This window comes from Anolis sagrei, chromosome 3, assembly GCF_037176765.1.
Source record: "Anolis sagrei isolate rAnoSag1 chromosome 3, rAnoSag1.mat, whole genome shotgun sequence".
Classification (NCBI taxonomy): domain Eukaryota; kingdom Metazoa; phylum Chordata; class Lepidosauria; order Squamata; family Dactyloidae; genus Anolis; species Anolis sagrei.
In genome coordinates, this window is record NC_090023.1 from 243936761 (window position 1) to 244076298 (window position 139538).

Genomic DNA, 139538 nt, shown 5'->3' on the forward strand with positions numbered 1-139538 from the left:
AAAGGCAGTCCCTCAGCAGCAGCATCACCATCCAAAGGGCCTCCATGGGTTCCGGCTTTTCTAATGTAACCCTTTCCCTTCCATTATTGGGTTTGAAACTGCGCTAAGTGTTCGGTGTAGACGGGGAAGGGGGGGGAGGAGACGAAAGCGTCCTTCGTCTACTTAATCAAACGAGAGAATGAATCCACTTCAAATCCGGTTTCTGCCTCCAGCAGAATTCTGGGGTTTGTAGTTTAGTGGGGCTGTTTTGGACCACAACTCCCACCAGAATGGTGGGAGTTGTGGTCCAAAACAGCCCCACTAAACTACAAACCCCAGAATTCTGCAGGAGGCAGAAACCGGATTTGAAGTGGATTCATTCTCTCCTGTGATGGAAATAGCAAAATGGGGGAGGTTGGTGCTAATCTCCATTTCTAAACCGGAGAGCCGGCATTGTCCATAGACACCTCCAAAGACATGTGGCCGGCATGACTGCATGGAGCGCCAGTTACTTTCCTGCCAGAGTGGTACCTATTAATCTACTCACATTTTGCAAGTTTTCGAACTGCTAGGTGGGCAGGAGCTGGGGTTGTCCATAGACACCTCCAAGGTCATGTGGCTGGCATGACTGCATGGATCGCCCTTACCTTCCCTGTCGGAGCGGTACCCATTGATCTACTCACATTTTGCACGTTTTCGAACTGCTAGGTTGACAGGAGCTGGGATTGTCCGTAGACACTTCCAAGGTCATGTGGTCGGCATGACTGCATGGAGTGCCAGTTACCTTCCCTGTCGGATCACTTGATCTACTTACACTTTGCGATACCTATTAATCTACTCACATTTTGCACGTTTTCGAACTGCTAGGTGGGCAGGAACTGGAGTTATCCATAGACACATCCAAAGTCATGTTGCCGGCATGACTGCATGGAGGGCCAGTTACCTTCCCGGCCGGATCGGTACCTATTGATCTACTTATACTTTGCGATACCTATTAATCTACTCACATTTTGCATGTTTTCGAACTGCTAGGTTGGCAGGAGCTGGGGTTGTCCGTAGACAAATCCAAAGTCATGTGGCCAGCATGACTGCATGGAGCGTGTTACCTTCCCGGTCGGCGCGGTACCTATTGATCTACTCACATTTTGTCTTATGTCTGTTATAATTTTAGTTTGTTAAGTTGTAATTCGTATTTTATATGTTGGGTTGTATAAATGTTGTTAATAGGGGTGTATTGTTGTTGTATTCGGGCATTGATAGAGCGGAATATAAACAAAGTTATTGTTGTTGTTATTATTATTATTATTACTAGCTGTTCCCTGCTACGCGTTGCTGTGGTCCACATGGGGGTTCTGTGTGGGAGTTTTGGCCCAATTCTACCGTTGGTGGGCTTCCGAATGCTCTTTGACTGTAGGTGAACTATAAATCCCAGCAACTACAACTCCCAAATGTCAAGATTCTATTTTCCCCAACATTTGGCCATATTGAGTGTGTAGAGTTTGGTCCAGATCCATCATTGTTTGAATTTACAGTGATCTCTGGATGTAGGTGAACTATAACTCCAAAACCAAAGGACACTGCCCACCAAACCCTTCCAGTATTTTCTGTTGGTCATGGGAGAACTGTGTGCCAAGTTTGGTTCGATTCCATCATTGGTGGGGTTCAGAATGTTCTTTGATTGGAGGTGAACTATAAATCCCAGTAAGTACAACTCCTAAACGTCAAGGTCTGTTTTCCCCAAACTCCACCAATGTTCGTATTTGGGCATATTGAGTATTAGTGCCATGTTTGGTCCCTATCTATCATTGTTTGAGTCCACAGTGCTCTCTGGATGGAGGTGAACTACAACTCCCAAACTCAAGGCCAATGTCCACCAAACCCTTCCAGTATTTTCTGTTGGTCGTGGGAGAACTGTGTGCCAAGTTCGGTTCGATTCCATCATTGGTGGGGTTCAGAATGTTCTTTGATTGGAGGTGAACTATAAATCCCAGCAACTACAACTCCCAAATGACAAAATCATAATTTTTGAGTGATGGTCACTCCTTGTGTTGTGAGACGTTTTGTTGCCAAATTTGGTGTGATTTCGTTCATTGGTTCTTTTGTTTTTAAGGTACTCATTATGCGCAGACCATTTATATATAGAGAGATAGATTATTATTATTTTGCATGTTTTCGAACTGCTAGGTGGGCAGGAACTGGGGTTGTCCGTAGACACCTCCAAAGTCATGTGGTCGGCATGACTACATGGATCGCCCTTTATTATTATTATGCATGTTTTCGAACTGCTAGGTGGGCAGGAACTGGGGTTGTCCATAGACACCTCCAAAGTCATGTGCTCGGCATGACTGCATGGATCGCCCTTTCTTATTATTATTATGCATGTTTTTGAACTGCTAGGTGGGCAGGAACTGGGGATGTCGGTAGACACCTCCAAAGTCATGTGCTCAGCATGACTGCATGGATCGCCCTTTATTATTATTTTTATTATTATGCATGTTTGCGAACTGCTAGGTGGGCAGGAGCTGTTGTTGTCCGTAGACACCTCCAAAGTCATGTGGTCGGTACGACTGCATGGATCGCCCTTTATTATTATTATGCACGTTTTCGAACTGCTAGGTGGGCAGGAACTGGGGTTGTCCATAGACACCTCCAAAGTCTTGTGGTCGGCATGACTGCATGGATCGCCCTTTATTATTATTATTACGATGCTAGGTGGGCAGGAACTGGGGTTGCCCGTAGACACCTCCAAAGTGTTGTGCTCGGCATGACTACATGGATCGCCCTTTATTATTATTATTATTATTATTATGATGCATGTTTCCGAACTGCTAGGTGGGCAGGAGCTGGGGTTGTCCGTAGACCCCTCCAAAGTGTTGTGGTCGGCATGACTGCATGGATCGTCGTTACCTTCCCGAAAGGGGGCGGTAACTATTGATCTAACTCATATTTTGCTAATTTTTTGAACTGCTAGGTTGGCAGGAGCTGGGGCTAACAGCGGGAGCTCGCCCCGCTCCCCGGATTCGAACCAGAGACCTTTTCGGTCAGCAAGTTTAGCAGCTTAGCGGTACCACCAAGTGGGTATTTCGCTACCAAGGTGGAATGGGGGCACAGATTGGCAGCTTTGCAAAGCTCTTTTGCAAGAATAGTCCTGGGAGAGTGGCAGCTTTTGCAAAGCCTGGAATGGTTTAGGAGAGAAGAGGGGCAGCTTTGCAAAGACTCCCGTTGCAAAGAGGGACTCCAGGCTGCTTGTCCGTCGGAAGGAGCGTGAGGTTGAGAGCGAGAGAAGGCCTCCTTCCTCTCCCTGGGAAGGGAGGCTTGCTGAAGGCGGGCCCCGGGGAGGCCTCGGCTCCTCCTTGCGGGAGGCGCCTATCTGCGGGGCGGGCGGCCGGATTAGCTCATCTCGGCGGGCCGGAGCATTGGAGTGAGCGGCGGCGTTGGCTCAGCGTCCTTCCTCCCTTCTTCCTTCGGTCTCTCTGTGTCTCTCTCTCTTCCCTGCAGCCCGTCCTCCTCTTCCTCTTCCTCCCAGCCGGCTCCATGGCTCTGTGCAATGGAGAAGCCAAGGTCAGTGCCGCGGGAGGGACGGGGAAAGACAGGCGCCGAGGAGGGAAAGGGATCAAGGAGAGAGACGAGTGCTCGCTGCTGCTTCTTGCCTCCCTTCCTCCTCCTCTGGAGCAGGGCTTTGTGTACAGGAAGGAAGAGCTTTTGCATTGCTTTCTCTTTCTCTCCTTTCCTTCCATGGCGGAGGAATGGAGAAGAAGGGAGGGAATGGAGGAAGGAAAGAAAAGGGGGCTGGCACTCGCCCCTTCCTCACCTCGGGCACCCAGAAGGGAGGAAGGAGGAGAGGCGAATGCCCGAGAAGGGAGGAAGGAGGAGAGGCGAATGCCCGGGAGTCCCTCCTCTTCCTTTCGGGCACATGTCCCACATGGCTCCCCTTCCACAGCCAGGGCCCTGTTTTGGTTGTGTTGTGTGTGTTTTCCTGGGGGAAAGGGGTGGTGTGTCACTTCTGGGATGAGGCCTTGAGAAAGGAAGGGAAGAAGGGAGAGTTTAGGAGGAGTTTTCCCTTATTTTTTGGTGGTAGGCACCTTACTTTCTGCACAAGGAGAGAAGAACCCATGTTAGTAGTTGGGGAAGACTTTCTGGTTTAGGAGAGAATAGTCTGCTGAGTTTGTTGACCCAACGTGGGTAAAGACTGGACTGGGTTTAAGGTTCATTTACTTGGGACCCTCTGGGTGTTTTGGACTCTAACTCCCACAATTCCTAACAACCTGCTACAATTCCCAGAAGTCCCCAGCCAGCAAACTTGGGACCTTCTGGGTGTTTTAGATTGCAACTCCCACAATTCCTAACAGCCTACTACAGCTCCCAGAAGCCCCCAGCCTGCAAACTTGGGACCCTCTGGGTGTTTTGTACTGCAACTCCCACAATTCCTAACAGCCTGCTACAATTCCCAGAAGCCCCCAGCCTGTAAACTTGGGACCCTCTGGGTGTTTTGGACTGCAACTCCCACAATTCCTAATAGCCTACTACAGCTCAGAAGTCCCCAGCCTGCGGACTTGGGACCCTCTGGGTCTTCTGGACTACAACTCCCACAATTCCTAACAGCTATACTACAGCTCCCAATAGCCCCCAGCTTGCAGACTTGGGACCCTCTCTGTGTTTTGGACTGCAACACCCACAATTCCTAACAGTCTACTCTACTACAGTTCCCAGAAGTCCCCAGTCTGCAGACTTGGGACCCTCTGGATGTTTTGGGCTGCAACTCCCACAATTCCTAACAGCCTACTACAGCTCCCAATAGCCCCCAGCTTGCAGACTTGGGACCCTCTCTGTGTTTTAGACTGCAACTCCCACAATTCCTAACAGCCTACTACAGCTCCCAGAAGCCCCCAGCTTGCAGACTTGGGACCCTCTCTGTGTTTTAGACTGCAACTCCCACAATTCCTAACAGCCTACTACAGCTCCCAGAAGCCCCGAGCCTACAAACTTGGGGCCTTTTGGGTGTTTTGGGCTGCAACTCCCACAATTCCTAACAGCCTACTACAGCTCCCAGAAGCCCCCAGCCTGCGAATGCAGGCTGGGGGCTTCTGGGAGCTGTAGTAGGCTGTTAGGAATTGTGGGAGTTGCAGCCCAAAACACCCAAAAGGCCCCAAGTTTGCCCATGCTTGATCTACACCTTGGCTCAAGACTATTTATTTAATGACGACATTTATATGCCACCCCGAAGGGGACTCAGAGCGGCTTACAAGACATATATACGTACATACAATATATGGTATTATTAGCATAGTACAATATCAGTATTAAATATTACTAAATTGTACTATACCATTATATTGTAATGTTATTATTAATATACTAATATTACATTACTATTATATTGTATTGTAATATTAATATATTAATATTAAGAATATATTATTATATTGTATTAAATTATAATATTATAAATATTATATGTATACACAATATATTACATTATATTATGTTATAATACTAGTATAGCACAGGAGACAAGGTGGAACTGTCCTCTGGCCCCCTCTCACTTCATAATGGCTCAGAGCACGATGGAGTCATTGTACAAGCTCTTCTGCTTTCTCTGATGCTGACTTACCAAACTGCACATCCCAGGGTTCCATAGCATGGGAGTTGTGGTTTTGCGAGGACTTTAGCCTTCTCTGGTAAGGAGACTCACCAAACTGCACATCCCAGGGTTCCATAGCATGGGAGTTGTGGCTTTACAAGGCCTTTAGCCTTCTCTGATAGGGAGACTTACCAAACTACACATCCCAGGGTTCCGTAGCATGGTAGTTGTGGCTTTACAAGGCCTTTAGCCTTCTCTGGTAAGGAGATTCACCAAACTGCACATCCCAGGTTCCATAGCATGGAAGTTGTGGTTTTGCAAGGCCTTTAGCCTTCTCTGGTAGGGAGACTTACCAAACTACACATTCCAGAGTTCCATAGCGTGAAAGTTGTGGTTTTACAAGGCCTTTAGCCTTCTCTGGTAAGGACTAATAGTGCCCCACCAAATTATAAATCCCAGGATTCCATAGCATTGAGTCAAGGCTGTCAAACTATATTGATTCTAAATTGTAGAGGCTCCCTTTCAGAGGATGAGTGAGTACTGCTTCACTTCTCCTTCTTCTTTAGTGGCAGCATATTGTTATATTTATTTATACCCCGCTTTATTTCCCCAAAAGAGCCTCAAAGCGGCTTGACATAAAAGCATTAGTATACAATTTAAAATATGTGTTATCGAAGGCTTTCACGGCCAGGATCACTGGATTGCTGTGAGCTTTCCCGGCTGTATGGTCATGTCCCAGAAGCATTCTTTCCTGACGTTTCGCCAACATCTATGGCAGCCATCCTCAGAGGTTGTGAGTAAATGAAGAACAACACTCAGAAAGCAGGGGAATTCCAGACAGGAAACAATCAGGACCAGCTAATGCCTCCCAACAAAGGATTCCCCCAGCAGGAAGCAGCCAGGCTTCGAAGCTGCAAGGCTATTCAATGCTAATCAAGGTGGCCAATTGCAACATTCACACTTGCCTCAAATAGATAAAAGTTCCTTCTCTCCCCTCCTGGACATCCCCATTTGCCTAGTTGCCAACAGACCTCACAACCTCTGAGGATGTCTGTCATATATGTGGGTCAGGAGAGAATGCTTCTTGAACATGGCCATACAGCATGGAAAACTCATGGCAACCCAATTTAAAATATATTATTTTATTTATTTAAGATATTTGTACCCTGCCTTTCTCTGCAATCAGTCCCAAGGCGGCTTACAACATGTAAACGCACAATCCAGACATTAAAATATAGATAAGACGTAAAAAATGATAAAAGCATATCTATGGTAAAGGTAAAGTAAAGGTTCCCCCTGACATTAAGTCTAGTTGTGTCTGACTCTGGGGGGTGGTGCTCACCTCCCATTTCTAAGCTGAAGAGCCAGCATTGTCTGTAGACGCCTCCAAGGTCATGTGTCCAGCATGACTGTATGGAACATAAGCAGTACCTATTTATCTATTCACATTTGCATGTTTTCAAACTGCTAAGTTGGCAGAAGCTGGGGCTAACATTGGGAGCTCATCCCGCTCGGATTCGAACCACCAACCTTTCAGTCAGCAAGTTCAGCAGCTCAGCGGTTTAACCCGCTGCACCACCACAAACATTAAAACAGAATTAAACACAAACAGCACTAAAAGAATTCAGTTAAAATCCATCATCGTATCCCCAATAATGTTCTAGATTATCTTAGTACATCTCCCCCTCTTAAACTCTTCTTATTGGGATAATGATTTGATATTTTTGCCACTTTTCAATGTATGTTTGCCTCTGAGAAGTGTTTTGTTTTAATTCTGTTTGTGTAGTTCTGACAAGTGCCTTGTTTTGAAAGGAAAGGTGGATAGTGAAAACCCTAAGAAATTGAAAGGCTGCTTCTGTGTACACGCCAGTTCCGTCTAGTTATTTTATCCCACAAAACAGCAACAAAAAGACACTTTCCCATGTTGCCTGAAAGAAAACTACTTTTAAAAGTCCCTCATTTGGATACTATAGGTAGGTTAATGCCTTGCACATCTCATTCCCAGATGTGGTGTTTTCTCAGAACTTAAATAGTTTGTGCATCTGGGCAAAGTGAGCTCTCATTCAGAAGCAAGAAAGTTAGTTTTCCACCGGCAAAGTCGAAACAGAGAAAATAACCTGATTCATAATTTTGCACAACTTGAAATATGCATATAAGAGAAGATATTCAACGTATTAATGAGATTGTTTTGGCTTTTATCTGTTAATTCAAACCCAAGTAAGTGGCAGAAAGGAATATAATAAGATAACAACTCTTTCTGAACCAAGCGCAGTAGACACATAAATGACATAAATGTGTCCACAGTGTACGGTTTAATAGTTTTGGTTGTAGTTGAGAGATAAGAGCAATGAAGAGTGATACTGATGATGCTGAATAGTCTTTTTTTGGTGTGAGGCCTCTGTCTATGGAATTGAAGAGGTAATTACAAGTTCTAATTGTTCTCTCTTGGCCTTTATATGTTACGTCCAAATGATGGAAGAAGCACGAACATTACAAGAAGGGTCCTTCTGCTGCACAATATGTGTGTAGTGGGTGGAAGTGACATCCCTTCTGTCATTGTGGCTTCTTTTAAGTGTTGCCAATGTGAAAGACTTAGAAGCCCTTACGGTCGTTCAGTTTTCTCAAAGGAGCCCTTTCTTAAAGGTTAAACCCCTGTGCCGGCAGGACTGAAGACCGACAGGTCGCAGGTTCGAATCCAGGGAGAGCATGGATGAGCTCCCTCTGTCAGCTCCAGCTCCTCATGCGGGGACATGAGAGAAGCCTCCCACAAGGATGATAAAACTTCAAAAAAAATCTGGCCGTCCCCTGGGCAACGTCCTTGCAGACGGCCAATTCTCTCACACCAGAAGCGACTTGCAGTTTCTCAAGTCACTCCTGACACGACAAAAAAAAAAGTTTTCTTAAGTCTAACTTTGCAACTTGGAGGCGAATGCGTAAAGTGCCTGTGTATGTAAGGATTGTAATTGCTATTAGAAACTTAATTGCACAATTCCCTTTTTTGGTTTCTTATTCTTCCCAGTCATGTTTGTGTCTAAAAACACTCAGCCGAATAATTCATTTCTATTGTATTTATTAAATATGTTGTGACACAATTCTCTGGCTTGTAGACAAGAAATAATGACTTCTTAGACACTTGCCCAAATCATTCATTACTATTATATTTGTTAAACATCCTATAATTTAGTTCTCTGGCTGATGAATACAAACATTTAGCTGCTCAGTGAGTTTGGGAGTGAGAAGGTAGTTCTGAGAAGTCGTTGCATTCTTAAGAGTGTGCCTCAAAAGTATCAACCAGATACTAGTAGCTTTCTTAACTACACCCGCTTCTGTTTTACTTATAAAAGGCTATATTGAACTGCTTAATTACTGTGCACATCTTCAGAATAAATATAGTTCTTGACATTTAGCGTTGCTAGTTGGAGAGATCTTCTGTTTGCTTCTTTTGCATCAGGATCTTTAACAGACCAAACATTGCTAAATTCCATTTAGGGTTTAGAGCTCTTCTTTTCTGAGGTTGTCCTTGTTGTGTACCTTCAAGTTGGTCCAACATCTGGTGACCATATCATAGGGTTTTCTGGGGCTGAGAGTGTGTGACTTGCCAAAATGTGTATCCATGTCCAAGCTGGAGGTTGAACCCTGGTTTCCATGGTTGTAGTCCAATGTTCAAATCCCTGCATTACTCTGGCTCTGCAGGGCTTAGACCAACTTAGATCATGGACCAGCCCTCTCTGTGTTCAACTTCTTTATTTTATCTCCTATCCCATGTTTACTCCACTGTATTATTTTATTATTATTTGAATTTTATTTGATGTTATTATCTGTGTTTGTATTTTATTTTGCCTTATTGTAATTTTGGGGCTTGGGCTCATGTTAGCTGCCCGAGTCCTCTTGGGGAAATGGTGGCGGGGAATAAATAAAGTTTATTATTATTTATTATAATTATTAACCCAGCCCCGAGGGCCGGATGCAGCCCCTTGGACTCTTTTCTCACTGTCCTATCCTTCCTTTTTCCCTTCCCTCCTTCTCCCCTTCCACCCTTTTGTCCTTCCTTCCCTCTTTCCTCCTCCTTTCCCTTCCTTCCTTCCTTCCTTCCTTCCTTCCTTCCTTCCTTCCTTCCTTCCTTCCTTCCTTCCTCCCTCCCTCCCTCCCTCCCTCCCTCCCTCCCTCCCTCCCTCCCTTCTTTCCCTCTTTTTTCCTTCCTTCCCTCTCTCCCTCTTTCACCTTCCTTCCTTCCTTCCTTCCTTCCTTCCTTCCTTCCTTCCTTCCTTTTGTCTTCTTCACTCTTTCCTTCCTCCCTTCCTTCTCTCTTCATTCCCTCCTTCCCCCCTTCCCTTCCACCCTTTTCTCCTTCCTTCCCTCTTTCATCCTTCTTTTCCTTCCTTCCTTCCTTCCTTCTTTCCCTCTTCTCTCCCTCCTTCACCTTCCTTCCTTCCTTCCTTCCTTCCTTCCTTCCTTCCTTCGCTTTTTTCCTTCCTCCCTCCTTTTCCTTCCTTTCCACCCTTCTTTTCCTTTCCGTTCCCTTCCTTCCTTCCTTCCTTTCTGGGGAATTTTTAAGCTGGGAGAAGAGATGATAGAGAGGGAACATGAGAACCATGTTTCAAGATTTAAAAGGGTGTCCCATTGAGGAGGAGTGGGAAAATTGACTTTCCACTGCTCTAGAGACCATTCACAAGGGAGCAATGGGTTCAAATTGCAGGGAAAAAGAGTTGACTGAAAAGATTAAGAACTTCCTGGAGGGTGGCATAGGCTGCCTTGGAGTGTGCTGGAGTTTCCTTCTCCGGAGGCTTTTCCGCAGAGGCTATCTACTGGGAGTGCTTTGATTGTGTCTTCCTGCATGGCAGGAAGTTGGACTGGATGGCCCTTAGGGTCTCTTCAAACTCTAGGATTCTATATCTGGAGTAGACAATATGGAGTCTAATGGATACACCTTTTCTCTCTCATCCTGACCAAGACCAACCCTTCTAGTATCCGAACGTGTCCTGTCTTTCCTTCGCTCTCTGTCTCCAAAAGAGAAGAGGAAGGGGAGGAAAGTGCAAGGAGGGGACTTGGGGAGAAACCCCTCTTGTCCCCTATGAATGGCTTAGATGTACTCTAAGTCCATTCTAATCAATATGTTTCAATCTGTAATTTGCAGCTTCTGTTAGTCTCTTTCTAAAATATGTGCATTTTTAAAATTAGCCAATCTGCTGCTTTTTCATGTGACTGTCGATATTTGACTTTCCAAACCAGTGATAAGGATATCATACCCAACAATACAAGATGGATTGCAGCTTCCATCCCCGTTACCCAGTGATTAGGAGTGATAGGATTTACAGTCCAACATTCATGTAGAGCCCTCCTTTCCAGTGTTTTATCCCTGTTCTAAATTCTTCATGGCAGGAAGAGAGATGAACAAGGTGTACCTTTTCTTATACAGTAATCTTTTCTACAGCAGTTGTGCACGCTGACACTAATAAGGCATCTCCCGTCAGAATGATGGCATGCTTTCTGTCCTTCATAACTCTCTTCGAGACAAATTTTCCCAAGCTTCATTCAACATAACTTGTATGTGTCAGGAGGATGAATTTAGGGCAGTCAGACAAGTCTGGGAGGCAGCAGTTGGGGATAGTTGCGTTCTGCTTCTTGGGGACTTTTCCTCAGTTTCTCCATGGTCCCTCTGTTATCTCTTGAAAAAATGACAGATATTGTGCATGTCCACTCAGGATAGTCCATATTATTTATTGTATCAGAAGTGAACCGAGAGTACAGTTGTAATGTATTCAAAAAGCATAAAGTTTTAATTATACTAAATGTCCTTTGACAAGTAGCTGGCCACTTGGAGAGCCTCTGGTGTTGCTATAAGAAGCTCCTCCATTTTGCATGTGGCAGGACTCAGACTGCATTGTAATAGGTGGTCTGTGGTTTGCTCTTCTCCACACTCACATGTCGTGGACTCCACTTTGTGTCCCCCATTTCTTAAAGTTGGCTCTGCATCTCGTTGTGCCATAGCGAAGTCTTCTGTGTGCCCAGGGGGGAGCCTCGCTTTCAGTGCAAACTAAGATATTCTGGGGAGACCGTCCTTTCGCTCCCACCACCGTCACAAGTACAATTGGTGGAGACAAGGGAGAGGGTCTTCTCGGTGGTGGCCCCCCGCCTCTGGAACGCCCTTCCAAGGGCAATAAAACAGGCCCCATCCTTCCCCTCCTTTCGTAAGAGCTTGAAGAGCTGGTGGTTTCAACAAGCCTTTGAGAATTACCAGTTCTAGCCCAACCCCAAACATTGTTGAATATGGCCTTGCACTTCTTACCTATTACCCAGGTCATCCCTCTAATAGGCCCTGGAAATGGGTGTATCTGCTATTGCCGCTAGCCTTTTATAACACTGTACTTAATTCCCGGCCCGCTCATATTTTGAGTTTGCACTAGCCCTGGCCTGGTTTTTAATTGCTATGAACAGGCAGGATTGCTTTTAATATACATGTGTTATTGTGATATTTTTATGCTTATGTTTTTTTGTTAGTTTTATGTTATGCTGTTTACTTTGTGTGTTTCAGTGATGTTACTTGGAAACCGCCCTGAGTCCCCCTCGGGGAGATAAAGCGGTATATAAATAAAGTTTTATTTATTATTCGGTATCAGCCATGACTCAAGGTTCTGGGTTTTAGCCTGCCACTTTTGGACTCTCGCTTGCTGAAGTGTTCCTGCAAGTATCTCTGTAAATCTTAGAAAACTATTTCTTGATTTAAGGCGTTGGCGTGCTGGCCGATATCCAAACGGGATGGGCCGAAGATGCCACTGCTTTGGTCCTTTCATTATTGTCTGCTACTTCCCAGTGGATGTCAGGTGGTGCAATACCCGCTAAACAGTATAATTTCTCCAGTGGTGTGGGGTGTAGACATCCTGTCATAATGCGGCATGTCTCATTAAGAGCCACATTCACTGTTTTAGCGTGGTAAGATGTGTTCCGCACCAGAAGCAACCAAAAGGATAAACCATGGCTTCACCTAATTTAATCCATGCCCTCTTGAAGTAAGGAAGCTCAGTTTTCCTTTATAATTTGTACTCTCTGAGAGTCTTTACTCATTGAGTGGCATCAGGGAGGGGAAATTATTTACTTGAGGAGATCTGGAGGTTTTTATTTTACCTGAGGCCTTGATCCCATGTACACCCTTGATGATAAAATACTCTCCTTGTGACTTTCTCTTGTCAATTCTATGTTGGGGATATTTGTTATGAACGAGCCTTACCAAGCAAAAGGTTTGACAGCTGACAGTCTTTGTGATGAGATAAATACGGAGCTGTCACTATGTAGCGACCATATAAGAAGTACTCTCCACGTGATTCTGATGAGGCAAAACAACTGGATTTGCTGTGACAAAAAAGGAACATAAAAATCTCAGACTAAGATTTTCCTAGGGCCCTTCCAGACAGGCCCTATATCCCAGGACCTGATCCCAGGTTTTCTGTTTATCCCAGGTTATCTGGCAGTGGGGACTCGTAATCCAGTTTAAAGCAGAAAACCTGGGATGAGATTCTGGGATACATGATCTGTCTGGAAAGGCCCCTAGAGCAGTGTTTCTCAACCTGGAGGCAAGGGCCCCTGGGGGGGGGGGGAGGTGTCTCGAGGGGGTTTCAGAGGGGTCGCCAAAGGCCATCAATAAATTACAGTTATGAAGAAGTAACATAAATTTAAGGATGGGGGTCACCACAAAATGAGGAACTATTAAGGGGTTGCGACATTGGTAAGGTTGAGAATCACTCCCCTAGAGCAGTGTTTCTCAACCTTCCTAATGCCATGACCCCATAAAGCCATAAAGTGGTTTTTGTAGCTACTTCAGGACTAATTTTGCTACTGTTATGAATCGTAATGTAAATATGTGATGTGCAGGATGTATTTTCCTTCACTTGACCAAATTTGGCACAAATAGCCAATACACCCTAATTTGAATGCTGGTAGTGTTGGGGGGATTGATTTTGTCATTTGGGAGTTGTAGTTGCTGGGATTTATAGTTCACCTACAAATCAAAGATCATTCTGAACTCCTCTAATGATGGAATTAAACCAAACTTGTCACACGGAACTCCCATGACCAACACTTACCGGAAGGGTTTGATGGGCACTCATCTTGAGTTTTGGAGTTGTAGTTCACCTACATCCAGAGAGCACTGTGGACTCAAACAGTGATGGATCTGGACAAAACTTGACACGAATACACATTATGCCCAAAAAAGAAACACTGGTGGAGTTGGGGGAAAATAGACCTTGCTATTTGGGAATTGTAGTTGCTGGGATTTATAGTTCCCCTACAATCAAAGAGCATTCTGAACCCTACCAACGATGGAATTGGGCCAAACTTCCACACAGAACCCCCATGACCAACAAAAAAATACTATGTTTTCTGATGGTCTTTGGCGACCCCTCTCACACTCCCTCGCGACCCCTAGGTTGAGAAACGCTGCCGTAGAGGCATGTCAGTGCATTCCCTTGGTATATATGCTCTCTAAAACTAGAAGGGGGCTTGTTTGGGAGTGGGACATGTCTCTGAATCAAGAGCAGATTATTGGTTTTAGGTAAGTGAACATTCATATTCTAAAGCTGGTGGAAATAACTTCTCTCAATGCTGGGAATGTGACTTTAATCTGGAATCAGTTTTGAATTCTGTAGAGTTTTCTGAGCATATTGTGGTGGGTGGATCTGAACCAGTCTATATCTCATCTTCACAGTTCTGTGGTTGACATTCAAAAAGAAAACCCTCCTTTTGCTTGGCCAGCCTCATTGTCTGACTCTACCTCTTCTGGAAAATAAGCAGAAGCTTTCACTTCCGCAACTCAAGTGACATTTACATTTACGTGAAATGCTTTTTAAAAGGATAAATTAATGATAACGGAGGAAGTGGCTTCGACATAGATATGAAGGTAAAGCTGTGCAGCCCTAGGATGTGGTAATGAGTTCATTTGACATCTCCTTACCCCTCTCCTCAATGCTTAGGTGTGCCTCTGTCATACATGTTTTGCTTTAGTGCAAGAATGACAGCAGGAGCTCTAGAATTACTTTCAGAGTGGAAGGTGGTTTCAACATTTGCAAGTATGTCATTATGATTTTTGTGTACTTCTATGTATGTTTCTGGAGCCCCCGGTGGTGCAGTGGGTTAAAGCGCTGAGCTTGTTGCCCGAAAGGTTGCAGGTTCGAATCTGGGGAGCGGCGTGAGCTTCTGCTGTCAGCCCCAGCTTCTGCCAACCTAACAGTTCGAAAACATGCAAATGTGAGTAGATCAATAGGTACCGCTCCGGCAGGAAGGTAATGGCGCTCCATGCAGTCATGCTGGCCACATGACTTTGGAAGTGTCTACGGACAACGCCGGCTCTTCAGCTTAGAAATGTAGATCAGCACCAATCCCCAGAGTCGGATACGACTAGACATACTGTCAGGGAAAACCTTTACCTTTACCATATAGAGTAGAGTCTTGCTTATCCAACATATATGGGCCAGCAGAATGTTGGATAAGTGAAATGGTGGATAATAAGGAGGGATTAAGGAAAAGCCTATTAAATGTCAAATTATATTATGATTTATCAAATTAAGCTCCAAAATACAATGTTTTACAACAAATTGACAGAAAAAGCAGTTCAATACACGGTAATGTTATGTAGTAATTACTGTATTTACAAATTAAGCATCAAAACATCACAATGTATTAAAATATCTGTGGATCCGGGCGGGAGGCAGACTGCATTGGATAATATGTACAGAATATTGGATGAGCGAATATTGGATAAGTGAGACTCTACTGTGTGTGAGACATACTGTGCCTACAACTTGACATAGTCGTAAAACATCACTGCCAAAGGAAGTAATGAACTGACTTTAAGATATTTCCGCATGCAATTGGTTTATTTGGTTGATCAGCCACAGATGACAGCATGAATTTCATGAATTAGCCTACTTCTTTCCGCGTGGATCCTTGTGATTTGAATTACAGTAATCTATACAATCTGATAGCATGAAAGAGAGAAAAGGGTTTTATGTTATTTTACTCAAACCTCCTTCTGTATGATCGCACTGTTCATCTTGGATATTGTTTTCCGAATGAAAGCATTCTTACCTGGTTAATGATTCCACTTTTTGTCTAATTCAAGTTGTCCTTGAGACGATTTGCATAGAATCTGATGACAGTAACTATGGGCTTCAGTGCTGTGTGGATTTATATGACTACTAGCTGTCCCCTGCCACGCGTTGCTGTGGCCCAGTTTGTTGATCTGGAAAATAAAGTAATGAGAAAGTGTTGTTTTCTAATATATGTGATTTCTTTATGCTTGTGGGTAAACAGTATTTCTTGCTGTTTCTTTGCAAGTGTTGATGTGGAGAGTGTCTGGTTTGCCCACCCTAAAACATGCAACATATTGCCATTCTTTAAGGGTCCCTTTCAAATCTATGATATTATATCTCTCTGTGTGTGAATCATATCTATCTATCTGTCAACTATCTATCTATCTATCTATCTATCTATCTATCTATGGCTGGATGGCTCTTTGTCAGGAAGACTTTGATTATGTTCTCTTGCCCTGATGAAGGGAGTTGGATTGGATGGCCTTAAGTATTTTCTGTTGGTCATGGGGGTTCTGTGTGAGAAGTTTGCCCCGATTCTGACGTTCGTAGGGTTCAGAATGCTCTTTGATTGTAAGTGAACTGTGAATCCCAGTGACTACAACTCCCAAATGTCAAGGTCTATTTCACTCAAACTCCTTCTGTGTTCATATTGGGGTGTATTGAGGGCTTGTGCCAAGTTTGGTCTGGATCCATCATTTTTTGAGTCCACAGTGCTCTCTGGATGTAGGTGATCTACAACTCCCAAACTCAAGGCCAATGCCCACCAAACCCTTCCAGTATTTTCTGTTGGTCATAGGAGTTCTGTGTGCCAGGTTTGGTTCAATTCCATCGTTGATGGAGTTCAGAATGCTCTTTGATTGTAGGTGAACTATAAATCCCATCAACTACAACTCCCAAATGACAAAATCATAATTTTTGAGTGATGGTCACTCCTTGGGTTGTGAGACGTTTTGTTGCCAAATTTGGTGCAATTTCATTCATTGGTTCTTTTGTTTTTAAGGTACTCATTATGCACAGAGCATTTATATATATATAGATATCTTCAAATGGCAAGTTTTCTGTGTGGTAAATCTGTTCAGTTGCCAGTTGCTTCTCTCCAACCTATAAGAACAATCGATAGCCGTGGTTTCCTGTAAGCCGTTCTGCCTTTATAAGCAGCAGCTATTGTCTCTGTATACAGTAATGAGACATTGAAAGACTGATCTGCATCTGCAAGGTATTTGAAACTCCAGTGTACTGCAAGAGTAGCAATTGCATTTGTGTAGAATTGCAGCTCCAACTGGAATATGTGTTTGTACATTTTTGAAGTTCCAGTGTATATAAAAAAGACCCTTCAATTGATGGTTTGGCTTCTTCTTAACTGGCTGCTATTCAGTCTAACAGACATATCTGTAACATGAAGGCAGAAAGGCCAGCACTAATGTGACTTCATAACAGCTAAACTCAAGATGCAGTGATTGCTCTGTTCTTTATTGTGGCACTGAAGTAGCACACGTCGTGTTGCATCATGAGAAGTAGGGTAGACAGGTGGCTACAGGGGACTAGTTAATGCATGGTAGAAGTGAAAAGAGAGGAGTCTAATGAGTCAGAATGGGAGGCTTGTGAATATATGGATGTCCTTATTTGGTGGGCCATTTTTTTGCTAGTAATTATTGGAAGCCACTTAAATGGGAAATCATTTTATCATGTTTCTTTGTTGTGTATCCATCATAAATTGTCTGTTGGGCTGATGTAGTTGAGACACTGATATCAAAAGAAGATATTTAAGGGTCTATGGCTCTTTTCTGACTACTAGCCAGACTGCGTTATTGCTTGCCAATCATTTTGCCTTCCCATAAGGGGAGAGTGACAGCAACTTGTTGCTGAAGTCATATTGAATTTGGGAACATTTCTTAAGTCTTAAGAGTTCTACTAAAACACCAACTGAATACCAACTATTGGTAAAACTAGAGAGGATACCTTCTGCCCTTGTGTCCTGCCTTATAAGCTTCCTTCAGCCACATTGTTGACCACAGTGGCCAATAAAGTGGTTGTAGAAAGCTTATAAGTCAGGACACAAGTGCAGAAAGCATCCTCTTGTTTTACCAATAATTGGTATTCAGAGGCGTGTTAGTCAGACCACACCTGGAATAAGGTAAAGGTAAAGGTTTACCCTGGCATTAAGTCTAGTCGATTCTGACTCTGGGGAGTGGTGTTCATCTCCATTTCTAAGTGAAGAGCCTGCGTTGTCTGTAGACACCTCCAAGATGAGCCCCCGGTGGCGCAGTGGGTTAAATCCCCGTGCCGGCAGGACTGAAGACCGACAGATCACAGGTTCGAATCCGGGGAGAGGCGGATGAGCTCCCTCTATCAGCTCCAGCTCCTCATGTGGGGACATGAGAGAAGCCTCCCACAAGGATGATAAAAACATCAAATCATCTAGGCATCCTCTGGGCAACGTTCTTGCAGACGGCCAATTCTCTTACACCAGAAGCAACTTGCAGTTTCTCAAGTTGCTCCTGACACGACAAAAAAAAAAACCCCTCCAAGGTCATGTGGCCAGCATGAAAGCATGGAGTGTCGTTACCTTCCCGCCAAGGCGGTATCTGTTGATCTCACATTTTGCATGTTTTCAAACTGCTAGGTTGGCAGAAGCTGGGCCTAACTGCAGGAGCTCACTCTGCTCCCAGGATTTTAACCGCCAACCTTTTAGTTAGCAAGCTCCACAGCTCAGCAGTTTAACCCACTGCACCACCAGTGGGCCCTTATTGTGTACAATTTTGGGCACCGCAATTCAACGCAGATGTTGACAAGCTGGAATGTGTCCAGAGGAGGGTGACTAAAATGATCAAGGGTTTGAAGAACAAGCCCTATGAGGGGCGGCTTAAAGAGCTGAGCATGGTATGGTATGAAGGAGAGAGATTAAATAAGGCTTTCAATAAACATGTAATTAGGGGAAGCTTAATAGATGTTTGGAAAAGATACAAATTAGGGATGGAACCCAAAACACCCCTGTGGCTGAGGCCAATAGAAGCCATTGGGAGACCTATCTGCAAGGACGATGTCAGAACATATGGGGAACTACTTATCAGGTCCAATGGCCAATGGGCATTGAGGGGGAAAGACGAATTGGGTATTAAAGATTGGTTCCGATATCATCAATTATACGAAAGATTTAAAAAAGACGAGAAGAGGGGATTTGTTTCAAAAAAATCAGATCTGGAAACTATATTAGATAAAGGGGGAAAAGGCTTAATAGCCAGATTATACAAATATATTCTACACTATAATTTGGAAGATAATCGTGTTAAAACCCCCATGATCTCATTGGCAAAAGATTTAGGGAGAAGCATAGATTTGGACATCTGGGAAAACCTGTGGAACAAGGGATTTAAATTTACAGTGGCAGCTTCAATGTATATAAAATGTTCTACAGATGCTACATAACTCCAGCCCTCCTAGCCAAAATGGACAATTCACAAACAGGATCCTGTTGGAGGTGCAAAAGAAAGAAAGGGACTTTCTTTCACGTATGGTGGTCGTGCGAACTGGTGCAGATCTATTGGAAAAGAATAATAAAGGAAACAAATAAAATGATTTACAACAAAGTAAAAAAGAACCCAGGGATGTGCCTATTAGGGATATTCAGACACAATTTAGAACAACCAGAGAGAGAAATCTGTTTGTACAGCTTTGCGGCTGCACGCATTACAATTGCCAGAAATTGGAAAGGGGAGAAAACATTAAGCATCATAGATTGGAAGGATAAGTTGTGGGATTATGCACAGATGGCTGAGATTTCAAGCAATTTGAAATATGAAAATAATGAAATATTTGAAAGAAACTGGAAGCTGGCCTTAGCATACTTGACGGGAGAGCTAAAGAAATAAAAACAAGAGGAATTTATTGAATTAGAAGTATAGAGGGTTAAATAAGTTGTGCATAAATCCTGCGTGGATTAGAGATGGAAGTCAAGGTGGTGGGTAGCACTGGGGTGGGTGGAGGGGTAACTGTATGGGGGGTTGTTTGTGTATGTGTGTTTGTTTGTGTATGTGTATATTTTTGCAACATATATGGTTGGTGTATTATCTTTTCAAAATAAAATTTAATTAAATTAAAAATAATAATATTAATAATAAAAAAGAGCTGAGCATGTTTAGCCTGAAGAAGAGAAGACTGAGAGGAGGCATGATGGCCATGTACAAACATGTGAGGGGAGGTCATAGGGAGAGGGAGCAAGCTTGTTTTCTGCTGCCCTGGAGACTAGGACGCGGAACAGTGGCTTCAAACTACAGGAAAGGGGATTCCACCTGAACATTAGGAAGAGGTTCCCAGCAGTGGAACTCTTTGCCCTGGAATGTGGTGGAGGCTCCTCCTTCAAAGGCTGGATGGCCATCTGTCGGGGGTGCTTTGAATGTGATTTTCCTGCTTCTTGTCAGGGGGTTGGACTGGATGGCCCACGAGGTCTCTTCCAACTCTATGATTCTATCCTGGGGGTAGTCTAATAGTCATCACGACTAATAACTACTGGTAGCTTTGCCTGCAAAATTTTCTTACTGCATTTTAAAGAGCAGATTGGTAGCTGCCTCTGATAGCAACTACAGTAATTCACGAAGAGCTCATGATTAGTGGCTGTGACAGAGAAATAGATGGGCTAAGTTAAGGTCCTACTACATTCCGTATCATTACTTGATCTCTTTCTCTCTTTTTGAAAAGCACCACAGGGATTTGCAGAAATGTGCTCTTGTTCTCTGAAGCAGGGAAACCGAGAAGTCAAGTTGTCAAAGTTACATATTCAGCTTTTCCAGTAGTTGGAAGGGAGATCTGAAACGCTGAACTAATTTTGGGGCATTTAGTAATGGTATCTGCCAGAATCTCTGCAGTCTCATTGTTACCTTTGAAACTCCCTCCCATTAGTTAAGAGTTCATGTGCAGAATTCTAACATATTTGAAAACTGGTAATGCATATTGATCTTTAATGTATAGAGGATTTGCATTCTTTAAGCATTCTCTCAACCTTCCTAATGCCATGGCCCTTTAATACAGTTCCTTATGTTGTGGTGACCCCTCAACCATACAATTATTTTTGTTGCTACTTCATAAGTGTAATTTTGCTGCTGTTATGAATTGTAATGTGAATATCTGATATGCAGGATGTATTTTTATTCACTGGACCAAATTTGGCACAAATACCTGTTATATCAAAAATTGAATACTGATGGGGCTTGGGGCGTGTGTGTTGATTTTGCCATTTGGGAACTGTAGTTGCTGGGATTTATAGGTAACCTACAATCAGAGAGCAGTCTGAATTTCACCAACGATGGAATTGATCCAGACTTGGTACACAGAACTCCCATGACCAACAGAAAATACTGGAAGGGTCTAGTTCTGGAATTGTAGTTCACCTACATCCAGAGAGCACTGTGGACTCAAACAATGATGGATCTGGACAAAACTTGACACGGATACTCAATATACCCAAATGTGAACACTGGTGGGGTTTGGGGAAAATAAACCTTCTGGTGGGGTTTGGGGAAATAAACCTTCTGGTGGGGTTTGGGGAAAATAAAACAATCAAAGAGCATTCTGAACTTCACCAATGATGGAATTGATCCAAACTTGGCACAAAATTTGACACAAAACTCCCATGACCAAAAGGTTTGGTGGGCATTGACCTTGAGTTTTGGAGTTATAGTTTACCTACATCCAGAGAGCACTGTGGACACAAACAATGATGGATCAGGACCAAACTTGGCACAAATACTTAATATGCCCAAATGTGAACACTGGTGGAGTTTGGGGGAAAAGACCTTGACATTTGGAGGTTGTCGTTGCTGGGATTGATAGTTTAAATACAATGAAAGAGCACTCTGAACCCCACCAATGATAGAATTGGGCCAAATTTCCCACACAGAATCCCCATGACCAATGGATTATATTGTATTTTCTGATGGTCTTTGTGACCCCTCAGACATCTCCTCACGACCCCCGGACCCCGACCTGCAGGTTGAGAAATGCTGCTTTAGGAGATTCATATCTTTTTAATTGTCAAAGTAGTATTGATGGTAGCTTACAGCTAGTAAAAGTCTTAGCTTAAAAATAACGAGTTTGGGTTGCTGTAAGTTTTTTGGGCTGTATGGCCATATTCCAGAAGCATTCTCTCCTGACATTTTGCCTGTATCTATAGCAGGCATCCTCAGAGGTTGTAAAACTAGGAAAATTGGGTTTATATATCTCTGGAATGTCCAGAGTGGGAGAAAGAACTCTTGTCTGTTGGAGGTAGGTGTGACTGTTTCATTTGGCCACCTTGATTAGCATTAAATGGCCTAGCAGTTTTCAAGGTATGGCTTCTTACTGCCTGGGGGAATCCTTTGTTGAGAAGTGATTAGCTGTCCCTGATTGTTTCTTTCCTGGAGTTCCTCTGTTCTAAAATGTTCTTTATTTACTGTTATGATTTTAGAGTTTTTTTCAATACTGGTAGCTAGATTTAGTTCATTTTCATGGTTTCTTCCTTTCTGTTGAAATTGTCCACATACTTGTTGGCCACTTTTATTGCTCCAGTTTATTAATAGGTGAAAATACTGCATTATTAAAAGTCAATAATAAATTTACCAGGCAGGTATGAAGGAAAATGCAAGGCACTTGGGGACAATGTGTTGTTGAAGGCTTTCATGGCCATAATCACTGGGTTGTTGTGAGTTTTCCGGGCTGAATGGCCATTTTCCAGAAGCATTCTCTCCTAAAGTTTCACCCACATCTATATTGGAAACTAAACAAGGGAGGTTTATATATCTGTGGAAGGTCCAGGGTGGGAGAAAGAACTCTTGTCTGTTGGAGGCAAGTGTGAATGTTGCAATTAATCACCTTGATTAGCATTGCAAAGCTTTACAGCTTCAAAACCTGGCTGATTGCTGCCTGGGGAATCCTTTGTTGGGAGGTGTTAGCTGGCCCTGTTTCAGTATTAAAAACTCTAAAATTAGGACAATAAATAAAGAGCAACACTCTAAAAACAATAATTATTCTTTTTGAAAGTTTTGAAAATAGCATTCACAAAGAAATGAACACCGACTGGTCTAAAGAATGTATGTGCCTAGTGGGGAGTAACAAAGCACAATTTATTTATAGACACCGGTTTCTTTTCTTAAGTAAATGTGAATATTGGGTCTTCAGAATAGCATCTACTAGTAAGATTCTTTTTTGGGAGGAGGGGGCAGTATTACAAGAAAAAGAGCAGAGAGGAAATGAGTGTGACAAGCTGATATGTGTCCACCATAAATTCCTTACTCAGCATTATGAATATGAACTAGGTCTGTTTCATTGTTTGTGCATTATGATGCTCCTGTTTTTTACGCATTAATTATATAGAGTACTAGCCGTGCCCTGCCATGCGTTGCTGTGGCCCAGTCTGTGTATATGTGTTTTGTGTGTGTATATATGTGTGTGCATATATATTTGTGTATATGTGTATATATGTGGTTTTGCACATGCATTGTTATGTTTTTGTGCTTTTTAAGTCTCTTCCACTGTGTTTCTCGGAGTTTTTATGAGTGATGGTCACTCGTTGGCCTGTTAGGTGTATTGTGCCCAATTTTAGTGTCATTTTGCCCAGTGGTTTATGAGTTACATTTCATTTTTATTTATATAGAGATTGTATTGTATTGTATAGTGAAAACAAAGTGCAGTCCATAAACTGCATGCAGCCTCTGGAGCCAATTTTGTGCACCTCGTACCTTCTCTCCCCCCCCCCCCCCAGGTTAAAAAAGAAGTTGTATCCAAATGCGATCTAGGAGACATAGGACCATTTTTGGAGCCCTTCCTGGACCAGTTTCAAGAAAGGTCTTTAGTATTATTGGAAGTGACTTTTTGACTGTGGGAGTGGGATAAAAATGTGGCAAAAAATGCCCCCACTGCCCACAGAAGGCATTGGAAGACATTTGGGGGGAAGGGGGCATTGGGTTGTTTGCAGTCGGTGGTTGGCTGCTTGTATGTGTGTGGCGGGGACGAGAGACAGGGCCTTCTCAGTAATTGCCCCTCGGCTATGGAACTCCCCTTCCTCTTGTCCTTTAGAAGGATAATAAAAACGTGGCTGTGGGACCAAGCCTTTGGGACTGTGCAATGAGGCAGCGATAGGAACCCTTAGTATGCCAACCAAATTCGATATGATTGTTGAGATAGTTTTAACTAGTGGATTTTAACGTCGAGATATGTGATTTTAATGTTTTTGTATGTGTATGGTATAATATGTTTTGGCATTGAATGTTTGCTGTTTATATGTTGTGCTCCACCTTGAGTCCCCTTCGGGGTGAGAAGGACGGAATATAAATGCTTTAAATAAATAAATAATGAATATACTACAAATACTATGGAATGCTTCCTTGAAGCCGTAAGGATATTTCTATGTCCAAATTTCCCTCTTGCCCATGCTTTGAGAGGCGCTTTAGTTGTTGGACTAGGACTGTAGGTACCAGGATTCAAATCCCTTCTTGCTGCTGGAAATCTGCTGGGTGACCTTGGGGAAGTCACACTCTCTCAGCCCCAGAGGAATTCAAAACCTTTCAAAGAATACACTGATTGCTTTGCGTTAAGGCTAGCATGAATCAGAAATGACCTGAAAGCAGTTGTGATGCGATCAAAGATATTTTTCTTTTCTCTACTTTCCCTACTTTCACACTCTGATTATTGAGTCAGTATCACAAACACTGACTGGCAGTAGTTAGCCATAGTTTCAGATAGTGATTTTCCCAGCTGTCTCTGGAGGTGCCAGGGATTAAATATGCAACCTTTTGCATGCAAATGATTCGCTCTGCCACAGAGTTACATGAAGGTACTGTGCTACCAAGAATGCATTATACAGGAATGCCCGATAAAAAGGATCCATTCTCATCCTATTTACAAAAGTTTCCCAGTAGTATTTGCAAGCAATTCCTTCTTGCCAGAGGTGAGTAGCCATGTAAATTCAGTAGCTCTCCACAGTTTTTTCCCATCTGAATACCATCCCTTCGATTGTCAGATTCTGCTTGCCTATAAATTACCATTCTGCGTTCGACTGGTAAGAAGTTGCTAAGATGTAAGAAATTGCTGAATATTATGGGCATCTAGTATTCTCTGTGTGGCTAAACAGATATGGATTTCTCTCTTCACTACACTGATAGCTGTGATGTTTTGTATATGTTGTAGAGTGTGGTCTGTAAAATATATTTTAGTGAAAACCTGTGTAGAATGAATTTTGCATAATAAGACATTTTAATTATTTGCCACAGTCTGAGTGGAAGGAAAGTATGAATTCTAGCACAGAATTTGGAATGTCCCCCTACTGAGGGCCTGCAGTTGTCCCTGCTGCCATTCCTTGTTTTCCAGATTTGGGCAGTCAGGGGCACAGGATATAAATCCCCTTCTCCTGCCCTCTGTGTCGCAGTGGTCTCTGGCCATGACATGGGTCCTACCTGTACACCTTCACATGCAGTGATGTTAGACTGGTGGAGCATACTGAGAAGAGTGTCAGAAGCAAATTGAGACTACAGTTATAATGCATAAGAAACCACAATCAAAGTTAAAAACTTGGCATTATGTTAAATTTCCTTTGACCAGAAGCTGACCAATTTGAGTGCCTCTGGTGTCACTGTAAGAAGCATGTCACAGGGTTCAGATTGATGTAGGTGGTCTGTGGTTTGCTCTTCTACATACTCGCATGTTGCGGGCTCCATTTTATATCCCGATTTCTTAAGATTGGCTCTGCACCTCATGATGCCACACCACAGCTTGTTCAGCACCTTCCAGGACGCCCAGCCTTCTGTGTGCCCAGAGGGGTTTTTCTCATCTGGTCTCAGCCACTAGTTGCGGTTCTGGGGTTTAGCCTGCCATTTTTGGACTCTTGCTTGCTGAGGACGTCACTGCATGTTACGGGAGAAAAGTAGGACCTGTGTCATGGTGGAAGACTTCTACCACATGGAATGTGGGAGGGGGGCAGTTAGGGTATCCAGCCATCACTGCTGAACCACTGGGTCTTGGGAAATACCTGCCATCTCTGCAGTGGCTGTGCAGTGACTTATACATGGTATATAGGGTTCTTCCCATATACTGGAAGTATTTCTGCTAAATAACTCTCTCATACACACACACACACACCCCTACTTGCAGGCAGTCCCCAAGTTAAGAACAAAATAGGTTCTGTAGGTTTGTTGAATTTGTATGTAAGTCAGAACAGGTACATTTTTAAAGTGCCACCCCCCCCCCCCCCATACACTCGCACACACACACATATGCATGCAATCTAGGGGTAGCATAGGGTAGGGATCACACCTTTCTATGTTTGTTTTGCCATCTGTGCCCCTTCTTCAAAAGATTTCACCTCGCATTCTGTCCCTAGGATAATTGGATTTAGAAAAAAATTGGCTTGTTGTGGAAACAGGGATTGGAGATAAAGCTTTTGTGGAGACACCTTTTCTGCATGATAGCTTTTTCAGGAGTGAATTTCCCTTTTGAAGGGTAAATTTCTCCCACTCCGTGTTGTCTCACTCCCATTCTAAACTATGAGTCATTTGTAAATCGGGTATTTGTAACTCGGGGACTTCCTGTACATAAAGATTTTAAAAGTGCTTTCTGCCTTTCTGTTCTTGCTCTGCATGGATTATGTGTGAATAAACCACTCATGTAAATGATATTCACATTTCTAGCTGGAGAACGCTGGAGAAGATCTCAAGGATGGTTTATGTCGCTATGAAGGAGCTGTAGTAATACTTGACGCTGGAGCTCAATATGGGAAAGTCATAGATCGTCGAGTCAGAGAACTCTTTGTCCAGTCGGAGATCTTCCCCTTGGAAACCCCTGCATTTGCCATCAAAGAACAAGGATTCCGGTAAGATTGATCTCTTTGTTTTGCTTTCAGGGATACCGACTTTTATCTATAAGACCAGATCAAAGTCTTGCCTAGATCTTTTATTTATTGTGAGCTACTTGGCTGTCAAATTTATTGGATAATATTTTGATTTCCTCTGTAGCTCTTGAGGGATAGTTTACACATCGATGAAAACGCAGATGCTGCTAGGAGATTGTATGTTTGGTGCACCCAAGGTCACACGGAAAATGCTGATGGGAGAAATTTAGGTTATAATTCTTTCTGCAATTTGTAGTTTCCATGTGCAAGAATTTTTTTGATGGGAATCAATCCTCTGCCACTTTCTAATATGTTAAAGTACTACATATCCCATGCTCTTTCCCCCCTTTATACACAGATTAGCTGTTCTAGAAGCTTAAGTTCATCTAAGGCAGGGGTCCTCAAACTTTTTAAACAGAGGGCCAGGTCAGAGTCCCACAAACTGTTGGTGGACCGGATTATAATTTGAAAAAAACATGGATGAATTCCTATGCACACTGCACATATGTTATTTGTAGTGCAAAAACAAAAACCCACTTAAAAACAATACAATAATTAAAATGAAGAACAATTTTAACAAGTATAAACTTATTAGTATTTCAATGGGAAGTGTGAGCCTGCTTTTGGTTGATGAGATAGGATTGGTGTTGTTGTGTGCTTTCAAGTAGTTTCAGACTTAGGTTGACCCTGAGTGAGGGCCGGGTAAATGACCTTGGAGGGCCATATCCAGCCCCCAGGCCTTTGTCTGAGGACCCCTGCTCTAAGGACTAGGGCAATAATTTATTTGCAGTAATTATCTACGTGTAATTTTAGCTCAGTGGTTCCCAGCCTGTGGTCCGTGGATCACCAGTGGTCCTCAAGAACGAAAATATGTTCCGTAGCCTCACCATTACTACACTGTTGCTTCAAAACCATGCAGCAACGAGAGTGACTGGGCTCGCGAAATACTCTTATAGTGCCAAAGGCAATGGGAATGTCAAAAGGGAAGAAGCTGACGACCCACCAAAGATTACTACTACCACATCAGCTGTAGATTATTGAATATGGTTTTCTATGCATGACTGCTGGATGGTATATGTTTTGTATCAGAAACTAGAACTTTATTTATTTATTTCATATCAAAAGCATTGCATAAGTTAGGATAAAAAAGATAAAAATAGAAGGAGCACAAGCAGCTAAATATCTCTTGATCAGAAACGGGCAACAACAATGACATTGTTTGTAGCCTCCAGCTATTCTTCCTCTGTACATGAAGCAGGGCATAGTGGACAAGCATGCAGATGCAGAGTTGTCTGTTCTGCTCCACAGTCAAACAAGCTGGAAGATTCTTTTAGAAACTAGAGCCGATGTGGTCTATCCAATGCAATTTTCTGAATCAGCACCCCAAATCTAAAGTTGACCAAAAACTGATTCATAACCCTTTTGGTACTAATGTTGGAGGCAAAAAAAATGGGAACCACTGTTTTAGCTCCTCATCTCATCACTTCACAAAATAGCAATGGGTTAATCTTGGTTGAATGCCTTGGGTATCTTTTCAAAAAGTAAACAAGTCCAACCTTAGATTATTAAAGCGAACTGTGGTTTGCTGCCAATATGCTAGCCTCAAATATATGGTTCCTGCTATTCTTCAAGACTCCCAGGTTTCAGAAGGGAGGAATTCATTAGTTTGTAAGGTACCCAAGAGTACGTTCTTTCAAGGCACAGAGATGGTAAATTTAAGCAGGTCTTTTGTACCAGCCTTAAGGTGAATGGTAGGATTTCTTGTTTGGAACAGAACAGAATCCTGCCAGTTATGGCCAAGGTGCTAAGGGTGTTAGAAATAGCAAAACAGAGGGATGAAGTTGATTATTATCAACATGCTAATGACACATCAGTTCCAAATATTTAGGCCAGTTCATTCAGTGTAATATAAGATATTGGACTGGAGAAGCTCCTTTCAGAAAGAGAGAGGAAGATGCAGTTAGTTGCCTCTTTGATCTCTCGGTTTAAGAACAAGATCAGACTTTCCAACAGCCCTGGGAACTCCCACCAGGTACTATTAAGGTAATCATTGCAACAATAGAAGCCCCCAGTGACACAGTGGTTTAAACCCTTGTGCCGGCAGGACTTCTGACCTACAGATTGGAGGTTCGAATCCGGGGAGAGCAGGTGAGCTCCCTCTGTCAGCTCCAACTCCCGATGCAGGGACATGAGAGAAGCCTTCCACAGGATGGTAACTCATCTAACATTCGGACGTCCCCTGGGCAACATCCTTGCAGATGGCCAGTTCTCTCACACCAGAAGCGACTTGTAGTTTCTCAAGTCGCTCCGGACACGAAAAAAAGGAAAACTAATAGGATTCACAAGCAAAATTACTGTCAGCATCAAAGTGAAGAGGATGCAAGTGTAATCTGGCACCCAAGGATTATGCAAAGGAACTGAATGCAGATACCCTTTACTTGCAAGAAGATGCATTCAGAAACTGCGTGGATTCACAAGCCTATAAAAGTCCAACTGGGAAGAACATTATAAGTGTAATGGCAGCAGAGACAGCAGGTGTGCTATTGTTCTTCCACACCTGCTGTTCTATCAAACAGTCTTTAAAAGTTAACACTGCAATTTGGTCCTTAGTTGTAACATGGTTGTAGGATAAGTGGGAGAGGCTCAGTCTACAGAGTGGCAGGAGAGGATCTGCTGATGAACGGGGCGATCCAGCAGTTTTATCATTTCTGCTGAGCCATCCACAGAATAACAATCATAATGTTTTCTCAAGAGATCTAGTATTTAGACTAATCTATGAGTTATTGAAGTGAACTCATGCAAAGTGGGTCATACTCCTCTAACATCAATTGGGATGGCAGAAACAACTACTCACACATTTTTATGCTTGCTTCTTTTTTATGCTTGTTCTAAAATAGAGATGAGTGAGTAATTCTTTCAGTGTTATTTCAGTGTAGTATTTTCGAGGTAGCTGTATAATATTTACACTTCTGGAGCCTAAGCATGTGTCCAAAGCCATTTGAAAGTTTGGGATAAAGTTCCCTCCACAATGGATATTTAAACATGCTTTCATTGTGTATTTCTCCATGTCAGCGTGGTTGGACTGGATGCCATTGTGGCTTCTTCCAACCCTATAATTCTGTGCTTATATTATTTTGATGAATGTATACACAAGCTCCACCAGGAGAATAACTTGGAATAATACATACATTAGAAAAATATTATATTCCCGAAGATATATGAAATCACACATATTTCAATAAGTTTATGTGAAATTGTGATAGTTTTAGAATTTTTTTTCATGTCAGGAGTGACTTGAGAAACTGCAAGTTGCTCCTGGTGTGAGAGAATTGGCTGACTGCAAGGACATTAACCAGGGGAAACCCAGATGTTTTACCATCCTGTGGGAAGCTTCTCTCCTGTCCCTACATGAAAAGCTGGAGCTGACAGATGGGAGCTCACCCTGGATTTGAATCACCGACCTTTCGGTCAGCAGTCTTGCCAGCACAAGGGTTTAACCCATTTTGCCACCAGGGGCTCCGAGAATAAAAATTAATACTTTGCAATTCAATCATCAGATAGGATAGAATGAAATAATAACTGTGCAACAATGAGAAGCCGAAGATAATTAAGCTTTACAGATTCTCCTTCAAAAATTCACTTATCTAAACCCTTCTACTTAGAGTGCCTCCACAACAGGGACAATAATTGGTGAGAGTCTCTTCCTGCATAAGTTTAGGGACATGCCATGACAATACTGGTCCCTGTGTCCCTTTTAGACTCCTTTTTCAGGATATGAGGTACAAGTTTGGTTTCTCCAGTTTAAAACATACCTACTTTTCTTTTGATTCTAAAATTTACAAAAATTGAAGTAACAAAAATAATCACTACTGAGATATCTAATCGGGCAAAGATATCTTTTGTATTCCTATTCACTTATGGGAGTATTTGTTTTGTGGTTCCACTTTTGTGTAAGAGTCAGAAAAATGCTTGATTCACATCTTGGATTAAAGATGCTTTTTATGTGTGTACTTAAAGACGCTATCTCTTGGCAGCGCAATTCAAATAAAAGGCCTACTGGGGATTTTTTAAGAAAATCATTTGTTCTTATTTTTGTTGGAAGATAAGAGGCATAAAATATTTCAGGATTCAGAATATATAAAGTGCCTCTCTTCAATGTCAGAAGTTCAGAAATTTGAATAAATGACACAGAATTTATCAGAATTCTTTATTTTATTTATGTTAGAATAGGTTAGTTGCCTAGATACTCACTTTATTTGCAGCCTTCTTTGTCCCTAAAGCACTCAGTTGACTGTTTTATGTTAATCTAAAATGTAACTGTTTAGGAGATCCAAAATAATTGTGTGTCAACTGTAGACCTGCTATTTTCAAGAGTATTATTTTTATTATTAACTTTATTTATACCCCACCTTTCTCCCCATCGGGATTCAAGAATGTGATAAATATACAAACAAGCAGCTTTACCTATCAAGTCCTAACGGTGATTTTCCATGAAGAACCACACCAGTTCAATTTCTTGTATAAACTGGAATCTGAAGCGTAATTAAACTAAATATTTATTTATTTATTTATTTACTTACTATTTTGAACATTTTTACCCCATCCTTCTCAACCCCTGAGGGGACTCAGGGCAGCTTCCAATTGGCAATAATTCAATGCCGCATCATAAAATACAGAATAACAAATATAACAATTAAACATAAACATTAATGATAAAGATTAAAACGGTATACTTACACTCTGATTTGCTATTGCCAGTCTGGTGGCTGTTTAGCTAGCCATCTACTAATGATTACTCCACTTAACTTATCCAAATCCTCTTCCATGCCATAGTCAAACATTATCAATTGTCCTTTAACCTGATTCCCACAGCCACGTTTTAACCTTTTTTCTAAAGGTGAGGAAGGATGATAATGACCTAATTCCACAGGCGGGGGCCACCACCGAGAAGGCCCTGTCCCTTATCCCCGCCAAGCATGTTTGAGTCAAAGGCGGGGCCAAGAAGAGCCTCCCCAGAAGATCTTAAGATGGGAATGAATTTAGACGAATAATAATACTTATTATTTATATTCCGCCCTTCTCTCCTAGAGGACTCAGAGCAGATTGCAGCATTTACATACATAAGCAGACATTCAGTGCCTTTACAATCATATACAAAGAGACACACACACAAACAAAGGTAGAGGCTTCTTTCATTTCTGGCTTTTGGCGACGGTGCTCGTCTCTGACTCTGGGGAGGTGCTTTCTTCATTTTCAAGCTGAGAAGCCTGTGTTGTCACCTCCTAGTTGTGTGGCCTGCAAGACTGCTTGGAGCATCTTTTTCCACCAAATCGGTACCTATTTATCTACTCACATTTGCATGTTTTCAAACTGCTAGGTTGGCAGGAGCTGGAGCTGACGGGGAGCTCACCTCGTCTCGCGGATTCAAACTGATAGCCTTTCGGTTGGCAACTCAGCCTACCTACAGGTCAGCAGTTCAGCATCAATCCATTGCACTACTCCAGCTTCAATAACGCAGAGATTGGCTTACAAACTGAGCCTGGAATCTCAGGTTTCAGCAGTGGCTAGGGGGGCTTTTGCACAATTAAAACTTGTGCACCAGTTGCGCCCGTACCTTGGGAAGTCAGACTTGGCCACGGTGATCCATGCTCTCGTCACATCTAGGTTAGATTACTGCAACGCCCTCTACATGGGGTTGCCTTTGAACATTGCTCAGAAGCTTCAAATAGTCCAGCGAGAGGCAGCCAGGTTAATAACTGGAATGGCATACAGGGAGCACACAACTCCCATGTTATGCCAGTTCGATTGGCTGCCAGTTTTCTACCGGGCACAATTCAAAGTGCTGGCTTTGTCCTATAAAGCCGTAAACGGCCCCGGCCCAATTTACCTGTCCGAATGCATCTACCCTTATGAACCACTGGGAGATTAAGATCTTCTGGGGAGGCCCTGCTCTCAGTCCCACCACCATCACAGGTGTGTTTCGCGGGGACGAGAGACAGGGCCTTCTCAGTAATTGCCCCTCGGCTACGGAACCTGCTTCCTAATGAAATCCCTCTTGTCCTTTAGAAGGATGATAAAAACGTGGCTGTGGGACCGGGCCATTGGGACTGTGCAATGAGGCAGCGATAGGAACCCTTAGTATGCAAACCAAATTCAATATGGTTGTTGAGACAGTTTTAACTAGATGATTTTAATGTCGAGATTTGTGATTTTAATGCTTTTGTATATGTATGGTCTAATACAGGGGTCCTCAAACTTTTTAAACAGAGGGCCAGGTCACAGTTCCTCAAACTGTTGGAGGGCCGGATTATAATTTGAAAAAAACATGAATGAATTCCTATGCACACTGCACATATCTTATTTGTAGTGCAAAAAAACACTTGAAAACAATACAATAATTAAAATGAAGAAAATTTTAACAAATATAAACTTATTAGTATTTCAATGGGAAGGGTGGGTCTGCTTTTGGCTGATGAAAAGGGTTGTTGTTGTTGTGTATTTTCAAGTTGTTTCAGACTTAGGTTGACCCTGAGTGAGGGCCGGGTAAATGACCTTGGAGGGCCGCATCCGGCCCCCGGGCCTTAGTTTGAGGAGCCCTGGTCTAATATGTTTTGGCATTGAATGTTTGCCATTTATATGTTGTGCTCTGCCCTGAGTCTCCTTTGGGGTGAGAAGAGTGGAATATAAATGCTTTAAATAAATAAATAATAGACTGGCTTAGGGTATGTCCAGAAGGATGTAAGACCCAGTTTGTGTAATCAAAAAGTCAATTAATTAAAAGGATTTTCCACCTGAAGACCAACACATCTGTTTGTATGCTTCTCAATGCACCAGAATGAGACATCAGGGATCATATTTTGTTGCAGAATCCACAGCAAACTGGGTTTACAAAGTAGGCATAGTTCATCATTGACACCCGAAGAGTCAATGCCATTGAAGTGCCTTTTCTTATCTCTGCCAATGAAATTAATTGAGGATGGGGGAAATCCCATGCCTTTTTTCCTTAACTGACTTTACTACTTGCCACTCAGTTGATCTGAACATGCGCTCTGCCTCAGTCATTGCTCTCCAGAAGGAGCTGATTCTGCATCTTTCACTGCCTTTTTGGGTTCCTCTTTGGTTCTGAACCTTCATTAGTGCTTAAGGGCCAAATATTGACAACCAAAGGGAGGTAGTAGAGCTACGAAGAGGATCCAGAGAAGTTATGCAAAAGATTTATTTATTTATCGTGTCATCAGCAACCATACCATTGTATTACACTTCTAACAGAACAAAACAAACACACAGATTAAAAAGAAAAAGAAAAAGAAAACACAGATTTTGCAGACTTGGTAGTTGGTTAAATGTCCTTTGACCAGTATCTGGCCACTTGGAGTGCCTCTGGTGTTGCCGCAAGAAGGTCCTCCATTGTGCATGTGGCAGGGCTCAGGGTGCATTGCAGCAGGTGGTCAGTGGTTTGCTCTTCTCCGCACTCGCATGCCGAGGATTCCACCCTGTAGCCCCATTTCTTAAGATTGGCTCTGCATCTCATGGTGCCAGAGCGCAGTCTGTTCAGCGCCTTCCAAGTTGCCCAGTCTTCTGTGTGCCCAGGGGGGAGTCTCTCATCTGGTATCACCCATGGATTGAGGTGCTGGGTTTGGGCCTGCCACTTTTGGACTCTCGCTTGCTGGGGTGTTCCAGCGAGTGTCTCTGTAGATCTAAGAAAACTATGTCTTGATTTAAGTCGTTGACGTGCTGGCTGATACCCAAACAGGGGATGAGCTGGAGATGTCTCTGCCTTGGTCCTTTCACTATTGGCTGCTACTTCCCGGCGGATGTCAGGTGGTGCAATACCGGCTAAGCAGTGTAATTTCTCCAGTGATGTGGGGCGCAGACACCCCGTGATAATGCGGCATGTCTCATTAAGAGCCACATCTACTGTTTTAGTGTGGTGAGATGTGTTCCACACTGGACATGCATACTCAACAGCAGAGTAGCATAGCGTAAGGGCAGATGTCCACTGTGTCTGGTTGTGATCCCCAGATTGTGCCAGTCAGCTTTCATATGATGTTGTTTCTAGCGCCCACTTTTTGCTTGATGTTCAGGCAGTGCTTCTTGTAGGTCAGAGCACGGTCCAAAGTGACTCCCAGGTATTTGGGTGTGTTGCAATGCTCCAGTGGGATTCCTTCCCAGGTAATCCTCAGAGCTCGGGATGCTTGTCTGTTCTTAAGGTGAAAGGCGCATGTCTGTGTTTTAGATGAATTAGGGATCAGTTGGTTTTCCCTGTAATAGGCAGTAAGGGCACCTAGAGCTTCGGAGAGTTTCTTTTCAACCATCTCAAAGCTCCCTGCTTGAGTGGTGATGGCACGATCATCAGCATAGATTAAACTCTCTGTCCCTTCTGGCAGTGGCTGGTCATTTGTGTAGATGTTGAACATGGATGGAGCAAGCACGCTCCCCTGAGGCAGGCCGTTCTTCTGTTTCCGCCATCTGCTTCTCTGGCCCTGGAACTCAACAAAGAAGCTCCTGTTTTGTAGCAGGTTTCCTATGAGGCGGGTGAGGTGGTAGTCCTTTGTGATATTATACATTTTTCTCAGGAGGAGGCGGTGGTTCACAGTATCATAGGCTGCTGAAAAGTCTATGAAGACAGCTCCTGTGATCTGCTGCCTTTCAAAGCCATCTTCTATGTGCTGAGTCAGGTTCAGCACTTGCGATGTGCAGCTTTTGCCTTTCCTGAAGCCAGCTTGCTTTGCTCTCATTGAAAAGATGAGAGATCCATCCATTCTTCCAGGCACAGCAAAGGGATCCTCAACCTGACTGTCTCTTCAGAAAAGTTGGACAGAAAGAGGAGAGACAAGCTTGCCAAGGATCCTTTCGCTGTGACTAGAGAAGTGTCAGGTTTCTTGTCTTTTGCTGGATTACTTTGGATTCCCTTTGCTGTCCAACCTCACTCGTAGACTGGCTAACAACAGTCAAGGGCTGATGGTTTGGCAGTGGAGATGATTCGGTGAAGTCAGCTGAAAGACAAGAAACCCATCTGCCCCTCCAACTGTGAAAGAGGGATCTGAAGAGAGTGACAAGTAGGTTGGAGGCCACTTTCAAGCCGACCATCTGGCTATGTAGCAAGGCCGATTGAGAGGTGGAAGAAAATGAATGGTCAGTGACTGAAGAACATTTGGTGAGTTCTGAAGAACATTTGGTGGTTATCCACAGCCAGCCTGCTTGCGTCCTCAGGTGAGCCAGCTGTGGACAGCCAAAGGCAAAAAACTGGAGATTGAAGAGACTGTTGGGAAGAGTTCACTGTAAGAAAAGCACTGACCCCATCTGCTCTCCCTGCTAAGGCAGAATAAAGCCAAAGAGCTATGACCACAGCAAGGAGAGTGGTGAAGTCAGCACCTCTTTTTGGTTCTCCTATAATAGACTACAGCAAAAACTTTGTATGGGAAAAGCCTGCTGCAAAAAAAGAACTGATCCCCTCTGCATTTCTTGTCTTGGCAGGGAAGTGCCAAAGTGTCACTGCTACTATCTTTTCAAGCACATTTTTCAAGCACACATTCTAGTTCCTTTGCTTGGTGAGCAGAGGAACTGCATTGGTTTATGTACAACTCAACCCAGAATTTTGGAGTCAAATATTGGCATTCATTTCTTACTTATACAGAAGTATATTGTAGTTTGTGTTATAAAGAGGATAAGAAATGGTATTGGGATTTTGATGTCTGAAAGTGTTTTGTGAAATAAGCCAAATAAATAGAAGCAACAAAGGTTAATAGCTGACTTGTAGCCTTTGAACACCATATTTTAGATCAAAGTCAGCCTTTTGAATTGTGTCTGAAAGATGGCAGGAAGTCAATATAGATAGATCCTCTAGGACTGGTGTAATGTGTTTTTTGCCAGCTGCCCTCTTTGGGAGCAGAGCTGGTGCAGTATGCAATGGCTACCTTTCCCCCTTAGTCCAGACAACTTCCTAATCTTGACAGTTTGTTCCACAGAGGTGCAGCTTGCTGGTTTTGTTGTTTAACAATGTCTTCGCACTTGTGGTGAATTGCTTTAAATGGGTCTTGTGCAAATGTATAGTAATATAAAGCAATGTTGACTTTCAAAATCCATGTTTATATTTTTTTGTTGTTGTTTTAAAACGTCTGTTTTTTCCCCCTCAGGGCTATCATCATATCTGGAGGTCCAAACTCAGTCTATGCAGAAGATGCTCCCTGGTTCGATCCGGCAATTTTTACAATAGGCAAACCAGTTCTTGGAATCTGCTATGGCATGCAGGTGCTGATTGCATTTTGCTCAGATAGCATTTTGTGCATATATGTTAAGAGTCTGGGTATTTTTCTGCATAATATGTAGAAGAACAGTGTATGCAAATTATAGCAGGAAGTAGATGTCTTGAACTAGACGTCAGGCAATGACTCCTTTGAAAAAAACTGAAAAACAGGTATCATTTACTGTGCATGGTTGCAAGGATTCTGTAGGCATATGTCTTGTAAATGTTAGATTTGTAATGAATCATGGGTTTTGTGAGTCCATCACTGGGGAGGAAAAACATTACTTTTAATAATAATAATAATAATAATAATAATAATAATAATAATAATGTTTGTATGGCACCACCATCTCCCTGAAGCAACTCAGGGTGGCTAACAAAGCATTTCAAAGGGCCACACATTAAAAAAAACAATTACATATTATTTTCCTGTCGTAGTCACTGTGAATCTGCACCAATGGTATTCCTGCGCCTGCGCAGTAAAGCTTCGGAACCTTCCAGAACAAAATAAATATTTCAAAGTCAAAGCCTGGCCCCGCCCTTCCTCCCCCCTCCCCTCTCGAGTATATATAGCCCAACGCGGGGCCAGGCCATCCAGTTCTCTTAATCCGCCTCGCGTTGGCTAGAGAACCTTCCTCGTGCTCTGACTCGTTGGCTTGCTGCTCGCTTGACTTTAAGGTTTTTGACTCGGACTGACTCACTATTCTCCTCTCCGGACTCCTGACATTGGACTGCACCCCGACTACGATTTGCTCAATCCCTCGGCCTGACGATTTTGGTTACTGCGCACTGAGAGCTTAAGTCGCCTTCTACGATCGGCCTTATGGCGACCACATCTTTTAAAAAATGCTCTCAATGCCCGAATACCCTTCCGGACACGGACGGGCATTCGCTATGTCTTACTTGCCTGGGAGAGGCCCACCTTTCTCAACCCTGCAAGGTCTGTCAGGCCTTTACGCCCCAGACCCGCAAGAATAGGGTATCCAGGTTAAAAGCCGCCCTCTATGAGAAGGCCCTTCTCCCGCCAGTCGGGGCGACCAAGTCTGTGAAAACGGCTGACTTACCTGGGTCTAAATCGGCTCAACATGGCGGGCCCGCCAAAAAGAAGGCCAAAAAGCCCAAAGAGGTTGTGCCCCAAGATGGCCGCCGGGTCCCCGCACGACCAGTTAGCCCTGCTAAAAGGGCGGGAAGCGCGTCGGCGATTCTCTCCCCTCCCACGCGCCTTCCAGCGGCGCAACAACTTGGAGAACGTGCGGCACCGCTGGCGGCTTTGGAGCTTCAGCCGCTCCCTGCGGGCCCTATGCTGACTCCTCCTCCGACGCTTACGGCTCTGCCAAATGCTGCGCGGGGCTGCGAGGCTCCTCCCCCGATGTCGACGCAGGCGCTCCCGCCCTTGGGAACGCAGATGTCGGCGCTCTCGCTCTCTGTGCACTCCGTGGACGCGCAGGGCGAGTCGCTGTTGCCTCTAATGCCGTCCCTCACTCCTCCCATGCCGGGAGAACTGATAGAACAGGCGGCGGAAGTGACCCATCGGGACCTTGATGCTACTGAACAGCTGTCCCTGCCGGCATCGGGCTCACCTCCTGCCGAGGGCGGAGCCTCGGCCCCTCAACAGATGGCGGGCCCCGCCTCTTCGGTGTTTGGAGAGGCGTCCCTTCAGGCTTTAGCCCCTTCATCGACACCGGGGCTTGGATATGCTCCCATCCCTAGGGAGGCATCTCAACTCTCGGTACCGGAGCAGCGCGGCTCGGGGAGGGCCAGGCGCGCACGGTCCCCGTCTCGATCTTCTAGAAGCTCCAGGCGCCGCCGTCGTCGTTCATCTTCGTCATCATCCTCCTCTTCCTCGTCGGGTTCCTCCAGGAGGCGACGCAGATCGAGATGGTCCCGATCCTCCTCCCGTCGGGGTCCACGCAGGCCCGCTCCACCCCCCGCAGCCGTGCCATATCAAGGTTTTTGGCAGGTTTCTCCAGCGGGGCAATATGTGTTTGTGCCCACACCTGGGCCCCTTCAACCCTCCTTCCCGATATCTTCCACTCCGATGGGGCCTCCTCCGATGCAGGTGAACAGTCTACCGATGGCCCCTCACCCTTCCCAGGGGCATCTCTCAACTCATCCGGTGGACCGTTCTCTGTCTCAGCCTGTGGCAGGGCCGGCTACATTGCAAGGTATGGGAGGTGTTAACTTACCTCTACCTTCCACCCAGATCTCCTCACTGATACCTACAAGATCCAATGGGGAGTTGCAACACCTCACCGACCCCGACCCTGTTGATGCTGATGAGCAGGGGGAGACTGATCAAAGGGTCGTAGAGGCCGAGGCCTCTGATTCCGCCTCTGATTTACCTGACTCTGCCCAGGCGGCGGGAACAACTGATGAGCCCATAGAAAGGTCCCCTGATTTTAATAAGTTTGCCTCGCTTGTGGGCAGGATGGTTAAAGCGCTGGAGTTACCTGACCCTAAACCATCCGAGCATGTGGAGGACCCGATGTTCCCTTCGGATGAACAGAATGTCGTGTCCTCCACATCTCTACCCCCCCTGCCATATTTGCTCAAGTTGGCTAGAGTCTCTGATGTCCCTCCCCCTATGGTACCTGCAGTGCCTAGGAGAGTGGATATGATGTACAAGATTGACCTGTCCACTGCAAAATGGGTGGCCAATCCTCCTAGGCCCAATACGGTGGTAGCCGAAGTGGCTAAGACCAAGCGCCAAAAAGGGCCCTTGACGACACCTCCTGATAGGGAGGGAAGAAAGATTGATTCGCTTGGTAGGAAAGCCCATCTCTCTGCAGGTTTGATCACAAGGATGGCCCACTTTGCAACATATTTAAGTGGGTATCAGAATTTTTTGTGGTCAAAGATTCGCCCTTACCTCGATTTGTTGCCAGCTGAAGAGCAACGTTGGCCTAAGGCACTGCAGGAAGAGGCCATCATTTTGTCTAGGCTTCAGAAAGATTTTGCCAAGCATTTGGCAGAGACAGCCGGTAATCTTTTTGCCACCGCTACTTCGGTAAGGCGGCATGCGTGGCTCCGGGCTGCTAATCTTTCAGATGAGGGCAAAGCCTTGGCCGAAGACCTCCCACTTCACGTGGAAGGTCTCTTCAACCCAGAGACCGATGAAAAATTAAAAAGCAAACAGGAAGTTCGCCAAGCGGCGAGTAAGTTTGGCTATACCTGGCAGTCCAGCTACCAGACAAAACCTAGATGGCAGCAGCAGTCGCCCGGATTCCGCAGAAACTACTCCAGCAGTTTTGCTGGGCCTTATAGAAATCGTTATTCAAATTCCTCTAGGTTCCAGACGGGAAGAAAATCCCCTTATGTTCCAAAACCTAGATATCAAGCTTTTCAGAACAAGACCAGGTCGCAGCCTGCCTCTAAGAAGCGTGTTTGACATTTGTTTTGATGCTTCTGATAATCGGTCTGCCACTGTTGACCCATTGGGGTCGTCGCTGTGTGGCTTGGCAGCCGAGGTTCCTAGTGCTCCTTGCACATTGTCGTTTTATGAGAGGCTGTCCCCATATTATGAGGCCTGGGCTCGCATCACGTCTGATACGTGGGTCCTATCTATAGTCGGGAACGGCTATAGGATTGAGTTCGAAGACACCCCTCCCACGGGCCTGACAGTATCCACACCAGTATCATTACCATTGTTGCAAGAAGTTCAAACTCTATTGTGTAAAGGGGCCATTTCTGTTGTTAGCCCCACAATGTTTAGCTACTGTTTCTTCTCTCGCTATTTTCTCGTTACTAAAAGAGGTGGAGGTTTTCGGGCTATCATGGATCTCAGAGCCCTCAATAAATTCATTTCTCCAAAAAGATTTCGCATGGTCACTTTGTCCGCCATCATGCCGTTGTTATTCCACGGCGCTTGGTTCGCCACGGTAGATTTGAAAGACGCTTACTTTCATGTCTCTATTGTCCCACATCACCGTAGGTTTCTGACCTTCATGGTGGGACAGCTAGCCTATTGCTATAATGTTTTACCTTTTGGACTATCGACGGCCCCCAGGGTCTTCACCAAATGTATGTCGGTGGTTGCGGCGCACCTCCGCACTATGGGAATAACGGTCTATCCTTATATAGATGACTGGCTTATTGTCGCCAATTCGCCCGAACTCCTTAAAAGACACGTCTCTGTCATTCTTTCTTTACTCCAGTCTCTAGGTCTAGTCGTCAACCTGGAGAAGTCCTCCCTCACCCCTTCTCGTCGGATCCAGTTTATCGGGGCGCTACTGGACTCCATTGCCCAGAAGGCCTACCTACCTCCAGATCGATTCGCCAAGCTGTCGGAACTGGTCAACCAGGTTATTTCGGCTCCCAGGATCCCGGCGAGGCAAATCCAAGTTCTGTTGGGGCATATGGCGTCAACCACGGCGGTTACCCCCTATGCCAGACTGAGAATGCGGCCCCTGCAATTTTGGTTTCTTTCAGTGTTCAATCCCCTCAGGGACAGACCCAACATCAAATTAATTGTCCCTGCAGACATCAGGCATTCCCTGTCGGGATGGAGGGACGAACATTGGGTTTGTGCGGGCCTTTCATTCCACTCCCCGTCCCCTGTCAGGTCTATAACCACGGATTCCTCTCTTACGGGATGGGGGGCACATTCTCAGGGTCTGCTGATACAGGGCGTGTGGACAGAAAGAGAAGCCGCCATGCACATAAACATGCTCGAACTTCTGGCGGTAGACAGGGCCCTAAAGGCTTTCGAAAGAGTGGTGTCCGGAAAGGTCATTCAAGTACTCACCGACAACACCACGGTGATGTACTACTTGAACAAGCAGGGAGGCACTCACTCGGGGCCCCTGCTAGACTTGTGTCTGCAGATATGGGATTGGTGCATCTCCAGGGGAATCCACCTCCTAGTCACTCACCTTCCAGGGATCGACAACGGTCTCGCAGACACGCTCAGCAGAAACCCCATGGCCCACCACGAGTGGTCGCTGAATTGGGAAGTAGTCCACGAGTTGTTCAATCATTGGGGGGTTCCGGAAGTGGACCTATTTGCAACGCACCTGAACAACAAGTGCAGGATCTATTGTGCCCGTTGCCATCCGAACCCATCGATAGGCTGTCTGGGGGACGCATTTCTGCACAATTGGGGAGGCAGATTAATTTATGCCTTCCCCCCATTTCCGTTGTTAGTGAGGGTGATCGCGAAAATCAGGAGGGACAACGCATGTTGTATACTAATAGCCCCGTGGTGGCCCCGCCAACCTTGGTTTGCCCCCCTCCTACAAATGGTGGGGGACAGGTTTTTTCATCTTCCACACAGACCCGACCTATTGCTGTCCCAACGGGACCAAGTGGTGTACCCGGAGGTCAGGTTACTGAACCTCACGGCATGGTACATTCTACCTGCTCCGTGAATGCATTATCGGAGCTATCGCGGCCGGTCTTAGCTATCATCGAGGCCGCGCATAGACCGTCTACCAAGAGGTCTTATTTGTATAAATGGGGAAAATTTAGTAAATTTGTGGCATCAAAGGGTGTTACCCCAGAATTAGCTCCCATTTCTTTGGTGCTAGATTTCTTAGTTTCGTTGTTAGATGCAGGGCTCTCAAGCTCCTCGGTGAAATGTTATTTAGCCGCTATTTCGTGGTTCAAAAGAAAAGCCGGGTTACCGTCTTGTTTTTTGGATCCCTTTGTGAAATCTTTTTTGCGGGGCCTCGCAAACACTAAACCTTGTGTAGCTCCTGTTGCCCCCTCCTGGAGTCTCGAACTTGTGTGGACGGCTCTAATGAGACCTCCATTTGAACCTATGGCAACAGTGGATCTTCCTTACCTATCATGGAAGGTGGCATTTTTGATGGCCATAACATCTGCACGACGGGCCAGTGAGCTATGTGCACTCAGGGTGGATCCTCCTTACCTGAGGTTTCATAAAGACAAAGTTGTATTGCGTACAGATGTTGCCTTCTTACCTAAAGTTTCCACCAAGTTCCACATGTCTCAGGAAATTGTTCTTCCTGCGTTTTTTCAGAACCCGACTTCCCAGTTAGAAAAGAGTTTACACCTTTTGGACGTAAGGAGAGCTGTAGCGTTTTATATAGATAGGACGGCGGGGATTAGAAAAACCCCTAGGTTTTTTATTAAGTATCGTAGTGACTCCAGGGGTTTGCCGTTGTCCTCGCAACGCTTTTCTTCTTGGGTGGTGTCCCTCATTCGTTTGTGTTATCAGTTATCGGGCAAGGACTTGCCTTTGCAAGTCAAGGGTCATTCGACCAGGTCAGTTTCCACGTCTGTCGCCTTCTTACGTGGCGTTCCTCTGGATGTCATCTGTAAAGCTGCAATATGGTCAACCCCACTTACCTTTGTGTCACACTATAAGTTGGATGTTGTTTCCAGAAGGGCAGCGGATTTTGGGAGAGCAGTTTTGTTTTCGGCGGTGGCATGATCCCCGCCAGCCAGGGTCAGAAGCTTGTTAGTCTACCATTGGTGCAGATTCACAGTGACTACGACAGGAAATTATAAGTTGCTTACCTGTAACTGTAGTTTCCTGAGTAGTCACCTGTGAATCTGCACAGCCCCGCCCGTCCTCCCCTCGAGTATCATGCCCCGCCTTCTTGCTGCTGTGCGGCGGAAGAGAACTGAGTGGCCTGGCCCCGCGTTGGGCTATATATACTCGAGAGGGGAGGGGGGAGGAAGGGCGGGGCCAGGCTTTGACTTTGAAATATTTATTTTGTTCTGGAAGGTTCCGAAGCTTTACTGCGCAGGCGCAGGAATACCATTGGTGCAGATTCACAGGTGACTACTCAGGAAACTACAGTTACAGGTAAGCAACTTATAATTATTTATTTGCAACATTTATATCCCGTCCTTCTCACCCCGAAGGGGAGTCAGAGCGGCTTACAAGTTATATCCACCTACAATATATTATATTATTAGCATAGCACAATATTAGCATTATATATTACTATATTGTATTATACCACTATACTGTAATAATATTATCAATAATACATGTAATATAAAAGATATAATTATTATAATGTATTATTATTAGTAACGGCGCTCCATGCAGTCATGCTGTCCACATGACCTTGGAGGTGTCTATGGACAACGCTGGCTCTTCGACTTAGAAATGGAGATGAGCACCACACCCCAGAGTCATACATGACTGGACTTAATGTCAGGGGACAACCTTTATTATTATTATTATTAGTAGTAGTAGTAGTAGTATTATATTGTATTACATTATAATATTGTTATCAATATTATATGTGTATACAATATATTATATTATTAGCACAGCATATTAGTATTCTATATTACTATATTGAACTATTGCACTATACTGTATTATTATCATTATCATTATTATTATTATTATTATTATTATTATTTCCCTGCTGCAGTTTTTAGGAAAATTAATGTGATGACTAAGATACTATGAGCAGTTTACATGGACAGATATTGCGTCCAGCCCTCCCAAAATAGTTTTTCTAGACACTTCCTCCTCATTTATCATTTATAGAAACACGTTAAGTATGCAAGATGTGGTGCATGAGTAGAATGCACAAGGTCTTGACTGAAGGCTTGTAGTCAAGGTAATACCATTGGACAAAAAGAAGAGGTTGTTTGGAAATAGTAGGGTCACCTAAAATGAGAAACAAAATTAAAGGGTGGGGAAATTAAGCCTAACAATATGAAAATAACCAGAACAAAGCAGTAGCAAGAATGAAGTGCTAATGACAAAAGAGGTGTGTTTTATACAATTGATGTAATGGGGGTAAAAAGGGGAGCTGACAAATGAATGAATGGAGAGAGTTCGTTGCACACAAGGGACCATGTGGCAGGCTGTGAAAGAACACAAGAGAAGGAAGCACACAAGGGAATGGCGGCTTAATAAGGAGATTAGTATTTGATGAATGGCGAGGCTGAGAAGGAAAGTAGAGCGCAAACAACAAAAGATAAGTGGGGCGAGACCATGAACTGACTTGAAAGTTAGAAATTGTTCAAAATTTTAATACGGGACAATAGAGGAAGCCAGTGAAGGGAAACCTGTAGAGGTATAATATGATTAAAGCGTGAAGGGAAGAAAATGAGGCATGCCAGAAGTGTTGAGACTGAAGAATACGTTTAAGTGGAGAGGTAGGGAAAGCAGTGAGCAAAATATTGTAATAATCAACACAAGATAGAATGTGGGTGTGAAGAAAGCTTTTAATGAATAAGTAGATAAGAGGGGATGAAATTCAGAAGTATTGGAACTGACAGACCTTAGCTAGAGCAGTAATGTAACACAAAAAGGGATTTAAAAAATATCACTCAAGCTCCTTAACTTGCTGGGAAGACTGAACAACGATTTCGCCAATGAAGGGAACAAATGGAGGTTTAAGAGGAGGTGGAATACATATTGAATTTGAGGTAATGATCCAGTATTGAAGCTGTAGTAACTGTAAGAGTCTGAGATATTAGCAAGAGCAGAGGAAGGGAACAGGAAGAAAGAACAGCTTATTGCCAGTATAACAATGATAACACAAATCAAAGAAGGAAATTGGGCCGCCAAGGGGGAAAGTATCAAATAAAGAGAAGTGGGCTTTAATTTATCTCTGGGGACAATTGACAGAAATTTTTTTTAGAAAGTATGTCAATAGAAGCACTAGAACAGTGTTTCTCAACCTGGGGGTCAGGACGCCTGGAGGGGTCCCAAGAGGGTTTCAGAGGGGTCGCCAAAGACCATTAGAAAACACACATTTCTGATGGTCTTAAGAATCCCTTTGGCATAGTCATTTGGGTTCACAGTGCTCTCTAGATGTAGGTGAACTACATCTCCCCTAAATCACTGTCAGTTCATCCAAAATCCCTCCAGTATTTTCTGTTGGTTATGGGGGATCTGTGTGGGACGTTTGGCCCATTTCTATCGGTGGTGTGTTTCACAGCGCTCTTTGATTGTAGATGAACTATAAATCCCAGCAATTAGTACAACTCCCAAATGTCATGATCTATTTTCCCCAAACTCCACCAGTGTTCACATTTGGGCATATTGAGGATTTGTGCCAAGTTTGGTCCAGATCCATTATTGTTTGAGTCCACAGTGCTCTCTAGATGTAGGTGAACTACAACTCCAGAACTCAAGGTAAATGCCCACCAAACTCTTCCAGTATTTTCTGTTGGTCATGGGAGTTCAGTGTGGCAAGTTTGGTTTAATTCAATCATTGGTGGAGTTCAGAATGATTGCATGTGAACTATAAATACCAGTAACTACAACTCCCAAATGACAAAATCAATTCCCCCCAACTCTACTAGTATTCAAATTTGGGCGTATCGGGTATTTGTGCCAAATTTGGTCCAGTGAATGAAAATACATCCTGCTTATCAGATATTTACATCACGATTCATAACAGTAGCAAAACAGTAGCAGCGAAATAGCAGCGAAAATAATGTTATGGTTGGGAGGTCACCACAACATGAGGAAGGTTGAGAACCACTGCTCTAGAACAAGAGTGGTCAAAGTACAGCCTACTCAGCACTGGCATTTATGGCCCCTGAAGCCCATTCAGTGCCCTCAAAGCTTCCCAAAGCTGTCCATTAAAATTGATGTTATTATCAATATTTGATCCCAAACCATACCCAACTCATACAGAGAAATTTTAGAATTCAGACCTGCAGCAAAAATTTGCATATCTGAGCGCAGATTCCTTGTTCAAGACAGGTTACTGTGGCCTCTTCCTTGTTAGTTCATTACTCTCCTCATTTTTCTGTTTCCTATAGTCTCAAGTGCATGCCTAAAATAGAACCAAAGTACTTTGACACCAGTTTTGACTTCCATCCAGTTTATACTTCCAAAGCTATGTCTCACAATTCTCTAAGACAGTGTTTCTCAACCTTTCTAATGTCGCAACCCCTTACTATAGTTCCTCATGTTGTGGTGACCCCCAACCATAAAATTATTTTTGTTGCTACTTCATAACTAATTTTGCTACTGTTATGAATCGTAATGTAAATATCTGATATACAGGATATATTTTCATTCACTGGACCAAATTTGGCACAAATACCTGATATGGCCAAATTTGAATACTGGTGGGCTTGTTGGGGGGGGGGGATTGATTTTGTCATTTGGGAGTGTAGTTGCTGGGATTGATCGTTAACCTACAATCAGAGAGCATTCTGAACTCCAGCAACGATGGAATTAAACCAAACTTGGCACACAGAACTCCCATGACCAACAGAAAATACTGGAAGGGTTTGGTGGGCATTGACCTTGAGTTTTGGAGTTGCAGTTCACCTACATCCAGAGAGCACTGTGGATTCAAATAATGATGGATCTGGACCAAACTTGGCATGAATACTCAATATTCATGCCAAGACTGTTTTACTGTTCTAATGATTGCTGATGTATTGTTTTAATTATGATCTATGTTCAATTGTGGTTTTATTATTGTAATTGTTATGTAGTGGCATCGTATTGGTGCCCTTTGTAAGTCGTACTGAGCCCCCCGTCGGGGGTAGGGAAGTGACGAGGTACAAATACCATAAATAAATAAATAAATGCCCACATGTGAACACTGGTGAAATTTGGGAAAGTGGACTTGACATTTGGGAGTTGTAGTTGCTGGGATTTGTAGGTCACATATAATCAAAGAGCGTTCTGAACCCCACCAATGATAGAATAGGGCCAAACTTCCCACACAGAACCTCCATAACGAACAGAAAATACTGACGGTCTTTGGTGATCCCTCTGACATCCCCTCACGACTCCCCCAGGGGTCCCAACCCCCAGGTTGAAAAACACTGTTCTAAGATGAAATAATGAAAGTTAGTATTATCAAATCTATCACTATAAATTATGAATATACCCTATTTTTTTAAAAAAATGGTAAAAACTCCATATGTACTGCGCATAGTCTTTCTGCACTGGTCTCTTTTGATGATGATGATGATGATGATGATGATGATGATGATGATGGAAATCTTTGCACAACGCATCTACAAAACTTCGAATTCTCCCAAACTCCCTGTATCTAAATTTTGGAATTTTCCTCAGTTATAATTTGGAGAAGCGGGTTTGCTGTTGAAATATGCAAGTGTGATCTACAACAAAATGTTGCAGAGTGCATTGGAGAGCTTCTGATAAAGTTACTGTCTTACATTCTCCTCCACTTAACTGTCATTTGTTGAGCATGCTAGGTTCTTATTGGGCTATTTTGCCAAAGGAAGAACCTAAATTCTGGACACTGAAATTGCTATTAGTATGTGAGATTTGTAAGAAGAAGTGGAAGACAACCTGCATTAGTTGTTCAGGGAACTTGGAGAAAAAGGAAATTTGTGGAAACAAGGGTGGCAAGATGGCAGCGTCTAAGATGTCTCAGCCAAAAATAAAGCATAAAAATAGGATGAAAGCCTGTATTTATAATGAATGAAGACAGACAGTGAAATTTGTGCCAGAGGTACTCAGCAACTTTACAGCAAGATTGAAAATAGCTAAGGGGAGACCAGTACGTTAGAAAGAAAGTAGGTTGAAGGAAGCAGATGTAAAAGGAACCTCAAAGTGTAAGAGCAAGGAACAAAAACTGCAATAAGAAGATGTAAGGGATGAAATGATGGAAGCATAAGAAAAAAAGTAACAGAGAGCTTGCAAGGCTGAAGTTTTTGGAAAGGTGTAGAAATCTAGCCCATAGAAAGTGGGGGAAAATTGAAATCTGAAAGACAAAGAATTAAATGGAGAAGAAATTGGAAATAAAATGGTGTGTAGAAATGACAGTTTCTAAAATTGACCAACAGCATGATTTGGGAAAAAAGATGTTTGGAACAAAAAGAAGAGTGAAAGAAGCCCAGAATATGAACAAGTTCTTCAATTAGTATATTTAAATAAGAGTATGAACACAATGTGAAGGGAAAAGTAGTCTAAAATGGGTTCTGAAAGGATGGGTCAACCCAAACTGGAGCATATATCCATTCTGCCTTAGAGTAAAAAGGTAAAGCTAAAGGTTTCCCCTGACATTAAGTCTAGTCATGTCTGACTCTGGGAGGTGGTGCTCTAGGCCAAAGAGCCAGCATTGTCCGTAGACGCCTCCTAGGTCATGTGGCCGGCATAACTGCATGGAGGGCTGTTACCTTCCCACCAGAGTGGTACCTGTTGATCTACTCACATTTGCATGTTTTCAAACTGCTAGGTTGGCAGAAGCTGGGGCTAACATCTCACTTGCTCCCTGGATACGAACTGCCAACCTTTCGGTCAGCAAGTTCAGCAGCTCAGCGGTTTAACCTGCTGCCTTAAAGTAAACACATTTAATTCAAGTGTTGCCTGTCAAGGCCCATTTATCTCAATGGTCTATTCTAGTTGGGACAAAAATGGGAAGACTTATGACCACTGAACAGAAATTTAAGTAAGCCACTGTACAAGTAACATGAGCAAATATGCCTCCCAATGAATCCTAAGAATTAATTAGTATAATCAAGTAAAGAATGCATATTTTTCTGAGAACAGGCAGAAAAACGTGTGGGGCCAACTCTTATAAAAATATTTTCTATGAGATTGGTTTCTTTATAAGGGCAAACCAGTGCATTGAAGTCCTTTAGAAACCTTGATTAAGTTCAGAAAACGTTTGACAACTTCCATCTATATGAATAGAAATGTGTTATGTGCTGGGATTGAAACTGCCATACAGCAATGCACAGAACCAAATACCAGCATCATAATGTGATCCTATGTGAGCTGATGCAAAACTGTTTTTCAGATTCTATTCATCTCCGAAACATCAAAATACAACTGCTTAAAATTTGTTGTAACAATGCAGAAACAGTCAAGCGCAATAAATGCCATGTCAAAACAGAACTCCCTCAAATAGCAATGTTTCATGAGAAATCAAATACGGTATAGTGAGAAATAATAATAAAGCAAGTTTTAAATTGCTGACTGCCGTAGTCGTGCTTATATGCACAAGGAGAAGACTGCTGTTTGTATAGTTTGTAATCCAAGATACAAATAGTGGCTTACTGGTGGTCCAGGGGGATGGATAATCTTCCTCTATGATATGTTGAAAGAATAATAACCAGCATTTTCACATCTGTCTGAACAATGTAATGAAGGGGGAGCAGTATCTCTTTGCCTTATATTACAGATAACACAAGGATCGCTTTCCCAAAACCATATATAACAATAACTTGCATATTTTTTTGTGTTCAGTAAGAAAGTCAGTGGGAGCCTAAGAGCCACATTGATCCCCCCCCCCCAGACTTTATGAGGTCTATGGGATGCATACTCTACATATAGGGGATTCTTAAGGAAGAAGAGCAAATCTGTACATTGTAACCCATAGTCTCAGCAATAGGATGGTAAGAATAGTCTTTCCAATTTGCTATTAACAAAGGTGTAATCAGGTGCCAATATCTTTGTATGATTAGCAACATAGAAAATATGGGAAGGTGACATGTGCTGGTCCATCCACTCCAGTTGTGTTCCTCAGTCCAACACAATCCTTGTATTATGGCCAGCATAGGGAGATCCCAGCCCCTAGGCTTGGTGTGGACCACAGGAGGCTTTCCCATCTGTCTCCAAATTTCTTCTGCTCTCATCTCCAATCACTGAAGCTATTTAAAACCTGAGTAGCTGTTGCATGAAACTGAACTTTGGTTTCAACCCTCAGGAATAAGTTGTGAGAAGAGCTCTGGTTTAAAGCCTGAGACGCTATTTCTGTGGGACCTTCTCCTGCAAAGACATGCATTGACTTGATCTCTTGCTTTGTATGGTGTGACCAAGCTGTTGGTTTTGCAGATGTTTTAAACTGGAAAGAATTCAGTTTGGCCTTGCTCACTTTGCTTTGTCTCTAGTCACTGTGGGCCCTTCTACACAGCTGTATAATACAGAATATCAAGGCAGAAAATCCCAAAATACCTGCTTTGAACTGGGTTATCTGAGTCCATACTGTCATATATTCCAGTTCAAAAATGTGGGATTTTATTCAGTTTGGAAGGGGCCTGTGTGAGCTCTACAAAATGTTGGTATATGACCCACTGAGATCCGTATGAAGCTGGTATTTGGCTCACAAAAGGGAAAATATTCTCCCCATTCCAGCATGAGAACATGTTTGTAAAAACGAAGCATTCTCTCCTTGGCACAATCTTCATAGGTTCAGCAGGTTTCTTTTTAGTTGTTTGCATAATGGACTAGCAGAGGATGCGACTGGCACAGCAGACATCTCTAAGCTTCCCCAGGATATTAATAATTTATGATTAATTGACATTTAAATAGGGATTGAGAACAAGGCAAAGGTGTTTATAACCAGTAGTAGTTGGATTCGTTAGCTATAGTGGAGAACTGATGAGCACATATGAAAAGTCAAAGCAAATAAGTATACAAAGTTCCATGTGCTGATAGATGGCTACTTGCTTTATTTATTTTTAAAAGTCCAACACCTTTCAACCACGAACTGAGTTGGCCTTCCTCAAGAGTAACAATAAAAATACAAATACTTATTTATTTACTACATTTTTATACCACCTTTCTCAGCCAGAGGCGAGTCAATTGTCTTATTGAACCTAGCTCTTTCTCCCTTGCAAAAATTGGACTAGACTATTATTAATAATTATTTACATTATTGTTGTTATTATTAGTATTATTATATTTATATCCCACCTTTTCTCTCTACAAATGAGACTCAAAGTAGCTTACATTAAAAGCATTTTAATAAAATCGTAAAATATACAAACATTAAAACAGCACCTCCTCCATGGTGGGGCTATCTGTAATGTTTATGTTTCGTTCATGTTTATTTATGTGATGGTTATTTGGTTATCTCCACTCTATCCCCCCCCCCCATTACCCTTTCCTTCACCTCTTTCTGTTGTCCTTGTGTGTATATATATCACAACAAAAATTTATGAAAAAACAAAACAAAAGCAACAGCACCTCCTCCAGATGTTACAACAGAAGATCACATAGCAAAAGTGGCCTCTTGAACACCCAGACTGTCAGTGTTGCAGCTCTTCTTGTGGTAACAAGATAAAATGCAATAGCAAGCCAACTTTTAGTGACTTTTAGTGACACAAACAGAAACTACAGAGGTTTTCATACCCAAAGAACATCATTTCCCATATGCAGAGGTAACAACAAGTCAAGCAGCACCTCATTTCATGATGTATCTCAAACCAAGTTAGAGCAAAGTCTTCCAATAAGTTTCATGACACAATACAGTCAAACTATACCATGACAACGACTGCAATCCTAAAGCAGCTAACTGGATTCTGGAGATTCTCCAGTCCCAAATTATCAGTCAATTCCACAACAGTCTGGTCCCACTTGATGTTTTAACCAACACCTTCTACGGAAACCCAGAAGGGACTTGGGAGACAGGCATTCAGAAACAAGCCAGAAGACTACATATTGTGGGAAACTACATTTCAGTCAACTCTCAAACAACTAAAATTGTCTGTAGAGGAAAAGTTGACCCTATTGATAGCTTACTTGGGCCTCATCTCTTCCATACAAGTGAAGAGAATTTACGTGGCAAACATAAATAGCCCACATGCAGTTTTAAATCGAATATGGAACAGATTTGATGAGTACTATGGATCATCTGTACAGATAGAAACTTTGCTCCTTGAAAGCTTAGAAAATAAAAAAAGAATTAAATATAATTAGTATTAAAAACAGTCCTTCAACAACAAAGCCTTTGACAACAAAAACAATCCAGTTAAAAACTAATCAGTTCTACAGAATTTTTCAGTGAAAATTGGAGAGGGATAGAAGCAAAATGTAAAACTTTAAGTGATACATAAACTTGATTTTGTTTCTCATTCCCAGCCTTTAATAGCAAAAAGAGAACCAAGTGACAGGTCTACTGCAGCAAAGAGAGATGCAGTGTAGGTGACCATAAGAAGGGGAGGTTTAGAAATATGTGCAGCTTTGACTGATAATACGTTTCTTGTACACTGACCATATCACCTGCTCTATGGCCGATTTGTGCACAGTGGTGTTAGTGCAGATGGAAGCAATATAACAGTTAACTGTATTGCAATAACTCATTAGCTTTTCTGTTTTTCACAGATGATGAATAAGGTATTCGGAGGTACAGTACACAAGAAAGACGTTAGAGAAGATGGCGTGTTCAGCATCAGTGTAGATAATACGTGTTCACTCTTCAGGTATGCAAATTCTTTGGTAAAAAAAGAAGAGGATTGATTGGAGATGGGTTTAAAAGAGATGCTTTTTATAACCTTTTATCTATTTCAAATAATGAAAAAATTATCTGGAGCACTGCAGTCTACTTGCATTCAAAATACCACGTGGGGCATCAGGGAGAGGAGGGAGCATACCTCTTCTCTGCTGTTCCAGAGGGTGGGATCAGATCTAAAGGTTTTAAGTCCCGGGAGGGTAAATTTCAAATGAACATTAGAATGATCTTAAGATCTTGCATGAGCAGGTGGTAGGACTTTTGATGGCCTGTGCGGTCCGTTAGAAGCATAGAATCATTGAGTTGGAACAGACCTTGTGGGCCATCCAGTCCCAACACCCTGCCAAGAAGCAGGAAAATCTCATTCAAAGCACCCTTGACAACCTCTGTTTAAAACCCTCCAGAGAAGGGGCTTTCACCACATTCCACGGCAGAGAGTTCCACTGCTGAACATCTCTCTCACACAGTTTAGAAGTTTTTTCCAAATATTCAGGTGGAATCTCCTTTCCTGCAGTTTGAAGCCATTGTTCCGCATCCTAGTCTCCAGGGCAGCAGAAAACAAGCTTGCTGCTCTCTATGACTTCTCCTCACATATTTGTGCATGACCATCATGTCCCCTCTCAGTCTTCTCTTCTGAAGGCTAAACATACCCAGCTCTTTAAGCCACTCCTCATAGGGCTTGTTCTCCAGACCCTTGATCATTTTAGTCGCCCTCCTCTAGACACATTCCAGCATGTCAGCATTTCCCTTCAATTGTGGTGCCCAGAATTTGACACAATATTCCAGGTGTTGTTTGATCAAGGCAGAATAGAGGAGTAACATGACTTCCCTGGATCTAGATACTAGACTCCTATTTATGCAGGCCAAAATCCCATTGGCTTTTTTAGCTTCCACACCTGATTTTATGTTGACGAAGTTGTGGTTTTATTATATCATTTTGTTCTTATAATTCTGTTTTTAGGGGACTTCAGAAGGAAGAGATCGTGCTCCTCACACATGGAGATAGTGTAGATAAAGTAGCAGACGGATTCAAAGTTGTTGCACAGTCTGGAAACGTTATAGCAGGTATGTTTTTTAATGTCATTTAACCATTGGATTTTCTCATAGGAATCTATTAAATGTACAAATATATCTCAGTAACTTTAAATCAAAACATTTTTCTTCTTAAACTCTAGAATTGGGCTCATTTTTTTAAAAAAAATAATAATACTCATCTGGGGAGTTCAGCCAAAATTGAAAAGTTAGGTAGTTGATTCCAGCTTTCAGTTACAACTTTTTTCAATATTTACATTGGAGTAGTTTGGATATGACAGTGTAATAATAGGGGACGTGTATTGCTGTATTGTTTGTATTGCTGGACTTGCAGAAGCTGTCATGGTCTGTTTTATTGTGCACACAGATGCATACACTCTGTAATAAGCTTACTTGAATTTTGGGTTTAATTTTTGAAACTTTTGACCAGGCACTTAGATTCAACTGGGAAATATTTCTCCATGATAAAAATACAAATTTTGTATTTGAAAGATAAAGAGCAGAATGCTGTGCTTGAATTTTTAGAACATTTTGCTTCTTTAAAAATAATTAATTTTCAGTATTTTATACAAGTGAAAATCTGACAGTATTTACAATTTTGGATAGGGGACAGTGGCTTACTCAGATCTAAGTACGCCAGTGTAGCGCACTGGGTTCAACCCTTGAACTGATTACCTTTTATTTTTTGTCATGTCAGGAGCGACTTGAGAAATTGCAAGTCGCTTCTGGTGTAAGAGAATTGGCCGTCTGCAAGGACGTTGCCCATGGGACGCCCGGATGTTTTTGATGTTTTATCATCCTTGTGGGAGGCTTCTCTCATGTCCCCTCAGTGTAGTAGACATAAAGCTTCCACTGTATAATTGCAGTTTACAGCTCACTCAAATAGAACCTTTACATATTTCCCTTTCACAAAAATATGAAGGCACGAGACCAAGGCTTCTGCCCTCATAAACAGACTAAAAGAGATTCTGCATCGTGAGATGTTAACTGCAAAAGCAATATTCTATCGGCATACTTCTTTTTGTCGTGTCAGAAGCTACTTGAAAAACTGCAAGTCGCTTCTGCAGTGAGAGAATTGGCTGTCTGAAGAGACGTTGCTCAGAGGACACCTTTACATATTTGTCCCCGCATGGGAAGCTGGAGCTGACAGACGGGAGCTCACCCCGTCTTGCAGATCTGAATTGCTGACCTTCAGGTCATCAGCTGTGTATGATGGAACTAGGGGGCAGGTGCACACTGTTGCTGTAATGCACCTTCAAATAATTTAGAACCTATGGCAACCCTAAAGTGACGCTGTCACATGGTTTTATTAGCAACATTTGTTCAGATGAGTTTCTCATTGCCTTCCTCTGAGGCTAAGCGGGTGTGACATGGCCAATATCTCCCAGTGGTTTCATGGCCAAGCGGGAATTCGAAACCCGGTCTCTAGGTTCGTAGTTCAGTGCTCAAACCACTACACCATACTGGCTCCTAGTATGCAAACAATGGTTAGCTTTGTCATAGAGATGAATGGAAATTCCACTGGAATGTTTCAATAGAATTATGTAAAGTTCTTGTTCTACTTGCACTCTCAGGAGCTTTTCATTTGTGTTACAAACTTGTACTACAACATTAGAGTATTGTCTTCCTGTTTTGATCAGCAAATGTAAGCTGCTGATTATGGTGCAACAGTTTATGTCTTTTTCTTGGGTGAAACTTAGTCTTACTTCACGGCATTTCTTTCTGTTATTTATTTCTATACATAGAATATACAAATAGTCTCTTCTGTTCAGAATCATTAGAATCAAGTGTAATATCTGTGACCTGAAACAATGTAACGCAGATCTAAATCTAACTGATAAATCATCTAAATCAATGAAACTCACATAACTATTGGCTTACCATATTTGGACTGATTCAGTGGGTCTACTTGTTGGAACTAATTGGAATTAGTACAATGTATTCAGGAAATGGAACATAATTTATCAGGTTTATTAATATTCTATCAGGTTGTCTTTATTCGATCTTTTTAGCCTATTTCTAATAGGAAATAGTAATATTTTATTAGAATGCAATGTATATTTACATTTGCCAGAATATATATTCTAATATTATTTTAATAAAACAAGGAGCCCCCGGTGGCGCAGTGGGTTAAACCCCTGTGCCGGCAGGACTGAAGACTGACAGGTCACAGGTTCGAATCCGGGGAGAGCATGGATGAGCTCCCCCTGTCAGCTCCAGCTCTCCATGCGGGGACATGAGAGAAGCCTCCCACAAGGATGGTAAAACATCAAAAACATCCGAACATCCCCTCGGCTACGTCCTTGCAGACGGCCAATTCTCTCACACCAGAAGCGACTTACAGTTTCTCAAGTCACTCCTGACACGACATTTTTTTTTAATAAGACCTTCTAATTGTTTTATCATTTATGCATAGTTACCTCTTCCCCTATATATGTCGTCTCTGGTCATATCAATATATTTTTAAATATTCTCCTTTTTTGATACCTTCCTAGCAATAGCAAATGAATCTAAAAAACTGTATGGGGCACAGTTTCATCCTGAAGTTAGCCTTACGGTGAATGGAAAAGTGATGCTGAAAAACTTCCTTTATGATATTGCTGGCTGCAGTGGTACCTTCACAGTTCAAAACAGAGAATTGGAGTGCATTCGAGACATCAAAGACAAAGTAGGGTCATCAAAAGTTCTGGTAAGGTTTGAAATTTTGGTCCACTTTTCCTATTTTGCTTAATAAGTGTTGTGTTTGCCTGCAGTCCTTATTTAGTTTCAGTTTTCATGTTTGAGCAATAACGGCTTTCCAGAAATGTGGGGTGCTTTCTAGGCTTGTGCAATTCGGCTGGAAGGCAATCTGGTTTTGGCAACCAAATTTTGTTTAGCACTCAGATCCGTTTTTCAGGAGCCTCCTGAAAATTGGCTAATGGAACTATCTCTTTATGGCTAAGCAGTTGAAAGATCTGGCCAATTGGTGGCAATTGGGAACATACAAGGCTCCCTTTTCCATTTCTGGGATCTTTTCCTTTCTTGCCTTCAAGGGAGTCTGGGTTTCAGCAACGGAGTTAAGGAAGTGGTGCGTAAGACATCTCATGGCGCTCTTCTATTCAGATTGGCCCAACAGGCAGGGCTTATGGGAAAACCCCATGCACGCAGCACGCAGCAGCCTCTTCGTGCACGATGCCGAATAGGGGAGGAGAAGCCGTGATCGGCTGTCATGTTGTCCCATAATGGACAAAAAAAGTGACAGCTGGGCACTTTCTGAACAAACCGGATTGGCCAAAGGAAACCGACTATTCCGAATCCATGCACAAGCCTCGTACTGTCCTTTCCTCACTTGTTGATGACTTCATTGTATTGTAAATTGTATGTTATAAAACAAAAACAATAATGTAACTGAATTGTTGTATTTGAATAGTGGATGTCCCCCTGTTTACTAAATGCATGTAACCTTCTACTTTGTCTCCCTTTCTCACATTTTTCAGGTTTTACTCAGTGGAGGTGTGGATTCCACAGTATGTACAGCATTACTGAATCGTGCTTTGAATCAAGACCAAGTGATAGCAGTGCACATAGATAACGGGTTCATGAGGAAGAGAGAAAGTCAGTCTGTAGAGGAGGCACTTAAAAAACTGGGAATTCAAGTCAAAGGTACTGACATGGCTGTTTTCGTCGAGTGTCTTCAAGTTGTTTCTGACTTATGCTGATCCTAAGGCGAACCTATAATGAGTTTCCTTGACAACATTTGTTCAGAAGGGTTTGCCTTCATATATTGGACTTCGGCAATCTTCGATAACCCTGCTGACATAGCGGCCAAACACTTGTTTATGAGAAGCTCAGAAATAGGTCATAAGTGCAACAGTACATTTCTGTCTGGTTGCTATGGAATTATGAATCCTCCAAGAATTGGTTCAGTACCCTTTTAAAACTGTTCAGGTTTGTGGGCATCCTGTGCTAGCAAATTCCACTTAGTTCGTATAATAATAGTATTAAAATACTGAAAAGAAGCTTGGGTTTTTAAAAATCTAAGCCTCAGTTTAGTCAAGGATTCCTGGCTGCATCTGCTTATGTATTACCAGAAAGCCTACCATCCTACCAAAAAGTTTTTAACAACCATTGGCCTAAGTAACAATAGGCATGGGTCAATTCAAAGGAGAGTTGTATTTGTTTTTAAAGCAAAACAGTAAGACTATCCATACTCTGTAGCCTCCCCATCTGAATTTGGACCTGAAAGGTCAAGGAAAACTATGGGTTATAGGCAAGCATAATATACAATGCTGCTTATAATTTCTGATTCTGTACGAATCTATTAAGGCATCAGCCATAAAATCCTCATTACCTGGCTTTGTGGCATATTGCCTAGAATTGGCAATTTTTTGCTTTGTTTTTAACCATTCAATAGTCTCTATTTATTTATTTATTTACGACATTTATATGCCGCCCTTCTCACTCCGAAGGGGACTCAGAGCGGCTTACAAGGTATATATTGCATACAATATATTATATTATTAGCATAGTACAATATCAGCATTAAACATTGCTATATTGCACCACACCACTATATATATAATATTATTAGTAATATTATATGTAATATAAATATATAGTTATAATATCATATTATTATTATATTGCATTATATTTTAATATTATAAATATTATATGTATATACAATATATTATATTATATTTTTGACTGACAAACAGATGCCTTCAGCTAGGATGACATAAATCCCTCTGCTGCCAAACCACACATTAAAATTATTCATTCCCACTTACTGTTAGTTCAATCAAATCTCTCTCCAATATCTAAATTTACTGTAAATCCTTCAAAATAGAAGTGCGTCTCTCAGTTTTGCTATTCCCTAAATTGCAATGAATGATGCTTTTGGATAACAAGGAGCCTATTATTGTTTAAGTGCTTAGACGTTGGGAATGCATACATGTAATCACGAAACAAGGAAGTGTTGTCATCTTTCTTCTGTATTATGTTATACCTGTCTGCAATTTAGACTGTATGCTTTTTGTAAACATAATTTGAGATTTTATTTATTCAACGTATTCAACGTATATCATCTCCCAACCCCTAAGAACTCCCAAAGGGATAAACAAATGAGAACCAGTTAAAATAATAGTAAAATAAAAAATTTAAAAACTCATAAAAGCAATCTAAAAACAGTCCTAGATAAGTTTTATGTAGTTTCTAAAACAAACACTTGATACTAGTCTGACTGCTGCATGGAAGTGATTATGTTTCCTAAACCTTTACATTGTTCAGATTTCATTGTCTGTCAGCCACTGTTGTAAACGACAGACAGATGCAGATCAGCTCACAGGAATCTTAGCAAAATAGCAGTGCCTTTTCTTAGGATTCTGTGTTTAACTAAAATTTTCAGTAAATGCATATTATAAATGTCAGAAAGAGCAATTTGAAGGCTTGGTTGGTGAGATAAATTCTAGATATAATTAGTTGTCCAGTGCCAAATCCTTGGAAGGGGAGTATGAGAGAACCTCAGTGTATCAGTTCTGAAATCCTTTGTGTCTTGTGCAGTGGTAAATGCAGCTCATTGGTTCTACAATGGTACAACAACTCTGCCTATTTCCGAAGAAGACAGAACTCCACGGAAAAGGATCAGTAAAACTCTGAATATGACTACAAGTCCTGAGGAAAAACGCAAAATTATTGGCGACACCTTTGTGAAGGTACATGCTTTACAATTTAAGAAGAGCTCCTTAATGTATCATTTCCCTCATTTTCATAGAAAGTATGTTCAGCTGTGTATAGTTACCATGTTCAAAGAGTGTGTGTGTACCCACACATGCACACGTGTGTTTACATGTTCTTCTGGTTAGTCTATTGGTTGATTTGGATGCTATTCCAAATCCAAGCCTCCAGTCAAGCTGCTTTTAAAAACCTTTTTGGATGCATCTGTGCAGAAATGTGAACACAATATTACCTAAATAATCACTGTTACGAAATATATAGAAAATTATCCCTATTGGGTTTCTCGGGGAAAATAAGAGATCCTTGCTTCACTCCTTATTCTCTAGCCAAGACCAAATCTTAATATAGGTCTTTGTTGCACTCCAGACTGGAAACATCTATGACCAGTGCACCACACAAGAATCCAGGAATATAAGCAAACAGCTTATTGTAGAAACACATAAAAAGCATATAAAAATCAGGAATAATAAACTGTGTTAGCAATAAAATTTGGTAGCTGAATTACAAAAAAGTATCTTATCAACCTCTTATTTTTCTCCCTATCTATATTATAGATTGCTAATGAGGTTATTGGAGAAATGAACCTGAAACCGGAAGAAGTCTTCCTTGCTCAGGGCACCTTGCGGCCTGATCTTATCGAGAGTGCGTCTGTTGTTGCTAGCGGCAAAGCAGAAGTCATCAAAACACATCACAATGACACAGAACTCATCAGAAAGCTGAGGGAAGAGGTAAACAAAAGGGTGCATCTGATTTTTCAGTTACTTCAAGGGTCAGCTTGATGTACTGAGACAAGCAGATTTCAGACTTTTCAGATATTTTTTTTACTGGAACTCCCGATATCCACCAACTAGAACCAGGTGCAAAAGAAGTTAACTGTATAATTGCACTGAAGGACCTTGTGCTGTTTTCTCTAGAAATCTCAAGTTTCATTTATTTATTGTGTCAGAAGCAAGTTGAGGGTGCGGTTAACATGTATTTAAAAACACAAAGTTTAAAAACTTGGCATTATGCTATATGTCCTTTGACCAGAAGCTGGCCACTTGGATTGCCTCTGGTGTTGGAGTCTGTGGTTTGCTCTTTTTCACGCTAGCATGTCAAGGACTTCACTTTGTAGTCCCATTATCCATTGTAACTTTTTGGACAACCTCAAACAAATCCTTGAATAATCAAATCTGCAAATATGGAGGGCCATTAGTAATTTCTGTGGTTTCTTTTTAAACCAGAAGCAAATTTCCATCCCTTTTTATGTTTACAGAAAGCGGATTTTTTGGCTGTATGTATAGCTGCTAAAGGCTCCCAGAGGCAGATAATGGTCCTCTAAACCCATTGCAGTTGTCTACCTTGCTTAGAAATTAATAGATAGAGTCCTTTCTGTGAGTGCATTATGAGTCATAGAATTTTATTTGAGTACCAGAATTAAACTGAGCTCACAGTGTTTTTACAAGAAAAGTCTACACCAGATACCGGTGTTTGTCTTCTCTGTAATCAAATTTTTGTTGGAAAATCATTTTGTTGTTGCTTCTTAAATAATGGGAAATAAAAATATTTTCTAATAATCTGCAACACTCAAAAGATCTACAAATATATCTACCCAATAAGCAGCACTATATTTCCTTTTATTATGTATGTATGTAGCAAAGAGCATTATGGATAGTATTTGGAAATAATTAAGAAATATGGGGGTGTCTTCACAAAGCAAACGAGTTGGAACTACCTATGCATAATGTTGCACAGGCTCGTCTACAAAGAAAATTTTATGCTAAATAAAGAGTAGTTTGAGATTCAATCTTAGATACAACTCATAATTTTTGTTACTGCTTACAAGGCAGCAGGAGAGGAGAACAGCTAGGCTGCATTAATTTTATGAAATGTGTACATGTGCCTTATGACGGCAGTTACTTTGCCTCCCTACTGAGTGCTCTGAATCACTTTGCTGTTTTCTTGGCTCTTGTGACATTTCATTGGCATTGTGCAGGCAAGGTTTAAATTACAACTTTAGCATTGGTGGTGTTACATTAGAAATTGGTTTTTCTCAGTACAGTTCTTGTGCATTACTTCAAAGAGAGATCCTGAATGCAAACGGCATTGTGTTCCTTTGCAGGGCAAAGTAATAGAACCACTAAAAGATTTCCATAAGGATGAAGTAAGAGTGCTTGGGAGAGAACTCGGCCTGCCTGAAGAGCTGGTCTCAAGACATCCATTCCCAGGTATAATAATGTTACTGACATTTGCTAAAAGCCACAAACCCCTTCATGCAGCTCAACAAGGAAGTAGAAGACAGAAAAATCTGGGGAAGTTCCTATGTTGCTGAATTCATCAGCTGCCATGACCAGTGGCTATGATGGTTTGGTAATTCTGGAAGCTATCGCTTAAAATTTTGTTTTCCATTCTTTTGTATAAAGTGTCTTCCTCTAACAGGATGATTTTTCCTGACATAGCAGAGGGGAAATTTGCTGAGGAACCTTCCTCCTTTTCTTAATGCCTATTTCATGGCCCAGGAAACTGTATAGACTATTTTTGTCATTCAGTATTTCTCATGACCTAATGTAGTCATGTGGTTCGCAAACCTTTCTTTAGAGTTTCCACAGTAGTTCACAAAACATTGCTAATATCCTTTTTTGTGTGTGTGTGTTTTTTTGTATTGAACCTGCTGTCTATTATTAGCAGTGTTTTAAGAGTGGATGTGGTAGAAGGTGGTAAATGGGTTTGAAACGTGAATAAGGAAACTCAGTTCCTGTTGTACTCCAAGACTGGGAAGTACCTCTGCACTTAACACACACACCAGTCCAAGGTAAAATAGCAAGCAGTTTATTGAAGAATATATAGAAAGCAATTCAACAAAATAGTATCAGATCTTGCTGACCGAAAGGTCGCAGGTTCAAATCCGTGGAGTGGCTCCTGCTGTTAGCCCCAGCTTCTGCGAAACTAGCAGTTCAAAAACATGCAAATGTGAGTAGATCAATAGTTATCGCTCCGGCGGGAAGGTAACGGCTTTCCATTCAGTCATGTCGGCCACATGGCCTTGGAGATGTCTATGGACAACGTTGGCTCTTCGACTTAGAAATGGAGATGAGCACCAACCCCCAGAGTCGGACACGACTGGACTTAATGTCAGGGGAAAACCTTTGCCTTTACCTAGTATCAGAAACCAAAAATCAGAGGTAATCCACAAAAAACAAGGTACGTGAGTAGCATCCAAAAGTCAGGAATACAAAAGCAGAATAAATCCAAAAGGTGAAATTCAGGAACAGTCCTTAAGACTTGGAAACGAAACAGGAACAAATAGGAAAACATGAACATGGTAGTAGAATTCCCTTGACTTGACAGGAATTGTATCCTTAATCTCCAATGTTGTTTCCACTGACCAAAGATTCTGTTGGCCTAGTTAATATAGAGAAGTGTGCCTTTTCCCTTGGGAAACTGGTATGGACTTTCTCACTAACAAGTGACTTGACCTTTAGACTTTTTCACGTAAAACTCTATGCTGATGAAATGTAAATATTCTATCTAATTGCTCGTTAGTCTGTCCACCTGGAATTTCACTATCATTCTCTGAGCTCAGTTCTGTTGGAATGTGGCCTTCAGACAGAGGCTGCTCATTTTCAGTCTTCAGCTGCTCCTGCTGACTTTTCTGCTGATTTGCAGACCCAGAATCCCTTGTGTCAACAGGCTGACTAACAGGCCCAGTATCCCCAGATAGATCAGATGCAGACACAATCAAAGGCTGAATTACAACAATTTCAAACCTTGCTTTAACCTTGAACTCACTCCCCAGTTGGTTCAAGTCATATTACTTAATACTGAGTTCACTGCCTCTGCCATATGTAAATACTGATTTGGGCCTAACTGGTATTTTCAGATCCTGGAATTAAAATTTGATCTCTCTGCTAGCTGTTAGCCACTCATCTTCCACCTGGGAATGATTGAAAAGTTCTTTGGAGCTAATAGAAGTGGGAAATAATGCTTTGTGTATACATGTACAAAAGTTAGATGTGTGCTAAAATGATACTCAAGCACAAAATCCAGAGATTAGAAAGCGGTGGCTTGTTATATCAGCTTGACATAGGTTTAGACACAGCCTCCTAGTCATTGTATACTATATATCAGTGGTTCTCAACCTGGGGTCCCCAGATGTTTTTGGCCTACAACTCCCAGAAATCCCAGCCAGTTTACCAGCTGTTAGGACTTCTGGGAGTTGAAGGCCAAAAACATCTGGGGACCCCAGGTTGAGAGCCACTGCTATATATCAACTGCTGTTACACATGTTTAGATGGCTGTGATCAGCAGCAAATTATTAGACAAGGGAGAACATCTAGTGTAAGTTGCAAGCAAGATTGCTTAGAATGCTTACAGTTTATATTAAAACCCCTAACGGAAACTACCTCTATTCAGTTGTATATTGGCAAAGTAATTTTTTAAAATAAACTTCCTTGAATTTCTTATCCCCCCCCCCCCCCAAAAAAAAAAACACAACAATTTTGCAGCTTTGATTCAATTGGAGAATGAAAATAAGTCTGGGCTTCTTAGTGGAAGGTGGAAGTAGGGACAAAATAGATAAAGGACCAGGATTGCAAGGTAAGGGAGAATAAGGAAACAATGTAGTGTGTGAAGGTAGGAAACAAGGATGGATATGTAGTCCATTCGTATTTTTGTAATAAAACTTAAGAAGAAGAAGAAGAAGAAGAAGAAGAAAAAGAAGAAGAAGTAATAAATAAATCAATGATGTGGTATTACCTGTATTAGACTAACCTACTGAAAAGATGCTGTTTGGCATCAAGGTTTCAAACGTTTTGTACATATTTTTATATTTTCTTGTACAAATATAAGTTTTGAAATATTCCTTAGGGCCACGATGGCTAGTCCTGTGTTTCATTATGGATCTATTTATTACATATTTCTGTTGTGCATATATAATACAGAAATCACAATTCCTTTAGAAGTCAGGGTACGATATATTCACCAGCGTTTTGCTAAACCATTTGCAGATGGATGTTGCTGTAGCCAAAATGTTTATTGATTACATTTCTGAAATGTGACGTGATTTTTATGTAGCATGGCGGTAACATTATGCTATTTTAATATTGCATTTTAGGTCCTGGCCTTGCAATTCGTGTAATATGTGCCGAAGAACCATACGTTTGTAAAGATTTTCCTGAAACAAACAATATTTTGAAAATCTTAGCCGATTTTTCTGCAAGTGTTAAAAAGGTAATTTTAGTAAACACGAAAGACATACATTTAACCGATCAGACTGCATTTATACATTGCTCATACTTAAATTAGTATTACATCTTTTTGGAAAATGGTATGGAATTTTCCAGCACTCTCTTATTGAGAAACGTTGAAGCCTGTCTTCTTATTTATCTATTTCTGTGTTTTCAGGGCTTCCCTACCCTGCTGTGCTAAATCAGTAACTTCTTCCTGTTGAGGTAATTTCACACTACACAATTATAACATTAAGATTCCTCTTTAACTACCATGGTGATCTCTTAAGGAATCCTAGGATTTGTAGTTTAGCTCACTGTAAACTGGAAATCTCAGGTTTTGTGTTATGGTGCCATAGCAGTTGAAATGGAATCAAAGTGCTGTAATTGTAAAGTGTAAAAGGGTCCAAAGTCTTCACCTGTTTCCTGCAAGATATTTATAAAAATATTTTCAACATTAATCTTTTTTCTGCTTTTATCCTCATGTTCTGATTTTTCATAGGCCAGTAATTTACATCTTCTCTCTTGTACAAGTACATTGTAAACCCACAAACTCTGTACCTCTCAAATCGTGTCTTCATTTGGCAGTGGTTCTCAACCTGTGGGTCCCCAAGTGTTTTGGCCTACAACTCCCAGAAATCCCAGCCAGTTTACCAGTTGTTAAGATTCTGAGAGTTGAAGGCCAAAACACCTGGGGACCCACAGGTTGAAAACCACTGATATAAAGAATAGCAGAGATTTAAATACTTTGGAAATAACAATTGTGATCAGACCTTGTAGTCATTTGAGGCCATCTGCTTGCCAGCAGTGTATCTGACGTTTTTGATTATGAGCCTCTTTTTGAGCCAACATGTCCGTCCCCCAACAAACTACTCAATGACTAATGAGGTCATAATTTTTAAATTTTAAGTTTGAAAATGTTTTGTTGACATTCTGCTTTGTTTGGCTAGCCTCACACACTATTGCAGAGGGTCAAAGCATGTACAACAGAGGAAGATCAGGAGAAATTGATGCAAATCACAAGTCTACATTCATTGAATGCCTTCTTGCTGCCAATCAAAACTGTGGGAGTACAGGTTAGTAAAGCCTGCGTCTACAGGAGTGATATCTAAAGATGGTGACTGGTGGATTACATGTAATAAATTAGAAGTGCAATTTATCAAATATGCTGGGCGTGAACCATTTAGCGCTTTAAAGGTAATGACCAGCAAGTTGTATTTAACCTGGAAGCAGACCAGCAGCCAATGTAGATGCTGCAACACGGGAGTGGATCTCTCCCTATAGAGAGCACCAGTTAGTAACTGGCTGCTGATCTCTGTACCAGCTGAAGCTTCCAAACTGTCTTCAAAGTTTGGACTACTGCAACGTGGAGAACGTTGCAGTAGTCCAAACAGGATGTGACTAGGGTGTGGACTACCATGGCTAAATCTGGCATCTCAAGATACAGGCGCAGCTGGTGCACAAGTTTTAACTGTGCGAATGTGCTCCTGGATTTAATTTCAGAAAGGACATTGTGGAGACTTCAAAAACAATCTGGAGGGAGGATTGCATTTTGTGTACCTCTGATTTATATGGTTAGTTTGATAAGGCATGAAACTGACCACGATACTCATAGAATTACAAGATTCAGAGTAATCTTCATGTAATCTATTTTTTCAGTGCAGATTGGAGTGTGATGGATGGTGATAGTAGTGTCTAAGGTGCTTGAATTTTGAATTCTTGAGAGTACCTGTCCCAAGTACCTGGCTGTCACAAAGTCAATTAAATGCTCATAACCACATGGAGTTGTAGTTAAGAGCTTTACTGGTCCTAGAAAATGTTTCAGTTAATAGTTCACAGATGTTTGGAACCTGGACTCTTGTTTGTATGCTTCACAGGGTGACTGCCGTTCTTACAGCTATGTGTGTGGGATCTCCAGTAAAGATGCTCCGCACTGGGATTCCTTGATGTTCCTGGCAAGGCTCATACCACGCATGTGTCACAACATAAACCGGTACCTATACATATTTTTTCTAAATTTAGCTGATGTTCAGTAAAGGTAAAGGTTTCCCTTGACATTAAGTGTAGTTGTGTCTGACTCTGGGGGGGTTGTGCTCATCTCCATTTCTAAACCGAAGAGCCAGTGTTGTCCGTAGACACCTCCAAGGTCATGTGGCCGGCAAGACTGCATGGACTGCCGTTACCTTCCCACAGAAGCGGTACCTATTGATCTACTCACATTTGCATGTTTTCGAACTGTTAGAGTGACAGAAGCTGGGGCTAATGGTGGGAACTCACCCCGCTCCCCAGATTTGAACCACCAACCTTCCAGTCAGCAAGTTCAGCAGCTTAGCGGTTTAACCCGCTGCGCCACCAGATGCACCCTGATGTTTAGTAGCTCGCTTAAATTTTGCCTTTGCGGATGGGTTTTACTTTACACATGAGAAGTAAAAACAAAAATGTGTTGTAGGAGTACAAATTATTGCTTTCTTTATATGCCTTTCACTATTCTATTGGGAATAAGACACGAAGAGGGAAGAATCAGAAGTTGTCCAAACTCCTGGTTTCACCCAGTGTCTTACGCCCTTGATCCGCAAGCCGTTTTGTATTTGCTTGGGCCAGGGAACCTTTACTAATCTATTTTATCTATTTAGTAGTTGCATTTTGCATCCTGCCTTTCTTCCAGTGAGTTTAAGTTGACAAGGTATATCTTTTCTTTTTCCTCACTTTTTTCCGAGTACCTTGTAAAGTAGGCCACACTGACAAGGTGCAACTGGCCCAGCATTATGCATTGGAGACTAGAACCAAGATCTCCCAGGTTGTTGCCCAGTACTCTCATTTTGTACTGGTTAGCGTTGTGGATAGAAAGCTGGATTCTACTCTTTTTTTAAAAAAAAATTGCTAAATCAATACACTTAAATATGCTCAGAGCAATGCTGACTGATTCTCATATACTGGAGAGTTAAGGGAGTTAAATGTATATGTGCTGCATGACTTTAAAACAAGAAAGGGAAACAATTATTTGTTTGGGGCCCTAGAGCAAGGACTATAGGCATTCTGAACGTTCCCAGTCGCCATTTTCAAAACAGGATACAAGCATAAATGAACACATTCCATAGGGGATGCCTCTCAGAACTACTGGCACTGCTGTAAAATTTAGCATGGTTGGTTAAAGTAAATGGTGTTTATAATGCTCTACAGAATTCTTGGCAGCACATTTAGCTGTATTGCTTCATCACAGATTCAGTCATTCAAGATTAAAGGCTGCAGTTCCATGCTCCATTTTCTTCCCTCTGTAGAGTTGTTTATGTGTTCGGCCCACCAGTCAAGGAACCTCCTACAGATGTCACTCCCACTTTCCTGACGACAGGAGTCCTCAGCACATTAAGGCAGGCTGACTTTGAGGCTCATAATATTCTCAGGGAGTCTGGTTAGTATGCTTTTCTTTAGTGCAGTGTACTTCTTATATGTTTGCAACAGTCCAGTTGTATGTAAGTTTGCAACACTTCAAGCAAAGTAAAGTGTTTTTGTCTTTGCAATAATTTCAAATAAGTTGTTTGTCAAATAAATCAAGTACTGTATTTTCAGGCATATAAGACGATTGGGCGTGTAAGACAACCTCCAACTTTTCCTGTTAAAATATAGAGTTTATACTCGCAGAATAAGACTACTCTTCTTCCAATGCACACCAAATAAAAAATTAAAAAACATCAGATTTGATTTCAATAGGGTAATTTTCGTATTACTGTACCTCCTTTGTCTCTCAAATCTTGCATATGCGTGCCTGCGCTGCTTCACTACAGTCCTCAGGAGCGAGATCTGAGAGGCAGAGAAGGAGGTACGGTAATAGGATACAAGAGCAGGCCAGATGGGTGAAAGAAAGAATTAACTCCCTTAATTCTGGGCTCAGCATCACACTATCTCTTTTACTCTGGGCGTCCTGGATGCCTGCAGCTTGCTCTGCCCTTCCATTATGTCATGTTGTCAGGGCTCTACCTTCTTTAGGTAGAGATGAACCAAACTCCCTGTTTTATCAGACAGTTTAATTAAAATAGCACTTACTTGCTGGCTGTTTTAATATACAAAATAATAAAACATAAAGATAGCACTCAGCCACAGAATAAATAAAAACTGGTAGCAAAAGCTACACCAGTCCAGTGGTCAAACGCCGAGAGTTCAATAAACAAAGTCCAGGGATCAAGAGTCTATACCAGGGGTCCTCAAACTAAGGCCCGGGGGCCAGATACGGCCCTCCAAGGTCATTTACCCGGCCCTCGCCCAGGGTCAATCTAAGTCTGAAATGACTTGAAAGCACACAACAACAACAACAATCCTATCTTATCAGCCAAAAGCAGGTCCACACTTCCCGCTGAAATACTAATAAGTTTATATTTGTTAAAATTGTTCTTCTTTTTAATTGTATTGTTTTTAAGCGTTTTTTTGCACAACAAATAAGGTATGTGCAATGTGAATAGGAATTCATTCATGTTTTTTTCAAATTATAATCCGACCCTCCAACAGTTTGAGGGACTATGACGTGGCCCTCTGTTTAAAAAGTTTGAGGACCCCTGGTCTATACCGTAGTCAAAAGCCAGTCCAAAGGTTCAAGTTTCCAGGGTTCCAAGATTACAGGAGACAGGTCAGGATACTGAAAATCCAACAGACCTGGGGGGAAAACCAGCAGCATCCACCACCAAAAATACAACAGATACTTTTCTCCCAAAGATCAGTCTCAAGGTTAGCTCCTTAAATCCAGTAACACCAGCTGCAACCCATCTCCTGCACACCTCCACCCCTAATTGTTTTCACCCATGAACTCCCACTTACAGATTACCAAACCCTCTAGAACTAATACAATAACCCTTCCATCACCAGCCACCATCAACTGCAGAACATATGACACATTACACCTTCCCTGTGAGGTGCCCCCTCACCTTGTCACTTCTTTCCATGAATCCTGGTGAGTGGATTTTCTTCTACTGTACTTGTACAGCGCTGCCCTTGCTGCTTTCATATGGTTGCCACATACGGTGAGGATGTGACTACGGCTATTTTTGAGCTCTCCCACCATATGCAGCGACCGCAGAAACTTGGAAGTTTCAGCACCCGCCCTATAAGACGACACCCGGCGTATAAGACGACCCCCCGACTTTTGAGAAGATTTTCCTGGATTAAAAAGTAGTCTTACATGCCAGAAAATACAGTATTTGTCTAAAATAGTTTCCATACCTGATCCTCTACCATCCAGAAACCTGTAAAATGGATTAAGATAGGATAGTATCTGGCCCTACGTTCCCTATGAACCGAGTCTTCCTACTTCAACAGTCTAACCATTACACCATTCTGGCTCTCTTGATCAGTCTAACAATGTATTGATTGTATTCTTATTTTATTTATTAAAGGTTATTCTGGTAAAATCAGCCAGATGCCAGTAATCTTGACACCGTTGCATTTTGATCGAGATCCCTTACAGAAACAACCTTCCTGTCAAAGATCAGTGGTTATTCGAACCTTTATTACTAGTGACTTCATGACTGGCATTGCAGCAACTCCTGGCAATGAGATTCCAGAAGAGGTAAACTAAATTGCTACTACCACCGCTGCTTCTTTGTTGAAATAGCCAATTTCTTCTTTCTAATTGAAAAAAAGAGTGTTCTTTTGTTTTAAAGGTGTGCATTTTTCAACGTGTGATGGGAATCAGAGCGGTTAGGTTCAAATATAACCCTCACTTGGGCTGTTTCCACAAAAGCATAGCAGAGTGCCTGTGCTGTTGCACGCTGGGCCTGTACATGAGACTGTAGACAGGACATAAAGTCTGTGTGCCCAACGGGACGCCGGGTCTGCCTCAGATTAAAGGCCATTGGATTTCCTTAAACAGAGTCTTTAGATTGCTTAAAGGTTCAACAAAGTTCTTTATTATTGAAATCAAACAGGTACTTCAAGGCTTTCTTAATAGTCTATTGGCTCTCTCAATCTTGTCCACAGGGGACAGGCAGTATCTTCATAACTGTATTTTAACTAATGGGGAAATCCTTAGAGCCGCCGCAAACTACAAGAAGCGAGAGCGAGCTTGCGCTCGGGCTCGCTCCGAAGCCCCACCTTTTTCCCCCGAGGCTGCTCTCTCTCTTGCTAGCGTGCCTGTTTTCCCTTGCTAGGCCAGCGTTCCGAGCGTACTCTCGCTGTTGAATTCTGTCTGTCAGCTCCAGCTTCCCATGTGGGGACATGAGAGAGGCCTCCCACAGGATGGTAACATATCCGGGTGTCCCCTTGGCAACGTCTCTTCAGACAGCCAATTCTCTCACAGCAGAAGCAACTTCCAGTTTCTCAAGTCACTCCTGACACAAAGCAAAAGCTGCCATGGCAAAATCCTGTGGAATCCTGGAAGTTGCCATTAATGCAAGGGGTATTTCGAATGGTCAGGCTGAGAGATCATCAAACCACACATTCCAGATTTCAGTTGGAGTCTTCCATTGTAGTTAAATTGGAATCATTATACTATAACAGTGTAGTGTGAAAGGCCCTCTGGTGTTCTAATAAACCCTGAGGATTTAAGTAAGGGCTACACTGTAATGGCAGAAAGAGCCAAAAGCAAAACCTGGGACCAAAATATTTTATTTTGAAATATTTTATTCCTAGGAACAGACTCTTCAGATAAATAATAATAATAATAATAATCTCCCCAAAGTGACTTAGAGATGCAGTATGACTTGAGAAAAGAGAATTCAAAAACAGATAAACAGTGATATCATAAACAAGAATGTGTGGCCATTTGAGGAATTAAATTAGGGTTCCAGCTGGAAATTTGCAAAATTTAATTTTGACTCCAAGAAGGAATTGAGAGTGGCTCCAGATGTAGTGCAAATGCCTAGATATTGTTTTGGGGCATACCTGAGCAAAGAACTTAACAAAAAGTGTCCTATAGGCTGGAGTTTGCTCACTCTTGATTTGAAACATAGTTTACAAGAAAGTTCTGATTTTGCTCCCTCATTCTCTCAAGCAGGAATATTGTCATTTATACGCTTGTCAGCTGTTTTTTGTTTTGTTTTGTTCCTCAACTTAGGTTGTATTGAAAATGGTGACAGAGATTAAGAAGATTCCTGGCATCTCCCGGGTGATGTATGACTTGACTTCGAAACCACCAGGAACAACTGAGTGGGAGTAATTCTTTCTCTCCCGGTGAAAGTACTGTATGCAGTTTTAAATTATATCAGAAACCATTCCCAGTGTTGACATGCAGTACTGAGAAAAGAGTGTCCGGAGCTGCTGCTACATCACATGTGATTATTTTTTTCTTTTCTCCTGGAGCGTAATCTGCAAATTAAGAGTGACGACGTGGGGTGGGGGGAGGAGTCAGGTCAGTGGGGCTGAGGATATGTACGGGTAAAATAATTAGGGCAGCATTGCCTATGTGCAGATAGATTTATATTGCTTTGCCTTTCTTTTCATTGTATTGCCTCCTCCCGTTCTTTTTTTCATGTGTCATTTCAGTGTCTCTTTTTAATGTTTTTGTATACTGTGTAAAAAGAGACCGTTTATTTACATTTACCAAAAGCATTGTTAGAGCCTATTAATAATGTAAAATGAAAAAAGTGACCAACTGCTTTTGAAACAGATTTATTATAAATAAATATTTTGCCAAATGGACTAGTGGGTATTGTTGAATTGTGGAATCAATGTATATTTGTTTGCTGTGTACTGTGAATTCTGTCCCATGTCATTTGGAGTGTTAAGCCCATGGCAATAAGTGTTGACATTCAAAACAACTGGCTTTGGCACTCAAATAATGACGAGATTCTCCCTCTCCCAAGTCTTCCCATTTTCCCTCACATTTTCAAAACAAGTAACGTTTCTTTAAGAATCTTTAAGAATACATTTTCTCCAGATGCATTGATATCTATATTTAATGTGCATTAAACTGGTTACAAGAGAGCCAGACATGAATTATGTACATAGCTGGAAACACATCTTTTGGTTTTGCACAATATCAAACAGTCTGCATTGCAGCCATCAAAATCTCTTGTGTTTGTTCAGTTTCTGTCATTGTTCTGAAATCTCAGTCCTACTTTTCCTATTAGTTTTCAATTTTGTATTAGGATACTTTATAAAGGCAAGGAGAATACTGCTTTTATTAACACTTTCATGAGGTGCATTAAAATGTTTGGTTGATTTGTATGTAATTGAGGTTTGCAAGCCAGCTTTTTTTTCCTTCTTCGTGTCAGGAGTGACTTGAGAAACTGCAAGTCGCTTCTGGTGTGAGAGAATTGGCTGTCTGCAAGGATGTTGCCCTCGGTGGTGCAATGGGTTAAACCCTTGTGCCAGCAGGACTGAAGGTTGAGAAGTCAGAGGTTCGAATCCAGGGAGAGCATGATGAGCTCCCTCTGTCAGCTTCAGCTCCCCATGCAGGGACATGGAAGAAGCCTTCCACAAGGATGGTAAAACATCAAAACATCCAGGTGTCCCCTAGGCAACATCCTTGCAAGTCAGTTTAGCCTATAGTATAGACATGGGCAAACTACGGCCCTCCAGGTGTTTTGGACTTCAACTCCCAGAAATCTCAGCCAGCTTACTGGCTGTTAGGAATTATGGGAGTTAGATAGCGGAAGTTTGCACATGCCTGCTGCAGAATATAAATGAATTTCTTTATTCTTAAGACGTGGAGAATATGCTACCAGTAAGTTGAAAATCTGAATATAGTTATTTGCTACGTTTGATTTGCATTGAGACCAGAAGCTAGATGATTCTGCATACGTGTGGGTTATGATTTACATAGCATGATTTCAAATCAAATAATGTCTGATTTATATTGTTAGAGTAACTGGAAAGGAGGAAAACACTTAATTGCCGTAAAGCAGTGGTTCTCAGTCTGTGAGTCCCCAAGTGTTTTGGCCTACAACTCCCAGAAATCCCACCCAGTTAACCAGCTGTCAGGATTTCTGGGAGTTGAAGGCCAAAACATCTGGGACCCACAGGTTGAGAACCACTGCTGTAAAGCATGGATACTTTTTGGCTCTCCAGATTCAATTTGTATCAAGCCAAGCCATCAGAGCTAGAAGTGAGGAATGATGTGCAACATCTGGAGGTCCAGAAATGCCCCCAAACCTTCCATAAAGAAAACATCCATCTAAAGCAGTTGTTCTCAACCTGTGTGTCCCAGATGTTTTGGCTTTCAACTCGCAGAAATCCTAACACCTGGCAAACTAGCTGGGATTTCTAGGAGTTGTAGGACAAAGTACCTGGGTACCCAAAAGTTGAGAAGCACTGCTCCAAAGTCAAAGTGCCAGTTATTAATGCCGTTGGAGCTCATGTGTCCACCATAAAGCAATTAAATCCCATATACAAGACACCAAGGACTGTGTGCTTGGAAATTCATCATGCAACTCAGCATTCTGGGGAGGAAATGAAAGAATATTTTCTGTTCAAGATTTTATGGTAAATTACATCATTCATTCATTGCATTCAATATGAGTCTACTGTAATTATGTTAATGTATTGCCCAGGTCTCTGCTTTCTGGGATGGTCTCTGCTGGCTAAATGGTAATAGCATCCACTCAGATGAAACAGTAGGAGGAGAATATAGGGTGATGTGTCAGAAATGATGAAGTATATAGGCATGATGTTTGGATAGATCAGTGGTTCTAAACCTGTGGGTCCTCAGATGTTTTGGCCTTCAACTCCCAGAAATCCTAACAGCTGGTAAACTGGCTGGAAGTTCTGGAAGTTGTAGGCCAAAATACCTGGGGACCCACAGGTTGAGAACCACTGGATAGATGGAGGTTTATATCTTGTCCTGACAATCCTGCTGTGCCGTAGAACTGTTTGCTGTCTTTTGAAGACCTTCCTGTGAAGATCATGCAATGTACATATACGTTACATTAGGAGAGAAGATGCAAAAAAAAGTTTTGGATGATTTCATGCAACTCATGGTGAACAATTTTATTACTTTGTCTGTTGTTCGAGAAAGAGTGTAGTCAAGTGACTAATGGCTACTAGGAAATACTTTTTGTGTCCTTGCTGGTGGGTTTGTGATGGTAAAGTGAAATATAATGATCGTTTGGAAATCTAGCATGCTTTGGGAGATAGGATCTCGAATTCCGGGTTGGGGGAATCCTACTGCTTCATGGTGATTCATGTTCACAGCACTGGGATACTTCTTTGCTGTGTCTTTTGGCACTGAGGTATTTCCTACCTTTTCCTTCCATTTAAATGCAACCATTTTGAATGCTTTTTCCTAAACTGTTAAACATTATATTATATCTAATCCTGTCATAGGTATTACGGTCTAGAGAAAAGGTTACACCCGTTACAGTAGAGTCTCACTTATCCAACATAAACGGGCCGGCAGAACATTGGATAAGTGAAAATATTGGATAATAATGAGGGGTTAAGGAAAAGCCTATTAAAAGTCAAATTGCGTTATGACTTTACAAATTAGGCACCGAAACATCATGTTTTACAACAAATTGACAGAAAAGCAGTTCAATACATGGTAACGTTATGTAGTAATTACTGTATTTACGAATTTAGCACAAAAACATTGCAATGTATTGAAACAGCTGTGGATCTGGGTGGGAGGCAGACTGCGTTGGATAATACAGAATGTTGGATGAGCAAAGGTTGGATAAGCAAGACTCTACTGTACTTCCAAAGGAGCCAAGAAATTTAACTGGTTTTGGAATACTTTGCTTTCATGTTAGGAAAGTGCATAGTCAAATTCTCCAGGTGTTTCTGTCCTAACAAATGTGTTGATTTTGTCACTTCTAAACCATAACTTCATTCACTTTATTTTTAAATAGGAACTATGAATAAAATGGAGTTCGGAAAATAAAGACAATTATCCTCGAGCCGGAATTAAACACATGAGATGTATTGCCTTTTAAGAGAGTTGTTTAAAATTTAATTGAGATACCAGTGTTGTGTGGAACAGGTCTTTGTTTCTTAAAAACATAAGTCTCTTCAGTTTGTGAGGGAAGTGAAATGTGGCGTATACCTTAATAATCATCCTTCTAGTCCTTGAATGTACTTCATAGTGTTAATTCATGTAATGTCAGCCAGATGTGGAAACACACATGACTCTTGTCGTGGTCCAGAAGGGAATGTATAACATGTGAATGCGGTTGCTCTTGTTCAGTCTGTTCACCCTCTAGCCTTCAGTGAGACATAGCAACGTTTTCAAAGGAATTTGTATAGGGAATAATTCCTACCATTCTAATTTTTTTTAAAGAAAAAGAAAGCAGCAACAACATTTTCTGCTTGTAAATGATAAAAGTACTGTGAGCCTTAATTTTTATCCACAAATAAAGGTTACCCATTTGGATACTTGTCTGGTTTTTTTTTTTTTTTTAATTTATGTATAAAGAACTTTTCTTTGCAATACATTCATTTTTTTCCTTTGCTCTCTAACAATGTGTAATTCAACAGCCTTTGGTCCCTTGGTGAGAGAAAGCGTTGATGTTGAATAAAAAAATTACAAAAAATATTGAAGGGAACATACATTTTTGGGGGTAGTTAACAACAAAGTAGAATTGGCACAAAAGAGAAAAGAGATGTTGACAAGATGGAATGTGTACAGAGGAAGGTGACTAAAATGATCAAGGGTCTGGAGACCAAGCCCTATGAGGAGCAGCTTAAAGAGCAGGGCGTGTTTAGCCTTCAGAAAAGAAGGCTGAAAGGAGACATGATAGCCATGTATAAATATGCGAGGGGAAGTCATAGGAAGGAGGGAGCAAGCTTGCTTTCTGCTGCCCTGGAGACTAGGATGCGGAACAATGGCTTCAAACTACAAGAAACGAGATTCCACCAGAACATTAGGAAGAACTTCCCGACTGAGCTGTTCAGCAGTGGAACTCTCTGCCTCGGAGTGTGATGGAGGCTCCTTTGGAGAGCAGAGGCTGGATTGCCATCTGTCAGGGGTGCTTTGAATTCAATTTTCCTGCTTCTTGGCAGGGGGTTGGATTGGATGGCCCACAAAATCTCTTCGAACTCGATGATTCTAACAGATGGGTTAAAGGCACACCAAAAGTCAACACAGTTTATAGATACTTTGAAATAATAAACCCATTTTTGTCCAGAACTGTATTAGACTTTTTGTGCTGTATTTTAAGATAAGTAAAACATTCTACAAACTTTAGTACAGTACTGAAAATCAATACAGATGAAAGCCTTGGAAGGAAATTACTAAGGCACTTAATGGTCCTGGTTGTTGAGCCAAACTCAAAACACGCATTCTCTGGACGGTATAACAATACAGACTGGCTTAGTGGCACATCAGACTGATCTGTGCTGCATGATCAGATTTCCCTTGATGTGATTATCATGGGACAGTCACATGGACGATTTCTTGGAACTCATGACCTCAAAGACATTGCTACAGAAACAAATTCTTGAAACACAGTCGTCTCCTGGTATATTCAACATCCTCCAGGATGTTATTGAGAGCTTTTTCTAAATCTTATGATTAAGTCTACCAGTTGCCTCTAGATTAGGCAGGCTGTGAAGTCTGCACAACTGGAATACTTCAGGCTATAATGTGGCATATAGTATATATCCAATATTGAATCTGCTTTGTATTTGGCATTTAGGTGTGAGAGAATAATGGTGGCTGGCATGGGAAGGTTCAGTATTCACTGAAGTGCTGTTATAGATACTATCCAGAATATTGTGTGGTACAGAGAGTCAGTGTGGTGTAGTGGCTTGATTGTTGGGCAATGACTTTGGAAATCATGGTTCAACTCCCCAACCATGGAAACCACTGAGTTTTCTTGGGCAAGTCACATACTTTTAACCCCAGAAAACAAGGCTTTGGGTAGGAACCGACTTGAAGGCATACAACAACAAACCTGGAGTGTACTGCACTGCTCATTGCTTTACCATAGAATGCTGCTGAGGTACTAAACTTTACAATAAATACAATTGAAATCAATGGATCTTCCCTTCATGTAAGCATTTTTAGAAGAATCAAAATAATTCTATATATTAAGAATGAAAAAGGTTTTTGAAACACCTTTGAGATTTTTTTTTCCTATCAGGAGTGACTTGAGAAACTGCAAGTCACTTCTGGTGTGAGATAATTGGCTGTCTGTAAGGACGTTGCCCAGGGGACACCTGGATGTTTGATTTTTTTACCATCCTTGTGGGGAGCTTCTCTCATGTTCCTGCATAAGGAGCAGGAGCTGACAGCGGGAGCTCAACCGCTCTCCCCAGATTTGAACCGCTGACCTATCGGTCAGCAGTCCTGCCGGCACAAGGGGTTAGTCCACTGCACCACCGGGGACTCCATACCTTAGGGATTAAATATAAGAACAAAGTTGTAGTATAACCTATTGTGTTGTTCAATCGTTCAGTCGTCTCCGACTCTTCGTGACCTCATGGACCAGCCCACGCCAGAGCTCCCTGTCGGCCGTCACCACCCCCAGCTCCTTCAAGGTCAGTCCAGTCACTTCAAGGATGCCATCCATCCATCTTGCCCTTGGTCGGCCCCTCTTCCTTTTACCTTCCACTTTTCCCAGCATAATTGTCTTCTCTAGGCTTTCCTGTCTCCTCATGATGTGGCCAAAGTACTTCAACTTTGTCTCTAGTATCCTTCCCTCCAGTGAGCAGCCGGGCTTTATTTCCTGGAGGATGGGCTGGTTGGATCTTCTCGCAGTCCAAGGCACTCTCAGAACTTTCCTCCAACACCACAGCTCAAAAGCATCGATCTTCCTTCGCTCAGCCTTCCTTCGCTCAGCCTAAGGTCCAGCTCTCACATCCGTAGGTGACTACAGGGAATACCATGGCTTTGACTAGGCGGATCTTTGTTGCCAGTCTGATGTCTCTACTCTTCACTATTTTATTGAGACTGGACATTGCTCTCCTCCCAAGAAGTAAGCGTCTTCTGATTTCCTGGCCACAGTCTGCATCTGCAGTAATCTTTGCGCCTAGAAATACAAAGTCTGTCATGGCCTCCACGTTTTCTCCCTCTATTTCCCAGTTGTCAATAATTCTTATTGCCATAATTTTGGGTTTTTTGATGTTTAGCTGCAACCCGGCTTTTGCGCTTTCTTCTTTCACCTTGATTAGAAGGCTCCTATTGTAGACCTACTCTATTCCTTAGATGCAAGGAGATTTAAGTAGAAGCTTTGGATGATTTGAAGACTGGTAGGAGATACAGTTTTGAGTGCTGGAGTTTTGTGTGTGCGTTATATGTTTTAAGCTCATAATTTAGTGTGGTTCCTCATGGGTCACAAGTACCTCATTGAGGAGAATCATTGGCAAAATACTCTTCCTGTCATGAGGATAACCCTGTCATATGCTTCCCAGCCCTTTAGAACAAATTAAATTTAAGACACAGAGATTTTCAGTTCTCATTGTAATTCTCATTGTTGCAGGCTGTAAGCCAGGAAATTGAATTAGTATGTTTAATTAAATTGCCTTAAATATCTTAACTATCTGATTCATCCAGATTTTTTGTTTTTTAAAAACCATTTTAGATGTGTGTGTGTGTGTGTGTGTGAGGGAAGATTTGAGAAACTAGAAGTCGCTTCTGGTGTGAGAGAATTGGCCGTCTGTAAGGACGATGCTGGGGAAAGTGGAAGGCTAAAGGAAGAGGGGCCGACCAAGGGCAAGATGGATGGATGGCATCCTTGAAGTGACTGGACTGACCTTGAAGGAGCTGGGGGTGGTGACGGCCGACAGGGAGCTCTGGCGTGGGCTGGTCCATGAGGTCACGAAGAGTCGGAGATGACTGAACGAATGAACAACAACAAAGGACGTTGTCCAGGAATGCCCGGATGTTTTGATGTTATACCATCCTTGCGAGAGGCTTCTCTCCTGTCCACACATGGGGAGCCAGAGCTGACAGGAGCTCATCGGTGCTCTCCCCAGATTCGAACCTGTAACCTGTTGTCTTCAGTCCTGATGGCACAAGATTTTAACCCATTGCACAACCGGGGGCTCCTATCATTTTAGTAAGTGCTCAAAAAAGGAACAATTTCTCAAGAATTACTATTCTTGTTAACTTGCACCATATTTTCCTGTCTGCCTGCCCATTTTTTGTGTGTGTGTTTCCATCCCTCTAATGCAATGGTTCTCAATATGTGGGTCCCTAGGTGTTTTGGCCTACAACTCCCAGAAATCCCAGCCAGTTTACCAGCTGTTAGGATTTCTGGGAGTTGAAGGCCAAAACATCTGGGTACCCACAGGTTGAGAACCACTGCTCTAATGGGCTCAGAGAATACAACTCTCAGCATGGGTCAGCAGTTTACACTCCTCCAGATTATGCTTGGCTGCAACATGTGTTGTCCCTCACTATTAGATGTCTTGCTCCTAGCCTGTATGGAAAGTGCAGCCCAACATCATACAGAAAAAAACCAAACTGCTCACTCTTGCTTATAGAAACAAAAGTTGGCAGCTATCTTGATACTGTCGGACAAACTGTTTTGCACAATGTTTCATCCATCTCCTGCTTTCAAAATATGAAAGTTCAGTGTTTCAAAGCACTGGGCTTTTGATCTTCCTTCAAGTAAGTCTGGAGGCAAGAAGCTGTCAAATCAATGACTTAAATCACTCTAATAGACATACCCTGGACATTTCACAGATATATAAACCTCATTTTCCTAGTTTCCAACAGACCTCACAACCTCTGAGGCTGCCTGCCATAGATACAAGCAAAATGTCAGGAGAGAATGCTTCTGGAATATGGGCATACAGCCCGGAAAACTTTCAGCAACCCAGTTTTTGCACATGTGTGGGTAATAGAGGCATGGGGAGGGGGAGGGCTAGGAGGGCGTAGAAATTAAATGAATTAAAGAAAATGCAAAGAATGATATTAACACAAAGTCCTCATTTTTGTGAACCTATTTTTTGCACTTCCAGCTTCAGTGAGGCCAGCAAATTTAGTAACGTAACACAATATAGACAAGAAGAAAAAACAGTCAATTGCAATCGATTGCTGTAAGAAAGGCAGCATACTTGTGAAGCTGAGCACTTGTGAGTAGGTTAAGTAACAACTTCCCATTTTCAAAAATAAAATTCTCGGTCCTGCTGGGACTGTATTAGCAAATATTGAATTCGTTCAGGCCTCTCTGCGACAACATGTTCAGTGCTGAAGAGAAGGAGGATAGTTTGCTCTTCTTCATTCCCTGAACTTACAGATGTTGCTGTTATTACATTTTCTGGAAAGGGATTAGAATAAATTAATGCTTTATCCCATTAAGTTCACAAAATTTTCCTAGTATTTCACATAACATTCATGATTCAATAATTAATTCTACTTTTAGAAACAGGCTGTGGTAAATTGTTATTGTTGATTTATATTTTTTTGTAAGTTTGACACAAAGTAGAAACACCCATACATATAAACACACATGCACATAAGGGACAGAAGGAATAATACAGATGAATCAGTCATTAATAATCAGAACATAGAAGTCCTTAGGGTTTTATTTCAATAAATTGTAATTCCTCTGTTTGTGGTTTTGTTGTTGCTTGTAATGCCTCTTGTAGTGTGTGTGAAGGAGAAAATGTGGGTAGGTTTGAGGTAATGGATACTAATGATGGTAGTTTCCCCAACCTGAGCAAAGACAATGGTCCATGCTGGTGAAACAGTAAGTAGCAATGGGTGTTAGCCTGCCTGAATAGGTTCCCAGGAGAAAGACAGAGGCGAGCCATTGGGCAACATCCATGATCCTTGGTTTGGCTCCATTGTTAGGTATGCAGAGGCATTGTTAGGAGATTATGCCTACTGCCTGAAAGGGCGATAGGGTTTTCCTTTGTTCCGCCCTCCAAGAGTTTGTCAAACTTGTATGTCCAGGCTAAAGAACATCCGTGGCGGTTAACTCAAATTAGGTTTTTGGCTGAAAGGTCGCCTTGGACTTGGCTATCGATGTCTTTCCATTGCTGTGAGTTTTGGGGTTCTCCTTGGGGTCCCAGGGTTTTGATAACAGTGCCTCAAAGGAAGCAGTAGCAGAATGGGAGGAAATATGTTATATGGCTCTATTGTTAGACTAACAACAGATTTCATTGGGAAGACATAATGGAATCGAGCATATCCCAATGGAGCAGGAAAGCTGGAATGTTAAATTGCCTCTGGGTCTGTCTATATATGTCGTGTGTCTAATGGCATTGAATGTTTGCATGGATATGTGCCTTGTAATCCACACTGAGTCCCTTGCAGGCTGAGAAGGGTGGAATATAAATACTGTAAATAAATAAATAATAAATTAAGGTGAAGTACTTTGGCCACATAATGAGAGAAGACAATGATGCTGGGGAAAATGGAAGGAAAAAGGAAGAGGGGCAGACCAAAGGCAAGATGGATGGATGGTATCCTTGAGTGACTGGCTTGACTTTGAAGCAGTTGGGGGTGACCATGGCCGACAGGGAGCTCTGGCATGGGCTGGTCCATGAGGTCACGAAGAGTCGGAAGTGACTGAATGAATAAACAACAACAACTAGCTGTTTCTGTCAATATTTTCCTTGGAGCAGACCAGACAAGTCCTTCTTATTTATTTTTCATTAAATGTACCTCTGCCATCCTCCTTCTCAAAGGCTAACAATTCATTTTCAAGAATCTAATAGAATTAAAAATAGGTCAATTTTGCAGTGCTAAAATTGACCCATGTGCCCATTTCTTTCAAGGGCTTGCTTGACAAGGAGCCGATTTCGAAAACATGCATGTCCTTATTCATATTATTGGACTACAACATGAGGAAGAACTTCCTGACTGTGAGAGCAGTTCAGCAGTGGAACTCTCTGCCCTGGAGTGTGGTGGAGGCTCCTTCTTTGGAGTCTTTTAAACAGAGGCTGGGTGGCCATCTGTCGGGGGTGCTTTGAATGCAATTTTCCTGCTTCTAGGCAGGGCAGGGGGTTGGATTGGATGGCCTATGAGATCTCTTCCAACTCTATGAGTCTATCATTCTATGTGTGTGTTTGGCTAGTTGAGGCTGGTAGAAGCTGGAGCCCAGCAATTAGATTTCCTATTCAATTGCATGTGCTCTATCCACATGGCTGGTTTTCTGTGAAAGTGAGGAACTGCCTAAAGTTCATATACAAGCGGACATTCCTCTCACATTCCAGAACAGTGAAAATCATTGTGCTGGTCAGCTGCATCACTGAATCATTCATAGGCATGACACGTGCTTATCTGTACCTTGTATATATTGCTGTAGTTTAAATGACCACTTCTCAGCTTCACATGAGCAGTGAACCTTGCTACCATTGTCCTTACCCTACCCTTCACTGTTACCATCTGCCTCCAGAACACTGCACAGCCATTTTCCTTTCTCAGTCTTCAATTGTGGCCTCCAGGATCTTCTCTTTATCCTGAATGTATATGCTTCTACTTCTTAATGGAACCTAGTGCCCATTATCAATAGTAACTGTGTATGCATAACATACATATCTAGAGGAGAGGTTATTGGGACATACACTATAGTGGTAAGGTTTCTCATTTCTAGAGAGGGTTGCAGCTGGCATCCCAGCTAAATGCTAAAATGCACCTAAATGTGCAGCCCACCAGAGGAAAGAGAAGGCCAAGGGATTGAGTGAGTGAGAAAGAGAGAGAGGGAGGAGGGGGAGAGGAGTGGGCAGAGCTATTCTGTAAATATACACTATAGCATCCCTACATCACGGTTTTTCACTCATTGCTGGTAGTCCTGGAATGTAACCCCCGCGATAAGTGAGGGAACACTGTACATAACAACAATTGCAGCCTCCACCTAGGAATACAAGAAAATAACTGAATAAAATAATATTTCCAAACAGAACTTTCTCTTTTAGGAGAGTGCTGGTCCATGCAGTGCATACCATAGCCCACAATATTTTTGAAATTATAAATAGGCCCATCTTGTCTGGATTCAGTTTCATGCTGCTTCATGTCATTATATTTTTCCTGATTTTTTATTGTATCAGAAGCTAATTGATTGCTTCTAGTGTGAGAGAACTGGCATTGCCCAGGGGACATCCGGATGTGTTACTATCCTGTGGGAGGCTTTTCTATGCCCCCGCATGGGAAGCTGGGGCTGACAGACGAGAGCTCACCCAGTCTCGCAGATTTGAACCACCGACCTTCAAGTCACTCCTGCTTCTTGGCAGAATGGGATTGGACTGGATGCACCACGAGATCTCTTCCAACTCTATGATTCTTTGATTCAGGGCAGAAGTTCAGCCAGCACAGAGGTTTAACCCATTGCGCCACCATGACTCCTATTTACCCTGATTTTTTTGTGTCAGGAGTGACTTGAGAAATTGCAAGTTGCTTCTGTTGTGAAAGAATTGGCCGCCTGCAAGAATCCTCAAAGAATTCATTTGTATGAATTCTACTGTGAACTGACTCCAGTCCATACTTCCCCAATTAAAGTGTGGATTGGAATGCAATTATCCTTGGAATCTTCACTTCTCTAAAATTCCCAATGTAGCCAATTAAGAAAAAGAGAGAGAGAGAGAGAGAGAGGATATCTAATACGTATATTTTGTCATCAAAGACATTCAAATCCATTAGGAAAATAGATACCTATATACAAATTTTTGTGTCAATTTTTCATGATTACAGACTTTTAATCAAGGTATACAGAACTTGGGTAGAATATGAGTTATCTAAACATATTTTGATCTGGGTTCTCCATGCTTTCACACCACTATGGGCCATAGTGCTTTGGTTCCAATTTAACTGCCAAGGCAACAGCCTATAGAATCCTGGGATTTTCTATTTAGGATAAATGGGAGACTGGCATGCAGACTCAAATTAGTAAGGCATCAAACATAGGTTTCTTTAAGATGTGGTTGAACTGCGACTGTAGAGGGGAACAATTCTCAATATAAGGTTGCATGCTTAGGCCCTACCAATCCCTATCCTTAACTGTGCTGGTTAACTGGTGGGAGTTGTAGTTCAATATCTGTATTCACAAGGTGTCTGCTTGAAAGGGTCTTTGAGTGAAATTTGCAAATGCTAAGCAAGGGGCTTTGAATGAAATTAACAGCAAAAGAGAAATATACCCTTTCTCTGTAGAAAAAGAGCAACACGGAAGAAAATGTTTTAAAAACAAGCATCATGTAGAGGTCATACAAAGTTCAAGCTTACATAGGAAGTTAGGATGTGGTTAAGTGCAAAGGTTGTGGTTAAGCGCAGAGTTTGCAGGTACAAGAAGGTACTTTCCATCAAAAGGTCAAGGGAGGGGGGCTGGAAAGAGAGTACTTTCCATGACCTATAACTTGAGTATAAAGGTCAGCAGAAACAGAGGAGGGGGCGGCAGTCTTTGAAAGCTCATACAGAAGTGCTGACTGTCCGTCTCATGCTGATCAGCTTGAATAAATGGTGTCTTACATGAACCAATTGGACTCTGTGGATTTCTTCAAAAAGGGACCCCGCACCCTAAACCCGTGATCCCTTACATGCTGCTTTGCTATAGTAACACACTTCAATTTTCTCTGTGTTAGTAAAAGCACTGATGCCATCAGAAATGATGAAGAAAAATACAACAGAAGTAGATTAGACACTCTTCCTATGTTTGACACCACCGCTTTAGTAGAGGATATTCAAGGACAAGAGGTTTGGAAAAATAATTGGTGGTGGTAACATGCACTTCATGGTTCAACATGCACTTCGTGGCTCATTCCAAGTGAGATAAGCTTAAATTTTGCTGTAATTTTTACATCGAAACAGGGTTCTCTCACAATTCACAGCTGATCCTGCTTGCTGCTTTTTTAGTGCCTATAAGCCTCCCCAGGAAGGGAAATGAAATAGCAGCCAGTCTAGGTGTGCAGGAAAACCATGCTATGACACCCTTTCTGTGTGGTATAATATCAGTCTGGAAGCAAATCTGTCTTTACCATCAGAATAAATCATGGGACATAACGAATTCTACAAAACCTTACCTAATGTGGAGAATAAGGTCGCAGGTTTGAATCTGGGGAGAAGCGTGAGCTCCCACTGTTAGCCACAGGTTCTGCCAACCTAGCTGTTCGAAAACATGCAGATCAATAGGTACCGCTCCGGTGGGAAGGTAATGGTGCTCCATGCACTCAAATCAGCCACATGACCTTGGAGGTGTCTATGGACAACGCCGGCTCTTCGGCTTAGAAATAGAGATGAGCACCAAACCCCAGAGTTGGACACGACTGGACTTAATGTCAGGGGAAAATCTTTACCTTTACCTATTAAGACCTATACTTTAAAATATGGGTTTCCGGCCCTCCTGCTCCAAGGTAGTCCAATTTGTATGCCAATTCATCTGTGGAAAACTTGAGATAAGATCAAGTGCACTTTGAATTTTAGAATGGTTAACATATAAAATACACAGATCTAGACAGAAGTGTCAGCAGTAATAATGTTACTCTCATCAACTGCTGTATTAAAATACTATTAGGGGAGGGGATTTTCAAATATGCATTGCACTGCCTTTGGCAATCTTTCCAAGGGTTGTCAGCAGTTAGTTATTTTAAGATTGTTTCACATGTTGTAAGGAAATGTCATACATTTTAATGCTGACAACTGTCCTATATAGTTAGTTGATAGAGAAAACATATATATCCCTCTGTTTATCATAATCTTTTACTGCCACCCAGTGTTTCAGAAGATGAATAAACCTATTGACATTGCAACAGCTGGGAAGTATCAGAATAGGAAATGCAGAAAGAGATGTTTGCTGTTGCATATAGCCCAGAGTAATCTATCATAGATTCATAGAGTTGGAAGAGACCTCAAGAGCCATCTGCCAGAGGGACTTTATCACACTACTGGAGCTTAAACAGTAGGTGAAGAGTATGCAATGCATCCACTTGAAATCCTGTGGCCGCCTCCTGCAGAATTCTGGGGTTTGCCATTTATGGAGGGGCCTAATGGAAACACTACTGTCCAACCTTTCCTTCTAGTAAGGAATCTGACTCCTCCCAAAAAGGCTATTTTAAAATTTTTGCCCTTGACATTAAACATGAACACACTCAATCCTCACAGGGCTATTTTTGCTTCCTAGGTGCCTTCCTTGAAACATATTTCTGCAAAGGGTTGGATTTCCTTCAAGTGTTCTGGTATTGATAACTGGCCAATACATATTTTGGTGCCTCAAATGTTAGCCCTGTTTATGGATATATTTTTGGATTCCAAAAATGACACCATTTTCCCCTTATCAGCTGTTGTTTTTAAGGTACAGAACATATGCCGTATACCATTCTTTATCTGCTTACCCAAAGAAAATCATGATAACCATATCTAAGAAGCAAGAGCTGATATAATCTAGCTCAGTGGTTCCCAAACTTTTTTTTGACCAGGAATCACTTGACCAGGGTCCACTTCATCTGGGACCACTTTGGCCAGGGACCACTCTCCAACATTAGTACCAAAGGGGTTATGAACCTGTTTTTGTCAAATTTAGATTTGGTTTGGTTATTTGGGGTGCTGATTCAGAAAATTGCATTGGGTAGACTGTAGCAGCTCTAGTTTCTGAGACAGAACATATGCTATCCCATAGTCGCCATCTACTCACCCACAGAAAACCATATTTAATGAGCCTCTGCACTATAAGAGGGTTTTGCAAGACCAGTCACTCTTGTTGCAACGGTGTAATAATGGTGAGGCTGTGGACCATATTTTAGTGGTCCACATATCACAAGTTGGGAACCACTGATCTAGCCAGTACAATTTTCTGAATCAGCCCTGACTTGAAGGTATACAACACATGCTGCCTTGTCCATCACTCATATAAAGCATTTGAAAGGCATCATGTCTAGCATTTTCAAAATCTACTACTTGGAAAATATATCTCAATATTTCTAGCACTTCATAATTTAATATTCTAGCTTGTCAATATTTAATGCATGAAAACTGGGCTGGGAAGGTGTGGGTTCAAATTCCCACAAATCTAGGAAGCATCAGGGTGGTTTTGGACTAGTCACAACCTCTTTAACATGTCTAACAGGATTGTCATGAGGATAAAACTGGGAAAGGAAAGTATGCTATCTGAACTCCTAAGGGGAAGGCAAGATATAATTGTAATTAGCTCCCCATGCAGGGACATGAGAGAAGCCTCCCACAGGGATGGTAAAACATCAACATATCTGGGCGTCCTCTGGGCTATGTCTTTGCAGATGGCCAATTCTCTCATACCAAAAGCGACTTGTAGTTTCTCAAGTCGCTCCTGACATGAAAAAAAATTAACTAATACCTGAGAGTCTAGATCAAAGAACATAGAGTGTAATGCTCCATATGTACAGCTCTATGCCTGTCCCAGCTGTCAGATTGCAGGTTCCACATTTTTCCCATTTTAGCTGCACTTCTGCAACTCGGAGAAGGGAAATGGTGGCAAATTTATTTATTTGCAAATTATGATGGAAAATAAGTATTTGGTCCATAACAAAGTTCATCTCAATACTTTGTTATATATCCTTTACTGGCAGTGACAGAGGTCAAACATTTTCTGTAAGTCCTCACAAGGTTGGCACACACTGTTGCTGATACATTGGCCCATTCCTCCATGAAGATCTCGTCAAGAGCAGTGATGTTTTGGGGCTGTCACTGGGCAACATGGACTTTCAACTCCCTCCAAAGGTTTTCTATAGGGTTGAGATATGGAGACTGGCTGGGCCACTCCAGGACCTTGAAATGCCTCTTACGAAGCCACTTCTTCGTTGCCCTGGCAGTGTGCTTGGGATCATTGTCATGCTGAAACACCCAGCCACATTTCATCTTCAGTGCCCTTGCTGATGGAAGGAGGTTTGCACTCAAAATCTCACGATACATGGCCCCATTTATTCTTTCATGTATATGGATCAGTGGCCCTGGTCCCTTTGCAGAGAAACAGCCCCAAAGCATGTTATTGCCACCCCCATGCTTCACAGTAAGTATGGTGTTCTTTGTAAGCAACTCTTTCTCCTCCAAACATGACAAGTTGTGTTTCTGCAAACAGTTCTACTTCGGTTTCATCTGACCATATGACATTCTCCCAATACTCTTATGGATCATCCAAATGCTCTGTAGCAAACCTCAATTCGGCCCCGGTCATGTACTGGCTTAAGCAGAGGGACACCTCTGGCACTGCCGGATTTGAGTCCCTGGCGGCACAGTTTGTTTCTGATGGTAGCCTTTTTACGTTGATCCCAGCTCTCTACAGGTCATTCACTAGGTTCCCCCATGTGATTCTGGGATTTTTGCTCACCGTTCTTGTGATCATTTTGGCCCCATGGGATGAGATCTTGTGTGGAGCCCCAGATCGAGGGAGATTATCAGTGGTCTTGTATCTCTTCCATTTTCTATTTATTGTTCCCACAGTTGATTTCTTCACACCAAGCTGCTTGCCTATTGCAGATTCAGTCTTCCCAGTCTGGTGCAGGGTGACAATTTTGTTTCTAGTGTCCTTCGACAGCTCTTTGGCCTTCATCATAGTGGAGTTTGGAGTATGACTGCTTGAAGGTGTTGACAGGTGTCTTTTATGCTGAGAACAAGTTCAAATAGGTGCCATGACTATAGGTAATGAGTGGAGGACAGAGGAGCCTGTCTTTGAGACCCAGAAATCTTGCTTGTTTGTAAGTGACCAAATACTTATTTTCCACCATAATTTGCAAATAAATTTCTTAAAATCAGACAATGTGATTTTCTGGATGTGTTTTCTCATGTTGTCTCTCATAGTTGAGGTCTACATATGATATCAAATACAGGCTTCTCTCATCTTTTTGAGTGGGAGAACTTGTACAATTAGTATCTGACTAAATACCCCCCCCCCCCTCCACACACACACTGTATATGTCTGTTTTCCCCCACTTATATTTCACTTATTGATTTCCAGGAAAAAATATTACTCAGTCACTGATATTGATTTTATGACTCTGTTGAGGTTCTGTCTATATTGTGATTTTTTTTTTTTTTTTTTTTTTTGCATACATTGGTTATACCACTTCTGGATGGATTGCTCATGGATAAGACTTCCAGCTGCTAAGGCCTATTATTATCTTTTTTCAAGATTGCAGCTTTTAAAGAATTAATTTTGAGGTGCTGAAATTGAAAAACACAATAAGAATGTCATACCTTTCACAATTTTTTATTTCTTAAAATCAATTCAATTGTCTCCCAGTTTTGATTAAATGTGCACACCGATCCTCTTTTTGGGCACTCAAATGGATTTGTGTGCTTCAAGTCAGTAAATTAAAGTGTTTTGAAAGTCTGTTAGAAGACTTTTACCCCTTTCTTACTCTTTACTCCCCTAAGAAATCCTACTGAGTCGCATATTGCAAAATAAAACAGTCAAGGCAAGTTGAAGAAAAACTGTGTGTGATGGAGCAAATCTGAAGTCATTTTTTGATTCAAAGCACAAGCTACTTATAAAATCAGCATAATTTTTTAAAAAGTTTCTGTGGCCCTTAATTTTGCAGGCCTGTGATTTTTCCATAATTGAATAACTGCACATTCAAATTAATTTTTAATGCCCCCCCCCCTCTATATATACCCTCTAGCTTGGGTATCTGGGTTAGTTAAATAAGGCATTGTTTGTTTTGGGGTGTTAGGTAATATCATTTAGTTAATTAGTAACACTATTTGTTAGAAAAAAGCCAGTCCTTGATTTTGTTTTTTATGAATGTTCTCATTAGAAAATACGGAGCCCCCGGGGTCGCAGTGGGTTAAACCCCTGTGCCGGCAGGACTGAAGAACGACAGGTCGCAGGTTCGAATCCGGGGAGAGGCGGATGAGCTCCCTCTATCAGCTCCAGCTCCTCATGCGGGGACATGAGAGAAGCCTCCCACAAGGATGATAAAACATCAAATCATCTGGGCATCCCCATGGCAACGTCCTTGCAGACGGCCAATTCTCTCACACCAGAAGCGACTTGCAGTTTCTCAGGTCGCTCCTGACACGACAAAAAAAAAATTAGAAAATACACAAGGATTGGAGTGAACTGCAATTCCCAGAATCATGGGTCAGTCCTCCCCAAACCAGGCCTCTATGCACAGTTGGACATGTTGGATGTATGTACCAATTTGATCCAGATCTGCCGTCGGTCCCCCCCCCCCCCCCAACCCCTCCAGTCTGTCCAGTTGCTGATCAATTTTCTGCGTGGCATAGGAAAGGGTAGGAAACGGGTAAGAGAGAGGCAGTGGGTGGGTTCATGCAAATTTCACACAACAAACCCTGGGATGCCTGCCTGTGGTGGAGAAAACACATCAAATCTAGGATGAAATTCTCCCCAAATGAAAGTATTCCTTGGGTGGTGTTTGGGGAGCACATTGGCAGAGTTTGAGTTACATGTTCATGGCTCTCGCTATAACCTGAAATGACAGTTTGTGGAGGTGGGAGGCTGTCTGTGTAAGACTTAAGTGGACACCTCTATCGCATACACATTTTTCACTTTTATTATGTATATAGACACACACACACACACCATCTTTCCCTTTCCTATCTCCAAGACTTTTCCTAACAAAATTCTAAATTTTAATATAAAAACTCTTCTAATAATAGGGTTATCAGAGTTTGAGAGAAAAGAGCGAAGTAATCGTTACAACAGGCATTTGACCCATAGGCAGCTCATTAACACAGATCTTTGTCTAAAGCAACCTTTAGATTCTATGTTTCTGTGACTTTTTATATCTGCATGATGACCTCCTAACACATCCCTTGGAAATAAGCCAATATGAAATTAATGGAAAAGAACAATCTTTTTTGTTTTAGAATGAAAATGCTGTCTTCATTGGCTGAGTCCCCAAGGCCTGTGCTCACTTCTGGATTCAGGTGTTCTGTGTTGCTAGGAGGTAAAAACATGTAGTGACAAGTCATATGGTGTTTGTACCATTTTTACAAAGACATTTCCATGAAGAAAACACAAGGGCAGCACACCGACTTGTCCCATTTCATCCTCCCAACATCCTGGTTAGGTAGGTTAGAACAACCTGTGGCCAGCTAGGAATAATTGAAATCCTGGTGTCTCTGATTCACTTGTAATATTGGTTGTAATATTTTGAGCGGGCATTGTGTCACACACTTTATTTGAAAATGTAGGGAGAAGGAGTGGAATGAAACATCCTATGGAATCTTGGGACTTGTGGTTTAGGGTTAAGGTTATCTCTGCCAGATATCTCTAATGTCTCACAAACCAAAAATATGCCAGGGTTCAATTACTATGGCACCGTTTTGACAGCAGGTGTGGTGAAATGGCAGGTGTGGTGAAACTTTCGTATAGTGGCACTTATTTCTCATGCCAGTAAGGTAATACTCAAGAGCCTGCAAGGAAGACTCCAGCAAGACATGGAGAGAGAGTTGCCAGATGTTCAAGCTGGGTTTAGAAAAGGCAGAGGAACGAGAGACCAAATTGCCAATATCCGCTGGATAATGGAGAAAGGCAGGGAGTTTCAGAAAAACATCTATTTCTGTTTTATTAACTATTCTAAAGCCTTTGACTAAGTGGATCATAATAACTTGTGGCAAGTTCTTGGTCGTATGGGCATACCAAATCACCTTGTCTCTCTCCTGACTACTCTGAATAAGGACCAAGTAGCAACAGTAAGAACTGACCACGGAACAACAGACTGGTTCAAGATTGGGAAAGGGGGATGACAGGGTTGCATACTCTCATCCAACCTATTCAACTTGTATGCAGAACACATCATGCAATGTACAGGGATTGATGAATGCAAGGCTGGGTAAAAACTGCTGGAAGAAACATTAACAACCTTAGATATGCAGATGATATCACTTTGATGGCCAAAAGTGAGGAGGAGCTGAGGAGCCTTCTAATCAAGGTGAAAGAAGAAAGAGCAAAAGCTGGGTTTCAGTTAAACATCAAAAAAACCAGGATCATGGCAACCAGACTGATTGATAACTGGGAAATAGAGGGAGAAAACTTATTTCTAGTTGCAAAGATTACTGCAGATGCAGAATGCAGCCAGGAAATTAGAAGACACTTACTTCTTGGAAGAAGAAGAGCAATGACCAATCTCGATAAAATAGTGAAGAGTAGAGACATCACACTGGCAATGAAGATCCGCATAGTTAAAGCAATGGTATTCCCCATAGTCATCTATGGATGTGAGAGCTGGACCATGGGGAAGGCTGAGCGAAGGAAGATAGATGCTTTTGAACTGTGGTATTGGAGGAAAGTTCTGAGAGTGCCTTGGACTGTGAGAAGATCCAACCAGTCCATACTTCAGGAAATAAAGCCTGACTGCTTATTGGAGGGAAGGATAGTAGAGGCAAAGATGAAGTATTTTGGCCACATGATGAGAAGACAATTATGCTCAGCTTAGAGAAGACAATTATGCTCAGGAAAATGGAAGGAAAAAGGAAGAGGGGCTGACCAAGGGCAAGATGGATGGATGAAGTGACTGCCTTGACCTTGAAGGAGCTGGGGGTGGTGACGGCCGACAGGGAGCTCTGGCGTGGGCTGGTCCATGAGGTCACGAAGAGTCGGAAACAACCGAACGAATGAACAACATAGATAGGTGGTAGAATTGCTATATTGGCGGGGGGGGGGGGGGGATGTTGTCTTTGAAAAGATGGGCAACTTTCAGGATTGTTTTAGTCGTATGTTCCTGCATGGAAGGAGGTTGGACTAGGTGATCCTTGTGATCCCTTCCAACTCTTAGATTCTGATTGTATAGTATCAGTGTAAAAATGGATTGTGATAGATCCAAAACACATAACATTACTTGAATTTAAAATACATTATTTGGATAATAAAGAGGGGTCTTTCTTTCTTTCTTTCTTTCTTTCTTTCTTTCTTTCTTTCTCAGAGTAATCTCTGTTGTCTTTTTAATCCTCTATCAGTGTTGTGTCTTGACAGCTGCACAGCAAGAGAAATTGACTTCTATTTTTCCCTGAGGAATTCACCTGCTGTTTCACAGGCTGCTGAGTAACAAACAGGCACAAGCTACATGAAAGCCTCTAGTCTTTTTTCCCCGAAACAGCAATTATTTCCTTTTGGCAGCTTGGAGTTAAAAATGGCCTTCGCAAAGTTGTGGATACTCATAGGATTATTTCTCCATGCACTGGAATATGTACCCATTCAAGGGCAGGATGACAGAAAAGATGGGGAGGCCAAAGAGGGTGAAGAAGAGGAATGCCGGCTGCTGGGGAAATTTAATTTACGGGGCTATGTAGAAGCTGAAAATGCCATGCATGTGATAGGAGGGATGTTCCCAATTCATTTCAGGACCATACTGGAAGAAGATCCAACAAGCACACCACCAATGTCACCACTTTGTGAGGGGTAAGTAATTCTTATTTACAGCTGGACAATGGAATGCACAGTGTAGGGTATTATTTGGCACAGGAAATAGTGGCATCTGGCACAAAGTACGAAGAAGATTTTCTAGACATCATATGTTGGAAAGAGACAACTGTGTTTCAGAGAGATAAAAGAACTGCCAGTCATGTGCATGGCGTGTCCACTAATTTCCTTTAACCCACTGTTTTCTATTAAATATGAATGAGTTCTGACATAAACACCCATTAAGCAATGTCAGTGCCAGCCAGGCAGCTTCCATGCAAGTTTCCTTCAGAGAAAGGGACTGGTGTCAGTTCTGGAACCATACTTCTAACGATCCTGTATTTCTTTACTGCTTCTGCCTGTTTGTCTGCCTGCTCAATGAGGAGAAGCAGCAGCCTCTACTATTTTTGTTCTTTCTCTAGCTAATGTTGCAGATAAAGTCACAATAAGTCCAATGCTGGATAGGCATATTGGAGAGGAGAATCTTTCTTTTTCTTTAGCAAATCTTCATAGTAATCTGTCTGTCTATCTATCTCATCTTTCTATATCTCTGCCAGCCCCTCCATCCATTCACAATGCCGTTGTTGTGTTCCTTCAAGTCATTTTCTGCCTTATGGTGATCCTAAGGGGAACTATCACAGTGCTTTCTTGAAAACGTTTGTCGAATAGGAGTTTTGCCTTTTCCTTCCTTTGGGGCTGAGAGAGTGTGACTTGCCCAAGGTCATCCTGTGTATTTCCATGGCTGAGTGGGAACCTGAACCCTGGTTTCCTGAATTGTAGTCCAACATTCACACCTCTACACCATGCTGAAAAAGAGCATTTTCAGCTACACTTGCTCAATGCTATGGAATTATGAGATTCACTTTTTGGCAAGGCACTAGCACTCTTTGGCAGAGGAGGCTAAACACCATGTGAACTACAACTCCCGTGATTCCATGGCATTAAGCCATGACAGTTAAAATGATATTAAACTGAATTATTTTTGCAATGTAGATGAACCCCAAGAGAGTGTAACTTGCTAATATAAGATTTTGCTCCAATTTTGCTTCAGACGATATATATAAGACTTTGCTCCAATTTTGCTTCAGATGATCAAATGGTGATCAGTAATCACTCTTGCTGCTTTCAGGAAGAGTATATATTTATTGTAACTTACCCTTTTTGAGGTCTGAATGTGTATTCAGTTATTGTGAGAATTTTAATGAGTATGTTTTTATATATGTTTGATTTAAATTTTCTAAATGCGCAAAAGCAGAGTGCTGTTGAGGCTACAATTGTTTTGCTTTTATATCACCATCTTTTCTCAGTGTTAGGAAGACAGCTTTCAAAAATCAAACAAATACAAATAAAAAGGAAAAGGATAAAAAGACAGTAAACAGATGGTTAAATATGGCAAGGAGAAGGTTGGAAAACTTGAGGAGGGTGGGGAGGGAGACTTGGCATAAAAACTGTCCACACATTACAGATAAGAACAATCCCATATGCTCCTTCAGTTCTTGGGGACTGATGGAACTTTATTCTGACAGATAAAATGAATATCAGTTGTTGGTTTCGATAACACTTCTGGAGTATATTTCGATATATTTAAAAAGCAAGGGGAAAGGAATGGAGTGCAATAGGTAACTAGATGGGACTATGTTTGCACAGTTCTTACTTTAGATCTCTGACTTCAGTTCAGAATAAATGCAATTTGACCACACTTTAACTATAGTTTGTATTTTGACAAGGTCTTTAGCCTTCTCTGGCAAAGTGCTGGTGTTAGGGAAAACTACCAAAAAATATAGCAGAGCACCCAAAATACAAACAGGATACTAATTTAACTAATTTACGAGGCCATAAAGATCAGTGAGCATGCAGGGAATGAAGAAGTAATTTATCAGTATTGCAGATGGACGGTGAAGCGACAGCTCCCCTAGTGGCCAGAAAAAAAGTTGGAATGTTTCTGCCTTATGGTGACACCGGGATTGTGGCGCAGCTGGCTGAGTGTCAGCTGCATTAAGATCACTCTGACCAAAAGGTCATGAGTTCTGGACCGGGCTGGAGTGGGTGTCCAGCCATTGTGTAGCCCGTTGTCGACCTTTGCAACCCGAAAGACAGTTGCATCTGTCAAGTAGGAAAATAAGGCACCACCTTGTGTGGGAGGCTAAATTTAACTAATTTATGAGGCCATAAAGAAAAAAGACTCCGGGGAATGTGGAATGCGGAAGAACTTCATCGGTGTCGTTGATGGACGATGAAAAGCAGCAGCTCCCCTGGCGGCCAGAAAAAAGTTAAATAGCCTTGGTGTATTTGTGTGTTAAACGTTGTTTGTCAAACTGGCATTGAATGTTTGCCATATATGTGTATACTGTAATCCGCCCTGAGTCCCCTGCGGGGTGAGAAGGGCGGAATATAAGAACTGTAAATAAATAAATAAATAAATAAATGTTAAATAGCCTCTGACTGTCTGTCTATATGTGTTGTGTGTCTAAGGCATTGAATGTTTGCCAGTATATGTGCATTGTAATCCGCCCTGAGTCCCCTGTGGGGTGAGAAGGGTGGAATGTAAATACTGTAAATAAATAAATAATAATAAAAGTTAAGCATCAGTTCACAGCAAGCAAAGCGTGAAGTGCTGTGTGATGTGGCTGGAAAAGAATTCAGAGTTTAGGCAGGCAAAGATGCAGAGTCCTGTTTTTAAAATCACAAAAGGTTTATCTATATAAATAAAAATATAACGTTAGTTTGTGGGATTAACATAATTCAAAAACCACTGGACGAATTGATGACAAATTTGGGCACAATACACCTATCAGGCCAACAAATTACCATTACTCATAAAAACACTGAAAAACACAGCAGAAGACACTTAAAAAGTGAAAGAAAAAACATTACAACGCACGCACAAAACCACATATATACACAAATACACACAAAACACATATACACAGACTGGGCCACAGCAACGCGTGGCAGGGGATGGCTACTTTACAATAAAAAGAACTGCATTTCTCAATAGTAATACTCTACCTATTCTGTTTTACTGTACTGTTACTCTAACACCCATTTCTTCTAAGGTTGCAAGAAAGGGAAAAAACATCTCTCCTGACACACATGCAGCGAGAGATCACAAAGCACACAGCTCATTCGAAGACGGAAAAAGATAAAGTAAAGGTTTACAGCAGAAAAGTATCCATTTTACACAATTAATCAGAATTAGAGCAGAAACAGAGAGGAAATAATAAATAGATACATTCTCAACCGTCATTTAGGAGACATGTGGGAAGGGTAACTCTCAGATTATTCTAAGCTAACTAAACTGTTCCTCATTGAGGACTTGGACTTGGGCAATGTGGGGTTGAATTCCAGCAGCTGGTTCCTCACTAAACTACAACTTCCATTACTCTGATGCCTTTTTGTGGGTGCCCCAACTTTTATCCTCTCCACTAGCCAAAAACAGACATTTAGCATTCCTTACAAAACATCCCTGTTATTGATTTGGTAAAATTTTCTGGTGTTTTTGCTACAATAGTGTGATATAGTCTGGTATGGGAGGAGGTCCATGGAAGTCACACCATGATGTACTGCAATAGGTAACAGCAAGCCTAGTGACACCACTGGGCGGGAGCTGCTTGGCAGTGGAATATTCAGCCTTGGAGTGTGGCAGAGCCTTCTTCACTCAAAGTTTTTAAGCAAAGGCTGGATGGCCATCAGTCGGGAGTGCTTTGATTGGGTGTTCCTACATGGCAGGGGTTGGACTGGATGGTCCTTGGGGTCTCTTCCAATTCTATTATTCTATTCTATCTCTGCAGTGTAGTTCAATTTAGCTTTGTGATCTAAAAATGTGTTGTACAAAACAAAACAAAAAAGAGTTGGGTTCCCCACTGCTTACTTTCTTTGAAGCAGATGCAATCAAAGTCTGATGTTCAACTTGAAAGATAAAAAGGAAGGTTGCCTTCATGGTTGCCGGAGGTGATGGCCATACTTTATCTAATGGAAAGGCCAATGGATCACAGGACTGGGGAAAGTTCTTTGCCCCCTTACACAGTTTTTCTTTCTCTCGAAGTGCTGAGTGCCCCAGGCAAATCACAGTGAGTTCAGTGTGGTTTAAATAACAACAGTGCACCTGGCACTAATGATGATAAAAATAAAATAAACTGCTGCGGTCTTGCTGGGAATCATATCCGGTGCTGAAAAGCATTTGCAAATACTGGTGAATTCATGCTGAATGCAAAACAGGGCATATACATACTGATTACTTAGTATCGGTAGATGTAATAGATTTCCTTTTGCTTTCTGTGGGGATTTCTTTGGTGCCTCAACAGCAGGAAAAGGATATTAAACAGTATATTGCCATTACTGCCAGAGAAACACACACACAGAGAAGGAGCTGCATTTTTCTGCTGCAGTATTGTGAATAATTCATAGGGAACTGTTTCTGTATTTGATTTTTTCCCTCTCTCATCCGCCATTCTCCAGCAAGTGGATGGGCACATATCTATTTATTATCCAAAATTATTCACTATGAATTGGGCCGGAAATTATTCAAAATTATTCTCTTTATGTGTGTTGTCATTTTCAAATGCATAGCCCTGTTTGCCAATTCCAAAGCACATGTTGTTTTTTTGCTCCCTATTTGTATCAGTTGGCAATGCTGCTGACAAGATCATCTAGTTTCCTATAGATTTGTTGTATGCCTATGTCTCTAGGGGAGACGCAGGGCTTGTTGCTGTAGTTGTTTTATTTTATTTTATTTTAAATCTAATGTCTTTGTCATACAAGACAACATTCAGAGTTTCTGGCACCAGCTGCAACATTCTCCCAAAGAAGTGAGTTTATTTTTATTTCCAAGATATAGCAGAACAGAAAAGTATCATCTTCTACCTTCTTTCCTTTCCTTAAAAAAAGTTTTTTCCCCAGAGTTGTAATGAAGCAGCACTTTTACACTGTAATACAAAACACTAATTATTAAAATTATCCACAGAAGTGAAATTTTCTCCTTAAAACCATTTTTGGAAACCATACTTGTTTGCTTTTTGTTTTATGTGCTCTTTGGAAAAACCTTATTGCAGAAAATGGTACAAACTCCCCTGCTCAAGAATGGAAGTAGCAGGCATTGAGGGGACAACAACCTGCAAAAACCACCAAAAATAAGGAACAGTGGGCTTTTTGCTCTAAACTAACTTTGTTCAACTTCGAGCAAACTTGGGGGATACTCTGGATTTTCTGGAAATTCCAGATTACCTCATAGTTTTGGGTAGTTTGGATTGCTGGATTGAGTCTGTTTCAGCCTAATCTGCTGGCTGGCCTGGTGCCATCCCCATCTCACATCACCTGGCAAGGCACCATACTAGCGCCATTGGAGCCAGCACAACACGGGAAGCCTCCCATGTTGTGGGGGAAAGCGTCTAGTGACACTTTCACCCCAGTTGGGGGTGGGGACTAAGCTGGAAGTCACACAATGTTGTGTGATGGCCGGTGTCAGGCTCTGTCCATTAACCGGGGTGAAAGCATCCTAGGATGCTAAATTCACCCTGTCTGATGAGGTCCTATGTCCAAGAGGGTTTTTTTTTAATGCAGCTACTGTTTGAAAAATGCCATTTCCCAATGGAAGCTTTATTACTTTGCTTACTGCAGACACACTGCTGCAACCCAACCCTGATTGAGTTTTTTCAGACCTTCCTCCACCATCCCCCATGTGCTGCTAAAAACACACCCAGCTGGACAGAGGCCAAGGAGGAAGGTGCATCTGGGCAGGCATAAAAATACTATGTATCCTATAAGATGCATCACAGCCGTTAAAGTGGTGTCAAATTGCTCTAGTAGTATTGCAAATTGCACAGCTCATAGTTTTTCATTTGAATTTCCAGTGGGTGACATTTGGTGATACATTTTGACAGAGCATGGCTTTCAATCTGGACCGTTGACAAAGTATTGCAGCTTTCTTATTGAACAATGTGACATTCTATAGTTCAATTTGTGGCAAACTGAACTGACCACTGTATTTATTCTGCAGACTCAATTGATGTATATTATGAAATATACAAACCACATTGACCTTTCAGCCCCCTGGATGATGCTAGACTCCATCTCCCATTATCCTCAATCAGTACAACTAATGAACAGAGATAATGTACCTCAATAGCATCTGAAGAACCACACATTTCACCTTCCTTTGCTCAGAAATGATAGTAACTATTTACTAATAAATCAGCTAGCTGTAACAAGTTATAATATATGAATCTGCAATTGAGCTTAAAAAGTAGCACAATTAAGTACAAATGGAAAGTAAAGGAAAAGCTTTGAGCAACACATGAGCAACGCGAGTTCTTTTTAAAAACATTACAACAACAATTGACAACATATTGTTTTTTAAATAGCAAGTGATGGGCTTGATTTACTTTTTTTGAAGTGATTTCCTAAGTCTGCTCTGCTGCCGATAAACTGAAATACATTTCAATTATATTTCATGTTATGGGGAGCAAAAAATGGGGAAGTTACAATTGATCTTTGTTATTTATCCCCTTAGTGTTAAGGCTGAGTATTTGCATGTGATGACTGCAGCAGTTCCCTCATTTCCTCATGCTATTAAAGCCTGATTAGAAAGCCTTTTGATGTGACATATGAAGTGTAATTTTTTTTTAAAAACTTATGCTTTCCTCCTTTTCCCAGTTGGTTGTAACTGAGAACCCTAAAAACATAGCAAATCTCATTCTAGAATAAAATGTACTGTTTCAAGAATCGGAATTAATACATTTATCTTAAGAGCAAAACCCCTTCTTTTATAAATGCCCAAAGAGTTTAAATAAAGTGTATGTGCCAAAGGAGGAAGCAACCAATGGCTGTAACCCACATTTCCCAGTCTTGTTCTAGAATCTTGCCCTCCCCACTAGATTCAGGCAAAAGCAACCTACTATAACCTCTTTCCATGAATAATATTTGCAACCACAAATTATCCAGTCAAGTTTCCTGTATTTAGGGAAATCACAGGGGTCAGTACATCTTTTGTGCAATTGATGAGCCTCACTCCGGGAGAAATACCTGCTAGTAAGTATAGCTCAGATGGAAAAATTGATTTCTACCATTATACAGATAAAAGGGGGGTATTTAAGGCCAGAATAACACATGCTTTAAGGTTGTCCCCTGACATTAAGTCCAGTCATGTCTGACTCTGGGAGTTGGTGCTCATCTCCATTTCTAAGCCGAAGAGCCAGCGTTGTCCATAGACACCTCAAAAGTCATGTGGCCAGCATGACTGCATGGAGCACTGTTACCTTCCTGCCAGAGCGGTGCCTATTGATCTACTCTCACATTTGCATGTTTTTGAACTGCTAGCTTGGCAGAAGCTAGGGCTGACAGCGGAAGCTCATGCCGTTCCCCGGAATCGAACCTGCGACCTTTCGGTCAACAAGCTCAGCAGCTCAGCGCTTTAACCCACTGCGCCACCGGGGGCTCCATGCATGCTTTGCTTACATCCTATTTGGATTACTGTAATCCATTCCTTTGAAAGGGCTCAAAAACTTCAGTTGGTCCAAAGAGTTGCAGGCAGGTTGTTAACTGTGGCTAGCTCCAGGGAATACACAGATCCTTTGTTGTTTCCTTTGTTTCAACATCCAAAGCCTTTGCTTTAATGTTCAAAGCTCCCTCCTATCTTTAAGCTCTTATTTCTTTTTACTGGCCTCCTTGATATTTGCAGTCTAGGAAATGCTGGTCTTCTCATCCAACCAACCTTAGTTTGTCCTTTTTTTCTCCCTGTTCCCAACTCTTGGAATTGCCTCCCTGAACATTTGTAGACTGCTCTTTTTATTAAAAAATGTTTTCCAAATTTTTAAAATTTTACTTTTTATGTAATCGAGTATATTTTGATTACACGCATTGGTCAAGTTGCTTTATATTATGCTGTGTTTTTTGTATTTCATCTGTAAAATTTGCTTTACAGGTGTATTGTATAGCTTGATCTTTTATTATTTACGCCCTCCCACTGTGTGTATATGTATACACACATATATTTTAGATTGTATGTCTTTGACAGGAATCATTGTTTTGTATTGATTTACTTGTAAAACAATTTGTAAATTGATGGTGCATGTTATATGATGATGGTTGTGGTGGCGACAATGACTACAACAGCAACAGCTCCACTGGCTGCTGGTCCATTTTGGGGCACAATTCAAAGTGTTGATGATGTCCTAGAAAACTGTACATGACTTTGATCTAGGTTATTTGAAGGATCATATTTCCTTTTATAGACCTATTTGATAGCTTATGAACAAGGCATTGGGCCCTCCTACACAGCATAAAATGTGCAGGGAACCAAAGTGCTCACCCACGGGGACACAACCTCAAATTTTGGTGAGGGGATGGTCAAATTCCCTCTTGTGCCAAACCATCATCCAGCATGGTGAGTGGAGCCACCAACCTCCTGCTCCCCTTCATCCCCTTTCCTGGCTATCAAAGTTTCTTTAAAAAAACTCCTCACTAAGCCTTGGGGTTTCTTCCATGGCAGTTCAAATGGAATCATATCACTATACTTCTGTAATATATTTTTGGTAACAAGCCTGTTGCTGGTGCATGCTGTCTCATCACTCCATTTGCAGAGGAAATGACAAAGCAAAATTCAGTACTTTGCTCCATGTAAGAGCTTAGAAGTATCACACTGCAAATATTGGCTTTCACCTATAATATAATCTGCTACATTTTTGTATATAGTTTAATATATGTAACTTATTATTCATAATAGGAGTAATGTGGGTTACAGTCCACACAGATGTGTACCCAACAAAGGTGCCACTAGACTCTCATATGCTTTTTTTCTCCTTAAATCCTTAATTTTTAAAAAGTAACATTCTATCTCTGCTGCCTGAAACAGTTATATTGGTATGGCAGCAGTTCCAGGTGATTGATTTCTCCCACTGGCTTTGAGTCTAGCTTTCCCTTCACTTTCTAAAAATGTAGACATCTTCAAATGGCCCTTCATTGAGTGAATTGGTCATTCTTTCGTCTCTTTTATATAGTTCTTCTGTGTATTGTTTCCATTAGCTTTTTATGTCATCTTGGGCATCCAGTGTGTTCCCTTGCTGGTAGTAGATCATCTACATGTTCAGTTTAGATTTCCCTTTGATTTCTCAGATCTTATGAAAAAGAACTTTTGTTCTAGATTTGTTGATGTTATTTTCTTTTTCTTTGCATTGTTATCCTATGTTTCTTTGTCCCTGTGCACCAGTCACTGAACAATTACATTCAGGGTTCTAACCCTGTTTCTGTCCTCTTTGACCTTTGCTTCTTGTTTGTCCTTAATTGTTTGATGATTTGTTTTATGTCATCCAATGAAGCTTTTCTTCCTTTTTGGCTGCTGATAGTATTTTTTCCTCATTTCTCCCTCACAACAGCCCTGGCTTCATTTCAGGGACACTGTGAGAAAAGTTAATGGTCCTGACCTCATTGTATTTTCCCTGAATTCAGTTCTCTGTTTTTTATGCCATTTTCTTCCAAATATATGTGTTTACGAGTAGCACTATTTCTTAACAGTGAGAGAGAAAAACAACTTCCCAGAGTCTGCCTTTTCCTTCTGGTTCCCCTTCCCTTGACACTGTCTTCTATATGGACACTTCCACGTGTGAACAAATATGGATGAATATGCTGGTTTCAACTTTTTATTTAGCACCCTCACCAACAGGCACTTTCCAAATCCTTTCTCCCCTGCAGGTTTAATTTCCGAGGTTACCGCTGGGTCAAGGCCATGATCCATGCCATTAATGATATTAACAAAAGAGATGACATTCTACCAAACATAACACTTGGTTACCAGATCTATGACACATGCTATACAATGTCCAAGACTGTGGAGAATTCTTTAGCTTTCCTTACTGGACAGAATGAAACAACCCCGGTCTTCCGATGCAGTTCTGGGGCTCCTTTAGCAGCAGTCGTTGGAGCTGGTGGATCGACCCTTTCCATTGCTTCTTCAAGAATCCTTGGGCTTTACTATTTCCCTCAGGTACCCAAAATCCCATAAAGAATAATTTTAAGAAATGCAGTTGATAGTTGACATTGGAGTGACACAGAGTAAATCACCATATATTAAGTTATGCTGAATGGCATTGTTGCACATATGAATGTGCCATGGAATACTCAATCAATGCATGACCCAATGTGCTTGGACAATAGCATCACATTCCCATAATTTTGAATTAAATGTGATCAGTTTTCGCTTCAAAAAAAAACAACCAACCACTTTTGTAAGGAACTTATGCATGTGTGCAGGGCCGTAGCCAGAAATTTTTTTTGGGAGGGGTTGAAAATTTCGTGGGGGGGGGGGTTGAAAATTTCTTGGGGGAGGGGGGGTTGAAACCTGCCTCCTAGCTCACGCTGAAGCAAAGAGCACAGCAGGGGGCAGAGCAGCCTTCAATAGCCTGCAGCTCCACCCCTATCAACCACCTCCACCAAGTCTGGCCTCCTTAATGAGAGCATTCAACACCCCCGCCCCACCCCCAACTTGGTTGCTTCGCTACATTGGCTATTGCTGCAAGTAATGACAGTGTGAATGAATTGTCAATATTTGCTTGAAATAGTGCTTGCAGTTCTTAATTTTTTGCGTCTCATAGACTTAACATGGGGATTTGGTTAACCAGTTAAAATTCATGAGTAAACCAGTTATTTTTTTAACCTGAAAATTTTCAGGGGGGGGGTGGTTGAACCCCTAACACCCCCCCCCCCTCCGGCTACAGGCCTGCATGTGTGAGATGCACAACAGATCCCATTTATTATGCCCAGACTGCAAAATTGATTCCTATTACTGTATGTAGGTCAGCTAATAAACCAGTAACAGAACTCTGTGTTCTCTAGAATAAGCTACTTTCCTTTTCTTGATTTTGAAAGGAAGGAAATAGTTTTGTATGAAAAATCACAAGGTATTAGAGATGTCACTGCTGGGTGACATTTGTTTGCCTTTTGTTCTGTCTCCACGACTCACTTTCCAAAATAGCACATGTGCTAAGGCAGCGATGGCAATTGCGTGCCCTCCCAGAAGTTGTTGAACTGCAATTCCTGATATCTTTCACCACTGGATATGATGGCTAGGGTTAATGGGCCATGCAGTCTAGCAAAATCTGAAAGCCTCCATGATTCCTGAGCTAAGGAGAATGGGTTAGCCTATTCTGAACCAGTGATATCATTCAGCTTAATCTTCAAGATGAGCTGCTTTCTTCTAGGAATGAAGACTATATTCCAGTAGTTATGTGTTTCATCTGTAAACCTGAGAGACTCTCGTAGTTGGAGGAAGGAAGGAACACAAATGTTGCAATTCTCTCTTTAACATCATTACTAAGCAGAAGCTTTTGACAGCTTTGATATGTAAAGAACAGCTTTGATATGTAAAGAATTTCGTGGGGGAGGAGGGGTTGAAACCTGCCTCCTAGCTCACGCTGAAGCAAAGAGCACAGCAGGGGGCAGAGCAGCCTTCAATAGCCTGTAGCTCCGCCCCTGTCAACCACCTCCACCAAGTCTGGCCTCCTTAATGAGAGCATTCAACACCGCCCCTCCCCCCACCCCCAACTTGAATGGCCAGAAAACAGATCAGCATCTACAGTTGGTCCTCTATATTTGCAGGTTTAACTTCTGCAGATTTGATTAATGTTTTCTCTCTAAGAATCTCTACATACTTCAGGGTGAGTCTATGCACCCACCAGATGTTGACCATAGAGTTGCCTTGGAGAACCTAGAGCAATGGTTCTCAACCTTTGGGTCCCCAGGTGTTTTGGCCTTCAACTTCCAGAAATCATAACAGCTGGTTAACTGGCTGGGATTTCTGGGAATTGTAGGCCAAAACACCTGGGGACCCACAACTTGAGAACCACTGACCTAGAGATTCCTACAGAGAAGGCTTCTACAAAAATCTTTAGGTCTTCCAGGTCCATTATTTGCTATTGATGAAGGTTGATCATAGACTCATCTTGGAGGATCTAGATATTTCTAAAAGCAATTCTTTTATGGGACCAGGTGTTCAACTAGTGACTAGGAGCAAGGAGCAAATGGAAAGAAGACAGGCAACCTATGACAATAAATTGACCCAAACTTGGATTTGGTTTTTAACTGGAATGTTTCATCAATTGTTTTAATTAACTGTTTTAATGTATTTACTGAAATGTTTTATGATGGTGATGGCACCGTATGGTGCTTGTTGTGAGGCTACCCTGAGTCCTGAGTGAGAAGGGCGGGGTATAAATATAGGAAATAAATAAATAAAATAAATTATCTCAGTGAAACAAAATAGTGGGTTTTTCATTTGAATTTCTTCACTTGCATGAGGATCCTGTGCCCCTAATCCCCCTGAAAGTAGAAGGCGAACTCTATTGCTAAATCTCTGATTGGTCTGTATTAAAGCTTTGGGGTTTAAAATACTTCTTTGGACTACAGCTCCATGAATCCCACCATGCACCATAGTTACTGGCTATGATGGCAGGGGGATTCTGGGAGAGTCATCCAAAAAACTTCCTACAATCTCTGGCTTACAGTTGAGTGGCAAAGATGTCACTCATTTGTTTTTCAACATAGCAGTAAAGTCAGTTTAGATATTATACATATAGTTTCTTAAGTGGAGTAATGGAGAAACAGTTGCCATCATCAGAGCTGTTCATACAGTTCCTTTAACTTTTCTGACCTTCTGGCTTTTACAGGCTTAAGCAGTCTGTCACCTGACATTCCACCTGACATTCCCATTCATGTTGCCATCCTTTCACCCACTAGTTCCTTCCTCTCTGTTCACAGGAAACTACATTATATTAGGCCAGGCTCTTTTGGTTTTCCTAGAAGTGTTTACTATGATTGGAGGTGATTGGGTGTCCATGATTTCAGGCAAAACATCTGCCCTTGCAAAGTTTTAGATGTAGATGCCACACATTGAATCTGTCTCCTTCTCAGTGTAATGCCACAACCATATTGGCGGGAAAATTCTTTTAAATGTATTCTCAAAAGTAACTTTTCCAAGTTTTGGCTACTCCCTTTGGTCTCCCAAGAACATTTCCTCATTGCTTTTTGCAGCCAGAAAAGAAGTCTGATTACAACAGGTTCACTATGTCTGGAACTCTTCAGATGGATCATTAGACAATATCTCTCATCACCTCAACTTTGAGGATGGCTGGCAATGCTGGAGTTGTTATATCATATCTGAAGTGTACTATGTTGGGGAAATGTACCACATGAGATTAACAATATTTGCCATAATACTATTTTTAAGAAATTGTCTTTTCCTCCTATCTTTAGATTGGCTATGCTTCATCATCATTACTTCTCTCTGATAAATACCAGTTTCCTACCTACCTTCGCACCATTCCAAGTGATGAAGTGCAATCTGAAGGAATGGCAGACCTAGTTCATCATTTTGGTTGGAAATGGATTGGAACAATCGCAGCAGACGATGATTATGGCAAATATGGTGTCAAAGCTTTTAAAGAAAAGGTGGAGAATACCCAAACCTGCATTGCTTTCTCAGAAACAATCCCAAAAATATATTCCAGAAATAAGATCCTGTCAGTTGTTGAAACTGTAAAACTCACAAATGCTACAGTCATTGTGGTCTATTCATCTGATATAGACTTTCATCCATTAATGGAAGAGCTAATAATCAGCAACATCAGTGCTAAAACCTGGATAGCAAGTGAGGCATGGATCACATCAGCCTTAATTGCTAGGCCAGAATATTTTCCAATTCTTGGTGGAACTATTGGTTTTGCAATAAAAAGGGGCGAAATACCAGGCCTTAAAGAATTTCTCCTTGACTTACACCCAAATAAAAATCCGGATGATGACCTCGCAATTGAATTTTGGCAGACTGCTTTCAACTGTACTTGGCCCAACAGTAGTGTCCCATATAATACAGACAATAGAAAAAATGTCACTGGCCATGAGAACATCACTGATTTTTCTTCAGATCAGTTGTGCACAGGAGAGGAAAATCTTGAAGAACTTAATAATACATACTTGGATGTTTCACAGCTTAGAATTACGTATAATGTCTATAAAGCTGTTTTTGCTGTTGCTAATGCACTTGAATTGTTACGCCTCTGTGAGGGAAGTGGTAAAGAAGGGCCATTTGAGCCAGGCAAAACATGTGCCGGCATAGATGACTTTGAACCTTGGCAGGTATGTAGACATTTACAAATGATCATACATTTTATGCATTGTAAAATACAATTAGATTTTTAAAAGTTCAGTGTCAACAGAGCATGACCTTGAGGAAGCCACAAACATTTTCCATGTACTTCATATCTACCATGAATTTTCCCCTCTCTCCACCATGTTTTAGACTGTAGGTATTTGTGATGATCGCTAATATCTGTATGTAACACAATAGTTAGGAGATCGAGGTATTCCTGTACAAGATCTTGACTTTTCCATGAACTGGTTGTGGCCTTTGAGATATTACTATCATTTAGAGTCAATTGCTCGTCTGTAGTATGGTGGGATGATGCAAGTGATGATATAAGATGATGTTGTTATCATCATCACATTCATCATCATAATACAAATTGATTCTCTCTTATCCAGAAATCTGAAATGCAAGTACTTCAAAACCTGAAGGTTTTGCTGCTAGCCACCCAATTCCTCCCTTAGAGAAAGGGGGCTAGTCACACAACCAGTGTCCTTCAGTGGTAATATGAAGTGGGGAAGACACCCTGGAAATGGACTATGATGGCGAATGCAGAGAGACCCCATTCGCTGCCATCTGTGTCTAGCTCAGAGAGAATGAAAAATACTCAAAAGTTGGGGGGGGGGGGGGGGAGAAGGAATTTTTCTACCCCTTTCTGGCTACTCACAAAAAGAGTGTAAAGTGTGCTAGCAGACCAGGATGTCTTGTTTTTGCAGAGGCCTTTTCTCAGATTTCTGGCAATGGAAGAGCAGGGTCTCCTGGGGTGTGGTGGGCATTAAATGTGTCATGAATCCCCTTTCTTCACATTCTCTCACTCATTATGTATATGGAAATACAGATATTCCAAAACTGGAAAAAGTCTGAAATCTAAAAAACCTTCTGGTCTGATTTTTTTTGAATAAGGTAGACTCAGTCTGCATTACAGATGGCGATAATGATCAGAAACTTGTTGATTTATGATAATTTAGATAAGATGCATCTCATTGAAATTCACTTTTTTGATCAGTGGAGAGATTGGAATTCTTTATTGCATGTGTTGTGGTGGGTTCAGGAGATTGAACTACACAGAAATAACAAGCAATCTCATTAGACAGGGTGAAATCAGTGTCCTAGGACACTTTCACACTGTCTGGGGGATGAAGGCTGATGCCAAGCATCACATAATATTGTGTGACTTCCTGCATAGGCCCCGCCTCCAACAGGGATGAAAGCATCACTGGACGCTCTTTTCTACATCAACCATGGTATCCTTCTGGAATGTCTGGGAGAATGGAGACGCTGTAGTTCTGGTCATACCTCTCAGGCAGGTTCCAGATGGTGGTGCTTGGGCATAGCTGCTCCTCAAAAGAAAGAGCTGTGCATCCTACAAGGTGCCATTCTCTCCCCAATGCTTTTTAATATTTGCATGAAATTGCTGGGCAAGATCATCTGGACACATGGGGTGGGGTGTTATCAGTATGATGCTGCTGCTGATTATTTATTTCTATCCCACTTTTCTCCCATATCGAGAACTCAATGATACCCAAATATATTTCTCCATGCCTTCAAAAACTGCTTCAGCTAAGGATAGCATGTCTCCTCTGAATGAATGCCTGGAGGAGGTAATGGGCTAGATGAGGTAAAAACAAATTAAAACTGAATCCAGACAAAACAAAAGTACTTGCCATCAAGGATCCTAATCTGGGGGTGGTGTGTCAATCAGTCTTGGATGGGGTTACACTCCCACTGAAACACTGTGTTCACAGCTTGGGGGTGCTCCTGGATCCATCTCTCCAAATATCAACCCAGGTACATACAACAGTCAGAAGTGCAGCTTTGGCTGATTCATCAGCTGCATCCCTTCCTAGATTTGGATGACATAAGATGGTAGTGCATGTAGTGTTACCTCGAGGTTGGATTTCTGCAATGCACTTTTCATTGGTCTACCTTTGTACCAAGTTTGGAAATTCCCTTGATTCAAAATACAGCAGCCAGACTTGTTACAGAAACATCCAGGAGCCAACATATTACACCTATCCTAAAGTCACTTCACTGGCTGCCAATTAGTTTCTGGGCAAAGTACAAAGTGTTGGTTTTGACTTTCAAAGCCCTACATGGTTTGGGTCCAGGTTACCTAAGAGAGCGCCTTCTCTCGTGCAGTCTGTCCAGAACACTGAAGTCCTTCGGGAGGCGGCTACTCCTATCAGTCAGAACCCGACTTGCGAACATCACCCAGAGGACCTTTTTGTTGGCCGCCCCAAGACTCTGGAACAACCTGCTAGAAGAACTCTGACAGCTAAATGAGCTGTCAGTATTTAAAACATATTTGAAGACGTATCTTTTCCAGCAGGCCTACCCTGACAGTTATAATTATGAATTTTAAACGTGTGTCTTATGTGTAATCTTTGTTCTGTATATTTCAATATATATTTTGTAGAACTATGTTTTAACATGTGTATTTTATAGAATGTTTTTAAATGATTATGTGTTTTTAGTGATGATGTAACCTGCTTTGGGCCATGAGGAGGAGCGGGTAAGAAATAAAAACAACAACAACTATTCTGGATTGTCTTTAAAAAACACTATCTTGATACCATTATAGTAATTTTGCATTGATATAAACAGCATGTTAATACATTTGATGTATTCTCTTTTTTTGTCTTCTGATTCACAGCTCATGTATTACATGAAAAATTGGATGCGTTTCACAGTTCTTGATGAGTTTGTGAACATAAATGATAAGGGAGATGTGTACACTCCATATGACATTCTAAACTGGCAGAGGAATGAAACTGGTGAAATTAACTTTGTCAAAATTGGAATATTTAATATGACTGGAGAAGGGAACAAAGAGTTTCGTGTAATTAATGAATCAGTATTTTGGAACAATCCTTCTGAAGCAGTAAGTGAATTGTGTTGTTGATGACTTTCATGGCCAGAATCACTGAGTTGCTGTGAATTTTTCAGGCTCCTGACATTTTGCCTGCATCTGTGACCAGCATCTTCAGAGATCTGTTGGAAATGAGGCCACTGGAGCGTATATATATCTGAAATGTCCAGGGTAGGAGAAAGAACCCTTGTCTGTTTGAAGGAAGTGTGAATGTTGCAATTAGCAAGCTTGATTAGCATTGAGTAACCTTGTGCCTTGAGCCCCTGGTGATGCAGCAGATTAAACAGCTGAACTGCAGAACTTGCTGACCAAAAAGTCAGAGGTTCAAATCCGGGGAGTGGGGTGAGCTACCAGTGTTGGCTCCAGCTTCTGCCAACCTAGCAGTTCGAACACATGCAAATGTGAGTAGATCAATAGGTACCATTCTGGCGGGAAGGTAATGGTGCTCCATGCAGTCATGCAGGCCACATGATCTTGGAGGCGTCTATGGACAATACTGGCACTTCGGCTTAGAAATGGAGATGAGCACCACCCCCCCAGAATTGGACACAACTAGACTGAATGTCAAGGGGAAACCTTTACCTTTTAACTTTGCAGCTGCAAAATCAATCAGTAAGGGTATCAGCATAGAGATAGCATGGCTTTTGTTTGCCTGGAGACATCCCTTGTTTACCTGGCACTTGACTGATTGCTGTCTGGAATTCCTCTGTTTATGTGCGATGCCCTTTATTTACTGTGTTGATTCTGGTGTTTTTTAAAATACTGGTAGCCAGATGTTGTTCATTTTCATGGTTTCCTCCTTTCTGTTGAAATTGTCCACATCCTTGTGGATTTCAGTGGCTTCTCTGTGTAGCCTGACATGATGTTTGTCAGAGTGGTTCAGCATTTCTGTGTTCTCAAATAATATGCTGTGTCCAGGTTAGTTCATCAAGTGCTCTGCTATAGCTCACTTCCCTGGCTGAAATAGTCTACAGTGACTGGGTGCTGTGTTTGGTGGTCCCTATGTAAACTTGTCCACAGCTGCATGGTATATGGTAGACGCCTGTTGGAGGACCCCTCTTATCCTTTGCTGTACATAGCATTTGTTGAATTTTCTTGATGGGTCTGTAGATTGTTTGTAGGTTGTGTCATCAGAAGAGCTGCAAGAGCAAGAACAAGCCACAAGAGTAAAGACAAAGATCCACCTAGAGGAAAAGTGTTTTTCATCATGCATCAGGGGAATTACTGACCACATAGGGAAGCTGATGAAGAGACACAACTTACAAACAATCTGGTTACCAGTATTAAAACAAAATCTGATTACCAGTAGTAAAAAATACCAGAATCAAGACAGTAAATAAAGAACACAACCCAGAAACAGGAGTATTCCAGACAGCTAACAATCAAGTGCCAGTTAAGGCCACCCAAACAAAGGATGCCTCCAGGCACAACAGCCAGGCTACCTCTATGCGAATACCCCCACTGATTGACCTTGCAGCTGCGAGGCTACTCAATGCTAATCAAACTTGCTGATTGCAACATTCACACTTTCTTCAAACAGACAAGGGTTCTTTCCCCTACCCTGGACATTTCAAATATATATGCACTCCACTGGCCTCATTTTCAACAGATCTCTGAAAATGCCAGACACAGATGCAGATGAAACGTCAGGAGATAATGCTACTGGAACATGGCCATACAGCCTGAAAAACTCACAGCAACCCAGTAAGTTAATTGTTTGTTAATGTGGGGTTTCTGTTTCAACAATCTTTGCTATTTCTACCATTATATGTATGATATATGATAGACATCTGCTTATCATGCTTATTCCTACTTTTTTATAATATGTAGAAAACAAAGTAGACAGAGTTGGAGAAGGGCAAATTAATCATACCTTCTCCATTCAGATGTAGAACACTCCCATAATGAGAAATATTGCCCATATTTTCTTATGAGAGGCAGAGCAAAATGGACATTGATACGTTTAACATGTCTATTGGCATCACAAATGATGTTTGCCACACTGGCAGGTTGAATTAAAGGATGTTCCTCTCTGCATAGTGGAGTTTGCAATAGTTATGCACTTTAGAGCCTGCTTCAGAAGGTTTATTTCAGATATAAAGATTACAAATGTGTATAAGCGGGGGGGATGAGCATCTTGGGAGGAAACCGAATTGTGCAGAAGGGCTTTTAGGAAAGACAAGGACATATACTTTTAGTCAAGAGCCCTTCTGGAATACCTATCATTTGCTAGGATCATGAGAGGATACCATCAATGGAACTGAAGTTCAATTGTAATAACAATTTACTGGAATAGAAAAATATTATAATTTTTCTCTGCATTCTCCATTCAGGGTTAGAGGAGGGTTTGCATATACTCACCCCATTTGCATCATATGAACATGTATGGGTGGAAGAGGCATATAGTTCAGGACACCTGAATGGAAATTGGAGCGGGCTCCTATACTTCTAATGGTTGCCTATTTTATTTATGTATTTATTTACCATATTTATATACTGCCCTCTCAGCCCAGAGGTGACTCGGAGCAGTTCACAATTGGCAACAATTTGATGCCTCTACAATCATAACAAATAAAACAATCATGAAATCCTGTTAAAAACATTAGCATCTATATAAATAAAAATGTAATGTTCATTTGTGGTATTCACAGAACTCAAAAACCATTGGACGAATTGACACCAAATTTGGACACAAGGCACCTAACAACCCAATGTATGTCCTTCACTCAAAAAAAATGATTTTGTCATTTGGGAGTTGTAGTTGTTGGGATTTATAGTTCACCTACAGTAAAAGAACATTCTGAACCCCACCAATGATGGAATTGAACCAAACTTGGCACACAGTTCTCCCATGACCAACAGAAAATACTGGAAGGGTTTGGTGGGCAGTGTCCTTTGGTTTTGGAGTTGTAGTTCACCTACATCCAGAGAACACTGTGGACTCAAACAATGATGGATCTGGACCAAACTCTACACGAATACTCAATATGCCCAAATGTGAACACTGGTGGAGTTTGGGGAAAATAGAATCTTGACATTTGGGAGTTGTAGTTGCTGGGATTTATAGTTCACCTACAATCACAGAACATTCTGAACCCCACCAACAATAGAATTGGTCCAAACCTTCTACACAGAACTCCCATGTGGGCCACAGTAACGCGTGGCAGGGGACGGATAGTACAATATAAAAATATAAAAACTGGACAAAGCCTTAAAACATTATCGCATACTGGAAGGAATTTTGATAGATGTTACTTCTTACCTGATTTAGACAATCGACACTTGCTGAATTTTCTATTCTATACAACCATTAAAACTGCCCTTTCCCATTTTGATCTGGTAACCATAATATATTGGGAGCCAATGTTTTGAGTGTTGAACTAAAACTCTTGAAGATCAGGTTCAAATCCTTGCCTGGCGATAGAAATCCATTCACTCAGAAAAAGGATATGAACCCCCCTCCTTGAATAAATCTTGCCCCAAAAATCCAGAGATAAGTTCACCATTTGGTTGCCATAGTTCAAAAATGATTTGAAGATACAATAACAATAATTCATCAGGGTAGAACTTTATGATCAGACAATTTGATACAGGAGTCCAAATTTGTTGCATTAACATTGCCCTGCTGAGATCACATCCAGCTATTTCTGCTGCTTCACCTGCTTGCTCAATGCTGTTTTCATGAGTCTTTTTAGTACCATCTCCAACAAAAACATACTGAATAAGAGATTCTTATTTCATGGCAGGAAGAGACACATTCAGGTTTTTTTTTTCTGTCTCTGAATATAATGTTTTTTTCTTTAACTTTCAGCGCCCAAGATCAACATGTAATGATAATTGCCAGCCCGGTTATCGAAAGGGGATCCTTCAAGGAAAGCCCTCCTGCTGTTATGATTGCATACAGTGTGCCGAAGGCCAGATCAGTAATATTACAGGTATGGATGGGTCTAAGCATTTTAGACAAGGGTGGTAGTAGAAAAAAAGGTAAAGCCATTTTATGGACTTTGTCCAGTCTCTGGTTAACCAAAAGTTATGTATGAAGTTACACCTGAAGAATGCAGTCATTTGTAGCTGCAGCTTAGTTTCTCTTTTAGCTTTTTTCCAGTTTTTATTCTATCTTACCCAAACTAGATAAAATATCTTATTGTAAGACTACGGATGCAATTCTTTACTAATTAATTTTAGCAATTTTCTAGCCACTGCAAGAAAGTTGCAATTCAAGATGCATCAATGTGTGAATGATACCCCCAAAACACTTTGACCACTTTTGAAATCTCATCCACGAGACCTTGATGACTGCATTAACAAACAAGTATGAAACTTCAGTGAATTTGCTGAGACTGTTGCTCTTTAGGAGCTGCTGCAATCTATATCCCCCCTGAGGCTTAAAAGTATAGAAAGCTGAAAACAGAATTAGTTTAACTTGTTTTTGTTTTTGTTTTGTTTTTTGAAAATGGGCAGGATTAGGAAGCTAAAACATACTAGAGGGTGGGAGTGGAATACATTTTATTTTAAAAGAAACAATGCTTCTTAGATCAGTGTTTCTTAGCCTTCCTAATGCCACCACCCCTTAATACAGTTCCTCATGTTGTGGTGACACCCAACCATAAAATTATTTTCCTTGCTACTTCATAACTGTAATTTTGCTACTGTTATGAATCGTAATGTAAATACCTGATATGCAGGATATATTTTCATTCCATTGACCAAATTTGGCACAAATACCCGATATGCCCAAATTTGAATAGTGGAGGAGGGGGTTGCAGGAATTGGTTTTGTCATTTCGGAGTTGTAGTTGCTGGAATGTATAGTTCACCTACAAAAAAAGCATTCTGAACTCCACCAACAATGGAATTAAATCAAATTTGGCACACAGACCTCCCATGAACAACAGAAAATATTGGAATGGTTTGGTAGGCATTGACCTTGAGTTTTGGAGCTGTAGTTCACCTACATCCAGAGAGCACTGTGGACTTAAAAAAGGATGGATATGGACCAAACTTGGCAGAAAAACTCAGTATGCTCAAATGTGAACACTGGTGAAGTTGGGGGAAAATAGACCTTGACAATTGGGAGTTGTAGTTGCTGAGATTTATAGTTTGCCTACAAAGAGCATTCCGAACCCCACCAACGATAGAATTGGGCCAAACTTTCCACACAGAACCCCCACGACCATACTGTGTTTTCTGATGGTCTTTGGCAACCCCTCTAACACCCCCTCGTGACCCACCCAGGGGTCCTGACCCCCAGGTTAAGAAACACTATCCTAGATTGTAAGTTTCAATTTAACATTTTTAATTTACCGGTGAAATTCCGGTGGTGGATGTCTTGTTCCCTGCAAAAGGGTGAGGATTGTATGTCTCCAATAGATTTTTACTTTTGGTGAATATACTGTCACATTTCCCTCACATCTGCTCTGGGTTGTACTGGAGGTGCTTTGGTGCTGGCCCTATCCTCAGAGAGGCTTGGGTCCAAAAAAGCTCCTATGCAGCATGGAGCAAACGCATGATTTCACCTCTCCTGCCATAACAGACGGACTTGTTTTCCCTGCTTGTTGTAAATATTTTAGGGACAGTTGGAAAGTCAGCAAGTAAATGATGTTTATTCGTTCATTGCTTTTAGGTGCCTTAAAGTCAGCTCTGACTTATGGCAACCTCTTTTGTATCAAGGTTTAGTTAAAGGGGGAAATTTGAAATGCAGTTCCCACTAGGCTTCTTGAATATCTCAGTGCTGACTTGGCCCTTAAGCTGGGTTATGCAACCATTTCAGGCAGCAGTTGTGGGGTGACAGCAATGGCAGATCCCCATCTATTTTCTGCTGCTGGGGGACACTCATTAAACTAATTTGCTGGCCTTAGATGTGGTTGAGAATGTTTTCCCCTTTGTTGTGTTGACATAAGGATTAACAGATGGTCTAGCTGCTGTCTGTTTATACAATGGATTGGGGTGCTTGTTGTCGTTTGCCTTTGACAGTAAAATATCTTTGACTTGCCACAGCACATTCTCAAATAAAAAATACATCCATACATTTCCACCACATCCTTACTTTAAATACTGTACTACTTGCTTAAAGAAATAGATAGGCTTTTTACACATTTAAAATAAAAGTTAATGAAATTATCATTTGGGGTTGAAGACAGAATTTGCCTCCTTCAGTTTGTGGAAAGGTCCATTTGTGAAATATGCTTGTTCCAGAGTTTGTCCTCAGAGGTTGGATTGCAACACCCATTATCTTTCCGTGCTGTCTGTATTGGCTTAGGCCAATGGAAGTTCAGCAATATCTGGAAGTTGAGAATTTCCCACGTTTCATGTCCATTCTTGCTGCATGATCACCTCTGGGTAGAAATGCTTTGCATACTTGTGACCAAAAATAAATAAATAAATATCGGGAACATGAATCATTATATGCAAAGATTATGCAAAATGTTGCCTGCATTACATCATGTAGAATAATTTGTTCTGCTTGCATTTGACCTGTTTTGGGATTCTTTCATCATCATCATCATCATCATCATTTATATCCTGCCACCATCTCCCAGAAGGGGCTCAGGCAGTTTACAAAAGAACATAGTAGTGCTGCAGAAACATACAATATACAGTAAAATACATAACCATTTATAAAACAGTAACAATATCAATTAACATAAAACAGATTGACATAAAAAGAGCATACAAAAGCCCTTACTCAATTTAAATATAATACTCAGTAAAACGCAGCAATAGCTGCAGATTGAAATGGTGTTATTTATTTTGGTACTAGTCAAGCCTTGTGTGATTCCCTAAATGGTCCATTTTCTGGACAAAAAGAAAAAGAATGTGAATTGGCTAGCCTTGAAGATCCAGAGGCAGCAATTTACCTTTCCAATATGTCAAAAGGCCATCTTTACCATTTAAACATTTAAACCCCTTTGTTTTTCAAAATCAGAAGCGGGCTCTCATTTAGTTTTCCTGGCATTTCTGTGCCTGGAAAAAAAGACCTTAAAGTTTTCAAGAACAGAAATTTCCCCTCACACCATACCCTTGCTATAGTCACACCATACCCTTGCTATAGTCAACAGCGAGGTAAAAATATAGTCCGAAAAAACCTACAATAACCCAGTAAAAATATTTATTTTTGAACCCATTGCAAAGCTCCTTCTATCTGTTTGTAATACAGTCTAAGATTGAATGATTCCATCACTGAAAACAAATGCCATAGTTAAGCTCTCAGACAAATCAATTTGCTGTACCATTTTTAAAATAAGCAATTCTGGTTGTTTTCTCTCCAGATGCAAGAGAATGTACAGCATGTCCTGAAGATTACTGGTCCAATGAGCAGAGAAGTAAATGTGTGCTTAAAGAGGTGGAATTCTTGGCTTATGGAGAAGCTTTAGGAATGACCTTGATTGCTCTGTCTATTTTTGGTGTCTTTGTTGTCTTGGCTGTGACTGGTGTCTATATCAAGCACAGAGCCACACCTCTTGTGAGAGCAAATGACCGAGATCTGAGCTTCCTCATCCAATATTCTCTTATTGTTACCTTATTGACTTCCATCCTTTTTATTGGTAAGCCAGAAGACTGGTCATGCCAGTCCCGTCAAGTTACCCTTGCCTTGGGTTTTTCCCTTTGCCTGTCCTGTGTCTTAGGGAAGACGGTAATGCTTTTCCTGACTCACTTGGCCAAAAATTCAAAAGTTGCTGAGAAAGCCCGAATGTCCTTCAAGCCAATTTTCCAAAAAGTTATTGTCCTTCTCTCCGTACTGACTGAAGTTGGCATCTGCACTGCATACCTCATACTGGAGCCTCCCCGTATGTATAAAAATACCCAGTTCACGACTCTGAAAATCATCTTTGAATGTGATGAAGGTTCCATCTTGTACCTGTGTGTTATGTTTGGCTTTGATGTGTTCCTTGCCATCTTATGTTTCCTCACCGCCATTGTCTCTCGAAAGCTTCCCAATAACTTTAATGAGGCCAAGTTTGTCACTTTTGGGATGTTGGTCTTCTTCATTGTCTGGATATCATTTGTTCCCGCTTATTTAAGCACAAGAGGGAAGTTCAAAGTGGCTGTGGAGATATTTGCAATTCTTGCCTCCAGCTTTGGTCTGCTAGGGTGTATATTTGTGCCGAAATGTTACATTATTTTATTAAAACCAGCAAGAAACACTGAAGAAATTGTTGGCGGCAGAGCAATTACTAATGACAAGAGCGCACCACCAACTTCAGCGTCCAGCACCAGTGAAGTTAACAACACAACTATTTCTACTGTTCTTGAAGATTAAATTCTCTTAGCTCTTGTCTCTCACAGTTCTCCTAGTTAATTTCCTACTCCACTTTGAGTAAAAACAGATGCTTGGTCCCTAACAAAATTGCATTTTCTGCTTTTTGCAGAATAGAACAGATAAAGCTTACCCAATATTTGCTGACAAAATAATGTGAGACACTTTTTGAGGAACTTAATTGAATATGTTGGCCTCAATTCAACCCCACACAAACAGAAATGAAGTTGCACTTTTTCAAAGCACTCTTCAAAGGGGTAGGTGGAAGGAGAAGATAGGAACCTGTTTCATGAGAAGAAGTCCTTTTAATAGGATTCTGCTCTCTTGTTGTGCATATGATATTTTGAAATAAGGGTGGATAACATCTGTGGGACCTGAGACCATTCACCCTCTTGAATTCTAGAGGTTGCAATACTTCAGCAGTGAAGTGGCAGAAAAACACTAGGGAGGCTGCACTTCCATTTTAAAACAATGCATGTGAGGAGCATAGAACTTTGTTCATGCCCCTCGAATGGTCCCTAAAGAGAAAATTTAGTTGAAAACAAAGTCTATGCTCTCTCTGAACACAATTTTTTTAAAGCAGAAGTATATATGTGTGTTGTTGGGGGAAAATGCTTTGTTGCTTAAGCAACATTCACGAGACTGATGATATGGGTACATGCAGCCCTTGGATGTTGTGTTGACCACTCTACTCTAAAACAATACAATTAGTATGACAACCTGTTGGTTAGTCACAAATGCATAGCCTAGACACTCATGATTACAAAGCGACTGCTTTGTAATCATGATCTTCACATAGCCCCACATACTGTGTTGATTGAGAAGCAGCTGACTGACAGTCCCACCTTGCTCCTGTGAGTGATCTCTAGTGAGAAGGGGAATTTTGACAAATAACTCTGTTTCTATTTGTTGTACTGGTGATTGCTCACTGTAGGAGATGGAATTGGCAATTGGCTGCTTCATGATTGACAAGGAAACCGATCTCTGTCAAATTCAGTAGATGCTGGGTTGCTGTGAGTTTTTCAGGCTGTGGGGCATGTTCCAGGGACATGGCCATACTGCCCCCCAAAAACTCACAGCAAACCAGTGATTCCGACAACGAAATCCCGTGACAATCAGTAGAAGCTGCTTCGTAAAAATGGGAATTAGGGGAATTGGACCGGATTCACTGCAAAGCAGCATAACTGCAGTGCATACACTTTCCTAACTCTCTGATAGCATTCCAGTGAAACATTTCAACATAATGGCATCTAATTTTCATTGCATTGACTGCAATATTATCCAATAAATTGAATTATTTACAGTTGCTTTGTGTATTGTGCTTTGTTAATGAGATGCTTCACTGCTTTTTTGCTGATGCTTTATTAACAATTGCTTGAATAAATTGGGATTAACTCTTACAAATCTCTTATGAGTATCTGAAAATGCCTAGTACATCACAGTGTATAATTGTGATAGTTGTTGCTGTTGCTATTGTTGATGTCTAACTTTCAAAATTGGGAATTAAAGAGGTGCAAGTTTAAAAAGAACAGTACAAGTAAAGTAATATAAAATGGATATTAAAATGGAACTGCATTAATCATAGTGTTGAAACAGTTTATATCTACAGTTAGGAATACATAATTAAAATGATAAAAACAATCGGGTTTAAAATATACCTATACCCATTCTTTAAATTTTTTCTGTATTAAAAATCTGTAAAATAAAAAAAAGATTTTACTTGACTAAAGAAAGACAAGAATGAAGGGGGTATTGCCTCAGAAGACAATTCTGGAGTCTAGGGGAAGGCACCAAAGACCTCATCAGATGGGCCAGATTCGCATTGTGGTGAATCTGGCAGTGCCTGGTGGAGTGCATGGCGAACCTGCTGCCACACACCTCATCCCATGGGGGTAAATGTTGACTCCTATTGAACATGGGAAGCCTCCTGTGTTGCCACTGTGGCGGCATGCGCAGGTTCCTCAATAGTTTTATGATGAAACCCCACCAGAAATATTTTTATCTCATGGGATGGGAGATGGCAGGCTGCATTATAAAGCTATCGAGGAACGAGTATATGTGCCAAATAGTACCCTGTGTGATGGTGTAGAAAGAGTAACCTGGATTGGCAGCCAGTGCAAATCTCAGGATTCAATAGAATATAAAAGGACCCACATCTTCAAATGAAATGGCAAATCAAAAGTAAAGACTAAAAAATAAGTTACCAGGAAATTCTGAGCTTATTTTACAATGTAATTACAGTTACAAGTTGGAATGTAAACAGTATTTGATCACCTAGGAGTACATTCTGACAGATTCTCCAGTGAGCTTGTCCATTCTTCAACTACCTGAGTCTCACAGTGGAAAACAATGACATTGCTCCCCAAAACTGTTGGTTTTTAACCTTGTATGTTCTTTTCTCTCACACATAATATTTTTGCTCAGGTTCATGTATATTTTTCTGTAGGTGCTTTTGGAGAAAGAGATTAAAAATAGATTGGTAAGAGCTGAAAACACTTGGTACGTGCAGCTCCTGCAAATGTGGATGGCAACTGTGTACGAGCGAGTTCCCTTGTCACAGAAAAGAGCTTGAGACTGTGACTCAGACATACAAAGACTCTAAGAAATGAGTGTATGTCATACTTAATGAGACAATGGCTAGGAGGAAAGGAAAAACAGAACAAAATGGGTTGTTAATTAATTGTTATGCCGAAACTCTGGTGTAGGACTCCTGCGAAGCTGGCTCCTGCTCTTAAAACATTACCTAGAGCACTGCTTCTTAAATTGTGGGATCCCCTTAGCTCAGTTCCGGAGTCATGAAAAATTTGGCAACAGTAATGGGTTTTTGCATGACACCCAGTTACACAAATCTGATAACAAGGTGTGGTATTTACAGTAGACAGTGCAGTGCATGGGCTGTACTCCACATAAAAGAAAATCAGCTTGTTTAGCAAACCTTACAAATGCTGATTTATTTTCAGTAACTGATGCTTTTTAAATCTATTATATATATCTGGGGTCACATAAACATTTATCAGGTAGAAAAGGGTCACGAGTGCAAAAAGTTTAAGAAGGCTTAGATCATCTAGAGCAGCGGTTCTCAAAGTGTGCTCCATGGAGCCCTTAGGACTCCGCAAAGTGTACTGAGGGGCTACATGCTTTCCTCCTCTTTCTCATCCCTCCTCTTTCCTGCTTCTCCTCTCCCCTGCCTATCCCGGTGCCCAAACCCCCTTTTCCTCAGCTTCCTTGCCACCAAAAGCCTTTCCCCTCACCTCCCTTGCTGCCAAAACCCTCTCCCCACCACCACCTCCCTTGCCACCAAAAGCCTTTTTCCCTCTGCCATGGGCCTGGTCCATCTGTCAAACTATAAAACACAATGTGTCAAAAAGTTTACTCATGATACACACACACACACACATTATATAGAATATACTCTATAATACAGTATTTACACATTTATTGGGACTCCACAAAGATACTGTTGTTTCAGAAACAGCTCTGTGGTTTAAAAAATTTGAGAACCCTTGATCTAGAGTGACGAACTAGCATTTCCCAGCGTGTAAATAGCTCAAATTTACTTGGGGACTTATGTCTTCATAAATGGCAGGAAATGGATCTAAGCAGTTTTTCAACATCTGCATTCAGCCAAGAGGTTACTACTAGGCTTGGGCAAGTTCGTTCGGAAGCTTCTAAAATCGTAATTAATTCGGAAAAAAATACCTTTTTAACCAATTTCGATCCATGCAGCAATAGTGGGAGGAGTAATTCCAAATTTAAACCACTTACCCATTGTTTGGAATTATTTTCGGATGTCTCCCAGAGTTATTTTGATTTTTAGAACAATTAAGCAACTTTGGCAAAGCCTCGCAATTTCCCTTCTTGAAGGCCACATTTTAAAATCTCGCAGTTTCCCTTCCCTGTTAGTTTTAAAATCAAGGTGGGCATGGCTAAGCCTTGAAGGCCATGCCCCCAGTGGCCAAAGGGGTTCCTAAAACCCCCTCATGACCCCCCACAAGAGTCCTGACTCCCACTATTCTGAACACTATTCTGAACACTATTCTGAACAAATCTCACTAAGGACACCCTTTGATAGGGTTTCCTTAGGACTGATGTAAGTCAAAAGTAACTTGATGGTACACAACAATTACTTGAACCCTGCTCAGCAGTATTATAACCTCAACTCATGATATCATACCTATTGGGGATTCATGTTTATGGTCAACTCACTAAAACCTACCTTTGTAGGCTGGTGGTTCCCAACTGAAGTGCTTCAGAGATCAGAGGACTAGAAATAATACAAACAGGAGTCTCTCCAACAGTCTGTTCTCAAGGCACACCACAATGGGAGAGCACTAGGGACATCACTTTCTGATGCCCCAATCTCCAGTGCCTTGGAAACACTTCAGTTGGGGTAACCTCAGGCTGTGAAGGTAGCTTCATGGAGGCACCATCTGTTGTAACTATAACTCCATCATTGCAATTATGATGATAATGCAGGTTCTTGGCCATGTTATTTTATTTTTCAAAAAAACTGCATTGCCACATACAGCATTAGCTTTGGTGGTGCTTTTTAGAAATAATTGTTGCAACACAAATCTTCCCACTTTCCCACCTCTTGTTTTAATCCCATTAAGAAATAATCACACACAGTAATAGGAATACATAACTTGCTTTGAGAGATGGTTAGCAACAGAGACGTTTCTTATGTGTTGTGCATCATTAAAGCAAGCAGTTTGGCTAGGTTAAAACTGTTTCAAACTTATGGATGAGCATCTATCTTGGCACTATGCCCTGCGTACACACACAGGATAAATTTGCTGACAGTGTTGTATAGCCTCTGGAGACGGTCTTCTCTTTCCTCACCTCAAATGCACCCTGCAATTTGACACTTGCTCTTCATCTCAGTGGAACCTTGGCAAAGCTCAGCACCACATCCCAGAATGATTGCGTTTCCAAGAGCATTCTGGGATATGGACCCTATATTTGAAGATACATACAAACAAGCTTTTGAGGTCTCTCCCACCTTTAGATTTTCCCCTTTGTTCCCTTGTGAGTAGTTATTCTTTTTTCAAAAAATAGGGTAGGCATACATAATCATAGTGCCTCATCACACTCGAGCATCTATCCACTTTAATCCACTTTCACTACTGTGACTGCTTCCTGCAGAATTCTGGAGTTTGTAGTTTAGAGAGGGGCTTTTGAACTGCTCATCCAGAGAAGCCTTCAGCTGCCCTAAACTACAAACCTTTGAATTCTACAGGAGGCAGTCACAGCATTTAAAGTGCATTAGAGTAGATAGATGCCCAAGTGTGATGAGGAAGATTAGCAGGATTGCACTCTTTCTTCTATACTGCTCAGTTATTTTAACTACCTAAGGAGTAGCAGTGCCATTCACAAACTTAGTTTGCTATTTGCACAATCAGAGTATGCATTAAAATGTTCCAATATAAATACTCTGTTGTTCAGATCTTTACATGTTCATTCCTCTTCTTCCCTGGTTTTACGTATAATCATTTCCCCAAACAGGCATATAACTTTTTATCTTCAATAAGCATGTTCATATTTGTATCTTTGAAAGTTACTTTTGCAGCAATGTTGCAACTGAATGGCTCTCCCCCCCCCCCCCGTGTATGTGTGTGTGTGTGTGTGTATATATATATATATATATATGAGAGAGAGAGAGAGATGTATATGCATGTGCGAGTACGTGTGTGTGTGTTGTTAAACCCTGCACATATTGGTGCTCTTTCTACTCTTTGAATGCTTTCTACATATGCATAGAGAAGAAATAAGGAAAAACACTCGGAGAACACTTGAAGAACCAATTTTGCTCTTTCTCTCTGTGTTTGTGTGCATGTAAGGTCAATTTGTATTTGCTTATGAACATTTTGTTGTTAAGGTGTATTTTACTTTTTGTTTTAATCTTTACATCAGCTATAAACATTTGTGTTAAGGAAGTGCTATTCAAATGCGTAATTCACAGGCATTGTATTTATGTAACTAATATACGTGGATTATTTCATCACAGCGAGTGCAGACAGAAAAGTCTAGAACTATTCTCTCTCAAAGGAGATGCAACTACAGCTTGGGAATAACTCATTTTTCGAATTGATTTTTCATTAATAAGATACTTTTCCCAGGAATAACATGGATAATGCTTTTTGCCTGGAATGGCTATAACTTTAATTTGATATGGATTGCTGCACGTTCTTCATGGGATGGTGTTGCTGATATATTCTAAGGAATGGAGGAAGGGTGGTTCACATTGGTGGCATCTTGAAATATCACTTTGTAATGTAATGTATTTTACCATTTTCTCATAATGTTCTAGGTGCAATATCTGAATTGGCCAGCTGGAAGAACTGGGCAGCATTTTTCCTTTATCTTCCAGTGACACACTAGTTATATTAGTTGGCATCTTGTTCACAATTTACAAACTGGAAAAATGCATTTAGGAATTTGTAACTCTTTGGGATTCACATTTATGGTCTTGCTGTAGACAAAAGGTACTTCCCAAAATCTACTGTGCAAGCTTGAACATCTGACAAGAGAGGACTTAGGAAAAGGTAAAGGTTTTCCCCTGACATTAAGTCCAGTTGTGTCCAACTCAGGGGGTTGGTGCTCATCTCCATTTCTAAGCCGAAGAGCCAGCGTTGTCCATAGACACCTTCAAGGTCATGTGGTCAGCATGACTGCTGGAGCGCTGTTATCTTCCCACTGGAGTGGTACCTATTGATCTAGTCACATTTGCATGTTTTTGAACTGCTAGGTTGGCAGGAGCAGAAACTCACACTGCTCCTGGGATTCGAACCTGCGACCTTTTGATCAGCAAGTTCAGCAGCTCAGCGGTTTAACCCACTGCACCACCAGGGGCTCCAGAGAGGATTTACCAAAGCAATAAGGAGTGAGGCAGTGAGCAATGAAGCTTCCAACCCTCTACTAATAGTGAAGCACTTCATGATAATAACAACTAAGGCTCTGGAAAAACTCTCAATTGGAAAAAGTTCCAGACTTACATACTAGAAACAGTACATGAAAAGACTTTTTACACTGTATGAGATATGCGTGTGTTCCCTTGTTTTAAGCAAAGGGGGGAAATACATCTGCTATCAAAAGTCTAGATAATATCAAAGGACAATTTTCTCTTAATATCTAATATTCCAGTATTGCAGGAGTTTAAAACTTCAGCTGAGCAAATCGTTCTGGCATCCAAAGAAAAGTGCAAACATATTTGCTGCAAACACAGCAAATATGAGATCTTGTTGGATGGTTTTCAGTGTCTCTCTCAATGCAATGCTAGAAATTTGAGGACTGAAGGAAATTTCATCTAAGGAGGAAATAATTATTAGGGGGCGGCAGCGGGTGGGGGGGATATCTTCATTTTGTACCCACCCATAACTATACCCCTGAGACTGGGAGTGACTAGGAGTGCTTTGTGTTTCTTGTAGTTTGCTATATTTTCAATACTAGGTTTCCTGTCTGGCAGTCTTTTAGTTTGTATACTATGCACAGCATTGAATGGGTTCAGGAAATCTTTAATATGCACTCAAGTCCTAGTTGCAAAGGTGATTGAGTTACTGCTTAAATACAAGGCAGTACCATGCTACATATTCAGAATTTTAATTCTATCGACTACACCGAGCTGTGGGGAAAGCTGCCAGGATCATGAAAAGCTCTGCTGGAACTTAAGCAGTTGTCGAATATCCATTAAAATTAAGAGCTAGTCCAGCTTTACAAGTGGCCAATATTTCAGATAAAATTAGAATTACAAGGGGCTTTGTTGCAGGAAACCACTATTCCATGCCAGTTGTAGAGCAGGGATAGCAGAGACATATTTTCATGGACATCCATGTTATCGATCCTCTCTTGATTCTCACAAAAGTGCCAAAATAGACATTTGCAACTATTGCTAGGTGATAGATTAATGTTGGAAATGAGGCAGACTGACAACGGGATGAGGACAGCATTGTGTGATATGCTGGTTTGCCTCCCTTGTGTCATAAAGCCCTTAGGGAAGGTGTATTCCTGACAAGCAAACTGTTTTCTCTCCTACAATGAGATTTCCTCAGAGATAACGGCATTAGGAGAAAGTCTTGCAAATAAACTCTATGTTCACTTTTCAGGGACCAGTTGCCAATCAATTCCCAAATAAAAAATATGCAAAATCAAATGCTGTGACAAATAGACATCTTCTGGGGAGCATCTTGTAAGGAATATCTCTGAAAAGGAAAAAAAAAACCTATGCAAAGTTCAAACACTAGTTTGCACAAATGCTCCTAGTTTAATTCACAGCATAGCAGTATAGAAACAGGCCTAGCTCCAAGCCATTTTACTCCACTGGTGCCTTTTAATGGAACCCCATTAATTTGGTTTCATTGGAGCAGAGTCGAGCACAGCTGGCCATCTTCACTTTGACAGGCAATAAAAGAAGATTGAGGCGATTCTGCAGGAAACAGGTTACTGGAACGACAAATATGTGCCTATTGTCAAGCTCCTTAATCCTGACTCTCACCCCATCTTGGCTGTTACCAAGAAATTCACTCATTGCTTTTTCTCCAAAGGGCCTGAATTGCAGCTGATTGCATTGGCCTTTCCGCAAAGCACTAGATTCCTCAGGGAACTCTGGTACAACACACTGTCAATTGCTGTAATAATCAACTGAGTGGCTTTAATGAGCTTACTCCAGTTTTCTAATTCTATGGGCCATCGAGAGATTTATCTAGTAGCACTCCTGTTTGTTCCACAGTGTGATGTTCAGCCAAGGATTCTTGCGGTTAATAACAAGACAGCTACTCCCCCCTACTTTCTCTCTGACTGGCTGTTATTATAAAAAGTAGGCAATGTCCTAGAAGACATTTCACTTGAAACGGCAGTGCCAGCCTGTGGGAGGACCAGCTCCAGTTTTAACAAGGATGTCAGGCTGTCAGGATTTTAAGCTACTCTTTAATTATAGCTATGGAAAGGCAGTATATAGAAGGCAAAATAAACTGAGAACCGCAACTGCACAGGGACAAATCTCTTAGCAAAGAACGTCCCCACCCACCCCATATAGGCAATGTAGTATTAAACTCTCCAGTGAACAAAAAAATAAAAATTCCAAGAACCAGACACAAAAACGATTTCATCTCACTCTATGATTCATGCAACATTGATCCATCTCCCTTCACCTAAGGCTTTAACACACCAAGTCCTAAAAGTGAGGTCTGGTATTGCAAATCTGTCCTAGCCAGAACATGCCAGCAGAACCCCTCTTTCTCTGCTTACTTCTATTACACTAGGAACTTGGCCATAACTCCTTCCAACTCATGCATTGCACCTCTTTGTCTATACCTCCTTTAAAAAAAAGTCCAGAAGAATTGCACAACTCAGATTTGACTCAATTTTGTGAAACTTTGTTGTCATCTTCAAAGGGGTGACAGTTGTGCAGATATTCACTTCCACATTTCCCCAGTACGCAAGCACTTTCCCTCCAAACACTTACAATATAAATAAAAATAGATATTTGCTTAGCCATTCCCAGCCTTTTCTTATTTAGTGTATTTAGCAAAGAGGAGCTGTACTTAAGATTTTCAAACTTTGTTTTGGGATGCACAAGCATGTACAAGATGAAACTTTTACTAAACATATATTTAAAGTATGCAAACAGCAAGAAAATACTTTATCAACAAGGGAAATCCTTATAAGTTCCAGAATTTACCTGAATTTAATCATGCATGTGTGTGTTGTGTGTGTGTGTGTATATATATGAAATGAAAATGCTTTTTATCATATCAGAAGTGACTTGGGAAACTGCATGACTGCATAGAGTGCTGTTACCTTCCCGCCGGAGTGGTACCTACTCTACTCACATTTGCATGTTTTCAAACTGCTAGGTTGGCAGAAGCTGGGGCTAACACAGGAGCTCATGATGCTCCCCGGATTTGAACTTGCAACCTTTCCATCAGCAAGTTCAGCAGCTCAGTAGTTTAACCCACTGTGCCACCGGGGGCTTATGGACAGACATTTATACCAATTGATGAGACATATATGTCAATTTTAATTGCTCTATTCTTGTTGTTTTAATTAAGATTTGGTCCAAATACCACTGAGATAATATTTTTATAGTCTTCTTACAATTCTATAACAGAAGCTACAATGGGAAAAAAAAGTTAGGAAGCAGCACTGAGAAATATGGATCACACTACTTGGATCTGAACCGTAAGAAACATTGAACTCCTGTGCCAAAGAAGTGCTCAGGTTGGCTGAAGATCTGCAGCTCATTATCTCAACTGAGCAAATGTTGAAAACACTCTAAGAAGACAAAGCAAAGAACATTGGCCTTCTCCCTCTCATCCCATGTGACACCACTTTAGGATTATTTTTAGTGGCCTAATTCAAAGATGCCCAGAATGAGTTTTCAGACTGATGATTGGAAAAATAAATCATTCTTTAGAAAATGCTTCACCAATACCTTCCTATTACAGGAAATGAGTCAGGCTTGAGGTCAGCTTGATATATCAAGGTTTTCATTTATAAATTTCTTGCTCTCCACTAGCCTCTTCAAATTAAATAAAGGGAGTTTATTTATGGCTCTATGGACATAAACAAAGTGACAAACTGTACACTTGAGAGACTTTAGAAACTGAGGTGGTTTAGTGTGAAAGCAGTGCTTCGGTTCCCTCCTATCACTTAGGCAAAATTGTTCCTTAATTCAGTGTCAATAGTTGTGTATCCACAAGCAATAGACTGACACTTGGTCATTGCAAAAAAAAAAAAAAAAAGTCCCAGAGATTACAAATGGCACCCAAATGTGTATCCAGTGGACTGCATTCCAATTATTCATTTAAGATCAGAGATTTCTTTTGTTTGATTAAAATCCACCATGAGCTCTGGATTACCACTATGTTTTTCCATATGTTTTTCGTGTCAGGAGTGACTTGAGAAACTGCAAGTTGCTTCTGTTGTGAGAGAACTGTCTGTCTGCAAGGACGTTGCCCAGGGGACGCCCCGATGTTTTGCTGTTTTATCATCCTTGGGGGCTTCTCTCATGTCCCCGTAATGGGAAGTTGGAGTGGATAGAGGGAGCTCATCTGAGCTCCCTCCGGATTCGAACCTGCGACCTGTCAGTCTTCAGTTCTGCTGGCCCAAAGCTTTAACCCATTGCGCCACTGGAGGCTTCTCCGGTGTACTCTTTTTCCTGTACAGTTCCTAGAATGTTTACATAGAGTAATTCCTATTCACTTCAGTGAGGTCTATATCCTGAGTAAATGCATTAGGACACTAGCTTTGCAATATGATGGTGCAACCATTGCTGAAGAAGGAGTTCTGCTGAATATCCATACCCAGCTTCTCCTTATGAAGATTGAAAGAGAAATTCTTTATCCATGGACTCGATAACCATGGTTTCACTTGCCCATGTTCCAAAAAAAAAAATATTGTCCCCAGAAGTATGAGAATGGGTCAAAAGGTTTTGCCTCCTGTGTCATAAAAATGTTATGAATAAATATATAACAGCAGAAGTTGTCATAGATCTTAGCATGAACTGTCCTCTACACAAAACTAACGTACAACACAGTCACCATTTGTACACATTTGCACAATTGTTTAACCCAGGAATCAAAACCATTTTGGAAAAATTCAGGGTTTTGCTTTGTGACCCATGATTTTAAAACTGTTTTAATGTCATTCAAGTCATTGCATCTGAATCCACATAGGTTGTCTGTCAGAGATCTAAACAGCTAAATGTCAGAAGGGGCCAAATCATAAACATTCTTCAAGTGATTATGAATTTCCTTAGGTGAACAACCTTCTTTTGCCAGAAATTCAGTGACAACTCTCTCTTTTAGCATCAGATTTATGGTTCTAATCAGTTAATTGGAAAAAGAAAAGACTATATCAGTAGAGTAAGGTTACCTCTATCATATCATTCATAGATAGTGCAATAGCGGTGAAAGAAATAAAAGTTAGAGCAATTGAAGCATTACTTTTGACCCACTCATATTTGTGGAGTCTCTATGGGTATTTTCGGGTATACTTCTGGCCCATGTGTATTTGAAATATATGGTTTGCTATTTTCCATGGTTTCAGGTATCCATGGTGGAGGTGATCTTGGAACATATCCCACTCAGATACAGTGGTTGTATTTACATTTAAATGAACACACATCTGAACACAAATAGATAATGATGTATCCTGTGTGCCACCACCGGTCTTCCCTGCCATGTATAATTATACATATTTCTTTCTTGCCTCTTCTTATATGGCCTTTAAAAAAAAAAACTAAACTTCCAAAGATCCCAAATTATATATTTTTTCACACATAGGAGTTGCTCCTGCTCCTGAATAATTTTGATTTTATTTTTCTGTTTCGTTTCCAGCTCAACAATGGCTGAAATCAAAGATTGCATAAGCAAAGCTATAAAATGTTTCTTTTCTCAAGTGGTCTCGAACAGGTCCTTGAAAATCATGCCATTGCTATGCATCTAGATATAGGAACATTGTTGGATGCTTGTCAGCCACACACCATCCTCCATTAGCCTGTAAACTGTAATCCCAGCAATAAGATTTTTAAAATGTTTTGCCCCAAATGCCCTCTAGGAAACAGAGGTATTTTAGGCCTTTCTGTAGCATTGTAGGCATTTTTTAGTACTAGCAATCATTTTATTTCCTATTCCTAATTTCCCTGAGGAAGATACAAAAAGTGGAAACAGTAGTTGGGAGCTTTTCAGCGTATGTGTGTGTGTGTGTGTGTAGAAAAATATGAAATTTCTTTTTATCCTGGAGAGCCCAGAGGGCAGCCAAACATGGTGGAAATGCCCTCCACATACCCAAAGTGCACTTTGGAGCCATTGTTGTCGGGAAGGACATTGTGGGCTTGAGGATCAGCCTGCTGCACTTCCAATGAGCCCGGATTGCCTTCCATTGGTCTCCTCTTGTTTCTTACAGTGACCCTGAGAGGCTGCACATGGACGTCACGCCTCTTGTTGTCTATTCCTACTATTAAGAGACCTCCCTTTTGATTTCCTATCACTCAGGGAAATAAGATGAGGCACCTCTTTTTATAGCACTAAACAAAACAACCAATAAACCAATTGTTAGCCAACTATGGGAATGGAATTGGAATTCTAGCAAGGAGGGAGCTTCTGATACAGCCTTTTCATCCAGATCACCTGGAGATTACTTCAGCCAGATGCTGTCTTTTTAATTTACTCAATATTGCTTGTGGCAAGAAAAATACCAGAGAATGCTTTTCTCCAGGGAAAGGGAAAATACTTGTTCAAGCTGTTATAGTTAATAGCTAGAGCTCCTTTGGGACTGAGGCGACAACACCAACACCCTGTTTGTTTCACCTTAATACTGGCACACATTACTTTCTTCTCACTACCCATGTTGTTACTTATCCACTTGTGTCATCGTGGATTATCAGAGAGTGATGAAACATGCAGTGTATTATATACTCTGATCTGAATGGTTTGAAAGCCTTGGCTCCTTTCCCCTTACCCTGCTAAAGTGAATTGCCCTTGCTCCATCTGTGTCACTTTCGAGCAGACAGCTTTTGTTCATGTTTACTCAGAGCAATTGCTTATTATCTTGGTGTCATGGTTACTACCATGCTTTTCTCAGGTTGAGGTTGTCTGATGTAATTCCAGATTTGGACTGAGTCACACTATTATGCAATCCAGCTTGACTGTATGTCATTCCTTAAGACCTTTTCAAGCTGCCCTTTCAGGCCATGCTGTTTCGCCAGCAGTCGCCGGTGAAATGGAAGGCACAAGGGGCAGCTTGGGGCACCTTGCACACCTTCCCTCCTCCTACCATCATACAGTGGTGATGGGACAGGGTACATTGGCACCCTGTCCCCATTAGAAAGGGTGGCAATGCACAACAACACATGTTGCCCCGCTGTCCTTTCCCCCATCATACGGGGAAAAGGAGAGGAAAGGGCGAGTGCCTCAGTCAGGGCTACCCAAAATAGACTTTCCTTTTCACAGTAGAGAAAGTGCCTTTTGGCACTTCCCTCCACTTTGGGAGGAATCTGGGTGGGGCCTGCCATGCGCCATACAAGGCACATTTAAAAGTGGCAAAATGGTGTGGCGGAATGAAAATCACGCATAGTTCATGCCTTTACCAATTCACACACTGTCTTGCTAGAGAAAAGATATGTCGCACAGATGATCAGTAAAGGATAAGATGTTTACTCTTTGTTATGCAGAGGAACATGTATGCAATCATGAGAACAGTTGCATAGACTCGCACAATGTCCTTTGAGAGAGATTCAAATGGTCCTTTGGTGTCCATGTGGAGGATCTTCTTCCAGCAGCCAAGAAGCAAAAAAAATACTGTCTTAACAAGCTCCTGCACAGAAAACTTAAACATGAAACTGTTGCCAAAAATCCAAGGCTCAGCTAGGTTCTGGGCATGGCCCAACCAATCAATTTTGTGCTTTGCATTTTTCAGTTAACACACTCACCAACTGATTTTTAAATGCTCCAACAAATGTGTGAAGAGGTCCTTATACTTTGTATAGTTCTGTTTGTTAACAAACATGGCTCTCCTCAGCAAGTTTGATGGGTCCTTGGGTCACCAAACTGGCCCTGGTGATCCCAGAACATGGGGTGGTGGTGGTTGAGTCTCCAACTTGTGCATCGAAGGTTCATCTCTGAAATGATCTGGCAAAATTGCACCACCAAGATTCCAATGCAGTTACACTTCTTCGGAGATTACCAGTCAAAGTGTACTAAATGATCACGCACCAAGAAATATTAAATATTAAGATAGACTGGAAACTATCCTATTCAATTGGGAGTGCATTGTGCTCAATTTCTCATCAAGTGGGATTGTTCCACTGACGTAATTACTTCAGTCTGAAACTGGGATATTGCAAAAGTGAAGGGAGGGAAAGAATGGCCTGCCACACTAGTTAGAAAAATGTCATTACAGAGGGCCCTTTGTATCCAGTAGCTTGACCCCCTGTAGATACCAAAATCCATGGATGCTCAAGTCTTGTCATATATAGTGCCATAATTAAATGGTGTCTGTTATATAAAATGGCAATTGATAGTAAATGTTCTCTGGATTATTTAAAAAATATTTTCGAACCATAGATGGTTTAATCCATCGATGCAGAATTTGTGGATAAGGAGGGCTGCCTGTAGTTTTTGTTTTGTTTTGTTTCCTAGAGCTTTGAAGTAAGTACAGTAGTCTCTCTTATGCAACCTTCACTCATCCAACGTTGTGTATTATCCAATGTAGTCTGCTTCCCATGTGAATCTACAGCTGTTTCAATACATTGTGATGTTTTGGTGCTAAATTCGGAAATACAGTAATTACTACATAATATTACCGTGTACTGAACTGCTTTTTCTGTCGATTTGTTGTAAAACATGATGTTTTGGTGCTTAATTTGTAAAATCATAACATAATTTGACGTTTAATAGGCTTTTTCTTAATCCCTCCTTATTATCCAACATTTTTGCTTATCCAATGTTCTGCCTGCCCGTTTATGTTGGATAAGCAAGACTCTACTGTATTTATAAATATGTTTTTTTCCAATAATTATGTCTAGGTTAAGAAAAGATGACTCAAAATGTAACAAATTAACCCAAACCAAAATATTATATCATGATAGTGACTTAGCAAAATATAATCTCACTTCTTTAGAGGAATAACTGCAGTTTTGAGGTTCCAGCCACATTATGTGGTGGAAAATAAAGAGCACATGATGCAAGTCCTGCCTCCTACTCCTACAACATGTTCTGTAGTGGGTGCTGAAGTAAGAACAAAATGATACAGAGAAAATGTATTTTGTACCACATGCCAGTGGCTGATAACACTCTGATGGAGTTTTTTTAACATAGTAGAAAAAAAAGTAATTACATTAGTTATTTTGAGGAGAAACAGAAAGAAACTGAGATGCTTGCCTCAGCCCATTTAATTGTACAACTAATCCTGTGATGAATAATAATGACAGTATGGAATCCAGATGCATGCCCTCCAGTTGTCCAGATTTGGCAGGGACAGTCTTGAAACATCCAGTTCCTCCAACTCCCTCCAGTTGTTTTTGGCTTGCTTGAATTCCTGAAAATGCATTCACCTCAGTTTGTGTGTGTGTGTGTCAGGAATGACTTTAAAAACTGCAAGTCACTTCTGGTGTGAGAGAACTGGCCATCTGTAATGACGTTGCCCAGGGGACTCCCAGATGTTTTACCACCCTGTGGGAGGCTTCTCTCATGTCCCTGCACAAGAAGCTAGAGCTGACAGACAAGAGCTCACCCCGCTCCCAGGATTTGAACCGCTGACCTTTCAGTCAGCAGTCTTGCTGGCACAAGGGTTTAATTCATTGCACTACCAAAGGCTTCTGTCCAACTCTGTTGAATTGAGCCAGTTGCTGGGGAAGACAGGAGGGAATGGATGCTTGCCCTTCTCAACAAGCTTCAAACTCTCTCAGCTTGCGTATTCTTCCTCATTAATAACTTTTGCCATCTTGACCACACTCTGTCACTTCATCATATGCTTTAAATTGTGAAATGTTGAGGGACATGTAGACTCAATTTCCCTTTTGGAATCTACAATAAAATGTATAGGTCCAATTGCATCTGTCCAGGATCTATGCTGGTTGGATAGTAACCCAAACAGTCATACAAAATTGTTGTCTTGTTCAAGACAAGGCAGTACTCTAGTTTTAAGTATGTCAAGTGTACTGTCTTTCTGTCTCTATGCCAGCAGAGGGCCAAATAACTCTGAAGAAAACATTTCTCAGTCTTCGTGACGCATGCAGAGATATATTTCAAACCCCTGGATTATTTTGGTTTGGATATCTATGTATTTGCAATCATAACTTTTCTTGCATTCTAAAATGGGTCATTTTATATCTAGTGCACAATCATAAATCTTAAATGAGGAAACTATTTCAAAAAGGAGCAGCGGATGTCATCAATTTGTTAATTATGAGAAGGCGGCTTTTGAAGCACCCAACTAAGCTCTGTCTCCCAGGGAACGAATGCAGCTTAGAATGCTTTGAAAACTTTTAAATTATGAGTTGTTTATTATTAAGAGTTGAAAAAAGGCACGGTTGTACATTATCACTTTGTTGAAATGGACTTTTAGCAAGGCTTGAACAAATTATTTTATTGGGATGACAGCTCCCAAAATCCTCCAGCCAGCATAGTCAGTGGGAGATATGGTTCAAAATTAATTTTGTCAAGATCTAGTTTTTAGAGTTTGTGGAAAACAGCTGGTTTTTGCAGTCTGAAATGCGCCAAGTACAAGAGATTTCTTTTTCATATCAGGAACGACTTGTGAAACTGCACGTCACTTCTGGTGTGAGAGAATTGGGTATCTACAAGGACATTGCCCAGGGGATGCCAGGATGTTTTACCAGTCCTGTGGGAGGCTTGTCTCATGTCCCTGCATGAGAAGCTGGAGCTGACAGATGGGAGCTCACCCTGTTCCCTGGATTCGAACTGCCAACCTTTTGGTCAGCTGTTCTGCCAGCACAAGGGTTTAACCCATTGCATCACTGGGAGTGCCTTAATATGATAGTCAGACCACAACGTAGCCCCACTACGTTGGGGCTACGTTGCTTAGCTCAGTGAGATTGTGGATTATTCAACTATTTGAAAGATGCTGATGATGAGTTTTATGGATACTGTGGGCTATTAAAAACAAATGAGTGGGACTTAGAGAAAACTGACTCGCCTTAGAAACCAAGATGACATATAATGAGAATACATGACTTGTTGAAAAAGATAATCGAAGGCAGCTGGGATAGATAGAGAGCTTACTAAACATGGATTGTTTAAATCAAGGAAGCTACAGCCCTGAGTTTGCAAGATTGAGGAAGGCTGTGGATGACCAGGAACTGTGGAGATCACTTATTCATAGTGCCACTATAAGTTGAAGTCAACTTAATGGCAAAGGTTGGACTTTTTATTTATTTATTTACAACATTTTCTTCCTCTCTTCACCCTGAAGGGGACTCAGGGTGAATCACAGAACACATACATGGCAAACATTCAATGCCGCTAGACATCCAGGACAGACAGACAGAGTTATGTGCTGGCATTTTTTCCCAGCTTCGGCGTCATAGAGGTTATGCTCGATTTTGGCCACAGTGGGATGCTGTCACTCCATCCTCTATGACAATGAGCCTTTTGATCACAGTCTTTCCTCCTGTTCTTTAATCAAGAGGTTTCTGATTTCTCTACTCACAGCTATTGTTGAACTGCTTAGGTGGACAGTAAGCTAGACTGAAAGTTGGGTGCTCACCCCGACCCAGGCTCGAACTGCCAACCTTTCAGTTGGGAAGGCTCTATTGCTGCTGGTGATCAACCAGCTGTGCTAAAGCTTGGCCCTATAGGTTGAAAGTCTTTGGCTTAGGAGAGGTCTCTTTCATGCTTGTTTAGGTTGGAGCAATGGCTGAAGCTTTTGAAACAGATCTTGCATTGAAAGGGTGTCTCCTTGATGTGGGTTCTCTCATGTGAGATGACTCCTGATTTGTCCTGGAAACATTTCCAGCAGAAGGTACATTTGTAGGTCTTCTCCTCAGTATGGACCTTTATATTCTGTACCAGGCCTGAATTCAGGGAGAAAGTCTTCCCGCACTTGGGGCAGACATATGGCTTCTCTCCCATGTGGGTCTTTGATGCTTCTTGAGGGATGATTCTTCCATGAAGCTCTCAATACAATTTGGTTGCATCTTTCAAAAAAAATATGGCAGGTTTCTTTCTGAAATTGACAGAAAGAATTCAAGAATTGGAAGAAGAAGAAAAAAGCATATGGGGACATGCTAAAGTGATAAATGAAAGTTGCCACATCTTTTTTCCCTGGCAGACTCATCTCATGGGGCATGGGGGCAGGGAGCTTAACAACCTTTAAAACTATCTTCCCTAAATCATATAGCAACATTGGACTACCAAGACTCCTCTGTAGTTGAGCCTCCTTGGACATTATCAAAAAGAAGTGTACCAAATGATCATGCACTCATACATAAATATTAACACAGTTCCTGCAGTGGAGTCTTCCTATCAATAACAAGGGCTACATGCTATCTATCCTATGCACACTGGATACATAAATAGGGTTTTTAAGTCCTTTGCGAGTGTCTTTGTAGTGAAGGATGTTTCAGTGATATTGGGTGAGAAAAACAATTTGCCCTCCTCTTGTAGGCAATAACAACCGATCTGACAATATTCAGCTCTCTCCATTAAAACAGTTCTGGGGTACCTGGGTACACATCTACACTGTAGATTGAATGCTGTTTGACATCACCTTAACTGTCATGGTTTAATGCTGTGGAATTATGGGATTTGTAGTTTGATCGGGGCACCAGCACTCTTTAGCAGAGAAGACTCAAGACTTTGTAAAACTACAACTCCCATGATTCCCTAGCCCTGAGCCATGGCAGTTAAAGTAGTGTCAAACTGCATTCCTTCTACAGTGTAGACACACCCTTTATCTTTAGCAGTTCAACAGCAAGTCATACCACATGTTGATGAACCTGCTGAATCTGCTGAGTAGCTGAAAATTTCATTTGATTTCTAAAAATGAGAACTTGCAAAAATTCAAAAGTTTATGCATCATTTAACAAAATGAAGGCAGGAGATAGCTAAATTATCCATTCATGATGAGTGCAGATGACATGTATTAATGTATATGAATACAGACATCAGCATGCCTGCTGCCTTTCTTTCAAGTAAGTATAATATCAAGAAAAATTGCACCACATTTTGATTTTCTTTATTTCACACTGACAGTCAAGTTCCCAATAAGATCTCCTCACCAGTAGAGGGCAACCCAAACATTACTTTCTCAAGTAATTCTCGCCAAACAAATGATTCTGATCAGAAAGAAAAGCAAGCCCAGCTGTTGTTTGTTCTGGGTCAATGCGAGTGTTCACTCTTGTTGTGTCAGATAATATACAAACTTGGGGTTCATGAAACAGCATTGCCTCCATGAGAATGCAGAAGGGAAAGGGATTCATGGAGAGATTTCTGTGGTGCTTTCTACTTCCCAACTTCAAATGCACATCTTGAACTAGAAAAATATGATCTGCCTAAAACCTGAACAGCAAACATTAGCTCTTTCCCCCTCCAGGCTCTTTTCATGGCAATGAACCATGGCAGTTGAAGTGGAGTTAAACTGCATCCATTCTACAGTGTAGATGCACGCTAGGTTAACAAAGTCTTTGGCACTGAAGCTCTTTTACAAAGACTTTTTATGCCCCCGTAAGCTCTTTTCTCACCCTCTGAATCAGGATGTCCCAGTACTGGAAGGGTAGTGAAGGAGGCCTGGAGAATTACAAACCCATGTTGCTAGGTTGGAGCAGCATGTCTGCAGTAAATAATACAAGCTTGGATTACAAAAAATGGAAGTGTGCTCTTGCTAT

At 41.4% G+C, this 139538-nt stretch overlaps 2 protein-coding genes across 2 annotated transcripts; both read left to right on the plus strand.

Moving 5' to 3' along the window:
• Positions 1-3353: 3353 nt before the first annotated feature.
• GMPS (guanine monophosphate synthase) lies at positions 3354-76102 on the plus strand. Its single transcript, XM_060767653.2, has 16 exons — positions 3354-3540; positions 26298-26479; positions 36634-36748; positions 52732-52829; positions 53820-53923; positions 56386-56579; positions 57367-57532; positions 59432-59583; positions 60160-60333; positions 61707-61812; positions 64698-64813; positions 65760-65885; positions 66687-66802; positions 68088-68218; positions 70191-70363; positions 71849-76102. The coding sequence occupies exons 1-16, from the start codon at positions 3514-3516 to the stop codon at positions 71948-71950; spliced, it is 2082 nt and encodes a 693-aa protein (XP_060623636.1). The 5' UTR covers positions 3354-3513; the 3' UTR covers positions 71951-76102.
• A 17487-nt stretch (positions 76103-93589) lies between these two features.
• Positions 93590-119429, plus strand: LOC132770568 (vomeronasal type-2 receptor 1-like). The gene is made up of 6 exons (XM_060767651.2): positions 93590-93944; positions 103629-103920; positions 107184-108062; positions 110723-110950; positions 114750-114873; positions 118206-119429. Exons 1-6 carry the CDS (start codon positions 93610-93612, stop codon positions 119195-119197), a joined length of 2850 nt encoding a protein of 949 aa, XP_060623634.2. The 5' UTR covers positions 93590-93609; the 3' UTR covers positions 119198-119429.
• The last annotated feature ends 20109 nt before the right edge of the window (positions 119430-139538 follow it).

What these genes read in the sequence shown, in the direction of transcription:
- LOC132770568 (XM_060767651.2), top strand. Translation starts at nt 93,610, where the DNA reads ATGAAAGCCTCTAGTCTTTTTTCCCCGAAACAGCAATTATTTCCTTTT. An exon ending in ATGACTTTGAACCTTGGCAG is followed by an intron (nt 108,063 to 110,722) that starts GTATGTAGACAT and finishes TCTGATTCACAG; the next exon opens with CTCATGTATTACATGAAAAA. An exon ending in GGAACAATCCTTCTGAAGCA is followed by an intron (nt 110,951 to 114,749) that starts GTAAGTGAATTG and finishes TTTAACTTTCAG; the next exon opens with CGCCCAAGATCAACATGTAA.
- GMPS (XM_060767653.2), top strand. Translation starts at nt 3,514, where the DNA reads ATGGCTCTGTGCAATGGAGAAGCCAAG. An exon ending in GAATCTGCTATGGCATGCAG is followed by an intron (nt 36,749 to 52,731) that starts GTGCTGATTGCA and finishes TGTTTTTCACAG; the next exon opens with ATGATGAATAAGGTATTCGG. An exon ending in ATGTGTCACAACATAAACCG is followed by an intron (nt 66,803 to 68,087) that starts GTACCTATACAT and finishes TTCCCTCTGTAG; the next exon opens with AGTTGTTTATGTGTTCGGCC.